We start from the raw sequence: 121,896 nt of genomic DNA, 5'->3' as shown, positions 1-121,896 counted from the left end.
ATAATGCATGGGCTGTTGTAATGTTACAGCATAGGAATACCACTGTACTATATAACAAGTGCTTTAAAGTATGATCATTCATCATATCAGTCAAGAGGTGACCACATGATAACTAATTCACACTGTGACTGTACTCTGAGGTTAAAAACCATTAACAAACACTGGGGCCCTGGCTGCACAGTTATGACCGTAGTTGACCTATCCGGGCTGCCGTAGTAATGCAAGACTGAGGCACTCCTCCTTAATGAACGTTGGAAAGATGGCGACGGCATACGCACAAGCTAGAGTCAACTGTGCCGGCGGATAGAAAGTGCTCTAAAGAGACAAAAATCCGATTCTCTTGCAAAGATTTAACGGTGCAAAGTCTATCTGATATCGCTTGGACATGGTTTAGTCCATGCACGGCTAGGAACTAGAAGCCACTGTTTTTCTATGGAGCCTCCGGATCGTAACAAGCCCAGCAGGTATGCGAATTTGTTGAACAGACACTACACCATCAGGACCTCGCAGTTGCCAAATAGGGAGCTGAACGTGACACTGCACTCGGCTCTATGGGAGCGCTTGCGCATCTCTTAGAAATTGACTTCCTGTCAAATAGTGGTACGCGTGCAGTTAATGCATTTGCAACACTGGAGTTGCAAACTTTTTGGAGCAACATTTTTAGGCGTACTTTGCTGCAGATATTATCTTGTCGTCTGATTCTCGGTTGCTAGATAGAAAGGCAAAATGCTCGCCAAATGATAAGGTAACATTACAAACAATGATCAACCGCTGTAACAGTGCAACATGTCAGGGAACAAGCTAGCTAACATCTAACGTTACTAACGTTAACGTTATTAGCTGCCGCTTGTCACTTTATTGTTTACCCGCAAGTTCACTAACAGAAACTAACCGAGCTGAAGCTATATAGTTTTTTTGCAATGTGGACTCGTAAGGTGGACTTAAAAGTGTGTTGTTAATTGTTTGAGAATGTCAGACCATGCAGTTCATTATAACACCAAAAGCACAAACTTCGCTGGCTTTAGCTAGCATGTTGCTCCACTGTTTTTGTTAATCATCTAGCTAGACTTGGCGCTCGTGTTGTTGTCTCGCACTCCAATGCTGAATCATGATGGGCTCGTTGACTACACTTAAGGCATTTTTATTTGGATAATTATTGTTCCTCGTAGAGGTTATAACTTTGTTGACAATCTGTTGCAAATGTAACGTCATGTGCAGCGGCAAAGGTTTAATCATACTGTATTCTTAGTGCTCAGATGACAAGGTTACCGAACGAGACATTTGTGCAATCTCGCAGGGGAATGCATACACACAGACAGTCATAAGATGCTTTTGTCATATTTGCGCATCTCCTAATCGAAATGCCGCAGTGTTTGCCCCTGACCGCTGGCGACAGACCCTCAGGAATCTGCTGTTATGTCTTCCCCTCTCCTCCCTTCTCTTCAACATGCAATCGTCTGTCTACAGAGCGACTGACTTTAACGGCATTTATCACGTTGGATCAGCTCTGTCATCTGCTATAATCCTGGTTTCGAGAAAACAGCTTGTTTTTTGGTCGATTTTTTCAGTAATGATTGAGTACCAGCCAGTTGTTATTCCCTTGCGCCCTTGTGGCCACTCAGTCCGATGTAGACACACAAACAGCTTGAATGATTGTGCAATACTGGACCTGTTAAAGTAGGCTAATTGCTGCCAGGCATTATTGCATAAAGAAAAAATACTGAGTCATGCTATTGTTGGAAACGTGTCACAGGTTGACATGATTACAAGAGATTCATTCTCGTTTTTTTTCTGGTTTTATACTTTAGTTTGTGCACAAAGTTTGAGCTCAAATGTATGCCTTCATTGCCTTGGCAGTGTTTACTAGTTAGCATGTATGTGTCAGTGAGCCTGAATGTGGATCCGCCTGAGAATTTGTTGGATTTACCATTTCTATAGTAATGGAATTAGAAGCATACAAAACTTGGACCATTGTAAACAATAGAGGTTACATGGCAGAAGCTGCATAGTTTGCAGGAAGTTCAACCTGTGTTGTGTTTAGACTACATATCTCTGTAATACGATTCAGATTCAGCAAAATTAGTTGTCTTTTAGTTTTTGTAACTAACTTCCATCCACCGTGCTGAGTGTACATACTTTAACACTGAATGTGAGGTTGGTTCAATCTGACTGACTATTTTTGAGAAAGATGAGTTATGTGCTTGCTTGGCAATTAAGGGCTATCACTTGCAAGTACAGAGGTCCTTTGTCAATAATATCTTCTTCACAAAGTCAGTCTGAAGACATTGTGGCTCACAAGCATTCCAGAGATTTCAGGATGTGGTGAACAGAGCGCAGTGGATAGCTGCCTGGAGCCCCAGAGACGCTCATGGGTAGAACTCATTAATGCCTGCATTTGCCAGGACAGGCTGTAGAATACAGATGGACCGTCCTCGAGCATTTCCTAACTGCATCCAGTCTCTGCCCACACCTGCTTGAGAGAATTGTGTGCTGCTCTCACATTCTGTCACTCTCATCTGTCATTTCCTTTTAAAGAATAGGATCTTTGTAACTACGAAAACTATCGCAAATTATGTTATTAATACTTTGCGGGAATAACATCGTCATGGTAGAGAAGGAAAGCAAGGATGGTTAAGTTCTGCAGAATGTTGTGTTCTTCTATTTGATTTGGAATTTATGATGTGCACAACAGCAAAAACAACTGAAATGCAAGTTGAAACTAACACAGATGTTGCTTATGACTCTCTACAGCTTCAGATTACATTTCATAAGTGGGGCAGACTGCTGCCTGCACTGCATTTATGATGCAAGTAGCATAAGGTGAAAAACATATCATTATACAATTTACCTCATGCTGCAACCCACAGTCTGCAATCATTGTCTACATTTAGATACATTTGCATTGCGTGACTTGTTGTGGTTAATAGCATGAGCTTCCGCTGATACAGCCAGGTCTATGTCTTTTCTTAGAATGAGGATGTATTCTGGTGTCAAGTGATTTATAAGGTCAGATAGTAAGCACATCATTGTTTTAGGAATGCACTGGCTTTCTGATTCTTTTGAATTAAGGTGGCTGTTTGCATATAGTATAATGCCTTGCAGAAGCAAGCTCCTCTGTTGTGCATGTACTGTATGCTTTGCACAGTTGCATGTGTGAGAGGTTGGGAGGTCCACTCCTGGCAATGTCACACTGTTACAGAGAAGGGTGGGGTCAAGTACGTTGTGTTCATTGTTTCTGAATTCTGTCAGCCTATTGGTGCTGCATCAGCTCTGTCTGTTTATCAGGGATAGGCAGCAGTTCAGAGATGCATACTGTTGTAAGTATGAGCTACATTTCCACTAAGACTTGGGTACATGTGCACACATAGGTTTTATATTCTGATTGCCTCACCAGTTAACCCTGGGCTGAGATTAGTTGCCAGCAGACATGTCCTTTTTACAGTGGGGGGTAATCAAAATCTGGATTTAGCCTACCAAGCATCAGTCATGCCAGCATGACCTAATTGGTGGAGAGTGTGCTCTTACAAAACCCCGGCCTCCATCTCCTCCTTTTCCTCTCTGAAAAAAAATCCCCTTTAGTTTGGCCATTGTGAGCAAGTGTGCTCACTAACCAGCTGTGTGCTATTCAGCTGTGGGCCTCAACAGCCACGTGTCACAGCTGTACAATAGAGAGCCCCTTCCTGGTACAATAGTGTGTGGATGGTTGGTGTCAAAGGTCAGGCCCCCCTGACTCTGGCAGCCCTTCGTATCACTGCTTCAGTCGCCATACAGAAAAGACTCGATTTTGTGCTGTTTATTATGCACTCAGTGTTTCTGCCTGGGGGCTCTAGCATTCCACTGGCCTTTATTGGAGCCCCAATGAGCCATCAGATGAGCCATTGAGACCAGCCAGACACCATCTGTAGTGATAATTCACTAGTGGCAGCCAGGCAGGGACAGTTTGAAGACCATAGTGCTGCAAGGGTTAACTGTTGTGCGGCCTGTGAGTAGGTTTTAGGAAAAAAGCAAAGAATTCAGAAGAGGAATTTGCGCAGTCTTTATTGCAGCAGCACAATCTGTGCTTGAAGTGTCTCATGGCAACCAAACAAACAACCGGCAGTGATGGCGTCATTGGTTCCGCTGTCATTCCTGAGTGATTTAGTCATGCTTTTCTATGTAGAGAAATGTCTTTTTAAAACTTGGTCTCATTTCCTCTCTCGAATGCATGTACTATTTTTGTCCTTGACATCACACACCTATGCACGCTTTGAGATGTTCACAAATGTGCACACAATCTGATCACACTGGTAACTGATGCAGTAGGAGGTTGATGGCATTTACTTTATGCAGTTTCCTGATACCTGTCTCAAATTTTGCATTGCAAAACCACAGCAATATGTCTGTTGCTGTTGTGTTAAATGCATTATTGCAACACATACGATTGCTTACTGTGCCTTCTTGTGCCTGCATACTGAAAAGATCACTGTCGTGTCCTGCTCCTGCAGAACAAGCCCCTTCACAGTTTCCAATACAATACACTCATAAAGGCACCAGTGTTCTTTCACGCCAGAGTTATTCTGTAATTTCAAGACTGTCATGGTTAAGATGGTTGTGCAAATGACATTATTCTTGCAGTAGGTTTTGTTCATAAAGTCTTGTTGCATTTGAGGTCGCAGGATTTGCAGCAGGTGTCTGTCTGCCTCGCGCCTAGTTCCACTGCTGCTCCCAGGGGACTCTGTGTGTGCTGTAGAGACAGATCTTGCAGTGGGGCAGATGGGCAATAGAAGTCAGCACTCTCTCTCTGTTTGGTTTCTTGAAAAGCTTAAGCAAGTGATTTCCATAGAGTAACCCCCCTCCCTTAACACTCACACACACTCCCCCAGCGAGAGTGTGCCCCTTTCAACTCTGTCTACACAAACAGGCGTGTGTTGGGGAATGCCTTTCAGTCAGATGATCGATGGAGGGACACATGGCGACCAGCATATAGAACGCCCGTTTTCATGCCCCTCCCGTTATTTCTCTTTTTGTTTTTGTTGGCGGGGTCAGACCTTCCAACCTTTCTCTCTAATCCTGTTAAAAACCCCTCAGAAAGGCATTAGGGAACAAAGCTCTGACATTGTAATCTGGAAAGGCACGCTGCTCGCACACTCCGTTTTCCTTTCTTCTTTTTTCTTCTTTTTTCCCAGTAGAAGGTGTTTCTATCGATTATTGTGTTTTCTTTCTGCAGAACTAGATGCATCATATTCTGCTATAGCCTTTCAAAGCCTGAAATTTGCAGGCAGAATGTTGTGACGCAACAATGATTTTCACATCTTCATTGTTGCTCAAGAGTTACTATAAACAACACATGAAAGTGACATGCTGTTTTGCATTAGCACTGTTTTTGCATATGATCTAACAACTTCTACACATTTTTGGTGAGTGAGTCTCAGTGCTCCATGGAATCTTGAATTGTGCAGTATGGTTGATGACTTCGCAGACAGTTAATGAGGGTTACTATTTCTCACTCTGGTTGCGCCATTATGTTTACGTAGACCAAGAGAGGGTGCCAGTAGAGAACCCACAGCTTATTATCCTGCGTCTGGACGGTTGTGGTCATGCACAGAGCATTGCTGCTGTACATCTGGGAGGCAGCCAGCCAGGCTCCAAAGGACGGACAACTCGTCAGTCTGCTGTAGGTAGCAGCAGACATACAGTCTAGTTGCAGTTTAGCAACCTGTTTGCCGTGGCATTAGAGGAGACTTGCTGCACACTCTGTTATGGGTACAAACAACCCAGCACTATTGGACCTTGCACACACATTTCTTTGGTTTCGTTATGTTATGACTGAAATAGTTTTATAATGCCAAAGCATTTGCTTGCTGTTAACATCACCTCCAGGTAACAGTGCTTATTGTAAAGATGAAAAGCAACCCATGTTGATAGTTTTTCCTGTCTGTTTTTGCCCTGATATCGTTAAATGTTGACAGGCAGGCCAGTCCAGTGGAAGATGCATCTCAACAGAACTCTGAGGTGGATGAATCCTGGGACTCTCCCAGTGAGGAAGAGGAAGCCCTGTATGGCACAACACCTCCTTATACCACCCGCCAGATGAAGCGCATGTCTGGCAAACATCAACGAAACAACCCGGCCAGGAGTGCTGGTCGGTCTCCGAACAAGGGTAAGTAAATAAATCTATTTGACAGAAGTATATAAAAATCTTAAAAAAATATATAAATATACTACCTTATTTACATGCAGTTTTATGTGCATTATATTGACTGGGAGTGGGTATTTACTGTGGTTATTTCAGTGGACCCTACACCATCTGTCATGAGAGAAAGCCCCAGGCCAGCAGAGGCCCCTGAGGAGCATAGCTACAAGCAGGGCAAGAAGCAGAGGGCAACACTGCGCTCCACGGAGAGAGACCACAAGAAGACTTTTGAAGGCTCCTTCATGCTGGATCCACTCTCAAAGTCGAGCCCTTTTGGTGCCATCAGCATGGATCCCAGGAAGCATTACTTGAGTTTGGGCTGCAGCAGTTGCAAACTTCCTGTGTCTATGCCCCATATTGCCCGGACCCACCGCCAGACCTCTAGGACAGACTGTCCTGCCGATCGCCTCAAGTTCTTTGAAACTCTGCGGCTGCTGCTCAAGCTCACATCTATGTCCTCCAAGAGGAAGGAGAAGGAGCAGAGAGGCCTGGAAAACATGGCCTTCATGGGTCACAACAACGAGGTAATTTGGTTGGAGCTGCAAGCTTGGCATGCACGACGCTCCACCGGCGACCAAGACCTTTTTCTTTTCACTGCCCGCCAGGCCATCCCTGACATCATCAATGAGGTGCTGCACTTTAAGGTCAACTATGCCAGCCTGAGAGGGGCCCAGTGTTCAGGGTCTCAAACAATCGGGGAGGACTATCAGAGTGTCCCCGATCTAGTCTGCGGAGAGGAGAGGGACACTGCTGTAGCAGAGACCAACCACTGTGGAGTAGATCCCTGGGGCTTTAGCGCTTTCCCCTCACCAGCGATGAATGCAGCAGAGCCTCTGGGCTCTGGTGCTGATTACAGGGAGCACCTCCAGCGCCAGCGGCTTGCATTTGAGCAGGTCAAGCGTGTTATTGAGTTGCTGGAGTCTGTGGAAGCACTGTACCCCTCTTTGCAGGCCCTGCAGAAGGACTATGACAAGTATGCAGCACGAGACTTCCAGGGCAGGGTGCAGGCGCTCTGTCTGTGGCTCAATATCACCCAGGACCTCAACCAGAAGCTGCGCGTTATGGCCACTGTTCTGGGCCTTCATGATCTATCCCGTATCGGGTGGCCTGTCTTTGAGATCCCTTCACCTCGCTGTTCCCGTGGCAACGAAGAAGAGGAGAATGAGGAAGATGAGGAGAATGACTCAACAGCCACTTTTACAGCTGAAAGCGATGGAGAGGACAGGGATGCTGAGGAGGAGGAGGGAATATTGGGATGTGTAGCAGAGGGAGAGTTGCCTCCCTCCCTGACTCCTAAATTTTCCCGATTGTTGTCAGAAGAGGAGTTTCTCCCAACTGCTACTGCAGGAAGTGCAGAAGCCATTACGGGAGGGGGAGTATTCTGCCCTACCGCCATCTACAGACCATTTGTGGATAAAGCTCTGAAACAGATGGGACTGCGTAAATTGATTCTCAGACTGCACAAACTGATGGACCGCTCTCTTCAGAGGTCCAGAGCAGCGCTGCTCCGCCACACTCCTGCACTGGAGGTGAGGCTATTGTTTCTTTACCTCCACACTTAATCATTACTATAATTTATCCTATATAAACTTGTATTAAGCAAATCTAAAATTAACTAAATAGCATTATTACAGCTAAGTCAGTAATTATTAACATTTACTGACTGGTGTGCTGTGGAAAAAAAGCCATGTAGTAGTACAAGTAGACTTCTCTTTCTCAGTAGTCTTGTGCTGAGTCTGACATGTGCACATAGAATAAATAATAAGTTTTTTTGCTACAGGGAGTCTTTAAACTTTCAAGTTTTCCATCCCTTTAAATGATGTCAGTGTTTACATAAATACATAAAAATATTAAACTATAAAAAAAAAAATAAGGTAACAAATGAGGTTTAAAATGTATATATCAGAATGTGGCCTATTGTTTAGGGCTGAAATAATTGATGAACTGATTGATAAATCAATTAGTTGATTGGGAAAAAAGTAATTGACAACAATTTTGATGAGCAATAAGGAATGTTTGGATTTTGGACTGTCAGAAAAAAGGAGCAATTTAAAGATGTCATCTTGGGCTCTGGAACATTGTGATGGCTTTTTTTCAAAATGTTCTGAAATTTCATTGACAATAGTTTTGTGTTTTGCATTGGCTGGGTTTTGTACAGAAATAATTTTCTCCTTTTGGATCATTTTCTTGTAGACAATACAAACGAGACCCAAGATCATTGACTGCATTCTTTTTCAGCAAACTGATTTCACTTTCAGGTTAATAAAATGGTGATACAGCCTGGAGCGTGGCGTAGTGCTTAACAATCAAACTTAATGCAGTATTCTTCACTCAATATGCAAAAAAAGGGCACACTGTAGAAGTAAGTAGTATTGTAAGTAGTAAGTGAATCAAACAACAATTCAGAGATGTATTTATCACATAGCTTAAACCAGTACTATGTGTGGTGAAATGCAATGTGATGTGCTTCTACGTTTGTGCACTTCACTGCTGAAAGTGGAGAGCAGTCAAACAGCTAATTGTAATGTTTTGAGTGCAAATGTTTGAAATGTAATTAAGCACTGGAGGAAAAAGCATTTGCAGCTTACAAGAAGCCTAGGCTATAAACAACAGAGGATATGTAAACACAAGCTACTAAATGAAAAAATAAAGCAGTAAAGATTGTTATTGAGTTTTTTGGATAATGGACAATGGATAATCAGCTCATCTAGGTGTTGGAAATGGTGAGCTCTGATCACTTCATGGAGCGTTTTAGGGAGGTTCAGACTCTGACCTCCACGCTGAAATGTACAATGAGGAATTGAACATGTCTTGGATTGCTGATTTGTGATGATCTTTCTTTGCACAAATCAAGAGCTAGTGAAAGGTTTTTGATAATTGCGTGCAATCTAAAAGGGATGGATCTTTACAGATGCCTGTCTGAGATTGGGCAACAATTAATATCATTTAGTAAATAGTGAAACAAAATAAAAAACTCAGTTTAATATAATATAATATATATTTAATAACTCAGTTAATATAACAGCCATGGTGCTATAAGACATTCTGAATTAACTTTAACGGATCTTCCACCCACAGTTTGCAGACTTTCCAGACCCCATGCTGTACAGTGATTACCTGCCAGAGCTGTCGCGCCATGTGTCCTGCAGTGGTCCGGCTCATCCAGAGCTCGGAGCCGACCAGGTTTCCTGGGAGGATTTGCTGGACATGGACCTCCCATCCTTTCGACCAGCGTTCCTTGTGCTGTGCAGAGTCCTTCTAAACGTCATTCACGAATGCCTTAAACTGCGACTTGAACAGAGGCCTGCTGGAGAGCCCTCACTGCTCAGTATCAAACAGGCAAGCAGCTGTTGAAACACTCACTTTAGAGTTAGAATTTTTTGTTGAGTTTTTCAGTGACTCTTCTATACAGATTGCTCTGCTCATGCTGAATGACTGAACGTGTCTAACTAACATATATCTTATTTCCATTGCATGCTTGCTTATTTCACTCAGATGGAAATGACCAATCATATGGCATGGCCTGCAAACACTGCTCAACTCTAACTGTTGTTAGAACCAGTAGCCTAAATGTGTACTTTCCATAGGTACACAAAATGATTGTCTGTCTGTATAGATTATCAAATAAACGATTAGGGTCACTACATATTCTACCTTTAATATTGTCTTAAAGAAACAAATATTGAGATAACTATTGTTATCATTTTACTGGCCAGAACTATCTTTGAAGACTTATACATGTAATGTAAGTCATATATATGTGCTAATTTACATGTGTTGTTTGTGCTCTGCAGTTGGTGCGTGAGTGTAAGGAGGTTCTTAAAGGTGGTCTTCTGATGAAGCAGTATTATCAGTTCATGCTGCGAGGCGTGGTGACTGATGCTCAGGGCTTGCAGACAAATGCCAATATTGATGAGTTTGAAGAGGACCTTCACAAGATGCTCGAGGTAAGACTCTACTTCCAGTTAGAGTAAGTTTGAATGTACTGTATATAGTCATTGTAGAGAAAGTCTCGTGAATGTATGCATTATTGAAATGTAAGTTGTGGTTATCCAACATCTGTCGCTGTTTTTGTAGGTCTACTTTGACTACATGCACAGTTGGATCCAGATGTTGCAGCAGCTGCCTCAGGCCTCTCACAGCTTAAAGAACCTGTTAGAGGAGGAGTGGCACTTCACCAAGGTCATCACTCCTTATATCCGTGGAGGGGAGGCCCAGTCTGGGAAGCTTTTCTGGTGAGTCACTTACCTGCAAACCACACTGAAATAAATGTTGTTTTGTTCATCTAAGGACAGGATCACAATTTCTGAAGTTAATGAGGAATGATTACAGCAAGAAAAACCTGTTTCGATGTGAACCTTTCCTTTAAGAGTGTTACTAATCATTTATGTGAAACTAAGGACTGTTCTGCTCTTTGCAGTGATATTGCTGGGATGCTGCTTAAATCCACTGGAGAGTTCCTTGATGCTGGCCTGCAAAAGAGTGGTAATGAATTCTGGGAATGTGCAGATGACAGCACCGCCTCAGATGAGATCAGGTTAGGGGGATAAAATATTTATTTGATTTCTGTTTCAGTCAGTGTTAATAATTGTTTTTTTGTTTTAAACATTGCACCTTTTTGATTCTTGAAGGCGGTCAGTTATCGAGACTAGTCGGTCACTTAAAGAGCTGTTCCACGAGGCCAGGGAACGAGCGTCCAAGGCTCTGGGCTTTGCCAAAATGCTTCGCAAGGTGAGAGACAGCAGTAAAGAGTTTTCACTCCCTTGAAATAGAAAGCTACAACAGTACTGACTTTGAAGTTTATCTGTGACCCTGTTTTCTCTGCTGACCGAAGAACTGGGACTGTGTGTTCTTCTGACACACACTTTGTTTGATTCCCTCTGTGCAGGACTTAGAAGTTGCTGCAGTTTTCAGTATCACTAACGGGGTGACTTGTTTCCTGGAGGCACTGAAGAAGGGAAACTATGTCAAGGTGCGTTTGCTTTTCTGTTAATTTCACACATTTCTGATCTTTCTTTTCTGTCCTCAGGTCATTTAAGTATCTGTTTAACCACCTTCTGTATCTAGGTTCAGATTCCAGGCTTGGAGGAGCTGCAAGTTTTTGTCCCCTGTGGCTTGATGGATCAGCGGCCTCTCATCCTGCAGCTTCTCAATGCCGCTGCTGGCAAAGACTGCTCCAAAGAGCCCGATGAAATTGCAGAGGATGATGCCTACCTGCTCATGAGTAAACACGGAGCTGGGGACTGCACTACTGATTCTGATTGGGCTCAGTGGGACGGAGAGCTGCTCAAACTGGTCCCCCAGATGGAAACTGTTGACACTTTAAGAGCCATGAAGGTATATGACAATTTTTAATTCAATCTGTGTGTATGAGTGTGTCCGGTGTTTACAAGCCTTCCACTGGTCCAATGTGCTTTCAGGTGGAAAACATGCTCTTGATTGTGATGCAGTCAGCTCATCTGGTGGCCCAGCGAAAGGCCTTTCAACAATCCATGGAGGATGTGCTCACTCTTAGTCGGGAACAAACATCTAGTCAGCCTCTCATCGCGAGTGCTCTGGAGGAGCTCAAGGTACTTACATAACCACACACTATGATTTATAACCTGTTAAAACACTTGTTTATTTTGTGTTGTTGCGAAAAGACAGGTGCATCTTGGTGTCCTACTTTCCTCTGCTTATGCTATCAGTTACCCTGAATTTTCGCTTTGTTACCTAAAAACAAAAAAACAGGCCACTATCAGGCCAGATTTTAGAATTAATTCTCAAAAGGTCACTAAGCTTGCATCTGTTACATTCAGAGCCACGCTACATGTCATTTCTCAAAATGATGCAGCTTTAAGTTTGAAATGCTCTCACTGATTGCTTTGACTTTTCGGTTTTCTGAAGAACCTTTTTATTAGAAAATAATATTAATCATAATACAACTCTTTCTTCTCCCCATCTTTCTCTCTCCTACAACAGGATGAGGCACTACAGCTCTGCATTAAGATCAGCACTGCCATCGACCGAGTGGAGTACATGTTCACCACAGAGTTTGAGGCAGAGGTGGAGGAGTCCGAGTCAGCCACTCTGCATCAGTACTACAGGGAGGCAATGATACAGGGCTACAATTTTGCCTTCGAGGTAACTGTTACACAGTGTATGTTTTCAAAGAAGCTCAAGCTTAAGATGCTGCACATCTAATCTATCCCTTCTTCTACTCAGACATTTCTTGTCCACAATTTAGCAACAATTAGGCTAATAGTGTTGGTGTAGTTATGGGTTATATTTTGCAAAGGGACAATAAAGCTACATGAGGACTGAATTAATTGCAAAGTCTTTAGGTGAGGGGACGTTAAGGCAGTAATTCTAAATATACTCCTGTTTGCTTTTTTTTGTTATTTACAGTACCACAAGGAAGTGGTGCGCCTGATGTCAGGGGAGTTCAGGCAAAGGATTGGGGAACGCTATATAACGTTTGCCCGCAAATGGATGACCTATGTCCTGACCAAATGTGAGAGTGGCAGGGGCACCAAGCCCAGGTAAGGCCTTGGCTTCTATCAATGGAGCATTCACTTATATTTTTAAGTCATTCCCTTCTGTCTTTTTGCCCTCTGGTTGGGCGCAGTGTGGTGTTCCTGAGGTAACATTTAAGGGTTTGAGTATGTTGCTCAGGGATGCTTTTTGTAGCATTGCTGCAAAGAGAGTCAAAGCCAGGCACCCTGGTTGGGCATTAACCTCACTAAATGCTCAATAAGCAGTCATACTAGTGCCATTCATCTTCGATAAAAAAGGTAACAAACAATGTTCTTAAACAAACTGCAGACTTAGACAGAGAAAAGCTTTTTTTGTTTCTTACAGTACAAGTTTGTCGTAATTAAAATAGTTTTTTTTTGTCTGCTGTATTTAGAACTATTAAATGTAAAACCAGATATACCTATCTTCTATGTTGTTTTAGCCCTCTTTGTCAAGAGCTTTTGGTAGCAAGGAAAGTTTTTTTGAAGAAGCCAAAGGCAAATTTCCATGAAGGTGGACAATAAATTCTAATTAAAAAAATAGTAATTATAAAATAAATTGTACTCTGATAACATAGGGACGCCTTTAGGTTATTTCATGAAATACAATCGCAAACCATACACACTCCACCTTTACCAGCACAGTACAGTGTGAGTGAAGTTTTGGGACACACTGATTAACTGCCATGTTGAACTTACAGGTGGGCGACTCAGGGTTTTGATTTTCTTCAGGCTATCGAACCTGCCTTTATATCAGCCTTGCCAGAGGATGACTTCCTGGTAAAATTGCCTATTTTCTTCTCTTTGTTGTTTTCTACAAATTGCACAACAAGCATGCGCTTTGAATATGATGTATTTGTTATCTGTTGACTGAATTTACAAATGAAATTTTGTCTTTCTGCAGAATTTACAAGCTTTGATGAATGAATGTATAGGACATGTGATTGGAAAACCTCATAGCCCAGTCACCGGCCTGTACATTGGTAAGATCTGTGATACTAACTGTTGGCGACTTCCATTTTTGGAGTTCAGGATTTCTTTCGGTGTTTACATTCTGTTGCTAGTTTTATAACCTGGGTGTCATGGGGACGGGCTTTTAACACAAAGCAGGCACAACGGCAGTGAAGTAAACAATTCAATTCCCATAGAATAGCAAAGAAGCATTGTGTATGCCCTGACGTTTGTTGGTGCGACTATCCTCACTGATTAATCAGGCTCCTTTTAAGCAACTTCATGCTGCTCCTCAGTGGCCAACAGCAGAAAACTGTGGTTGCTCTAGGCCAGTATGAAAATGCACGATTATAACTGCGAATCTGGGTGTTACTGAAAAAGAGCATGTTTGCTCAGGAAACCTTTCCTGACTAAAATAAATGAAATGTTGTTCTTTTCTTTTTTTATAAATGATTAAAACCAGACCAACTGCAGAATGCCACAGCCATGTTCCTGCCGTTTAATGCCATACAAAAGTAGTGTTTAGATTTCTCACAACCTACAAACAAGGTTTCCTTTTGTGGGTGGCGTGACTAAATGAAGAATTGGGTGTTTTTCTTTTCAGCTCCTAGGAATAGTCCTCGTCCTGTAAAGGTCCCTCGCTGCCATAGTGACCCACCAAACCCCAATCTGTTCATCCCAAATGCTGAAGGTTTCAGGTAGGTGGTTGCAGTTCAAGCTTTTCCAATAATCTGCGTGCCTTCCGTGTTTTATTGCTCTTTCCTGCATGGCTCATCGTTGCTGTGTATGCCTACTGATGTTTTTGCTCTGTAGTTGTTGAGTTTGTGTGTGATGCTGTGTGTTTTGTATGTGTATGCTCTAAGTATGTCAGTGGTCTTTTTTTCACTTTTTTATAAAGTGTCTGAATGAGAGAGTGTGTGCGTCTGTCCCTCAACCAGCCACCCAGTCACACACACAAACATATCTACACACATCCCTCTCAAGCCACCTTACCTCCCAAGTCAGAGCTCCTCAGTTTGTTTTTTCACCACACAGCTCTCGAAGTCTCCCCTGCGACCTCCGGAACCAGCTTTTCCCCAACGGCCCTCGCCCCGTCCCTCAGGGCCCTGGGGAACACAGCCACACCAAAGCACCCAGCAGCAGCCCCTGTGACGTCAGGTAGCCTTGCCCCCAAGTCACCTGGTAGAAGCTGCTATCAAAGCACAGCTTCGGATACAATAACAATAGCCATCACTCATTTTTTGTTATACGGCTTCTGGAAATTGAAAGAGAATATGCTTCATGTTCAAGATTAGAAATCTGTTATTTACAGGCCCTTTAACAGTGAATTTCAATGAAACACTGCTAATATGATCTCTCTCTTTCAGAGGGATACATTTTATATTATACTTGTTTTTATTTCATTATTAGCTTTTTCGCTTAGATTTATACCTTTTTATTGGAAGATTGCTCATTTCCTGCTTTTTTCTGATTGCATCCGAACAAACACTATACATTTAGATATTTAGACAGATATCGTATTAACTACCATGTCCAAAAAGTCAGTATCCCGTTCTTTGTATTTTGAGCATTTCCAGGCTTTTTACATCTAGCATCAATCTTTTTTTTTTTTTGTCTAAGAAGTTTTAGTTTAGGTTTGTATATATTGTTTGGATGCTTGGACAACAGAAAACATTTTATTCAATTAAATAATGAGACATTTCCCTTCACATTCTACCTGAAATGTAACTGTACTTGAAAAAATAGATTTTTAAATGCATTGATGCTGCATGTAAAGCATGGCTGAACAGATTATCATTTTAATCACTTATAGACTTGCTGCAGCTTAAATAAAGTGCTAGAAGATGCATCTAAATAATATGCATTGTGTTGATGTAAGCTAAAAGTAAATCATTTTAATTGAACAAAACTCTGGATGGACTTAATTAGCAGTATTTGCAGCCTTAGAAGTGTTAATGTGCCATTTACAAGCCCTGCTTCATTTCACCAAATCAGACAAAAGGCCTTACACAAGTCTTGTTACTGGTCAAAGGAAGAGACGGTGATTGTTGTGCATGGTGTGAGATAAAAACACACACACACACACACACACACACACACACACACACACACACATATTACCTCAATGAAAGAGTGGGCTATGCTATTCTGCTTTTAGTGCTATTAACATCATTCTTGCTTTGATGGTTTTGGCTTTTTTGTACACACAAATAAGCCAGAAAGCACATGCTTTTGAAATCTGAACATGCACTCTAGAGATCTAACCTTCAAATGCGTTTGAGCTGTATAATGACTCTGATGCATACTGAACTGTTAATGGGTTTTAAAAGGCAGACTGAGGATCAATGAGTGCTTCCCTTGAAAGGTTTTATCAGGTTTTTTTTTTATATATTATCTTGAAACCCTAATATTGGCTGTCGAGCATAGAATTGGATAGTATTTGATTGGTTGGATTCTTTATATAGTTCAGTTTTTTTTAATGTAATTTTCATTTTAAGTCTGGCGACATTTGCTCTTATAGCATCTCAAGTTGAAGATTATCTCTCTCCCTTTGCAAGTCAGTGTGTCTCATATCATTAAGATGCTTTAAGGAAGCAGTGGCCTGTACTTCTAAATTTCCCACAATTAATTAACGATAAAGGACTAAGTGTATGCAGTTTTATCAAGAGCATACTCACATAACACATTTTAAGAGCATAAAGATAAAGTGGTCTTGGCAGAAGAGGTTGTACTCTGCGTTGATCTTTAAATTGTCCATAAACAGAAACTTCCAGACTGAAACATACTATCTGAATCAGTAGGTTTTGATTGAACCACAATTGCATCCGTTTCTTCCATGCTCCTGCAGGGGATCCAGTTACCATGAGAATGACCGTCTGTCGTCGGTTGCAGCAGAGTTACATTTCAAATCTCTGAGCCGCCACTCCAGCCCCACAGAGGACAGAGAAGGTGGGTGCATTCAGTGCTATGCATTGTTTGATCCACATTGTGCATATTAATCGTTCCTACTGGCTGAATTTTCTCTTGTGATTTCTTCCTCCAGAACCCTCCTACCCTAAGGGAGACCCTAACAGCGCTGCTCGTCGAAGCTGGGAGCTCCGCACCTTTATCAGCCAGTCCAAGGGTGAGATTGTTGAGGGATGAGGCACATTGGATTGACTAAAACATACAATGGGGAATGCCTTCCGACATGAAAATAATAAATCCTGTTTCCTGACTCCCATCTCAGACACAGCAGCACGGCAAAGCCCCATGGAGTCCGTCCGTCGCTCCATTCGCAAGTTTGAGGACAAACGCTACGCTGTGATGAAGCAACGCAACATCATCGGCCAAGTGTGTCACACACCCAAGTCCTATGACAACGTCATGCACGTTGGGCTCAGGAAGGTGACATTCAAGTGGCAGAGGGGCAACAAGATAGGTACGGCTACCCACTGACTGCTTTTACTATGATGCGTGTTAACGCAACGAACATACCGGATGTAATGTTTGTGTGTATCAAAATAGGTGAAGGCCAGTATGGAAAGGTGTACACCTGCATCAACGTTGACACTGGTGAACTAATGGCCATGAAGGAGGTATGTGCTCCAGCAAGATCAATTTAATTGTTATCAAAGTAATCATAAGAGCTGCAGGTAGCGGTAACATTTTACTTGTATTTTTTTTCAACCAGATCCGATTCCAGCCGAACGATCACAAAACAATCAAGGAGACTGCAGATGAGCTCAAAATATTTGAAGGCATTAAACACCCAAACCTGGTGCGATACTTTGGAGTCGAGCTCCATCGGGTAAGAGGCACGCATTTCCGTCGGTCCAGGCATTTGTGGTGCGTACTGAAGCAGTTTGGTCTAAATGTTCATGCGCTCACCTCTAGGAGGAGATGTACATCTTCATGGAGTACTGTGACGAGGGCACTCTGGAGGAGGTGTCCAGACTGGGCCTGCAGGAACATGTCATCAGGCTCTATAGTAAACAAATCACTACAGCCATCAATGTCCTCCATGAACACGGCATTGTCCACCGAGATATCAAGGGTCAGTGTCACATTTTCTTTTTTTGTTATCGTTAAGTGCAGGAAATCCAGAATTAACTCAGCATTCATTTACCTACTGTGCATTCTGTCTCTGTTTCCTTCTTCTTTTTTTTATTTATTTATTTTTTTATATATCAGGAGCTAACATCTTTTTGACATCATCGGGTCTGATTAAGCTGGGTGACTTTGGCTGTTCAGTCAAGTTGAGGAACAACACTCACACCATGCCAGGGGAGGTGAACAGCACACTGGGAACAGCAGGTAAGCAATTATATTTTGTGTCTGGATGCCACCACCAGGGGTCACTGTGGCTTGATGTTTCCTTTGTTCCCCATTTCACCAATGGATGTCCATCCACATCACTGATTAATAAATTCTAGTGTTTAATTATTTTCTGTCTTAATCAGCATACATGGCACCTGAAGTCATCACCAGAGCAAAGGGTGAAGGCCATGGACGAGCAGCAGACATCTGGAGTTTGGGCTGCGTTCTCATTGAGATGGTGACTGGAAAGGTAAGGAGTGATAGGAAAGTGTTTTGCCTTACTCATAGATCCTTATAAGCTACATTGGCTTGTATTTTATTCAGGGATCTTTCTGTGCTGTAAGTAAACCATGCTGTAAATAAGACGGGCTGAAATACTTATTGTCTTAGGTTATTGTTGCTCTGTTATAATTATTATTACAAACAAGACATGTGTTGTGGATCAGCTGTGGCTTCCACATGCAATTATTATGTTTTAGTCCATTCAAGTGAAATTGAATGTACATTTATATCAAGTAAAGTTTCAATTTCAAGGTTATTTGTGTTAAAACAAGCAGGTTTTAAATAAAACTATTTGGCTGATATGCTGTTATGCTTTGGCAACAAGTTGCTGTTTCAATCTGACAAAATCTGTGGAGCTAGTAGCGCTTTAGCAAAACTGCTCTTCCAGAGTAGTGAAAAGGTAGTAGTTGTTTGTGTGTTTTTGCCCACATACTACTTCTTAATTTTTGTTCCCCGTCTCTTATCACTTCAGGAAATTCCCTTCACCAAAACGTAACGTGTAAAAAAAAAAAAAAAAAAAAGTGATGTTCTTAACTTTATCTCAACCTGCAGAGGCCCTGGCACGAGTATGAGCACAACTTCCAGATCATGTACAAAGTGGGCATGGGCCATAAACCCCCCATTCCGGAGAAGCTGAGCACAGAGGGGAAGGACTATCTCGGTCACTGTCTGGAGAGCGAACCCAAACGTCGCTGGACAGCTAGCATGCTGCTCGACCACCCATTTGTTAAGGTGAGATGCTGCTATGGCATATATTTAAAGAAAGAAAAAAAACATTTAATCACAAAACATCTCACCAGTGAACTGTCACGGCTTGACTAAATACTTCAGTTATTTAAAATGATTGTTTACAGATGGGTAAACTGGTCATCCAACAATTTCCCATTAAAGCTTCTTCATCTCTTGTCTGTTTCAGGTTTGTACGGATGAAGAGTAACTGGACCTTCCTCTGCAGCTTTTACGTTTACAAATGAAAGCACTACTGTACATGCTGTTGGCAAAAGAAAAAAGAACGGGAGAAGAGGAAGTTACGGCCCAAGGCACATGGAGTTAAACTGAGGAACTTATACAATATCATTTCAGAGGACACCTGGACCTGTGGGATATAGGGTTGTGTCTTTATGTACCCATGGACTGGGGGAAGGAGGGGCAGGGGTGGGACTGTACATACTGTAAGAATAGGATTGGCTTTAATTCTTGTATAAACAATATTGTAAAAGTAACTATTGCCACATTTGTTTTCACTGGTGAAGAGACCTTCTCAAAAGGCAATTAAGGAATTTTTTTTTTTTTAAACAAATGGGAGGGGATGGGTGGGGGGGACAAAATCTATGGCACTTTTAAACTGTTTACCCAAGGGGCAGTTGTAGAGGAGGGAGCAATCTTATTTCAGTTGCCCTTTGAGACTGAAAAAGGTGTGGTAAGCCTCACTGAATGGCGAAACATGGAGACGCTGGTTTACCTTTACGAAATGAACACCATCCAAATATAAAAATTAATTTATCACTTGTCATTTGGCACTAGGAAGGATTTTTTAAATGTATTTTTCTTTGCCTTTGCTGAGGAGTTAAGGTCAAGTTGGAGCAATGTTCAAGTCTACTGGTCGCTGCCAGTGAAGAGCTGTTTATGTGACTGGAGCGTAACGGGGCCTGCTCTCCCTCCCTGCTGCTGAACACAAAACATCCACACAACCAAACACAGACACTGACACACACACACCACAAATTCTGGTCCTCTGCTGCTCTTACAGTGTTTGCTATGTACAAACAATATTAATAAACCAATCGTTTTGTTTTTTTAATGAAATGTGTTTGTGTTCTTCCATCATGAAAATGCCATTTATTATTACATTACTATCAAATAGGTAGGTAGTTTCGTTTTGAGTTGACAGTAAAATCTTAACTGCATTGGAATAGTTGCATTCTTATTAGAGGCATAATATTATCTTTTCTCATGTTTTTACTTTACTACATTTTCCAAATCAAGTTAAGCACAAGCTTCCTGGCACTGTCCAGTTTCATGATCTGACCTCTTGAGCTTTCGAAGTATAACGTTAAGACAAAAGTTACAGGTGTCACAATTAGTGACTACTGTTGTGTCAGAAGCTTGCAGATAAGAAAACGCTCTGAGCTCAGGAGTCTTTGGTTGTTTCGAGAAACCTCCTTATTTACTTAGTTCTTTTCAGTTTGCGTTCATTGAATACAAATTATTTTCAGAACACTGAAAATCTATTCTCACAACAGTGTATGAACTTTGGTATAATAAGGCATCCTTTATAAAGCGTTTATAAGTTGTAACTAATGGCTTTAATGGTAAACATCATGTACTAATGCTTTATGGAGCAGTTAGAAGCCCTTTATAAGAACAACTGTTGGATAACTAGGTTGTGAAAGCGCTGTCCTTAAGGTAAAGTGGCTGCAGAGTGAATCTGGACCAAAATAAGCTTTTAACTTTAGCTACTTTATTTATACAGCACTTTTCAAAACAGTTAGAAAGTGCTTTACATGGTTGAACCAAAAAAAAAAACATTTCAGGACTTCCATGAAATAAAATCAGATAGTTACAGCAATCCAAAAATAAAATGGAAATAAAATACCCAAAAGTAATTAAAAAAAAAGGAAAAGAAAAGCAATAACATCAACCAGATAAGATGTTGAAAATTTAATTTTTGTTTTCAGTTGTCTACAAAAGCATATTTGACTTGGTAGTGCAATTGACACCATTCACTGTACATCTGACTGAAGTAATGATAAGGAAATGTAGTTTTTGTAGCAGTGAAGCACTGGCTGATGCATTTATTCACTGTTGGACACATAGCTAAATATTTTGAGGACAAATAAAATGGTGCACTGCTAAGTATATATTGATTTGGTGATTGCACCTAATGTTTTGAGAAATAAAAAAAACAAAATGTGTCAATAATTTTGGCTGGAAAATACAAATTGTCACAGATGGCCGACATAATCAAGGCCAAGAGATGCGTCTGTTAACAACAAATGTCTAGAGAATATCCAAAACTTTTTAGTGATAAAGACTGATAGAGCTGTTTCCAAGAATTTTAAATTGAGGAAAGGACGTTTATAACCATTTCAGGATGACTTCACCTTGGGGTATGAGCGCATGAAACCAACCTGCAGAGCAGAGAGCCAATTCAATTCAAGTACATTTTATTTATAGTATCAAATCATAACAAGAGTTATTTCAAGACACTTTACAGATAGAGTAGGTCTAGACCACACTCTATAATTTACAAAGACCCAACAATTCCATTAATTCCCCACAGAACAGCCATGCGCTCCTGAAAGCTATGCACCAGCATTGATGTCCACCAACCAATGTCTTAAAAAATGTAGGTATGTCCCATGGTCCATGGTAGTCTTGGTGATAAGTATGTGATGCAAATTTTAACAATTGAATGTATGCATGTATCACTGGGTGATAAATCCCACCAGTATGACTGTTTTTCTATCATTTGTTTCTAGCTTCATGGAAAGGTCACTCAGTGCTCTACATACCACTGTCAAGTGTTACACAGTATGCTGTAGTCATAGATGCGAGGGTATGCACAGATTCTTCTTTTCTTCTTTGATGCTGCAAGTATGATTTGAGTCTCCAATGATAGGAGACAGGCTTACTCTCTAAGTTATTTTCTCAGTTTTTCCTGTCATAAAGAGAGGCATTGTAGATCAGTTTTCACTCCTACGTGGAGTGTCAATGTTATGCAACAGAGAAGTGTGTCTATTCATTCAATGTAATGACTCTTTCCTCATGTTTATCTCAACTTGCAGAGGCACGTGTATAAGCATGTACAATTATGTAGAATCCGAGGTGAGATATTGTTTTAGTATCTATTATGAAGCCTTCCTGCTTTCCAAGTATTCTAATACTCACAGTACATACTTTATCACTTAAATAAGGATTTTGTATTTTTTAACACCACACCACCACTTCTTCTCTTATACAGTGTACAAACAATATTAATAAACCCATGTTTAAAAAAAGTGAAATGTGTATTTTCTTCCAACATGAAACATGCCATTTATGCTTTACATCACAATCAAAGAGGTAGTCCATTTTACACTTGGTTAAGTTGACTTTAGTTACCAGTATTTGTGTTGACTATTCAAATATTTACACTCTGATTTAAGGAGAACATTTTATCTTGCCTTACAATCTTATCATAAGTTTACCAAACGAAGCTGTCCACCATGGTCCAGTTTCATGATCTTATCTTGAACTTCTGCTGTATAGCGTTAAGTTGAGACTGCATTGTGCTTTGAAACAAGGTTGAACTTGCTGGACCAGTCCTGTCAGATGGATGTTTACACAGCTTGCATATAAGTAGCTGTGCAAAGAAGCAGCTCTGAGCAGCTCAGGAGTCTTTAGTTGTTGTTTAGATGAACTTCCTTATTCCCATAGCTTGAGCTTCTGTTGATCTCAGTCTGGCCAATCATCCAGCGAACTCCCAGTGAAACTGTAAAGGAAAGATTAAGAAAGGGTACATTTTTATTTGAGCGAGTCCCAAAGAAGTGGTGGGCGTGGTTATTTCCACAGTAAATTCTCTTTTTAATTTGGTTTCAGGATCTAAGTGACATGATTGAATTTGTCACTTTGAGATTGGACGCTAAGGAATAACAACCAATGTCTTGAGATCAATCTAAAATGTAGTTCCAAATTTAACAGACACTTTTTAAATAAATATAAAGTATAAGATTGGGCTGGTCTCTTTCAAGAAAACAAAATGAGTCATTTTACCTACAACCACAAACATGGGCACTTATTTATTGTGGAAACTGTAACCTGCTCCTCATAAACCCATGCTGTTTGAGAAATCATTTCTCCATTTTACATTTCAGTAAAACTATTCAGATGAATTCATTTTTAACTTTGCTGTGTGAGCACATGTCTGACTGCTGTTGGTGACATGCTCCCAGGACTGATAAATAAGATTTTCCAAAGAAAAGGGGGACTTACATTTGAGTTATCAAATCTGCTACTTTGTGGAAAGTTTGGACAAAAAGGAGCTGGTTAACTTGAGGGAAGGATCTTTATACCCATTTCAGGATGACTTTACTCCACTTTAGTTTGCATGAAACCAACCTGCAGAGCAGACAGCCACAGATGCTAAGATGGTCGTTATCGATGCAGTGCTGATCAGTTGAGCAAGTAGCAGGCCCAGTGGGTAGAGGAGCAAGCAGGCCCAGAACAGCCAGTTGATCAAGGCCCAGGGTCGCTGTGGAGGGCTCACTGTGGGGCCAGGGAAACGTCCTGTTTGTGTGTAGTGCTCCTGAAAGCTATCCTGTTGACACATTAATGCAAACACAACTCAGTACCAAAGTCCTTAAACAGGACTTTGTTTGTTCTTTGAAAGCTATGTTGCTGCCAATGTCTCTAGAAAGTAGTAGGAGCCAAACATGTAACACCCTTGTATAATGTTTCAGCGATGGGAAGTTCAAAATTCTCAAAATTAGCCAGATTAGAATTATGAGATAGAGGCTAAAAAGCCTAAGGCTAAACGTCCACCTTCAGCACACTTGTACCTTTTCCTGGTAGAGTTTGTGGAGCCAAGCAGCACACTCCGCCTCATCTTCTGGGATCAGCTCCAGAGGGATTCTCCTGCAAGGAAGAGGGGAAGTCAGATCTCTCCGATAAATAATGATTACACCAGTAGACAGGAAATGACATGTAGCAAAACATTTATTTATACCTCACATATAAATCTGCATGATATTTCCTCCCATTAAGAACTCCGAGCAAGTTTGGGGCTTCATTGTTTCTGAAGTTCAGCGTGGAATCATAAACAGCTGCCACTGCATGAGACAAAACACACAGCAACAGTTAACTGTATAACTCATTTCATCTGCAAATCCCTCTCAAAGAAATCCACACAGTATTTGATATTTATGGGTGGCCATATTTTTCACTTCATCAATGATGGACACTCACCTGTTCCTCTGAGGTTTTGGACAGTTATCCAGAATCCTTTGGTCCTGGGCAGAAGATGATACTTCAGTTTGGGTAAACCTTTGCTCTCAGCCACCTGCATGCTAATCTGGTGCTTCTTTGGTGTGAAGCGTGTTCCTTCACAGAAAAGCAAGAACTAGCCAAAGGAAATAAGATTGTTTATTAATGCCATTATTCAAAAATATCTCTGAAACATCAACATAAGAATTTCCATAGGCCAAAACATACCCAGTAGTTTTCTGGGTAATCCCGCAGGTTCTGAAGACTCTGAGCCACCGTCCTTCGGTCCTCCTCCCACTTCCTTTTGCAGAAAACTATCTCCAGGAAGTACCACATCCAGCCAATAACAGGTACATAACTTAACTCTTTTTTGGCTAACACTTTGGAGCTCTGGAAAAAGATGAAAATGTAAAGCTTGTTAAGGACTGAAGTAAAACAAAACAACCTCAAAGTCAAAAAAGGGCAAACGTGGAGATATTTGGGGATACTTTCTCTTACCCCAAGAACTCCGAATCTGTCACAGAAGGTCCAGCCACACAGGAAGTCAATCTCATGACTGTGATTGAGAACCACAATTGCATTCTCATTTCCATACAGTGGATAACTCTTTGGGTCTGTGTAGAGCGTGCATTCTGTCCCAGACCACCACTCCAGAGCAGCTACCATCTCTGAGGATCATTAGGACACAATGATGTAGCAAAGTCTATGTTATGTGAACAAAGACATTTTGTTTGTTTGTGAAGTGGTCTTACAGACTGATTAATAATCTCACTGCATGCATGCGACAGAATCATTTCGACAAAGTTACTACTTAAAAGACGGATTTCTTCCTTCCAGCAGCAAAACAAAAAAAGTACAACAGAGAGCCGACTTCAGCATAATCTATGTGGCAGAGAGTAAGAACAGTACTTACGGCTGCTGATGCAGTAGCCCAGTCTGATGTTGATCCTGCGGGCCAGCTGCTTACTGACCAGCCACAGAGGTAGAGTACAGATCTGCAACAGGTTGATAATGAGGCCGCTGACCAGGAACACATACCAGATGATCATCTGGCACACAAACTGGGATTTCAGCTGCTGCAAGAGGGCCATTCTGTAAAAGTTGCAAATCAATTAAAACACAACTACCACTTGACCTGAGAGGACACATTTCATCATTCAGCTCTGTCAGACAGAGAGATCAGCTAGTGTTGCCCGGGCTGTGACAGCAACTCTTCACACCCACTCTGACATAAAGGTTTACTTTAACTAGAATTTCTCGTTTCATGGGCTGAATGGAGCCTTTGAGCTGGATTTTGCATAAATAAACAGCCAATCGCAGGGCAGAAATGTGCTACTGACAGTGACCTTTTCAGGGATATGGGGCACTGTTTAATTAACTATTCATAGCCCATCCCATAACTGTTGTTTTGTCAGAGCATTTCCTCAAAGTCAAGGCAATATTTTTATTAATTATGCTCTGTTATAGGATCAATGTGCTCTGAAAGGTCAGGCCAATCCTACTGTAGATTAGCAACTGATGACAAAGTTACATATCCCAGGTAAGTGATAACAAACAAGTAAACTCTTTAGGCAGCATTGGCATGTAGTGTAGGTGAGATAAGATGGAAATACATCTGAACAACTGCTCAAAATGCAAACAAAACAGAAAGCAAAGATTATTAACAGATGTACAGAATAACAGATGTGTCTTTGATAAAGGTCAAGTTACTTACCTAAGGCAACCTATGACATTTACCTTGATCACAGAGCTGTCCTGCCTCAGAGACCTTCAACCTTTCAAAGATGACAAGTAAAGAAAAAAACACTAGTCTTTAAATTAATCTCACTCTAAATTCACGTCACATTCATTCAACACGTGAAGCCTACTAGCCAGTCGTCTAACTACAGTACAAATAAAACTTCCCCACACAAGGAACCACACCCATCTGAAAGCCACGCCTGGACCCCAGGATGCCATTGAGCCAGCTGCTTCCTTGAAGCGAGTGTTATTGCACTAACATCGGGACTTGTTGCGAGATTATGGCGTCCTGATAAAAACAATACTTTTAAAAGTTGAATTGGGCCAAATCACCCACAGACTAGATATATTGTTAGGCATACTATCTTCTGATTGAATCGACGCGTTTGTGGCCATAGTCTATTGTTAAAATGTTACTTAATTTCATACTCATATCGGTCACCATGGTAACAGTGTGCAGACTGCGACTAGGTCCCCCCCCACTATATCACTATATTTTGATTTATCACGCTATGTATAAACGATCTTTTCAGCCCGCCTGACTCCAGAGTTTCTGGTGCCACAAACTGGGACTGAGTGCGACCTCTTTAAGTTTTCCCTTTCTCTCTGCGCTGCCTTTATTTGGTAACAGGAAACGCACGAGGACGTCACACTAGGAGTGGGACACATGCGCAATGGTCTTTTTTCTTCATAAATGCAAAAAAGTATCACGAAGTTAATAAAAGTAACCGTTGTTACAACATTAAAGTCACTTCCTTGTTTCATTTTGAGTGAATATGAGTAACAACCACGGTTACAGAGCAGCCCCCGCCCCCAGTCTTTGCTCTGTAAAATGTCGCCTACTGTGGCTATTACAACAGGTAAACAGTGCTGGCTTGGTGGACAGCTCTCCCTGCTGGTAATGCATTGCATGTACGTAAGAATTCAAGTGATTTTACTTAGGAGGTGACCCCAAAATGATTGAGGTCAAAATGCGCATCAATGGAGTTGGTTCTTAGTAGCAGCAAGACTAAAGTGTAACTTAAATTAAACACTGCACCAAAGAAAATAGTTAGAGGATGGGACTTATTGACCCATATGCACTAAAATATGGGATATTCACTGACTTTGCAACATAAGTAACTTTAACAGGCTAAATAATCCACTTCCCTAAATTAAATGGTCTCCAAGAGGCATAACAAAAGTCACATTGAAGTGAGTGTAGCACACTCAGGAACCAATCATGTTTTCCACAGTTAATAATTACATTATATGAGTTGGTTCGTTGAAACACTAAGTTATATAGTCATTCTCCTCTCACAGAAAAAAATTAGGTACCATTGCTCTGCTAAAAGTAAGATAGGGCAGACAGTGAACCAGCTACACTTTACCTTTCCTGACTGATGTCAAACCCTAGACATTCAATTTTAATGCTTATTTCAATTTAATCAAAAATAATATCTCAAGCAATTTCCTCTTGCCAACTCCAGAGGGAAATAAAGATACATTGAACACAGCTCCCTTAAGGTGAGAAAAACCGAATACATTTCTCTGTGGCACACACTGTAAATAACAAATCTGACTTTTTATTGTGCACATATATTTTCTGTTTGTCCTGCAAAACACATGTTTTGATATGTTATCTATATGGAACCTCCATGCCAAACCAAACAGTGTTTGATTATTTTTCTTTGCAACCCAGAGACCACTGAAAGGAGGTTAATGGGGTCCCGTGACCGTTGCACCTTTGGGGGTTGCTGAGTAGTGTTTCCAAGCTCTCCTTTTACAGGTCCCATGATGCTTCAGCTCTCATGTCCTTTACGATCAAATTACCTTGAAGAGAGGACATGCCTGTCTGCAGAGGTCCAAACATAGAGTAAAGTAGCTCAGGAAGCCCTTTATCTTCAAATACCAAAGACAAAGAGTGTAAATGGGCTCAAGGGAATAATGTTCAGTAAGTATATGTGCAAGTCACTCTGTAGCTTCAGAAGTGATGAAGCACTGCACTGTGAACTAAGGAAGAATTACACAGTTTTAATACACGTGTTAGCTATTTTAAATCCCATAGCAAAGTTGCCAAAGTCAACATTGATGCATATCAAACTCACTTTCATGCAACCATTTGACAAGTACTTCCGTCAGACTGGTTTAGATTAGTCACAATAATCATTTCATTTAGTTAAGCTCAATGCTGATCACACATGAAGCATTTACTGGGTTGATTTGGTGGAGACAATATGTATAAGGATGGTTTTTTTTTCGTCATTATGTGCAATGAAGTCTACTGTGAGTACAGTTGTTGGTAAAACACAAAGGAATTAAGTTCATCAAGCCAGGTTACATTCTTTGTTTCATCCTAATGTTGTAGTCTCCTTTTAGGGGGGGGAGGTTAAAATGCCATCAGTACACAAGATTGGAGGGCAGAGAATAGGCCTACATACATGATTAATACATGCATTTTAAAGTAACGATGCGTTACAGGTATATCTACTACTTTATTGTTGTTATGTGGAGTAAAGCTCTTACTGTCTTTAGAGACAGAGGACAATTTGTGCAGTATCAAATAGCACAGGTGCTGATTTAATTATTACAAAATAAAAGTATCCCCTACAGACATGTTTGAAGATATATAAAAATATTCTGCTTTGAATACTAATTATTCTCATGTAGTTTTTATAGTAAAACAGTTTAATAAACTGTTTATTAATAATTAAAAGCACACCTGCTCTTTTTCCCTCAAATAAGATTACTTTCGAAAGTTTAACTGCTGATTGCAAGATGTTTTATCCTGCAATGAAAGGTCTGTCCGCAGCATATGTGCTGAAGGGTTAAAGTTGGCACTTCACACGTGTGTAAGTTGCATATTGGACCATGACTGGTTACCACACAATTTATGATGTCACAAAGTCATGCCTGTGCATAATGTGTTTAAAGGTGCAGTAGGGAAGACTTATAAAACTAACTTTCTGTTTCATATTTGCTGAAACTGACCCTATGTTCGAGTAGAACTACATGAAGCAGGTAATTTAAAAAAAAAAATCTGGCTCCTCTGGCACCACCTACAGCCTGTAGTGCGATTTGCAAAAATCCACCACTCCCTGTTCAGATGCACCAATCAGGGCCAGGGGGGGGTGTCTAACTGCGTGTCAATCACCGCTCATGCACACGCATTCATTCTCTCTTGTGGGGGGTGGGGCTTAGGAGACCGTTTTGGGCTTTAGCAGAAAGGGGGGAGGGACTGAGAAGTTGTCGATGTTCAAATTTTTTGGTTAAGTCCTGGATCTTCACAATCCTACCTACAGCACCTTTAACTCTGATTTAAGTTGAGTACAAAGAAACTTTCCTCCTTCAGCAGATTAATGTGAAAACAGCCTTCTAGACAGGCTTTGCACATACATCAGTGAAGGTTGAACATTAAGTGACATTAAAATAAACAATTTCTGAGTGTGGAGGGGGACTTTAACTGTGTCTCTAACCTTTGCTTTTAACGAGACATTTTATTGTACAATAATACACTGTTTGGAGGCCTAAATGTAAAAAAAAAAAAAAAAAAAAAAACTATTAGAGGCATGGAATCAAAATAACCTGAAATAACCTGAAATATCTGACTGTCTTAAGAACTGTTTAAGCTGAAACAATGCAGGACATAGCCAAAGCCAAACTATACAAAAAGCAAGTGCATGAGAATGACTACTGTTAAATGGAAAATGTAAATCACAGTGAAAACTCTGTCTTGTAATTGGTTGATGAACTGAAATGGCTAGCCATCAGTCGGCCTGCTGCTACTCAATGTGGGTAGCCAGGAAGGAGAGTGTTTCATTCACATATCACTGCTTCTTTAGTGGAAAAGTGCAGTTGATATGAGGTTACTGGATTTAAAGATGCGTGTGGGGGGCACCTCACCACAAGAAGTTACCCTTTTCCAAGAAATGTCAGCTTTCATTAAATGAGTTATGTCATACTGTTAAAGTTGCTTCTCTGCAGGCAATTTGATACCATTTAAGAGTAATGTCGTGAGTTTGAGTGCGGCTCTTGACATTTTTTGCATGACATTCCCCGACTCTTATTTATCGCCCACTGTTAAATCAAGTAGAGAGGCTATAAAAATAATTTAAAAAAGCTTCCTTGCTAGATCAAACTAAAGACCAGATGTAATGAAGATGGACTACATGCTTCTTTGACAGGCTGGAAAGCTAGCCAATTCAGCAACCAATCTTAAAAATCAATCATCCTATTAGGAGTGCGGAACAAATTCTTAATAGCTGATGCTTGTTCCTTTTTTTCCAATTAATCAGTTACTCTTATAAAAAAAATCAGTGGCTGCAGTTGACATTTTTCAGTCAAGACTGACTCAGGTTGATGCAGCGGGCCAAAGCCAACAGCTTTCAGCCAGGAAGAAGTATACTTTTGGCTCAGCAACACAGGGGCAATTTGGATGAACATGCTGTTAAAAGAATGCACCAAAGATTAAATGAAATCACTGCATAAGTGTGATTTATGAGCCAGTCTTTGTCATCATTTCACTCTTTTCCCTGAGCAAATTAACACTCATTTAACCACTGTACACAACTTTTTAAGGTAACAGGTCGGCAGACGTTTCCCAACATTTAACATTTTGGGTCTCACTGTGAGAAAGCCTGTGTGCATATTCCTCATAATAAAGTGAATTTATTAATTGTAACAATGCGTGGCTCAGAAACAGATATGCAGGTGATAGTAAAAACTGTTTTTGAAAGAGTAATGAAGAGAGTATGGCCATGTTTGGAACACATGATGCAGCTGCACAACAAGTCTGGGGCAAATGATTTGACCAGACAGCACAGTCATCGACATTTGTTGATGTTCTGACTGGAAAACTGTGACTGACTACATTTGTGCAAATGGTCTGAATAAATTAGGAAGAACTCTCTGACTTGGAAAATGCTGCATCCATTCAGGTTTTGTGCAGGCTTTGGTAAATAAGGCGCTAAATCTCATTAAGTAATTTGGGATGACTGCATGTTGGAATGTCATGAAAGGAGATAATATACTCAGAGTTTCTGAATGCATGCTTTAGGCTCTTGGAAAAAAGTGCAAATCAGAAAAAAATGACAACATAGCTTGGGGCCTAAACTTTATATGACACAGTGTATATGTGCAGAAAGCCAGTAATGAGATCCTGATGTATGCAGTGTCTGTTTCTCCCAGGACTCGGCTCCACAGCCTCGTCCATCAGGCAAAGTAACTATGGGCCCCACCGACACATCCGACTGTCAGTGAAACACTGGGAGGTTTCCTGGAGACACCTGCTCTGCTGCCCTCTGGGGCCCATGCATGGGGCCTGACTCAAGTGCCAAAATGTATTGGCCTGAGAAAAGTTATTTGATGTAATGGCATCACTGAGGTGGAGTAGATTAAAATACTGCATGGTTCTGCAATCACATGTCCTCTTTTTTAACCTTTACTCCTGCCTTCTCTGACAGATGTCAGAATAGGAATTTGAATGCTCAGAAATGAGAAAGTGATTCAACATGAGGACTGTGGATGGTAGTCATTGCACATGTGTGAGAGCTATAGTTTTTACTTTAGAGTGTGATGTTGGCGAACGGTCTATGAGAGCCGTGTGAAGGCAATCCCAGCCCACTTATTTCGAGTACAGCCACTTTAAACCTGCAATAATTGCAAGATTTTTTCTGGCCACCCAGGGGCAGCGGAAACAAGTTGTAAACACAACATTGACATATCACCTTAAATGTGATAAAGTTGCTATCTGGTTACTTGTATTTTGTATCTGTATTTATTCAGTGTACAATAAAATGTTAAAATGCCCCACCCATGAGATATGAAGAATCTCACACATTAATGGCAAACACATAAAGTTGAAGTCACGTTTATATTTAAAAATATTTATATATAAAAAAGCGAAACAGATTTTTGAAAAACTCAGTGCTTTTGTGTCACTATAGCCCTTCAGTTCTATGTGATGACTAGTTTAGGAGGTGAAGGTTCACCCAAAAATAAAATTCAGTAACTACCTCCTTGGAAGCCCTATTAAAGCATGCAGGACCCCCAGATACAATGAGTGTGCCCCCATAGTTCTGTGTCAGCATTTTGACAAATGACTGAAGTCATCGGGGCCACTTTTACTGCTCCAACAAGCATAAAAAGACCATTATGGTTGTTTTTTTCAAACCGCTTGTGAAGACTTTTCTAACTGTTTAGTAGTAAAGGGATTGCCTACAAAGATTTTCATCACACACATTCTGACATTGTTGCATTGACAATTCCAACAGCTGTGCTTCTGAACATGTGTGCAGCCAACAACCGTCTCACAGAAGTCGGAAGACTGTTAACATATAAAAACTTGACTGAACTTTACAACCAGCCAGACTATATATATATTTATACATATTTCCAGCCATATCATTAGTTTAGGAGGTGGCACATGCTGGCACAGCGGCAAGTGCAGTCAAAAACTTCTTCTCATATTCTTTAAGATGAATTATTTATCTTGAAAGCCGCAACAATTTCTCATTTTCTCACTTTTGAGATAAGTCAACCTCAATCAATCAACACACAGTAAGCTAAATGTTGGCATTGAAGTAAATCGTCTATAGAGGACACATGGAAAATGTTAACGTTATTTTAACTGCAGTCTGAGTTCTTATCACTTAAAGGCTAAACTGTTTAAGTTTCCAGAAGTTTATTTTTTGCATTTCTTTAAGAGCTATAAATTGTTTACAAAGAAAGCAGAAGTTACGCAGGAGCAGTTGCCCAGCCCTTATATATTAGGCTATTGTTATAGCAATACTGCCTAATTCATCAAAGGTATTACTGAAATTCAGTCATATGTCATATAACAAACTTTCCTTCAGAATAGTATTACAAGGCTGTCTTATATGGCAAATATAAATTTTCCTGTAAGTTGAAATTAAAGTACACCAACACTTTTCTTAAGGCACCCGTTTACATATTTAGTTGTAAGGTATAGAAAATCATGAAATGTGTAAGAAACATATTTTCATTTGCATATCTTCAAATATTAATAAAATAAACTACTTTGGCACAAAGAGTGGAAAACTCTGACATATTTTCCAGCAGTTCTGTGATTGGAAAATAACAAAAAAAAAAAGGAAAGACAGGAAGGAATGGCTGATATCTTCAAACAGCTTGCCATGTGTATTTTCATGAGTGGATATTCCATTACAGCAGAGCGCAAATGGCTGAAAAACCCATCAGCGATGTAAAAGGATACGGTGTGATCACATGTTTCCACTGGTGAAAAAGGGAAGGGAGCTTGTAGCATTGTAGTCAAGCTCATAAAGAGCAGACCGGCACTGCCTTCCTCTCCCGTTGTGTCGATCCGTCAGGCCTTCTTATAATGCCTCTGCTGCATTGACACTAACATATGCTTTCATACTGTATACACCTTGTAGTAGTAGCAGATATAAGGATAATTTGAATGGCATTAAAATATTTTTTGTAGCTTTTGAAATGTTTGATTTGTTGTCTGTATGGGTCATTGTGTTTACTGTTTATGTTGGATTTTTTTATTTTTGTAGTAAAGAGTAACTTTATAAAGTTATTAGTAACTTTACCATGTGAAGCATCCGTACTTGGTGAGTGAAGAGATAATGAACGATTGACAATAAAACATAGCTGAAGTCATACAAAACATGAATTTAAAATATGAAGTATTTATTTATGTATAAATAACCTTGATTACCTTATATTTTATTATAAATACTTTTAAAATCTTGTTTATAAATACTTCCTCTTTACTCTCCGTGACAACACAGCAAATGTGATCCACTGATGGAATGAGATGTAGCTGAAAGGTCTGGAAGAAATCTAGTAAGTGGATATTGAGTTCATTTATTTATTTATTTTGGTAAACTATTATTTCCAACATCAAGAATGAACCAATTGTGACAATTCAGCAACATGCAGATTTGAGTTAACTGTTGTGTCAAGTGCAGGTGGAGTGTAACGTGATGTCTTGATTGTGTAAAAGTGTGTGTGCCAACAGCTTTGACACTCCTCCACATGCCTCCTGCAGACAGCACACACTGCAGCACCCATCACTGAGCATGGCAGAGCACATGTCTGGTTTCCAGCTGGAACTTATGAGTCTGTCACAAAGTCTTGCATGTCAACTCACATTCAGGCGCTGTGTTTACAGTAGCTGTACATTCAGCAAACTGAGTGATCTTTGTATTTGCCGCATGCTGGTGGAGATGTCAGTTTATTTCTCATTTCAAAATGGTTCAGTTTGACCCGCATGTGACCTGGACAGACTTCTTCAGTAGGCAGGGGCTATATGTCTTGCACAAGCACACATCAGATTGACTCACCATTCAGATTTTCTGTGGATTTGAGCAGCTATCAGGTTATTTTAAGAAGCTAAAATAGTTACAAGTCATCTAGCCCAAGATTATAAACCTTCTTTGGTGACACATGACCTCTTGTTGTATTGATTTGGCTCTAGCATCACAATGCACAGTCAACACAGCTAAATATTAAACAATTTCATGGACGTTTGCTTTGAGATAAATCACCTGTCTTTTGTTTTAATGACATTATCCAAGAATGCAAAGGGAAGTAAGGGATATATTGATTGCCTTTGCTTCCCAGAAGATATGAGGGCTGTATTTGATCTGAGTTTATTTTTGTAAGTCCGATAAATCAGACTTTAGAGAGCATGCAGCTATCTGCAATGTCTGGCTTTATTTTATGCAAGGTTTCTGCCAGGCCAAGACTTCACAACCTGATTTAATGAGACCCAATACATCTGTTCCCAGTTTCACACCGGTGCCATCAAGACCTAAGTGGAAACAAGCCTCGCTCTGACACCCAGGATGTTTTTTTTTTAGGATCCTACTTGAATACTAGCTGTGAAAACTGTAGTTCCATTAGGTTTTCCTAAAGCATCTTTTTCAGCCTGGATTTGAGTAAATGTCCAAACGTATAATTACTGCTGCATGGGAAAACTTTCTCTTTTCCTTCTTTTCTACTTGAAAATTCCTACTTCTTGACTGTTATACACTCTCTGATGTTAGTCATTTAAAGCATCTGAAGTGAAGCATCTCAAACCCATGAGTAATATCAAAGATCTGGGTTGATGTAGACAGCTTGGAGCCCCTGTGCAGGACTTCAGCTTGCAGCCCAACACTTCTGGCACCTCTGTTTTCTAGGAGCAATGAGTGTGCGCCCCCAAGGTTGGCAGAGAGAAGGACCATAGATATTTTTCCAATGACTAGAGGAACTCATGCCCTGAAATAAATGACTTACTTTATTTCAAATGACAGACTTCTTTGCTAGCACACTTGCCCTTGGCAGCCCCTTAGTCACTTTGTTCAACAGCAACATAGGCTCACTCAGTAAAGGAGCCACAGGGAACACAGAATGCTGACTTTACTTGGATTCCAGGAAACAAAAAAAAACAAAAAAAAAAAAAACATGCTTCCCGGGAGTCATAGGTACTATTGCTCTTTGTTGAAAAATGTTTCCGTCGACATAACAGTTGTTTCAATTTTCTCATCTAACTCTTGGCAAGAACGCTAATAAGTGCATTTTCCCAAAGGTTAAACTTATCCTTTAAAAGACAATATATTTGTAGAACAATAATTTAATATTCTGATATGAGAAAATAAGGTTACTTACCCCAATGTCTCTAAAAAAGAAGTTGATATACACTGGAAACTGAAGAAATGATCTCAGCTGCTGGGTGAGTTTTTTCATGTTCTAAGAAAGATAAGATTTCTGGACCAGATGAAATTAACTTTTAGACAGACTTTTGGGCTGTCTATCTATAGTGACTTTTATTAATGAGCTCACATATTTTCTAATAGCCATTCACTTCATTCAGATTCAGGCTATGTTTGTCTGCAGGTTTCCTCTGGTTCGGAGTTATCTTGGGCTCATTTGTGTCTCCTCAACCTCACTAGAATATTACATTTTCACATAAGCAGATATGGCAAATGTGCAAAGAGGAAAGAGTGAGGAGGAAGAGGAGTTGGAGTGGAGAAAGTCCATGAATTGTCTACAGTAACTAGCCCAGCATTGGACAAGCTGGTATATCACATCACTGTGACTGAAGGAGAACATCACACCCAGAACAGTTCTCCTATTAAACTTGTATTTGAATAAGAAACTTCCCTATGCACCCTCAGCTTTCTGTGTGTCTCTCTGTGCTGTTAAAACTGACAATCTGGTGCCGAGCTCCACATCTGTACCTACAAGATAAATGCATATCATATCATATCAATATATCTGATCTTTAACTTGTTCATTGTGTCATTCCAACCTACTCACCTTGTGACACTTTATCTTAAAAACCACTAGTGAAAGTGAACTTTTCTTGATGCTTTTTCAGTTAATTGCAGCCAGTTTGCTTGAGGTTATTCATCCTTTTAAAATGTTTGCTGCTTGCTAAATACTCACCTCAGCAGAAAATGCTGGTTTAGTGTGTCACACATTGACATCCTCTGGCAAGCTATACGAACCACCCTGGAACGTGCTCTGGGCTTGAAACCAGCCGCCAGTGCCAGACCCATATAGCCAGTCTTTGGTGTGTGCCACGTGGACTATTCCAAGAGCCTCAACCCAAATATCTCTGCCACAGAGCTACGAGAGCAAGGTTTTGACTTCCCCATTTTCCTTAATAGTGCATTTTTTCCTGGCCTCACCATCATTTACTTAACCCCTTCACTCCCTAGTTTCCGCATTGTGAGACAGATGGTCTGCTGCAAAACCACAGACTGTATCTCTCTAAACCATAAGATTCTGCAAACTCAATAATACATTATCACAAAGACATCTGCTGAGGTAATGCACATTTTAATTAACTATGAAGGGTATTTCAGGATCTGGACTTGTAGTGGTGGGAAGTTGAGTTTTTTTTAGTTGAATGAGAGAGGCTTTTACAGGAAATTGACTGTTCATATTATCTCATCTATTGTTGTCTATTATATGTTTATGTTCCAGAGTCCATCCCAGACATGGATCAGACAAACTTTGTATGCATGATAAACCTTTCAAAGGACAATATGTGGGCAAATTTGAAATATAAGTGAGATAAATAGTCGAATTAACTATATGTTTGAGCACACCCATCCTTGAATTGAAGTTAGATTTTTTGCGGTTTTTTCGCATTCATAAAATATAATACATCTTACAATAAGGAAACATTTTCATTGTACATGTAGCCTATGCGTGCCTAACTGCAATTTGTGCTAACAGTAGATAAACTAACAGATTATGATTATGTTGTCCAAAAACGTTTAAAAGCACAATAGCCACAGTTGCGATGGGTGACATGCTCCTTCATTATCATGAACGTGGGCACTGTAGATTATATTAAGTCAATCCGACAAATACCGTCCTGCTGGTGTAAATTCTCACTAGCTCACCAAAAGTGTATTAATACACTGCTGAAAATAGTCCCAAACAAATGTACAATTTACTCCTGTTTGAGTAACATTTGCTAAACACTACAGAGCCCAGCTGTTTATGGAGATTATTAAGCCTTTAAAAAAGAAAAGAAAAATGAAACTGTAAGATTTACATCTTCAGTAGGAACAAATTAGTTAGAAAGTATTGCGAGGCTCTAACACAAATCTTTGATTTGGTCTATTCATGGGATTTGTTGATAATAACAAAGATAGTCTAAATGAACACTAGCCTTATCCTTATCCTAAAATGTATTGAGCTAGTAATTCATACTGTATGTGTAATGTTGGCTAAACAGCATTATTTCAATAGTATAACATTATAATGGGATACCTATTGATCCTCATGTATATAATCAACAAAATGGTGTACACACAATTTATTTATAGGACAGGACAATCTTACACTGTTTGTAGAAAATGTATATCTAACAACACAAGTATACAGAACAAATTTACATTTGGTGCATTGCAAACTCTCAAAAAAAATGAACAAGATGGAACCCAAACACAGAAGAACACGGCTGCTATACAGACTAACGACAACAAGGTTGTACACTTACACGTCCTCGATCCACACTATACAATCACACAGTCACACTTTGTTTTTAGAGACCTTTATCTGGATTCCATTTCAACCAATACTGTAAAGTTTCACAACATCCATAAGTGATACTTGTGACTAACATATGACTGAAAAAGTAATTTGTAAAAACTGTTTCACTGTATTTGATCCTCATGACTCCATCACACGCATTGGCTGACTGCTGAACCTCAGACTCTCAGCTGTTGATATGCTGTCACTTGGTGCTTGGTACACAACATTAGATCTACCAGGAATCAGGCACTTAAATTGCAATTCATTTCACTACCTTTAAAACTGATGTAAAAACACTGATCTACTTTTTTCTTTTGTTGTAAAAGTGTTACCCATAAAAAAGGGAGCTTGCTACAGTGCCAGTAGCCCAATTTGCAGCTAATTTTGGTGATGGACCAATTTTAAGCTCCTATAGACGTAAAGTATGTAAAACATGTTCTACGTGTATCATAGTGATATATCACTTTGAGGACAATAAAGCCCTGTCTGGACAGCCAAGAAAAGAAACAGTGGCTTTTTGTTACATACACATACAACACAAATGAACTTCCTCTGGCAGCTACCATCACATACATATACACATGCTGTGTTTATGTATATAATGATGACTTACAAACAGCTGTTGTTTATCCTCTCCAAAGCTTTATGCTACAGTTTATGTGAAAGATTTGAAAAACTAACAAGGAAATGCACGACAACACTAAAAATCTTGCAGTACTATAATGTGTTATCTTGATGTTTGTGATATTCAATTATGCGTTTTGTCAGTGTAAACAAATAAATAATTATTTACAAACTCTAGCAAAAATGCAAACAAACAAAACAAGCAGAGCATAAATAATTTACAAAAAGGAATTATAATACAGACTTAGTATAAACATCTTTGGCATTTACTAAAATCGTTCCCCATTAAAAACAAAAAACAAAAGACATTCAGGATGAAAAGAATGAGGAGAAAAAGAAATGGACCTTAAACAGCTAAATGGTTATGCTTTGGTTACAGTTTATGTTTGTCAGACACTATGATTAGCCATGAATGAGCCTCTTAATCCCAAACAGACAGAAACGTATTAAAGATAGAGAAATGAGCCACTTACAAGTTACAAGACATTGTGGAAAAGCATATACAGCTTGTAAGTGGTTGCACAATGAACCCTTTAAAATGTAGACATAGGTACACTAGTTATAATTAGATAATCTGCTTTTTGTTTTTTTAAAACTCGTCCATTCTCATCGGTTTCTCTTTCCAAGCTTTGGAAATGTATATAAGTCAACAGGAAAACTGGAATCGGCCATGGTTTCCTCCCCAGTGGATGGATCTTGTCAAAGCATGGAGAAGTATGGAAAGTCTCATTTACCTTAAAATGGATTAAGCGATGACATGATGTTTGCTTTGAGAGATTCTTGTCTTTTGCCTTGAGATGTTTTTTTTTTTCCTATCAGACTCGATTCAGTTATCTGTGGAAAGATTGAGAAAATAGCTTCCATTAACGCCACATTTATAATCAAAACTAGAACACTCTGTGAGATTCGCACAGTCAAAGTGCCAGAGTGCAGCAACAACATGTGCACTGTGTGCGTAAAAAAGAGCGTGTCTTCGGTAACTGTGGCTGTGATTGTGAAAAGTGGCTGCAGGCTCATTTTCCACTGTTGAGCATTCAACAGAAGATCTGAAGTCCTTGGACCAAAATGCAAGGTCTTTCACAATGCATCTGGGGCATTGTACGTGGACAAGCTGACAAGCAGAAACATAGCGTGACTCTTTTTTTGTTTGTTGCTTCAGCCAACACACAACACAAAACCCCTCTTAGCATTACCTTATGAACACTGTTGGCAACTCCGGCTTATCTGAGGTTTGAAAAAGACGTTGAAGGTTTAGGTTTAGGTTCTTTAGGTTTAAAGACTTTACCCACATTATTCAAAGATGGAGAAAGTTTTCTCCGCCACTTTCTGATATTTGTACTGTATACTGTGCGCATCGATATATGTGGATCATATAAGTGCCCACATTACATACACATACATATAATATACACACACGCACACACATCAATCCCAAATCCTCTATATGTACAGTTGCGTTTACGTAATGTAAATGATTGCTGCATCGCACTTATACCACACTGCGTTTATTCCGTTCACGCACTTGATAGGACAATATTTCGAAGTTACGTATATTTCAAAGTGTCTGCATGTATGTCTACGTTCGTTGGAAATTAGCTAATCCCTGCCTCAGCGACAGGAAGGTTTCACTTAGCTTCCCAACCCCATAAAATAGTTTATCATATCCTAATTTATAATTTAGCCTTATTCATAAAACTGCTCAAACTCTAAGGCATTAATTGACAGCTCCCCATATGGACAAATGTAGGTATTACAGTGGGAATCCTTCAGTGCTATTAATTACAAATAATTTTTCAAAGTTTCTGTTTTTGAAAGGTAACATCATACATGCACACACACATATACACACGCACATCATTATTTCTCTAACAAAACAGAAACATTCATGGTTAGAACTTTAAGCGTTTGTACTAACCTCTGCACTCATACTTGAGGTCGGAGAAGAACACCAGCTCTTGCGAGAAAACAAACAAGCCTAACCTTCCTCCGGCAAACGTCTTGTCATAAACTGGTCCTGAGTCGGCCATGATCTGTTTACCTTCGTAGACCACGACCCTGCAAAATACAGGACAGGCATAAACTTCTTAATGTGTTGAGATCATGATGCTTACTAATGTAGAGAATGTAACCTAACTAACTACAGAAAACTGCAGTAGAGGGATATAAGTGATTAAATACAATGACTTAAATATGTACGGTAGCTCTTTAGAGTTCTGGAATCAAAGTGGCTTTTAATGAGACAGAAAAACTAAAGGTGTTCCTGTTCTGGTCAACTTCATTTCTTACCTTATAAAACCAGTCTTCGGTCTGTGGATGAGATGCCACCTGTAAGCTGTGTAATCCTTCCACCCAATGTTTTTGGGGTCATGCCACAGAGTCCTCACCTATGTGAAATGGTTAAAAACACTTAATACTGCTTAGCCTTTAAAACAGACCAAATAACATTCAGACTGCAGCCCACCTGTCCAACAGTGTTGCCCGTGTGCCACAAAGCATTTCTGAGGTTTTCTCCGGTGCCAGTGGTCGAGTTGACTACTTTGAGTGAAACGCCAGAGATGCCGAAGGCCTTGGAGGGCTTGTCCTCCCAGTAGGTCTGTGTGATCTGCTTCCACATCACTACATAAAAGCGGCCACTCGACTGATAGCCGAACACAAAGCCTGCATAGTCATCATCTCTGTCCGTGTTCACGTACATCGTTCCACTGAAGTCCACAGCGTTGAACTCGTCAAAACCTGTGATGGTGTGAAAGAAACATAATGGTAAATCTTTGTGCTCTGCAGCCAAATGGAGTTTCAAATCTTTTACAAAGCAGCACATGAAATGGTTGTTGGAGAGTAAACATATTAGTGCTGCTCACCTACTGCGATGCCTGGATCAGAGTTGGCAGTCTGAACCAGCTCTTTGCCCTGGTGTCTGACCACCCAGTTGGGATCAATTTGAGTGGTTCCCTTTGGATCCAAGTGGACCATCTGGAACTTCCTGAAGTCTGTGACACTGATTGCATTATTCTCCGGACACACATCAAGAATATCTGGGATATTGTCGTTGTCAAAGTCATCTTTGCAGGCATCCCCTCTTCCATCACCTGTAAAAAAAAAAAAAAAAAAAGACATCAAATTGGTTTGACCTAATTTAAATTAGACATGCATGATTTAAACTACATTTTTCCTATTTTCCCACCGATTGGAAAAATCTCTATGGCAGCTAACGTATCATAATAAAAATCCCACTGCAGTGAGTACTGAGGAGCTCCTCCAAGTTAATATTAAAGATGAATGGGGAAAATAGAAATTCCTCCCAGGAAACTGGCTTTAATACCTTTGCCAAGTCTACTTAGGCAAATCAGCCATCTTTTCATGCTGTGACAACTTCCACTGATACTTGTAACCATCTGAAGCCTGAAGTCTATTAGAGCCAGACTGCAGGCCAGAAGCTCACAGTGGAAAGGACGCCAGTGGTGGATGAAGGCCACTGCGTGGAAGTAGCTAGCTGCTTTCTGTCATCATCTTTGTTATTGCACAAGGGGCTAAAACGATCCTATCAAATAAACACTATCTGACGAGCTGTGAAAGCGTCAGTGTCCAGGGCCCTCCTCCTTTGCAGTCTGTTTCCAGTTACAGACAGCTGTACAAACTCCAGGTAACCCTGCTTAAAATGGGCACTGTGGATTAATCACGAACAAAGCCTAAAGGAAATAAAAACTTTACAGCTTGGCGGGTGCCCTGTTGGACGGTTCACTGAAGTCATGCAGAATGACATCACCCGTGCCAACCCGGACTCTTTCCACAGCCACCATATTTCACACCTACTGCAGTGGAGCTAATTGCTGACTGTGAAAACATCTGGGAGGAGGCATACTAAAGCTTAATGTGAACATCACTGAGTAATGACTAGTACAAAGCAGTACAAGCATGGAGCCCATGGGAGAGAGACTGTTTAAGCAAACAAAAACACTGGGCCATTACACATGCTATTAATCTAGCTATAGATTATCATTGTGTGCTGGCAGGTAATTAACTAATGATAATTCAATGGTAATTTATTAATTATTGGTGAGATTATTTTGTCAACTGTTGTTTCCCAGGTCAAGAATAAACTCTCAATCTCACATTTTAAGGCAACACAAACACAAAGTTCTTTCAGTGCTCAGAAAAATGGCAAATCTGAGCATCTACAATTCCATAAATATTGCATTCAAAACTGGCATGTAAAAGTATAGCTGCATCAAACCTTTTCAATCATGCAGCATTAAGTATTATAATCTTACATAATGACAACAAACTGAAATGCTAAAATGGATCTCTAATATTAGTATATTTTACATAAGCCAAAAAGTACACTTCTAGTTACAGATTTATTGGTTTGTTGTTAGTTTTGTTTTAGTTTGCAAGTCTTATGATAGCATGCAGCAAAATTATACTATTGCAACTTAGTAACTGAAGTCTGAGATTTTTTTAAGTTTGCTACCTATTGACGCAGGCATGTGTTAACACAAGTCATTTGTAGATGAGTAGGAACATTTCTCCATTACTGTATTACACAGCACGTATACCACTGGGCAAATATGTAAATAATTAACAGCTGGATTCACACATGATGTTACATCCTCACCATCAGAGTCCAGCTGGTCTGCGTTCGGTGTCAGTCTGCAGTTGTCCCTGTCGTCAGGTATACCATCGTCATCATCATCATAGTCACATGCGTCTCCTTTGCCATCCTTGTCGTGGTCAGCCTGGTTGGAGTTGGCCACATATGGACAGTTGTCCAGGTTGTTCTGATGGCCGTCCTCATCAATGTCCTGGTTATTGTCACACTGATCTCCAACCAGGTCATTGTCTAAGTCCGTCTGTTGGATAAATACAGACAGAGGTGAACACTTCCTGTACCAACTGTTGTACTGGAATGTGCCATTATATGAAGTGTGATATGGTACCTGGTCAGGGTTGTGCAACAATGGACAGTTGTCACACTGGTCACCAACTCCATCCATGTCAGTGTCCTTCTGCTCAGTGTTGTACACATAGGGGCAGTTGTCGCTCTCATTCAGAATTTCTGAGGAAAAAGGGTGGTTGATGACATTTTCTTGAGAATTTAAATATAACAATTACAGTATTTTATCTGTTTAGACTTGGCTATTTTACCATCTCCATCAATGTCCACTGCGCAGGCGTCCCCTTCTCCATTGTTGTCAGTGTCTATTTGAGCAGGGTTGTGTTCATAGGGACAGTTGTCGCAGCGGTCTCCAACTTCATCCTTGTCAAAGTCAAACTGGCGAGGATTGTAAAGGAGGGGGCAGTTGTCCTGTGATGTAAAGTACATAGTTGTTAGGGAATTATTTGAGTATCATGAATCTGATCATAGTTAATGTTAAAAACTCTCGTACCCTCTCATCTAGAATTCCATCGTTGTCGTCATCCTTGTCACAAGCATCTCCTTGACCGTCTTTGTCAAAGTCTTCTTGTCCAGAATTGGGAAGACTAGGGCAGTTATCCTAAAATAGTGGTAGTAGGATTATTATTTTATTTTATTTATTTATTTTTATTTTTACAGATAAAATAGTTTATAATCACTGCAGGATAGGCTACATCAAAATGGGATGGAGTTTAATAAAATACCTTCTTGCAGTGATATGTGGCGTTGGCACCACAAACAAGGTTCTGATTGGGCCAGCCATCCAAGTCCGAGTCTTCTCCACAAATGAAGCCATCTCCAGCGTAACCGGTCCTGCATTCACACTTGTACATAGGGTCACTGAAGTGGCTGATGTAGATGCATTCAGCATATTTGTGACAGTTGTGGGTCTTGTCCTTGCATGGGTTCTCTGGTTCACACACCTAAAGAGAAAAACAAGGCAGGTGGAAATGTATTATGAGATATGCCTCAGACCACATCCAACATCATGGGCAGTGGATGTGATCTGCCTGGAACAAACGGGCCCTCCATGCCCCTGTCATTAGCGTTTGACTGAGATGTTTTTATGTTATCAGCTTCTGATGACATGTTTAAGTCAAGAGTACTTATCTTACCATGGCTCCTTGTAGCTTTCGTTTTGGAAAGCCAACCCAAAGTGCTACTACAAACCAAAGTGACAGGTTAAGGGAGAGATGTTGGCGGAGCCAAAGTCCAGGGCACTTCTGGGCACAGTTAATTTTATGAAATCCCACTTAATGCAACCTACATCCCGCTACGACCCATTATTACCCCTTTATTGCAGCACAAGGTATTCACAGCTGCCAATCATTACCAGAGGATGAACATAACTGCAGTTTGGATGCCACTCCATGAGCTCATAGAGCAGAGAGTGACAGCAAGAAACTGTGAAACAACTGTGAAATGGAGCCCCCTTAATGCCAGCGATGAGACAATTCCCCTTTTTCCCAAATCAATTAGTGAAATTGGGGCATCGTATCAAAGACAAGCAGCTGCAGAGGCCAAAGAGTGACAAAATGGCCCACGAGGGATGTTATGCAAGGGCCGGTCAGAGTGGCATGGCAAGTTTTTCAGTTTTCCAGGGAGTCTGTGAATTCAGTGATCACAAGGGAGCAGAAAAGTGTGTTCCAATCAAGTAATTCATGTGAAACATATGGCACGTTGTATAACCTATGATACAGCTACGGTGGAAATACTGAGCTGTTTGCAAGATTGAGTCGGTAGAGCCAAAGTTAAGAAACAAACTTCACACCATTTTACTTGAATAAAAGCACTGATCCGGTCAACATCTACAGTTAAAATACAGTTTCAATCTGCCTCTGATCTTACAATGAAAGTAACAGAGATGTCTAACATGTGTTTGTTGTTAAGGGTTGCCCAACTCTCCTCCCTCTCCTGCTTGCTGATACTGGGTCAAGGTGAGTCACATTCATATATGGTGGCCTCCCCTCCAATGCTGTGTAAACACTTTCACTGCAAGAATAAGGCTTATGTACCATCTGAGCTGCTGCTTCCAGCTTTAATACATTTAGATCTGAAATATGACAATCCACACAACTGCTTTTGAGAACTTAGCCTGGAGCTAAAAGCCCACATTGTATTCTTTCCTTTACTGCATTTTGTTCTCACTCTGTTTAAATGACATCCAATCAATAGTTTGTTACTGGCACTGAATGAGAGTAACTTCAACTCACCTGTTTGTTGTTTTTGGCAGCCTCCACACCCATACCGAAAGGCTGGGTGCCCTTGTAACGCTTCGGACAGGGCAGGCAGTGGAAACCTGGATCGGTGTTGACGCAGCGCTGCATTCCACTCACTTTGTAGCAAACATCAGAAACCATGTCACACTGGAAGAAGGAATGAAAGGTATCAGTAAAATGCAGACGAATAATGACATCAATTAAATCTTAAATACTTGTCTGGTTCATGCACATAAGAAAAACAGGAACTTTTACCTCATTGATGTCTTCACAGTGGGTACCATTTCCACGGAAACCAGTAGGGCATGGGCCACATTCCCAGGATCCATCTGGAGAGCTGTTGCAATCCACACCCCCAAAGCATGGGTTGGACAGACAGCCATCTGTAAGGGATTTAGATGACAAGAATGGGTAAAACCATAGACTGTATAAAATATGGATGTAGTCTCTGTGACGTCACCCACGGGTTTTTGGCCATTGCCATCTTGGCAGTGTTGACGGCTTATCCAAAAATGGGCAGAGCGTGTAGGAGCTAAAGCTGGCCGCATGAAGCCTACAGACTATGCTCACCTCCTGTGATGGCAGCCCACGTGTCACTCAAAGCAGAATGCCCTTAATTATACAAAACTTTAAGCCTGAATATAATTTAAATGGGAACATTATACAAAAAATTCATCACCGTTGTCACAGTTGTCATAAAGGGGGAACTTAGCTATAGAGATAAAAAAAACGTTTTTGTACTAAGCCGTAAACATGTTTAATTCTACTGTGAAGTTGGGCATTATAACATGAAGTCTATGGGGATTTACTCCCTTTTGGAGCCTGCCTCAAATGGCCACTTGATGAACTGCAGTTTTTGTCACTTCTGCACTGGAGGTTGCCGCTTGGTACAAACAAGGGAAATTGATTTAAACATGGCTGGACAAATATATATATATATATGGTGTGTCTCCAAATTTTTTTAACTTTAATATGTAATAGTTTTTATCTCAACTTGATACTTCAAGATAAAACAAAAACAACTCTTTCCAGAAACAGTGCTGCCATTACTTACTCTGTGAGGAGTGAGAAAAGCTTCTTTTTTTTTTTTTTTAAACCTGTATTCTGTCAAAAATATGTAATAATCTTAAAGTAACAAGACAGAGCAGCGGTGCTTTGAGCTTAAAGCTAACGTTAGCATGCTAACATGCTCACAATGACAATAAGCTAACATGGTGGTGTTTAGCAGGTATAATGATTACCATGTTCAGCATCAAAATAAATGTATTATTATTATTATTATTATTATTTACTGTGTTAGCATGGGAATGTCATTAGTTTTGCAGTTATTTGGTCAACGAGTTTAATTCAAAACCACAAATGTCACTAGAGGAAAAGTCATAGTATGACCAACGTCAGAAGGATTCACCCTCTGGGGAGCATGAATATCAGTACAAATTTCATATCAATCTATCCAGTAGTTGTTCAGATAATTCAGCCTGGACCAACGTTGTGGACTAACCAACTGACATTGAGCTCCCTAGAGCTTGTCGCTTGCATGGCTAGTGTAGACTAACTGGTGCTTACCAATAGGACAGCCATTTTTGTTACAGCTGTCACTGTCAACGGCCTCCCCGATACACTTCTTGCCACCATGCTCAGGTTCAGGGCTGTTGCACACACGTGCCCGACTTTTGACTCCCCCTCCGCATGTTGCTGAACAGGTTGCCCATGGAGACCAAGGACCCCAACCACCATCAACTAAAAGGATACAGAGAAATATGTTCAGCAGTTAATTTTTTTAAATAAAGCATTACATTCCACAAATATTTGAACTCTTTCCTACTAAATAAAAATTAGTCAACATTTAAAGTATCAACTCCAAAAAACAGCCAGAGAGTCAGAAGCCTGGAACTTAATACTACAAGAGAAAAGAGCTCATTTTAACGACAGACAAGAGGCCAGTCCAAAACACGGGGGGAATGTTGCCTCGGGGGAGCCATGAGGCACAATAAAGTCTGGTTGTTCGATACGGATGCTGCTGTAATGGAGATGCTGCTCTTGAGTATTCCCTGAATAGGCTGAAGTACTCACTGGGGCAGGGCTTGGCAGTGCAGCGCTGAGTCTCTCTCCCACTTCCCTCACAGTCTTTACCCCCCAGTTGTGGCACGGGAGCATTGCAGTGTCGTATCCTGGTGATCTGTCCTTCTCCACAGGTCCCTGAGCAGGACGACCACGGTGACCACAAACTCCACCCTCCATCCTGGCGAACTGGGTATCAAACATCAAACATATCAGGCAGAGATCACCAAAACACATGTCACGTATTATCCTCTAGATTTCCACTCAGTCAAATAGTTACAGACATGTATAATTTGCAAAAGCAAAAAAAATGGCCACCACATTTTCTACAAGTAAACATTATACAATGCTGGCGATGATGGCTCACTTTCAAAGATGTTCTAAGATGCTTGCGCCAGTATTTATGTCATTGTGGGTAAACTATTCTCCAGTGGTTAGACTGATTCAGTCAATCACACAGACGTAGAGTAATGTTAGCTGCAAGTAATAACACATGATAATCCCACAATTTATCAAACACGTAATTCATCAGTTTCTGCATCCCCCTCATATATATAGTACATCTAATGATCACATTCATTAATATTTTATATTTTTGCATGGCAGGCAGTGGTGAGTCATTGCACTGTGGAACACCCTCTCAGTCAGTGATTTATTTGGAATTAACTTTGACTGGGCAGACCCTGCTAGCCGACCATGCAATCCAGTTTTTTACTGGGATTCAGCCTCAGTCAGATGGATCCATTTTCAACAGATTTATGGAGGTGTGAACTCAGTCTTTTGTACTTTTGGGGCATTTTATCTCATATTTTACTCAGTTTTTCCAAAGTTCCATCATGTTCCTTCCTCCCATATGTCATAGTGGTATTTGTTTTAGATTATTGTATAGTTGTGGCAATGGCAGATGCATACTTTGATCAAGATAATATCACAGCACTTAGGGTGTTACTACTAGTTACTACTATTTATTTAAATGAAGTGACAGGAGATTTTAAAAACATCCTCACCACGGCTGTCACATTTGCCCAGGCTGCACTTGCGGGTCTGAATAGAAGGTCCAGTGCAGGGGTTGCTGGTTGCATCACAAGACCGACCCCTCTGTTGAGTTCCTGTCCCGCAGGTGACTGTGCACTCTGTCCACTCTGACCAGGGGGACCAGCCATCCTCACTGTCTTTAGCTGGAAAAAGTAAAAGCACAAAGTCAACATGTTATTCCTTTTTTTGCATAAGAAATACTTCCTTTCTGCTCAATGTTAAAACTGAATAATACAAATAGTAGCACATGATCATGACTGCACTGTTTTTATTCTTTATGTCAGCCTGTTTATCATGACCTCATTCGAAAAACCCACAGTAGCCACTCTGAGTGTCTTATATTTTGACCAATAAATATGTGGGTTGCTCACAAAGACAAACTGGCTGCAACAGTCCTGTAGTATTAAAATTTAATACGCGTGGAACATTAGTTGTTTTATGGCATATAGAACCATTAATTTAAAATACCATGCATGCACAAAACTGCATGTGTTTATAATTGTCTTTATATGCTGGGTGCATTGGCTAATAGAAGGTTTCGACTACTTACGCATACACACGGGGCAGCACTCGCCATCGATAAATGACGGGCTGGCACAGGCCACTGCGGGGCATGTAATTTGGTGACACACGATCTTGGACTCCTGCCATCAATTAATATTAGAGATATCAGGGTCATTGATATCCACAATAAATATGTATATATTTATGCATTTCCATATAACATAGCACTACCTGGCAGGTACATTTGGTGCAGCTGTCGACAACCCAGTCTTCCTTATCGTCGAACAGGCGGCCATCCTGCCAGCACATGTTTTTCTCTTTAGAGTTCTTCATCCTCCCAAGGGCCTCCTTCATGACTGTGTTCTCCTCAGTCTGAACATACAATAACAGACAGATTCGCAGTCAGCAAGGAGATCAGTCAGAAACGATTAGGACACACTCATGATAAAGGTACACTGCATTCCATGAAGCATTTGAAGGTATACACCTGCTGGCAAGCTGATTCTATTAAGCCAGCATGTTTTCACCAGGTGGAAAGAGGAATAGTACACCCTGCTCTAGTAGAAGCACTGTTTCTCACATAAGTATTACTCATACAGAAGTAAGATTACTTATGTTGAAAACCAGTCAAGTTTAAGTACAAACATCACTCTCTGCGAAACACAACCACCACTATACATACAGTATTATAATAATTAAGGGCCAGATGTAGCATCCTACCACCCTTTCAATTAACCTTTCTGTCCCTCTCCAGTTCAGTAAAGCTCTGACGTGGACACCTGCATTATGAGACATCTTTCTTTAAGGAGGGTAAAGAGGCCAAAGAAAACTTAAATGGACCGGTAAGAATAATTGATTTTTAAATAAAACAAAAAAAATACACCTACATGAAAAGCTACTCCATTGTATTAACGAGAAAATGTTAATTTCAAAATGTGCTTATCATTACTCCAAATTGCAAACTACATATCTTTATTTCTATAATGTAATTAAATATAATAAATATAATATAATTAAAAATAGACCTTTCAAAAGTGCTGTTTAGTTATGCACATTGTAACCTCTAACCCAATTGGAGACCAGGGGATCTCTGGCTGGACTCGTGAACACTTGGGAGCTGTCAGTCGATAAACTACTGCCAAAGGTTTGTGTGTGTGTGTGTGTGTGTGTGTGTGTGTGTGTGTGTGTGTGTGCGTGTGCGTGTGCGTGTGTGTGTGTGTGCGCATCCTCCCGTCGAATAGGGAGGCAGTAGTGTGCAGCACTGGAATCTAAGACACCACTCGGTCTGGAAGAGCCTCAGGGACCCTTCTTATCCCAGCCTTTTTTTCTTTCTCCCAAGGTTCATGCCCAGACTCTTATTGCTGGGAGGCTCCCAGAGGAAACACATGGGCTGTTTAAACACAGCCAGACATTAGACTGGACCCCATTGCTGCCAGGGGAACACTTCCTATATCCACATGTAACATGTCATAAAATCACTCTGACACGCTGCCACAGATAGCAGGAGTCAAAGGGTTTCAGCCATCACAGGCGACTTTATAAACAGTCCTGCAGCTACTTGCTGTTTGCTTTCAAACCAATGTAGGTTACCTAGTAACCTATATCAAACCTTTAACCTCCTGGCTGCCACAATGAGAATTGTTTCACGTATTTCCCTAAAATGTCAATTTTCTCTGAAATATTGATTTTCTTCCCGTGTACAAAAACTGATTTTACGGATTTCACATTCATTACTGAAATTGGCCTGTAAAGCACAGCGAAACAGGTAGTAGCTTGTCTAACACAAACACAGTGATTTACACTATGTCACTTCCACTAACTTACCACTTTTTGCAAGCCATCAATCAGGTTGCTGACGACAACACGTAGGCCTTTGAGCTCCTGGAACATGGTGCTAAGTTCCTCGCAGGAGCGTTCGCACATATCTGCGCCCATATCATCTGTCTTCTGACCGATGATGTTTGTAGTGATGGAGGGACTCACATCCACAATTTCTGCACTCTCGCTTACAATATTGGCATCATCTGGAAGGGTAAAAAAAAGAGACATCAGGGAAATTTAACAAGCAACACTGGTGATGGAAAACATACTTGGGAGATATGATGATTGGAACACAAGGACTCTGATCAGGGAACAGAGCAATTTCCTGCTTTCCTGTAGCAGGCAAAAAGATCACAACAATACAGTGATTACAATGTTTATTGTGTTCCAAAAAACAGATGTTCAGTCAGCATGTGTTTGATTTGAAAAAAAATGATCTGTTTGAAATGGTGGCAGTAAATCTAACCACTAGAGATGATAGCAGGGTTGGCTGTGGGAGTACGGGAGGGGATTGGAGAAATCTGGGTGTTCCTGGAGTGACGAGAAACCACACCGTTCTCATAAATCTCCACTACCTTTTAGAGAAGTGGACACTTACAGTATGAACTTAACAGACCGGAGTGACCACACAGATGGATTTACAAGGAGCCTGTGAAGCTCACGGTCTTGTCCTTACAGCTGATCGGTAGCACAGGCACTAGAGATACCCTTGTCTAGATGTCAGCACAGTCGAGACCAAAGTGTGTGAAAATCCCTTGAGTCACAGCATTTATCCTTCATTACTAACAAGAGAAAAACTTCTCCTTCACTGCATGATGGGAATGCAATCTTAAACCACAGGGTTGTCTGAAGGGCTAAATGTTGAGTCTTCTGTGCACAATCTGCAAGTCTGAAGTACAAAGTCCAGCCCAGAGTAGTGTGTCTGCCAGCTGTGATCATTGTACAACATAGACAGGATAGGGGATCTTTTGTGGGGCAGAGTTTGCTTTAAACCGTGTGATAATTATGAGCATCTAATCCTTTACACTCTGACAATTTGCCCAATTTGTATCACAAACCACTGAACTTCAGTGACATCATGATGAGTTTTATGACTGTGTGATGCCGAAAACAAACACACAACACACATATCAAAACTCCAAAGCATAGCACATATCTTCAACTGGTTTGGATCTTGCTATGTAAATTGGTGAAGATTAATAGCAAACTGGGGGACTCTAAATCAAGTAGTCATCCAAATTGCTCAATGATGTCCCACTGTAGCCAATGCTATGTTTTCTTTCCCTTTCAGTCTGCTAGATTCATTCAAATCTCAGGAGGGCTTAACGCCGTGTGTGCATGTGAACGTGCGCAAGCTCATCTGTGAAAGCATTTACACATTCTTCTCTCCCTGATAGACGTTCTCTTATTTTCTCAAAGCAGATAGAGGAAAGAATTAAAAAAGAGCAAAAAGCTTGGGTAGTTTTAATACTGCTCATTAATGTCCAACATGACAGTTTTTATGAGTGTGGGTCATGTGGGTTTATGATTTTACTTTTGGCATAGGAATTGCTACCAGGGCAGAACCTTGACTGGTACCAGCCAGCAGGCAGAAAACTTCCAGGCCTGGGTGACATTTGTTAAACAAATAAACTCATTCAGCTGGAATTCAGCACTGCTTGTGGCAAAAGAAATGCAACAACCGCACAAACACGCACACTGCATATGGATTTGCTTTGTATGTGTGTTTCCAGATCTGGTTAACCTTTAGCTTTGTTGTAAAGGATGGTTCTGTATCTTTTTAGTCGCAGTTGCTCTTCGTGTGAGCCCCGCTGAATATCACAAGTTCCTATTCCTCATGAGAGCAAAGCTTCAGCTGAGAAAAGCAACCCAATCAGCCAATTTATGACTTCATTGTGTGTGTGTGTGTGTGTGTGTGTGTGTGTGTGTGTGTGTGTGTGTGTGCGCAGCTGGAAGCTCCCCGCTCTGCAGTATAGCATTTACTTTCTCTTTTCTATTTTCTTTCCCAGGGCATTATCCCGAATCCACTGCCAATGGAAATAAATGTAAGCATCTGTATCTCCTTTTGTTCACCACGCACACTGCTCGACCTCAAGTCACTGCATCGACACTGCTGTTTCCGTAAACATGAAGTAATGGTGGAAGATCTTGCCACATATCAAATCTGCAAATTTCTTGACCCACTAACAAAAAAGACCAAAAAAAGCTTAAGTCATACAAAGGGAGTCTGGAAAGTTGCTATGACTGATACTTAAAACATCAAAGACACCATGCTTTTGAGGATTGCATGTGAAAGAGTTTCCCAATCACATCTGCAAGGCATTGGGCTTGAAACAGTTAGCAAATATAATTATTTTGACTCATCATTCGGCTTTTGAAAATCACACAAATAGAAATGGTTCCCACTGCTCGAGTATGGCAGGAACCTTTGGGTGAATGCTGGTTTAAACATTTTGAAGATAACCACAAAAAGAATATCCACTCTTACCTTGTTTAGGGACCTCACAGTCTCTGCTCAGCAGGACATCTTCCACTGGGGTGTCGAAGATTAAACGCACATTCTGCATAAGGCCCTGTGTGGTAAGAAAATATGTCTCTTTTACATATTTTGGCTACTTCGGCACATTTCAGAACGGACATACGTCCATTTTCTACACCCACTTATTCCTAGTCAAGCATGTAGTGGGAAACAGCCAGACAAACACTTTCACTCTTGACCTTGTTGAATTTTAAACACAAGGGGCAATTTTAGAGTCTAAATTTGGAGTCTTTTCCACACAGGAAGACCAGAGCAACACTAAGCCTGTCTGCCACACTTTAAAGAGGGAGTATGCTCGTCTCTACTTCTGTCAAACTGTTGTTTAAAATGAGCTTTTATTATAAGCTTAGTTAGGACCACAGTTTCATGTAAGTTATGAGAGTTGACAAAACATTGTAGGGCAATTAAACTCGGCAAGCATGGCTAGAAAAGACACACAAGGACTGAAGTAAAGATTCCAAATGGGAAATCTTTGTCTAGCTACCTACAGGCTGTAGTCTCTGTCTTACCCTGAAGTGGTTCTCCCGGATGGATCCCTTCGCCACATACATGCGGCTTCCCTCAGCCTGCAGGTGCTCGTAGAAAGGCTCATCCAGGATGAAGCTGTCTATCAGGCTGCAGCCCACAAACAGGTTTGCATTCTCCCCATGAACATGAAGCGTGATATTCTTCCACTGTGAGTCAGACAGGTCCACATCCTCAAATGAAACCACATTCTGGGAGCCGTCCACCCAGTATGCCAGGTCCAGAGTGTTGGCCCGTCCGTTGGACACAATCTCAAACTGCCGGCGACCATCAGGACCTTCTAAACCAATCAGGGTGCCCCGTGAGGCCCGGTCCTGGCGTATGCTGGCCACAAACACAAAGCCCTCATTGTTTTGGATCTGACGTAGTATTTGTTTGAGTATGGGGGGGCTCACTGGGGGCAGGTGGTCGAAGCGTATGAAGCGGTAAGCAGGGGCATCTGAGTCTTGGCCCCGGAACTGTTTGGCCCCCAGAGTCTTGCGAGTGATTTGGGTGATTTCAAACAAGTCGAATGATGTCTCGTCCTCCTGCTCACCATCTACAAATCAGACCATGCAAGTGGACAGTTATGTCAGATATACTCCATAATTTGAGTTCATAAGCCATAAGACAAAGAAACAAGGGCCAATGGCAAACAAATGGAAAAACTTCACTGGATGATTGCACCTCAAGTTAGTGGGGCTTCTAGAATTGAGTTACCTTGAATATAATAGCAATCATATCAATGACTTTCATCATTATTATTTGTATTATTATTAGTCAGCATTACAGTCATTAACAAGTGTCCCACTTACCTTGAGGTAATGCGTGGAGGAAATAAAAAGATAAGAGCAAGAAGAGACTTCTCCTGAGTATCATATCTCCTTAAAAAAACAGAAATGTTGGTTTATTATTAGTTTTTGTCCCGCTTGTCTTTTTTTCGACACACTGGGTCCATCTCAAATGTTGAGTTTGCACTTGAGTTTCAGCTCTTCTCAGTGAATAATTCGAAGGAAAAGAATAGAGAGATAACAACGCTAATAGAAAAAACTAATCTATTTAGCTACTATTCGGCTACAATATATCTACTGTTCACAGCATCGCATGCAGACTGTTTTGTAGCCTGTTGACCGTTGAGGAATAAAATCGCTTAATTCTTTTGAAGTGTTCTCAGTCAACAGGTAATGAATTACTCAACACGCAGCGCTGGTGAATTCTCTCATCTCTCCACACAGAAAACTGCAACGATAAATACTGCCGTCCATGTAACTTACCTGGCAAATACTGGCTTTATTTTTTAAATTCAGTCAGATATCCGACAACACGAAAATAAAAAAGTTGAAATCGGGGGGAAAAGCCGATGATTAAATAAATGAGAAGTGGTATCTCCTGTAAACCTCGTGCGTAAAAAGCGTAAAGTCCACTTTGGTTCACTACATCCACAGCCTGCAGGACTTTAGGCACAACAGTGACTGAATGAGGCACCAACCTCCCTCCTCTTATATAAAGGCTCGCAAAGAGTCTGTCAATCAAACTCTTTGGGGTATGAACCATTTGCGACCGGTTCTTAAGAGACAGAGTTACATAATCATCTTCCAATGGCGTAATTTTCTTATCCGCGCTGGCACAGAGCCCCTGGGGGGACCCCTCCCTTCCTCTCTCACAACAGTGATGCCCACTATTCCCTCCCCATCAAACCCACCTTCCCACTGTGTCTGGAGTACTTTCACTGGGGAAGAGAGGTGGAGGGGAGTGGGCTTTTTTTTTACTCTGGAGGGACAAAGTTATGGCGATAAAGAAACCAAAAATATGTTCAATAGCTGTAGCAGCAGTAGGCTAGGTGCTCTTCAAAAATACAATAAAAAAACCAGCAGTTTGTATATACATTCAGATATGTGTGAGGTATTAAACAGAACTTTGACCACAACTTTCCTGAATCTTATAGGTTATTTTCTAAATAAATAACGCAAGCAAAGAGTAAAGAGTTTGAATTTGTGGGTAACAGCATTTTGACTAAAGCAGTGCTATAATTCAAAACTTGCAAAACATCAATAACTCAAAGTGAGAATCCCAGGTATGTCTGCAATGTGAGAAAAAAAAGCATAAAAATTACCTCTAATACAATAGATACTTTGGATGCTTCCACTTTGCTGGCAAGCAGTATCTTGCGCCTGGAGATCGTCCTGATACAACGTCTCATTCTTGGAGCACTGTAGAGGGATCATAGCTCTGGATATGGGTAGGCATATGTGTACCAATAGGATACGTCTCAGAGATGGTTTGCGTCAATTGGAAACGTGCATTCCATTTAGAGGAAAAAAGGGGCTGAAGAGCAGACAGTTTCTTAACAAATGGGGATACTGCTTTTCAACAACATGGATTAACTAGTCTGACAGAAATTAGAAACAGTAGTGAACGGTTAGTCAGACATACAAGAATATGAAGATGCTCACTGATGATAAAAGCATTCTGCAGTGACCAGAGAGAACATTACATTCAAACTGTCAGGGGTGGAAAAAGTTGAAATGCTCCACAGACTTGCACTCATTAGACATGGTGCAGCTGTCATTTATAGTTTCTCAAGATGGGTTTTAATTTAATTGAATATGTTTCTTTTAAATCATTAATCATCAAAGTCTCCAATGGCTGTTTTAGTATAAAGCTAGTATAGGCTTTTAGTTTTTAAAGCTTTAGGTATGAACTAGACTTTTTTATACTATAGCCATTAACCGTAAATAATGTAATTACTATCATCACAATGCCTCCACTAATACCTTTCATTTCTAAAATCTGCATTCACCCACTTTTACCAATATGACAAACAGTAGTACTAAGTAATGAGGCTTTACCAGAGGAGTTGGCATCCTCAACATCACTTTCAAAAAGTGCAGAGCTACAGCAAAGCAAATGTAGGCAGTGGAAGTGAAATTGTAATGTATTTACAGTCATGTAATATTTATAAATGAGAAGAGAAGAATAAGAGTTAGCAACAAGTCCATGTCAGCCTTGTTTACAGCAAACTGTGCCATAAAGAGAGAGTGAAGAACACACTGCTCTAATATCTTGCTCAAAACACAGAATTTGCCCAGTCCAGGTTTCCATCACTTTCAAGATATTTCTGAAAACCTTCTGGGTGATTTGGACCACACCATGTCCAATGCTTACCTACGCAGCAGAGAATGGACATGGACTCCTCTTTTAAAACCACGGATCAGGAGTAGTCATGAAATGAAGGTGATGGATGTCAGTTAGGTTAGTTTCCAGCTCTCTTCTCCAAGCTGTGACTTCACTGTGGAGGTTTATGTGTTTTTAACAAAAAATGGGTTCAGTGTGACTCAGGAGCACAATCCAAAAAGCAAATCTGGCACCTGAAATGTTTAAAGTAACCAAGAACTGGAGAGAGTGACACATGTAACATGAAAATCGCACGTCTTCTGTTAAATACAATAGTTCTGGGCATGATGAAAATAAAGAGGTTCTGTAGAAATTTACTTTTTTTGTTAAGATTTACATCAAATAGTCCATTTAGGTTGATCATGCCAAACGCTGAGTCATACCAATGAAACAAATTTGGCCAGAATGGCTGGCATTGTAAAATATCATTGTATAATCTCCCACATGGAATGACAACTCTGCTTGCATGACAATTGCACCATAATGTACAGTATGTATTTAAATATCTGGAGGGAAGCAGCATTTTCTTTGGTAGTTCCTGACCTTATTACTGTGCTCTTCACTTACTGCAGTATAGTAGTACTTTAGTTTACTTGTGGTTATGGTAATGGCATCAAATGATCTTTGAATGAATCTTTGTTGCTCCAAAGCCAATGTGACTGCTTACCTCCCCATTTTCTCTACTCTAGAGATGGATTTATCATTGGTAGTCTCCAACTTGTCATTGTTTCTTCCAAAATGACTGAAGAGACTTTTGCATGTAACAGGCAGTCTTGTCACATTAAATACAAGACAAGACAATACAAATTAAATAAATTAAGCTTTCCTTATATCACCTTACTGTATGTGCAAAATGTTACTGGGTGGCACAAGCATGCATTCTTCTTGGAAAAGCAACGGCCTGGCTTTGGGGATTGCAGTGTTGTTCAGTTGGTCCATCACTTTGGTCCAGACTGAAGTAGTCTCACATTGCCAGACCTATCTCTCCAAAGCGCAGTGGAGTAAGACTGAAGTAACTGATTGTTCCTCTAGCGCCACCATGAGGTTGACAATGTGGTTTTAAGTATAAGTCTCAGGTCTCTCAATTTTGACCATCATCGGGTCAAAATTTCAATCTGTCCAATCATTTTGGTTTATGACCAAATATCTGCAAAACGAACGACATTCCCATCAGCATTAGCTGCACTTTGTGTTTTGTACTAATAAGCAAATGTTAGCATGTTAATACATTAAACTAAGAAAATGAACATGGTAAACATTATACATGCTAAACATCTGCGTGTTAGCATTGTCATTGTGCACATATTAGAGTGATGATATTTGTATTTAGCTGTGCTGTAAGTACAGCCACACAGCTGCTTGCACGGCTGTAGACAAGTGATGCTACCTAAAAAAAGAAAGACTGGACTCAGGCGTTTTCTTCAAATGTTCTCACAATAGCAATTTTCACTGTCAAAATATTATAGTGTTTCCCTCGCCAAACACAGGTCACTTAAATTTCACGGTCACTGACTTCATTTGTTTTTGTCTCTTCCCTCAATTTAAACACTTGTGTGCGCTCGCTTATTTTCTTTCTGCAAACTTTAGACAATATGTATCTTCCTACCATGCATGTTCATTTGACCTGATGACACAGTGTATTGTTTATAGTTGATGTATGGAGCCACATCAGTGCAACCATCAATCAAAGCCTCTGGGCTGCAGAAGGATTTGGAAAACTGAGACAGTGACTTGTGCAGAAATAGATCTTCACTCACAAAATAGTTTTTGTGTGAACCAATGACAGTTTGTACACATTTGATGACAAAAGCACTGAATGTGTGCATTAACTGGCTCATGTGATGTCATTTTCGAAAAACTTCTAACCTCTCAAACGTCCTCTCATTATGGCTAAAATGACACCATTACGATATCCCTCGGTTTCCTGACATATTACCAGAATCTCTTTCCTAAAAATACTGTCTAAAACTCCTGATCTTATTTCAAATAGAGGAAACACAGAGCATTTCCTCTCATACTGAGATGGATTGTTACACATAGTAATTTCCAGCAACATTTGAGTCACTCAACAGGCTTCATTTTACAGAACGGAGCTTCATGAATTGTTCTCATAGGTTTTGTGAGGCAATTGAGAAGTCGACAGGGGAGCAAGAAAGCTGTGGAAAACATTCAAGCTGATCTGTACACAGCATGAATCATGAATCAAAGCTGCAGGACTTCTAGTTTGACTTTCTGGATCCGAAGAAGGTTCTAACTGGGTATTGACATACTAATGCTGTCCACTAGTCACCCTACACTGTCAACAAACTGGGACTATTATAAGAAGTTAAACACATTGTATACAGAGTCTAGAAGAACTTGCAAAAAAGGGTCATCGTTTCCAAGGAACCACCTGTTTGCTTTCAAATCATCTAATTCCAGTTTTCATATGAAAATGGCTCACAAACCTTGGCTGAGATCAGCCATTACATCAAAGTGAGATAACCAGTGTTTATCTTGTTCTCCTCTCAAATGTTTATATGTGACCTATGTGGGTGGGAGTGATTGATACATGATTTGTAAATTCAACACAGCCAAAAGATTTCCTGGGTGATATTATGCAGCATCAGGGGAACACTTCAATGTTATTGTCACAAAGAGTACAAAATCAGATGCTGCTGCTCAAAACGTCAACCTGCCAAACCTTTGTTTGTGTGCTTAGCCAATATCCTAAGCGGAAGGATGAACAAGGGGAATCTTGTTTACTTCCATTGTTGCCTGCAGGACTGTTGGAGGATGGCAGGCTGTGAGAACCCTGTTAATTGCCTGCTGGTTGCTCATGTTTAGCGAGGGTCAAACACTGCCAGCTTTATGCAACGTTGCCTGTCATAGTGATGTAATCCGGCCTCCAGTCAATGGGATACGACTTATCCCCAGATGTGTATTTGAACTGTTGGACTTGAACACAAGCAACATGTCCCCAAAGTGCATGTCTGAAACACAAAGTTGGAGTTCTAAACTTCAAATAAATGTGAGTGCTGTATGAAATGAAAGAAAGTACTAGTAATAGCAGTGTTTCCCTAAATGTACGTTGACTCATACTTACCTGCATTTAGGTTAATGGGTGGGGGATTACATAACAACAATCACCATTCCGCTTTCCTCTTTTCTCACAATTTGCATTTTCATTTCAGAGATGCAATCATTTGGTAATGACTTACAGATTCCCATTTTGCTCCTTGTGCTGATGACATGTGTAGAGCTATGGCAGAGCAGTAAGATATATTGAGCAAATTTAAAAGAGCTTAAGAACTGTGAGAATTATCCTTTATTACGGAGAACATGCGCAAGTATGACTAAGAAATCTGGATGGCACAACAAAGCAGGACCTAGAGAAAGATTGATGTGTATGGACAGTGAAAGCAAGCACCATGAACTGTGTTGTGAGAGAGAGAACAAAGTGAGAGTGAGATCTCTTCAGTGTAGCGGAGAGAAGGAGGAGGAGCTCTGGCCTTGGGTCCCTGGGCACAGAAGGTGCTGCAGCATAGCTGAAGCTTCGCTGCCTGTTAAAACTCTAAACTAAACAAGTTTATATGTTCAAGTTAATAACTATGTTAAAGTATCACATCTATTTCCCACCAAAGCTCCCTGCACCAGTTATAGTTTCAAGTTACTTTGAAAATCAAGATTTCAAAACAATGCTTCTGTATACAGTAAATGAGTAAAGTACCCATATGACATTTAAAAATTGCAATTAAAAAAACTTCACCTCAACCAGCTACACCATTAAAATGCTGCTTACACATGAATGTATCAGTAACAATAATCCATTAATATAATACAGTATGTACTAATATAACACTGACAAGGGTCACTCTGCCTGAGTAGCCTACTTTTGATACTATAAGTACATTTTGCTGCTAAGAGTTTAGTTCTTTTAAAGCTGCAATAATCAATATTTTTACAATGGATCAAATAACTTTGTGTAATGTAATAGTTTCCTAGTAATGACAAAATCACAGAGAATTATCACTCTATTCTGCAGGTTCTATCAATGCTACAGAGCATTTTAGCATCTTTCAGCTCACTGTTTCAGTTTTTACAGCCGCAACTTTACTGTTACGTTTAACTTTTAGCCCTCTTATAAACCTGGGAGCGGGGAGAGAAATGCTGCCTAGGCAAAAGCCCACCATACACAGGATCCAAACCCACTGGTCGGCTCTTAGGCCCCCAAGGAATACATGCACAAATGCAGCTAGAGCGATACTACCTAGGGCTACTTACCAGCTCCTATATTTGGACCAACCCAAATTCTGCAAGGCATTAGATTATGATCCTTGCCTCCAAGCATTAATTCTGAATATCTTGTAGCATTAGGTAAAAAATGATATGTGTTCAGCTTTCAATACCCTCCTGTGGAAGGACTGTGTGGGAAGGACATCACTTCAGCTGACAGTGGAAAAAGAGATAATGCTTACACACAACTTATTAGCACCAACTAGACTTCTAAGAAACAGGGGGGCTGCCTGTCAGGCAATAATTCTGCAAGTAGCAGTCCTCTCTGGAACGCTCTTGGTACAAGGCTTGACAATAAATATTCTCCCTGGGAAATGGGAGGGTGAGTGATAGCCAGACCCCAGGGCCCTGAGATTGGCAATGTTACTGGCTGGCCTGCACTACCATCCAGGCAGAAAGCCTCATTCAACCCCTATGCTCAGTAGGACAAAGCCGTAGACAGCTGCAAAAGGGAGAACTAGCACCAAACCTCCCCAACAATCAAGTGTACAACTTGAAAACAGATTTGCACTTCTGCTGCAGGACCCTGGATCTCCGTCAGATGACCTGCTTAACTTGTCATCCACACACAGCAGCTTATGGACCGAGAGTAATGCTGAAAGCAAAGGGCTACAAGAAGAGCAAATGACTGGGCCTCAAACTGATTGTGGGTGATTTTGCTGCAAAATATGTTAAAAAAGCCAAGGAACACCAACATGCAGTATAGGCTTACTTCTTTCCCAAGGATATGGTTTCTGACATGACAGAAATATTTCCCACATATTCTGGCACACCCAACTCTGAAAAACATCCTGCACATACTGCACACAATGAAATTGTGAGACAACAAAATGAAATACTGTCACAAGACTTTACTCATATAATGAACACACCCAGCTCCTTGAATACAGCTGTGTTTACCAGTGGCCATCTCCCACCAGTCACAAGAGGAATTGAAAGCTTGAGCAGTTTGTTGGCTTTAAACTAGATTTGCCCTCCATTCAGTGCACCTTATTGACAATTTCAACCACAGACAATTTGTTTAAGGCCAATGGACTTTGTCTTAACAAGTCAGGACTAAAATTGTTTACCTCAAACCTATTTTACCTTCTGCATCACCCATCTGTTCCCACCGCAAAGGATAAGAAACAAAAGGAATCTAAACAATGACAAGACATAACACAACACGCTAGAAACCTTAAAAGAGAGCCACCTCCGCCTGAAGAGAGTTTAAAACATGAGGAACGTCAGAGCCAAGAGAGTTTCTCCGTCCCTGATGCCAAATACCACCTGTGAGGTTCACCTTCTTTATTCCCCTTTCCTCATTCAGGTCACCTCCAATCACCCTCCTTTTAAGAGGAGAAGGGTGACAAATCAGTGATTGGATTTGCCAACATGTTCTTCAGTTAAACAAAGATAAAACTGAAGTAATTGTTTTTGGGGCTAAAGAAGAACGATTAAAAGTCAGTGCTCAGCTCAATGGCCACATTAAGACAATTAAAAGTCTACTATCAGCTAGTCTATATCCTTGACGTTCCACTTCTGGGATTGCTCCATTGCCACCGGAAAATCCGCCGGATTTCACTCATTTAGGCCGGATGTCCGTTGCCTTGGGCTTCCTTTGTGTTGGCATTTTAAACTCCGGTCGATTTATGAGGACTATGGTTAACCTTTTCTCAGATATCTGCAGGGTAAATCCAGACAGCTAGCTAGACTATCTGTCCAATCAGAGTTTTCTGTTTCACGACTAAAACAACTTCCTTCCGAGCCTATTTTGCAGTGGCACCGAGGCTTTTCTCCGGTGCTTAGCATCGCCCAAGACAATTGTGATTGGTTTAAAGAAATGCCAATAAATAGAGCATGTTTTCCTCAAATCCCCAAATGCTATGTGGAGTAGCCAGATTCTCCTCCAGCGCGCTTTGGAGGAGGGTCTGGCAAAGCTAGACTAACTGTTAACCTACAATCACCTTAAGAAAATATATAGAATTAGAGGACTAATGTCTCAGCAGGATTTTGAAACAGTTGTCCATACATTTATATTCAGTACTGTACTGTAATCTTTCTTTAAAGGCTCTCAAAAAAGGTCAACCAGACAGCTGCAGCTGATTCAGAACACTGCTAGAGTCCTCACTAAAACTAGGAGAGTCCACTCTCACTGGTTTTAATATTGAGAGGGTCACAGAATACAAATATCTTGACTTCTGGTTCAATGGGCAAATCACATTTAAATATCACATAGAAATGTTTGTAGACTATGCCAGAAGCTTGGCTTTTTGTGCAGAAAAAAGAGCAGTTTCCCGCTGATGTGTAGGAAGATGATTGTTGAAGCAGATCTCTCAGTTTTGCATTACAGGGATGTCATATATCAACATGCTGCTGCCTCCACTCTGAGGCCTCTTGATTTCATTTACCATTCTTCCCTCAGGTTTATTACATTCACCAATGCATTCTATACGATAAAGTTAGTTGACCTTCCCTTTCCGAAAAGCATAATAACCATTGGTTATCTATCTACAAAGCCTTTAAGCCCTTATTGGAAAATTGCCATCCTACATCATATTTGCTCCTCCGGCACTACGGCCCATACCTAACACGCTACAGTGAGCTGATGCTCCAGGAAACCCTGTGCCAGAACAATTGCACCTCTTTATATCTATTAACATTCTCATTCACCTTTATCTACATGCTTGAGACTACATTCACTGAGCCTGCACGTCATATATTATCATATTTTTGTTTTAGATATGTGTCTGTCCATCTTTTTTACTTTGCTTCTGTTATTTCTGTATAAATAAAGGTTCAACAAAATTATTTAGTATTTTGGTATTCAAGTGAGTGCTATTTATGGCAGCAGGACAGTGTAAGTGGGAATGTTATAAACTACAGTGCCCATGTTCATCATAATGAAGAAAAATGTCAACCAATGCAATGACTTGGCTCATTGATATAGTTTTTTAAAAATAGTTTTTGGACAACAAGGAGGTCCATGGTACAGAGGAACAAGGTGCAGTATATCAGACAATTGTTGTTGGTTGGACCAATTGTTGTTTTTTGTCTTTTCATGGGATTTGTTGAGAATAAGAAAAATATGGAATATCACCAGCCCTATCCTTTAGAGGCAGAAATGAATGTGAGCAATAATGGCATGTTTATATTGTTTTAACAGCAAAATGGGATAAAACATTGCTGTTGGCACAGTTATACAATTTAAGCAAATGGGTTGTACATATCGTCAAGTTGAGAAGAGAATGTACTGCTCTTAGGACTATGATACAAGAAAACAATTATTAAAAACACACTAAGGATATGTGCAGGTAGCAACGTTACCAAATGTTCCAGAGAATTGCCTGCGCCTTATTAACTCCAGGTTTAGCAGCTGGTATACTGCTTCTGTCTGTTCACCGTGAATTTTAAGCACTCAGGGTAAATGAGTGTGATGCAGCCATGGTGTAGGAATAACATTTGTCTTCATCCCTGCCACAGCCAGCACATTCAGTGCTGGAGCAAACTAGATTTTGAGACATTTTCCTTGCTGCTGAATTTGTACGCTGAGTTCATTCAAGGGTATGAAAATCTGGCACAATATGAAATAGACTAGAGTAATGCCACAGCCTGAAGTTATTTCTCAAAGTTAAGTTAGTCAGACAGGTGATAGCCATGGTTGGTTTGCAACCACACTACCTGAAAACTAAGTTCAAGTACAGAATGACAGATGATATATTCTGTTTTTTATATTGCTCACTTTGATGCGTTTCAAACACTGCCAGCACTCTAAACCTGATGAGTTACTCTGATCACATCATTCTCCTTAAAGCTCTTTTGTTTGTTTGTACATTTCATTGCAGAATTAAAAGATTAGGAACCGAAGCTAGGTTTTTATATAACAGTGTTATGTAACAGTGATATCACAAATTGATAGCAGAAAGATTAACACGCTACACACAGAGACATGTGTACCAATCACATCCATACACTGAAGTTAAGCTCAACCACATGTGCTGTTAATTCTCCAGCTTGGTCAAACATGATTAAAGAGGAAAACATAAAATTGCCTCTTTGAGGAAATAAATTCAGTCATAAAAACAAAGGAATTTGCTAATGGTAGAGGTTGATGTTGAAATGCTATCTTTATGTCAGTGAGTGGTTGGAGTTTAGGTTGATGGGGCCTGAGAAATATGCAGACACTTGATGGTTTAGACTCAGATGCCAAACCATAATCTGATCTCACCCTTGCACCTTGGCTTAATGGAGCTGATGAATTGTCTTAACCATACGAAGACCTTGAAAAAAGATTGTGCACTTAACAAAAGTGGTTCTTCGACTCAAATGAAAACTTTGAATGTCCTTTTCTGCAGTAAATGCAGGATTCTTGGCTTTGGTGGATATTTGCTTAAAGAGAGTCAGGAATTAATGGAGCAAACTCATTTAATTTTTATAGATCAAGAATGTTATTCAAGAAGTTGAAAGGATTTCAAAAGCTTGACGGGGCTCCTGACCCCCAGTATCGTTCAGCGTTCTGGCACCTCGTGTTACGCGCCCCTGGTTTCCCCATTTTCCCCTGCTAACTCTATGAGGGTCTCGTGTTGATTTATCTAAGTAATAAGCATTTGAATGTTTATGCCTCCTACCCTGGATGACACCATCTGCTACTAATCTGTATTTCCGTTGTTGTGTGCACACAGCAGCCCAGCAGCTCGGGACAGAGTCAAGTACAAAGACATAGATTTCCCTCTTCCTGTGTGACACTGGCTCCATTTCACCAGTATCACTAGTCACTCTAACAGCGTACCATCCATGTTCATCCTTTACAGTTACCTTGTCTACTGTAGTCAGAAAGAGTTACTGAACACTCGGACATGTTCTGTAACATTCAAGCCAAAAATATGACTCAGTTTAATTTGTCAAGTCAGCCGTTTCTTCAAGACTTGAAAGCTTTAACATACACAAAGATATGTACAGTATGTGAATATAAGATGAACATGTGTATGGTAAGAGGGAAAATGTTCCACATGCAGACATGTAGTAATGTAATGCAAATTGATGTCATGATGACATTTGGTGCAACTATTTCTGTGCTAAAACTTAATTTTGGTGAAATCACTGGTGTTATGCACTGCTCACTGCTATGGTGTTTCTGCACAGCTTCTATTCAAATATTACTTTAACCTTTTCTTTGGTGTTTGACTTTCTGCAGGTGGCATAGCTTTCTTTGTTTAGCTTAATTGGCTATTGCTGTTCATGCTAACTGCCCAAATTAATGGTTTCCCAGAAAACTACTGGTGCTGCTGTTGGTGTAAAAATCAGTGGTGGAAAATATGTTAAGTATATGTATCAAGTAAAAGTTTGAATTGTATTGAAAGGATCCTATCATAGTATTATATATATGCATTAACTGAGCAGTATTCCTATTTTGAATTTGGTCAAGACAAACTTGATTTTAATTAACAATATTACCATCTGAAAGGCAGTGAAAGTAGCAGGAAATTAAAATATTCAAATAAAGTACCTGCAAATTGTACTGTATGTAAGTACAGTACATGTTACTACATTCTACCACTGCCTAAAATGTATTTTTGTGGGGGGTTGCTGTTGAAGACATATGTATATGTCAGATTGGTTGATCATATATTAGTCATTAATTATTGCTATGAGCTGGCTGAGTGACATGGCAGACTACAGTTGTGCGTGCATTAGTGCTTGTGCTGCTGTGGGTCAGCCTCTGATATCATGTAGTCTGAGCCCTGCATTAGTTTACACCATGGTGTTTAAGGCAGCATGTGAAAGCTCTCATCAAGTAGGCCGCCTATAATTTATTTGAAATAATTTCTAGAACGTTATATGATATAAAGAAAAGCTTTGCTTGACACTTGCATGAGTCACAACTACATGACAGACGTTTTTGACGTGCACAAATATCCCCATCCCTTGACTATGAGTTGCACTGAGTTCATGAAAACAAAAGAGCAGAGTAACTCAGAGGTCTTTGGGGGATCATTAAAATGCCCGTGCCTTGTGATGTATATTTTGGTTTTCTCCTACATAAAGTACTCATTTGGGAAAGGAAAGCATTCAAAGCTCAGGCCACAGGCCAGAGAGGCTACCAAAACACTTCACAGGTGATGTCGCTGGCATTTTACGTATTTACTGTGTAACTCTATGTTGTCTCGCATGTTTATGCTTTGTCTTGGCCATGTCGTCGTTGCAAATGATAATTTGTTCTCAATCGGCTTATCTGGTTAAATAAAGGTTAAATAAAAAAAATTCAATAAATGCACACTGAATTTCAGTTGTAGATGATGAAAAGCAAAATAAAGTACTAGATTGGGAGTTCTGCACTGTTTCCCCCCTCCAACATGACACTCTGCTCTGTTCAGTGCTGTCATATACAGTATATGGTGTCCTAGTACTCTGCAAAGTTCGATGCATATCTAGCTCTTCCCTCTGTCACATTAAATGACAAAGTATTGTAAGAGATCAAACTTTGGACCGGATTGTGTTATGATGTTCAGGTTGGCTATCCTTGGAATCCTTTTATATGCAAGTATAAACACGTCATTCTTTACAGGTGAGATCAATGTAGGGAGTGCAGCCACAGCAACCTCACATAGACAAGGAAAGTACGCATACATCAATATATCACTTTGGTTTGTGAACATGTGCTCACTAAATCAGGCTGTTGCAGGTTAATTCATATAAGAGAAGATACTAACTCCTAAACAGAAACACACACACACACACACACACATTCCAGCACATTAAATGGAGAAAGAACATGGCTACATAAATTTACTCCAAAGATAATTTGTTATGTTTTGTTCCAGTAGAAAGTCTCTTCTGCTTGCAGGAACACTAAAGCTTACCATGACAAGGCAGACTCGATCTTGCCAGTACATACCTATCTTTGTGGCGTAAAAAAACATGCACACAGACAGACAGACAGACAGCATACAGACCCAGACACCCACCCACACACCCACCCACCCACACACACACACACACACACACACACACACTGGTGTCTGACCAAAGAATAGGTACCACCCCATAAATTCTATGCAGCCTCAGCCCTGCTTTCTTTATAATGTATACCATCAGATTTTGTTAAATGGAAACCTGGCAGCTTATATTGTGCAACTTCAAAGGTATATTTTATCTGCTCAGCTAAGGCTGGTGGTGCACAGAGAACAATCTGGAGTCTGCCTCAGTTTCATATAAAGCACACAGTCCAAAAACACAGAGTAAATCAAATGCAGAATATAGGACAGAGGAAAAGGCAGAGAGGAGTGAAGTAGTCTTCACCTAGCTCTGAGGGAGTTAAGACAAGGCAGCCTATCAGTGGATTTATCATTCTATCATCAACGTCAGTGTCAGATAATGCGTCAAATGTAATATCTTTTCCGAATGAACTTGGGATGAGTAACGCTTGAAATTTCATTCCATTCCAGATAGGTAAAGTTTTCCTTCAGCCTCTCACATGCCGGCAGCGATAATGGCAGCATAGAAGGAAATAGTAGGAGTTTTTTTCAGGGAATGAAAAAGTGAAAATTGAGTGTCTATCTGTTAACGTTAAAGAAAATTAAGTGGTTGCCGATAAAATGTCTTCCGGATTTATTACTAAGTCATTGACTGTGGAATTATACTTATGAAACTGAGAAGGAAAAAGCTTTAGATTAAACCTGAAAGCATACATGATGTAGTCACCAGTAGTTACTAAGGTATTGCATAAACTATTTGATTGTTGACATGATGCCCAAACAAGGGGGTCTCAAAACATACACTTACAAGAACATACAAAGCATTACAAAACAACACAGGAACTAGATGACATTGAGAGGAAGAGGATTGGTTCAAAAGTATTTTGATCAACAACTTATATGATCAACAGCACAGTCCAGTATTGTTGATGTAAGTTCTGAAGCCAGTCTATTTCTGACACACCAATAGCAAATTTACTCTTTTATTTTCTTTGTTTACAATATGATCAATGTGTGGTTTAAATGTAAGCCCAGAATCAGTCCATAAATCTAGATATTTAATTTCATTAACTTTCTGGAGAGATACCTTCATAACAAACTAAAACCAGAGACTTGGATTTGGAGTTGAGGTTCTGTCTCATACCAAAGACCTTTGTGTAAGACTTTTCTTTTTATTGAGTTTGTTAGCTGGCAACCAAGTTTGTAAATTGTTAATCTCAGATTGCAAAGTATTTTGAATATGTGATAATAAGGCCCTGATGTATATATAATAGTTTCAATGTATACATTGCAGTATATAATAGTAACTAAAAACAATCAGAAAAAAATCAACGGGAGATCACAAAAAAAAACAGAAAACAGAAGTGGTCCTAAAGTAGAATCTTGATGCACACCTTACATATTCCCAATACAAACGGCATGCAATAACACAGCCACATACATACAGCCACATACAGCAACTACATTCCAAAAAACAGACAAATATTTTACAATAAATGATTTCCACAGGCATGTAACAATGATCTAACAATGTACTTGACATTTATATTATTAATGATTTAGCCCTTTTAAATCCTAAATTTCAGTTATTTTATTCTGTTACTATAACAGTTGTAGTCAGTTGTAGCTGACATTTTGTTGCGACTGTGGGTGAGAAGAGTAAATGTATAGCTCAAACAATGCTGATGGGTGTGTCAGTATAAACAGTAGTAGCATCTGTGTATCTGGCAGCCAAAGAGGTTGCACCCAGTTGATGTCATAGCTCTGTGTGCTGATCTGTTAAGTGGTCACAGCCAGTGATATAGAAGTACATCTGTTCCACATATTGAACAAAGAAAATCTGATGCTTGACCATGCAGAATGTGGACGGATGGATGGGAAGAACGGCTGATACAATTGTTTTTGGAAAACTTAGCTGTAATTATCTGTAATTGAGTATGTATCACCTCATTGCATCACAATAATGTGGTTAAATGAATATGATGAAAGATATTCAATCAAACCACTCATATCCCTTTGAATCCCAGTCAAAGAAAAGCGATCATAATGATGTACATACTGGAAGTTTAACGAAGATGATGCTTACATGGATGGCTCCTTTTTACAATTTGAAGCATAGAAGTAAAAGAACACCACAGGCACATATAACAAGAAAACAAAACCTCTTTAAACTTGTCTATTTTTGGTCTTGATTTAACCAAGAAATAAAAACAAAACCCTTACTCTCTTCTTTCCCAGTAAAATCCTAGCCAGGGGTTGGAACTGCTTTAATGAAACCTGCATGGTCTTTGCAGCAGCCTGCTGTAATTATGCAGTCATCTTGGGGATGCTATGCACAGCAGCACTGGTGTCATGAGACAGAAGGGCCCCACTGCTGGACTGAAACAATCGCAGCTTCCCATCCAGGGTCCCAGTTAGCAACTAGGAGAGACAGAAAAAAAATGACATCACTTTCAGCTTTTGTGGATATTTCCTAGGAACTGTGTCACACATCACTCTTTTTCAGGACTCTCTATTAAGACGACCAAGTTGCAGAACAGCACACCTGCTTCCTTAAAGAAGACTATCATCACTGAGGTCAAGATCATGACTGTGTTTCTCATAGAAATTCTTGATTTTCAATACCTGCCATATATCCCAAAAAACATGAAGACTCCTGGCCTGAACTTTGCTATAAAACTTTGTTTAATCTGGAGGATTCCTGTCAGTGCTAGTCATGATGAGTCAACTGTTAAGACATTAACAAGACATACATCAATAAACTAACATCCCCCCACACACCCATTTAAACAAACACATGCACACATGCACACATGCACACATGCACACACGCACACACGCACACAGTAACCAACATGTGGATGTGGTACACAGACAAGCACACATGTACACAATCACTATTTCACTATATTTCTTAGCAAGAAGGGAGGATTATCTCATCTGTTTCTATCAGCCAGTAGAGCAGATGAGGGTGAGGGAACATTACCTCAACACCCTGACAGCCAATCAGCAGCAATAGCAATAGGAAACCGATTTGGGCTTCAGAATGATACATATTCATATCTGCAGCTGCTCAAAGTAGAGTATATGATATGATGGAACAATCATAATTCAAGACAGTTGTTCACAAACGGCTCTATTTTCACTTTATATTCTAGCATACGTGACAGTTAAGACCAGGGAGTATGACAAACCATTTCAGATCTATTTCATACTACTTAAACCCTACTTAAAAAAAGCTATTTGTACTACACTTAATCCCACAGTCTTAAAGGACTTTACAAATCCTACATGATGAAAAAATAACTGAAAACCCAACAACTTGCAAAGTAAATGGAATGAATGATCAGATCTGCTGTGTAGCATTACTGTCATTTATGGTGATTTCAGTCTTTTTAAAGTATACTAACAGTGGGCATCTTGGAAAACAACTATTTGCCAAGCAGTGATAAAAACCACATTTGGCACAACAACAGTCCAACATTTTTTCAAGCTGTTTTATTCAGGAGAAATCATCTTTTGCCAGCATGCATATGCCTGTGCTGGGAGAGTGAGCCCCAATAGCTGAGGTCTGAAGATGACTAAACAATTTACAAACTGGGGTAGATTTAATCTTCTTTTGAGGGGTAATCATTGCAGCCCCTCTCCTATAGACACACAGGAGGATTTGCAGGTGTGTGTGTGGTCAAAGACAAGAAGACAAGAGGATTTCTCCAAAAAAGGCAGCCAAGTAAACACAAATACATTACACCTACATAAGCATGTGTTGTAGTGTTTTTTAGCTTATAAATATGTTATATCAACAATAGCCAAGCTATCTGGGTCCTGCCCGAGCTGCTAAAATAGCTACTTAAAACTCAAGAGGGTCAGAGAGCAGCTCCATTAGCAACCACAGCTCTCTTCATCAACTGCCATCCAAAACCATTAGACTGTAGACACATTTTCTAAAAAGGTGATAACCACCATTAATGGAATTTTAACTTCATACACTTGCAGTAAACATCTGTAATCCGATGCATTCCATCTCTGCAACCTTAAACATCAAACAGCTAAGCTGATGAGGACCAAGGGTCTGGGAGACCTTCACGGTCAGAAGTCAAACTTTCTTGCGAGCTAATTCACTGTAGACATGTAGGATGGGGTCATGCTCAAATATGAGATATTTGTCTTTCTTTAAGATCCCACTTCTAGGAAACACCGTTTTCATAGGTATCTCTGTTTGAAAATGTATTTGGAAAGTCAGATGCAATCCTGTCACCACGGTTTTCAAGTAATTTGCAAGCATCTGTTTTTCACCTTTTATTGACCTTTAATAATCTCAAAGACATAAATCATACATGAGAAACAATGTTGAAAATGTGGGCTGCTTCCTCTTTTTAATGATCTATTTGTTTTTAATAATAATTTGTTTTTCTGTTTAGAATATTAAAATTCTCATTCAAAACTTATTAGCAACTAGGGATCGTAAATCAGATCGAGAATTTGCATGGGGCGTCACGCATGTTACATAATCTAAGTTATTGTCAGGCATGCTGGCTTGATACCATGGAAAAAAAGACCACAAATCAAATAGTTCAAAGCAGGAATAGAAATCATGATTAAGAATCCAATGTGGGTTGGATTTCCAGTGGTGAACACTGTGTCAAATATTGACATTCTGGACAACAGTAAGTGTCCGTCTGCAGAAACTGCTATGAACAATAGCTGAGGCTTTGAAGATATGAGGAGCGATGTGTTTTCCCTCCCAAAGGATATCATTCATCAGTTGTAGAGCGCAGACTTCACAAATGCCAACATACCAGGATGTTCTGTACTGTACACTGAGAGGGTAAAGAAGATCCACATGAGAGATGGGAAAAGGGGCAGACGGTCAACAGGGTCACGTTTGATGAGCTTACAAGTACATGAATGTATAGCCTGATGCTAGAGGTGATGGTACTGGTGGGCACTTGTGTATGATCCCATGGAGATCTATTTAACCTTCTATTCATATTTATGCATGCATAGTATTAATACACAAAGTTCTATATAAACCTACATTCCAGCTAAGTTTTATTTTTGTTCTCCCTATTGTTTGTTATGAATGTTTCTTATTTCTTTGTAAAAATGAGAGAAGTGATAGTAGTTAAAATTGGTAACTGAAGGCAATGACTAGCTATATTGCCAAAAATAATCTTTCATACATTTTCAATTAAGTTTGCATTAATCTAACCTTACTCTCTTATCCTATTTATTATTACTGATGGAAATGAAAAACGATCCAAATAATGGAGTTACAGTAAATGTATATGTGTCCAGCTCAGACTCCCAGCCTGTTCATCCATCTGTCTCTGACAGTCAAGGTAGAACTCATCTATAAAAGCCCTGGACAGGCCCATCTGTGTGAATTTTACAGAACACAGAGAAATACAGATACGATCAGACTCACAGCATTCCATGTGCTTGCTCCAGAAGCTGCGTGTCGAATTTCTTTCTCGAAGAAAAATGCAGGAAACACCCAGAAATACAAAGAATAATGAATGTTTATTAAGGCTGACACAATCACAGAACACATTATCATTTCAATGTGACAGTGCTGGAGCACTAGCCCTGTCATTATCTCAGCCTTTTTAAAACAAGTTCAACGTCATCACCAAAATGGTTGCACAATGAAAAATCAACTTACATTTTTCCTCTGGTAGCCTAAAGTTGTAAAACACGCTTACCAAAATTAAATCTATTCTGTATTTGTATATCTGTTTGTTTCAACATAAATCTGTATCTGTAAGATGAAGAGTTAAATGAGAAGATGGATACCACTCTCATGTCTGTACAGCAAGTATGTAGCTGGAACCAGTAGCCGGTTAGCTTAGCTTAGCACAAAGACTGGTAACGGGGGAATGAGTCTGTCAAAGGTACCAAAAGCTTATCAATTAACACATTATATCCCATGTTTAACCATTTTTTCACTCCACCAATTAGGGAAATACAGTATGCCTGTTTGTTGGCTGTCTGTCTGTGCATTTAAAGTGATCATGTAGTTATCTAAATTTCTTTCTTTCTTTCTTATCTAATAAAGTTATATATTTATGTATATTATAGGTATATATGTTTATATGTTATTTAATACTTTTGTGTTCATGCCAACTTTAAATGTGCATATCTGAGCTACCTCAATGCATTAAAGCTGCACACTGTCATTCCAATTTACGTGTACTGCATATTTTGGGTATTCAGGCAAAGAAAGGACACTATTAAGGAACACTATTAACTATCTAACCAACTAACCATGGCCAACTGAGAAAATGCTGTCTACTACACGTGAACGGTTTTGATACTTAAAAACGCCTCTTGTGACTTTGTAACTGGACCCAAACTCTGTATTCCCTCACTTCCTGTGCATTGCCTTCCAGCTGTGTTAAACACAGGCCAGTTGATTTCAGAGAGGGTGTCTCAGCTCAGTCTGTGTCTCACTCTAATGTGACATTCTGGAGCAGACAGCGGAGTGCACCTCTGTATTTGCTGTCTGGCCACTACAGTAAGAAGAGATCATTTTGCTCTCTGGGGTCAGGCAAAGAGGAAATAAAGAGATCAAATATAAAAAAATAAGGAATGTGGATAGCTTCTTAAATGCAAAATCGGTGGTTCGAATGAGACATGAGACATTACGACAGCGGTAATGGACAATTCCGCTTCGAACCTGTAGGGGGACCGAAGCGGGAAAAGTGCTGTGTTGCTTTAAGTATTTGAGGGAAAGAGATCAGACAAGGGCAAGTGTCTTGCTCAAGGATACTTTCACAGAAATAAACACACTTGGTAAAGAAGAAACACAGCTCTCCATAATTTTAGTTTGCATTTTTTCAATCACAAACACATTTTAATTGGATATTTTTGATGTCTTCAAGCCTATCTTGAGTCTTTTTTTTTCGTTGTTTATTTTTTTAAAATCTTTTTTTTATCATTTTTAGCCAGCATACAGTCAGCGGAAATTCCCTATAAAGATGATGACATATCGTGACCATTATACATTAGCTGATTTGGTTAACTCAGGTATGTTTAAAACTCCCGAAACAAGCACACCTGGTTTAAGATTACTCAAAGCAAAAGCCCTATTTTCATTTGATGACTTTGGCTTGTAAATGTCTCTTACTGCACCATCCTGTTTAAATCTAGCCAGTCCCCTACTGCTAAAAGTTACGACACTTCCAAATGTTCCAATGTGTATGAGTCTTGTCTAATAAAGGCTGACACAACATACGGAGACTTTAACATCAATGTAAAGATCTTTTCTCTCTTCTTCTGCTCTTTTCTCTTGAATCCGTCGTAACTTTTCATTACAAAAAGTGTATCTTTATTGTCTCCTCTTTTGTCGTTTTTCACTGACATTTACTTGTTTTAAAGTTCTGATAGTAAATAACCATTCCTTATGGTATCTGTCTGTTATGATTAAAAATCTCTTCTTACACAAACAAGGTGGCAGGAACTCAAGAGCATACAGAGAACAGTTATAGATGAGGGCTTTGCTATTTGTGACCAATTTCAGTGCTCAATGAGATTCAATATCCAAACCACAAGGGCATCAAAGGTAGCAGAGGTTTCTAAGATTAAAAGCCTATGTCAGCTTCAGATGTTTACAAATTGCTTATTGTGATGCTAAAATGTAAAAGGTCATCAATTAAAACTCCAAGGTGTCAGAATAAAGAAACACAATAATTTAGCATTGGAAGCAACAATAGACAGGGGGTTCAACATTTTTTCGTATAACTTATGAAAATAAGAGAGGACACTCCACTGTCCCACTTGCTAATTAGCTGACCTTTTCCGATGTACTTATCACATTTTAACTGTACTATACTTAGTGCACACAAAATGTGTTTTTTTTTAGAACAACTTTAAGTACGATAAGCGTTCTTTTAGATAAGCTCACGTTCAATGTTAAGCTTTTTGCAATATATTTGAATGTACTTAAATTCATGATTTTTTCTCAATAACTACCATATAATGTGTTGTTAAAAATATGCTTCAGAAAATCACAAATTATTAGACAATATACTTTAACAAAGTAAAACTAAAGGCTAGTATAAGTAAGAGTAAAAGTAATGTTTATGTATAATCATATTCCTTAAAAGCATAATTAAACATTCAGTAATTACACAATTATTTAAAGTATACTTTGAGTAGTATGTTAAAGCACATTAGAAATACAGATGACCTGGGTACAGAGACGTTTTAATGTGGAACAATGTAATTGAAACTATCAACAACTTGGTATGAGACGGAAATCTGAGTAACCCAAATAGAGCACAGCCCCATAGTCTATTTCTCTAGTCTGACCTAGTAACCTGATTCTGGCTACAGCATTTTTCTTTGCCTTTACTTATGATCCTGAAGCTTCTAAATTCCTAAAACCACTGGAAGAAGTAGCCTTAGATACAGCATCACCACTGCCTTATTTCCAGGTGCTACTCAAACTGGACACAGCTTAGTTTGCTTCCCACAACTCTAATCTGAAAATAAATGAAAAAGAGAACATCCTTATGTATTGAACCAGCAGAGACAAAATCACTCAGCTTGCAAGTGTGAAAATACTTTGCAAGTATAGTTACAATAATTTGCAAGTCTACTTTTATGGTAGCACATGTAGGTCCGACACAGGAGAGCTTGCAAAACTTTACAGAGGTATGCTGTGTGAAATCCCACAAGATTTTACAAGACAACAAAGTGAAGTGACAGTAAAAGTTTACTTTCATTACAGACTAAAGTACAGGAATAAACCTGAGGGAATGAACCCCGGAGGTAGGATCTTGCTTGATGGTCTTTTAAGTATTAGGGTGGAAAACATAAGTGAAAAATGAGTGGAAAATATGCATTGCTTTATCTGTCTGTGCCATGCATCGGAGGGTTCTCACAGCAGTAAATATGGAGAACATCTCGCCCTCAAATGTGGCTGAAAAGCAAGGTGAACACAGGATGGGGACACTTTTTGCAAGTATTTACATGTCTTGGTAAGAAGGCAGCACTGGTCCAGGAAATTCAGCAATGTTACCATAATGAAGTCCCATGGCCCAGGACTTCTCGAACTTCTAATCATTTTTTATTTACACATCTTGTTTTTAGTCACAAACAGAAGAAAATAGATGTATACATCCATTCCAGTCAAGTTTAACTAGAAGCAACCTCACAAAACTGAGCTAAGCACTAAATACATCGGTAGAAAATCAACATATGCCTGAGGAATAGAAAATACTTTTCAGTTAATGTGAAGGAGAGTTTTTTTGTAATGATGTATGTCTATGAGCCATCAGTGTATAGTACCATGATTAACAGCAAGATAAATCTGCAGCAATGTAGAATGCATCAGCAACATTTCACTAGTTCTTTACTGTATAATTCCAATTTATCTAAACCAAGTGGCAAATCCTTAAACCTACACAATGTATCCTACCCTGCTGATCCATTGTTTCTATTTATATGTCAACTTTGCAGGATGTTAAATGTTTGAAAAATTGGAATTATTAGCACAATAATGCATCTTTTTTTTTTTTAAGATTATTTTTTGGGGCTTTTTCCCTTTATAACAAGTGACAGTGGATAGACATGAAAGGGGGAGAGAGATGGGGGATGACACGCAGCAAAGGGCAGCAGGTCGGATTCAAACCCGGGCCGCTGCAGGACTCAGCCAACATGGGGTGAACGCTCTTACTGGGTGAGCTAGAGGACACCCCATCATAATAATGCATCTTGACCAATTACATTGAGTAATTGAAGCTACCCATTGTAACACAAATAATATCTCTTTAAATGTACTGAGAATAATATGGTTATTATTCAAAATGAAACAAAATACCAATGGTAGGAGTTTATACATAATTTTATTATATATGTAATGGGTCAGATAGGGAGATTTCTGACAAGTGAGCAAACTAAAAGAAACTATTCTGGAAAATGCTAATAAGTGGACGTGGAAGTGAGTTGGGATTGATAGACTACTATTTAAAGAATGAAGGATGAACTTCCACTCTTAACTTTAAGCTACCACAGATTTGAAGTCGTAAAAATGCTATGGCTATAATAACCTAGCAAAACATTTACTGAGCTCAGATGTCAACAGATCCATCTCCATGACAACTGAGCAAACTCCCTCAACTAATGAAGATTGTGTGATACGGTTGAAAGTTAGTAAACCTCAGGTTGGGATCGTTTTGTCAAACCACCCTGAAATGAATTTGACAGTTTTGACAGTCACAGGCAGTGATGGGAATAACGGCGTTATAAATAATGGCGTTACTAACAGCGTTACTTTTTTTCAGTAACGAGTAATCTAACTGATTAGTCTCCCCATTTTAATAACGCCGTTACCGTTACTGCCAAAAAATGTGGCGCGTTACTATATTTGAAGCTGTTTTTTTTTCATCAGACCAACTAGATCTCTGAGTCTGAGCCGAGAGGCAAAGACTTTTTTTTTTACTGTTCTTCCTTGGTTAGTGGGCAGTGCATGACGCAAGCGCATAAATGCTGACGATTGGCTGAGGTTGAGTAAAATGTCATGTTAAGCCAATCAGAGGCAGAGTTGGGCAGGTGTTCGAAAGCACGCATAGTCAGACACACAAGAACAACACAAGCGAGTCAGTCAACGAGAGAGAGACAGGTATGGCGTTATGAAATCAAGGAGAGGGTTAACTTTTCCTGCTACAGATTTTCCACCGTGGTCAGAAAACACAGGGGAGACACTTTGTTTCTCTTACTATGTGACTCTAGAGTCGGTACTCACTCGAAAGCTAATCGCTGTGCCACACGCACACGCACACGCACACGCACACACACACACACACACACACACACACACACACACACACACACACACACAAACACACATGCCAGCTCGACGCACACACCAGCGCACAAGTATAAACATCAGGCCACTTACGTTATTTGCACTACAAAGAGTGTATATATTTGTTATTCGTTTTTGGTATAATAATAATAAATTGAATTTATATAGCGCTTTTCACGAACTCAAAGTCACTTAACAAGCATCATTTAATTCTGCCCAGTTGTAGCCTGTTGAGGTCTTGTGTTATTTTTATCGATCCACTATATAAACATACAGGGCATTTGATTGGAGGCTAGTCTCCCTTTGTCCCACAGCAACATTAAAATAGTTTAGATTTGTGTACATTGTTTCTGTTAATAATGTATTGTATTAAGGTTCCATTTCATTATAATATTCAGATTTATCATAAATAATTGAACATGCACATGTATTTTAAGTTCCATTAAAGAGGGGTAGAGGTGGGGTCACATTTGAGCATTTAAAAATGTACTTGAAAGTAACGCAATAGTTACTTTCTGAAGTAACTAGTTACTTTCATAATTTGTAACTGAATAACTAATTTAGTTACTTTTTGGAAGAAGTAACTAGTAACTATAACTAATTACTTTTTAAAAGTAACTTGCCCAACACTGGTCACAGGATGTGAATCTTTCAATTTCATACAGTTTTATCTCAATTTGCTAATACTTTCAGAGGTGTTCCATCCTCTAAAACGAAGGATTAAATAGGCCTCAGTGAATGTTGATTTCAGTCACTGATCAAGAACAGCCCTTTCGCTTTGGGTGGACAGATAAAAAGGTAGTGGTAAATGCATATGACTGTGTAGCATGACTGTGTAGCATGTAACATGACTGTGTAGCTTTCTGCTAATTGCATTCAGAAAATTGCTTGACAAACACTGGTGCAGACAGGTAATTCAATAAACTACAGTATTACTGGTTATTGGTTAGTATGACCAGAGCAGCATGGTGGCCCAATGGTTAGCACTGTGGCCTCACAGCAAGAAGGTTCTGGGTTTGAATCCAGGTCTTTCTGGGCCTTTCTGTGTGGAGTTTGTATGTTCTCCCCATGTTTGCGTGGATTTCCTCCGGGTGCTCCGGTTTCCCCCACCATCAAAAAACATGTACTAGGTTCTGGAGTTGGTCCCCGGGCGCTGTAAATGGCTGCCCACTGCTCCCTTGAGGGATGGGTTAAATGCAGAGAATGAATTTCGCTATGTGTATGTGACAATAAAAGTACCTTTACCTTATTTCATGAGCAACTATTCCTTTTCTTAAAATGAATGTGAATGAGACAGAAAACTACAGTACCAAAGTAAATATAAAGCCTGAATAAATAGTAAAAGTCAGAGGGGGCCCTTAGGGAATTCTAGGACTTCAGAGAAGGCTCAGCATATCAGCATTTTAAATGTCATAATTAATGATAATTGATTCTCTTTTTAATTCTAATTTTAACTTGATTTTCTATCACATTTGCTTCAGAAATGACAGTGTTAGTGTCCTAAAACCTTAACAGCAGAGTTATCCAGTTAGATTAAGTTGTTATTGACAGAAGTCTGGGGCTTGTGTGTTAGTTTAGTAAGTGACGGGTGAATCAGCCAATCACATTGTGGTGGGCGGGACAAAAAGACATGCCCTACGCCTTCCAGAAGGCCACTGACATTAAGCTAGGGTCAAGACGGGTCAGTGTGCGCGAAGTGAGAACGGTACTGCGGAGGACAACGACATAATGGGTAGCTTGATAGTATCGCCTTTTTAAGGACGTGCTTTCAAAGATAAGCGATCGATAATCCGAAATGGAAGACCAACTCCAGCATTGGCCTTAAGAGAAAAGGGGAAAGTGTTGAAAGGCATTTTAAGACTATGGATTTTATATTCAAGTATCATTAAGGGTAGCCAAATAAGTTAAGCTCCCTGATTTTATTTTACTCTAAATCAAAGCTGTCGTGTTAAATTTGCATTGTCATGGCTCTTCATCATGTTTTGACATTTTGCATCTCATTTTGTTGCTACCTATATAGCTCATGCCATATTTTGCATTGATATTATTGTTATTTCTATTCTAAGTATGGAGAAAGACATCCAATGGATTTGGGATTTTTGGATTTAAGGGACCGTTCGGTATTTATGGAATGGACCACCGGAGGAAAATAGGGAAGGGTCATGTCTTTTTATTCTTTGTTGAGGGAAGGGTCATCCAGTTTTTTTTAGTCTAGGGGGGAGGTTCACCCAACTCTTGTATTCATGAGAACAGCAACATTTCAAAGTGGCTTGTTTGGTGCATATTTATCCATGTAGCTCCATGTAGCTCTCTCAGTCTCGGCCCCTATCGCTAGCAGATGGGTCCCTCCTTGTTTAGTCAGAGACCGTGGGATTTCCCAAACTGAATAAATCCCGCTCGCACATATAAACACAAAACTGCTTTGCTAGCTCCATCGTGTTGTAACTAAGACATCTGATGAAAAAATAATTTTATTCATTAGCATGATTGCCGTACTGTTTAGTTTAAAAACATCCAAAACACTGTACGAAAACATAGCAGACCAGACACAAGCTTTTATTTTGAAAAGTCGAAGCTCGCGGATTGCACCAAGCTGGGATGACATGAGACGGGAGGTCTGCAGGCTGCAGCCATACCCGACTCAAATATCCTTTCAGTCCTGGTGATATTTTATATATATATATATATATATAATGCAACGACAGCCTTTTCAAGGCATTTGAGAAGGAAGGAGTAGTAGCATGCATGCTCCCAAATTGACCCCATCCCAATGACTGAGGAAGCCCAGTGACGAGTCCATAGCAACCAGTGTTGAATTTGTTATTACCCAGTGTGCTTTGCTGAATGGTCTCAATGTTTTATTGTTTTAATTCATGTGAATACTAGTTTACTAGATGAATAACTTAGTATTTGAAGTAATGCAGTAATGCAGGAAGTGTGCATTTAGTTTCGATGCTTATTGTGTTTCCACAACAATGTTAGTGAGTAAATCTACTGAAAAGGCCACCACACCATAACAGAGGAGTGTGATGTGTAAGATGAGAAAGCAGAGGTTTAATCACATAAGTCATGGCTGTAAAAAAACAATGACTACCTGTTTGTCTTTGCCAAGCGCAAACCAGTACAGAAAACATCAATAAATTGTTAGGGAGGGTTCTCCCTTTTTTCCATATCATTTTGGAGAGTCATCCAAAATGTATTGCTGGTGAAGGGAGGTTCAGGTCTATTTTGACTAAAGCTCCCAAAACTCCTCCGGTGGCCCCTGAAATAAATAACGAACAGTCCTTAAGTGGAATTTGAGGCATCGCGTAGCTGGCGGTGGTGTGTGCGCTCACGATGTGTCGGTTCCATTGTTAGCTGTGTGTTCCATGGTGCTGATGATAAAAGTGTGTTTGTTCATCGGAGCTGTGTGTCGGAGCTTTTTACCTTTTGTGGTGCTGAAAATGGTGTGTGTGTGTCTGTGTGTGTATGTGTGTGTACGTGCACAAAGTATATTGAAAGCAAACAAATCCCACTCACACACAAGGCTCAGCTATTGTAAGTAACTAAGATTGTTTTTATGATTCAACAGCTCTTACTCAGTCATGTGTCAACACAATATACATCCTATGTTAGGAACATATAACTTGAAGCATGCTTTGATTTTCAAAGTGGGAAGACATGGCTCTTTATTTAGCTGCAGACCCTCTGGAGCCCTCCAATTTTTTCACACATTTGTGATTTTTACGACTTCTAACTGGTCAAATCTTGGCAGGTTCTTGTAGTGTGAATGGTTAGTGACACAAATCTGAGAATAGAAACAAGTGGTGGCTAACAGGAGATGACCTCATGAAACAGATCTGATTGATACAATTTGATACATGATATTACCCTGAAGAATAAATATATTACACTGAGAAGAGAAGGTTTTGATTATTTGTGCAAATTTGAACATTTCAAAGTATTAATGTGCCAGAGCCACGCGCTGGATGTCAGGCTTTCCCCTCCCCTTATGCTGTCTGTGTATTACCGTTCTCAAAATCCCTTCGCTACGGGAAACAACAACAACAACAACCTCCGAGCTACCAAGCTACACACTGAAAATGGCAAGTTTTGACGGAAATTTGGATCATCCAATAAGGCAGGCCTGCATGGTTCTTTCAGAGAATGATTGTAAAGATTTATTTTGTAGTTATGTTGATTGTAATGATTAACCATGTATTCAGCTAATTAATTGGTTAACTTCATTTAATATTTTATGTAGCGTTTTCTTTTTTTGCGGGGGAATTAGCCATTCCAGAGCTTGCCTCCCTACATGCAAATGTTCCACTTACGATAAAAGTTCAGTTAATAGTGCCAACCTTTTTTGATTTTTTTTTTAGAGGTTCTGCTTTGACTGCATGTCCTATCAAACAAAACACAATGTGCAGAAGTACTGATGGGGAGTGAGCGTGCTCTGACTGATGAAGTGTGTCTTCAAACTCTGCAGATTACTGTAATTCAGCCAGTCCATGGCCATGGATCAAACTTTCCACTTTCAAACTTGGAAATCTGAATGTATCATTGTGCTGCAAAGTTTAACTGAATGGAGTTACACAGATGGACATGAAGATTTAAAACATGTGCCTCAAGTCCAAACGGCAGACAACAAGAGCAGTAGAGGTTGTGCAGCAGAGGTTGTGATATTATATTTAAAAAAGGCTTATTTTGTAAATACACTTGCTTTGAACAGTTCCAAAGGAAAATCATTGAGTGGACAATAAAACATTTCCAAAGGGAATGCGGCTCTGTTAAAAAAGCTCTAGAGATTTTGAAAGAATACTGGTATGAAGTACAGCTGTAAACTTTGATTTCTTATTTTCCTGTTATGGCAAATCAAGATAGACAAATGAATGTGTTCTGTATTCAACTTTTAACTAACTTACTGGTTCAATACAATAATGTTGTTTAATTTTTGGCGAGACCCTACAGTCCCTGAATTTCGATGGATATTTACCAGTTTAGATTGATAGTAGGTAGGGCTGAAACGATTCCTCGAATAACTCAAATAATTCGATCCTCGAAGCAAAATTCTTTGCCTTGAAGCTTCGTTAAATCAATGTAATTAAGGTTGTACGGCTCATTATATTATTATTATTACTAGCGCACAACAGGTTGACGCTTCTGTGGACACAAGACTGACGGCCCAGATTACAAATGAAGGAAGACGAAAATAGCGAGGGTCTAAGAGAAGAGACAGGTGAGAGAAAACGACAGAAAGTTGGGGATCATTTTAAGCTGCAAACTTGCTGCTACATCATCTCTGTAGAAACATCCAGTGTACTCATCCATTCCACGTAATGAACCTGACACAAGGTAGCTAACTAACGTCTGCTGCTTTCGTCCACCGCGCTGATTTACACAACTAGCCTACAGCATGCTACTCTGCAAATAACGATGTTTTACCAACAAGCCAAAACGAAAGCTGTTGTTTATTATCGTTCTCTTATAAAGCAGCGAGCCTTTGGAACACTCTTCCAAATGAAATTATTTCATGCATACACTATAGTACATTTACACGCTTGACCAAACAGTGGTTACTATCAAAGCAAACATGTACGCACTGAATGACTGTGATATGAATGATGTAAACTATGAGTGAGTGAGTGATAGATTCCTGAAGTGGAGAGTGTGTGAGTGAAGTAATGCTTTCATGTATTATTTTGTATATATTTTATGAACTTTTGTAAGTATAACATCAACCTGTCCAGGGACTGCGGGTGGAAATTAGCATTTTTTGCTATAACCTGGCACATGACATCTCTTCTTTTTTAGACTAATGTTTTTTGTGCATTGTCCCTGATCAAATAAAGAAACAAACAAAGAAATTAGTTTGCTACTAATCTTTGGAAACTTAGCTGCTGCCGGAGACAAACCGGCTCCTCCCCCCCGCATGGCTACTTAAAGGGGTGAAAGAATGATTATATAGGGTATTTCACACTGGGTATGTAACATTGGTCGGGCTGAAAATGGCCCGAATGCAATTTTATTAGGCCCTTAACTGCCCTGTGAATATGGCCCTATTTGGAACAAGAGCTTTTCTTCCAAATATGGTACGCTCATGAATATTCAGATGAGCTGCACGCTGATTGGTTTGAGCGAACCACATACACATACATTGGAGACTAGACAGCAGGTCTCATATTTCAGACACTGCAAAGTTATACATTGTTTGTCTGCTATTTCATTATTAAATTCACTTCTGAGACTTTTTTATGCAAGAAATCAACTATATAAAGCTCAAATATAGGCCGTTTTACAAAAATTGATGGCTAATTGCAAATTTGGTAAGACGTGTCAGACTTTAGGAGCTCCACACAGTCTGACGAGAAAGCGGCAACCTCCATACCCAGTGAAAGTCACCGTTTCCTCGGTTACTGGACTACCGGGGCTCGGGGCTCGCGGAGCTGGCCGGCTGCCAGCTGCCGGCATAACTATTGTATATTTACAGTTTGAATTTCGTCATGCCACTTATATTAAAGCTACCCCAAGGTCTTATAAAGCTATCAATTGGGTCCGATTTCAATTTAATGCATTTTTGTGAAAATTAGGGGTTTCGTTAGCTGCTACTGTCCCTTCAATCCTATGTGTACAGATCACAGCTAGTTAGCTTCACTTTCGGCATAACTAGAGTATATTTACAGTTTGAATTTCATCACGCCACTTATATTACAGCTATTTCAAGGTCTTATAAAGCTAACAGTGGTGTCCGATTTCAATTTAATGCATTTTTGTGAAAATTGGGGGTTTCATTAGCTGCTAGTGTCCCTTCAATCCTATGTGTACAGATCGCGGCTAGTTAGCTTCACTTTCGGCATAACTAGAGTATATTTACAGTTTGAATTTCGTCACGCCACTTATATTACAGCTACCCCAAGGTCTTATAAAGCTAACAATGGTGTCCGATTTCAATTTAATGCATTTTTGTGAAAATTAGGGGTTTCGTTAGCTGCTACTGTCCCTTCAATCCTAGGTGTACAGATCGCGGCTAGTTAGCTTCACTTTCAGCATAACTAGAGTATATTTACAGTTTGAATGTCGTCACGCCACTTATATTACAGCTACTTCAAGGTCTTATAAAGCTAACAATGGTGTTAGATTTCAATTTAATGCATTTTTGTGAATTTCAGAGGTCTAAGCTAAGGCTAGCTAGCTCTCATTGATAGAGCTCCATCCAGCCGCGGGCTCTATCAATGAGACTCGCGGACAGAAGGCGTTTATTTCCCTGATCGTTTGTTTAAATAACTCAACACACATATCCATTATAAGATTAACTGGAACCTGTGGTAAGAGATTGTTGGTGTAACAAGCTTGCTGACCGCGCTCTCACTCACACACACCGGCCATTTAGCAGAAGGAGGGGAGCTGCAGGTCCTGGAGCTCTGTCAGGGCAGCGGCGTTTGGTAGTCCAGTAACCCAGAAATGGTGACTTTGCGCGGGTATGGCGCGCCGTGGGCTGCCAGCCGTGACGGAGCTCCAGCTACCTCACAGCAGGCTGGGGTCTGTGAAGGAGGGCAGGCCGGGCAGCGAGGCGGCAACACAGGCAGCACTGGCCGCTGAACTAAAAAAAGTCTCAGAAGTGAATTTAGTGGTAAAATAGCAGATGAACAATGTATACAATTTCTGAGATTTGCGCGACCTATTCAGAAGACTACCTGATCTCAGATCAGTGGTGTAGCCTATGTAAATGTTGGGGCATGACAAAGATAGAGACTAGAGCCAAATAAGGAGGAGCCACCGAGTTGACGTCAACTTGGTGGTTAGTTGAGAGTCACCCGTTTTCAGAGGCAGTTTCAAATTATGAGATTTGCAGAGGAAAGGGGTGTCAATGGGATTTTGAGGTTCTATGTATGTCCTATTTACCCACTAAACTGTCGTTATTCAACTATGACAAGGTAAAATCGGTTTTGCATTCTATCACCCCTTTAATATGCACGTGAATAACGTCATCATGCCGGTGATGTCTGCATTCTTTATTCTTTCTCCTCACTCAGTATTAGGCTTCTGAAAATGTGTCCCCCAGAACAGTGTAGTTGAATGGACCTGCTGTAAGCTTTGTACAGTCACATTTACCCTCTGGTTAGTGAACAGCTCTTTTGCATATCCAGTGCAAAGAGCCAGAGGCAAGAAGGGGAAGGGGGTGAAAAATATTAACATTTGGGCCACCAAAAATGTACTTGTTTTTAAGGGTCTTGATATTTGGCAATAAAAAATGTTGCTTTTTCTAAAAAAGGAAACGACAGGTTTCATTTTTTTTAGTAAACAGTAATAATAAATATTTACTATTGCTGTTTACTAAGTATTTCTTACTAAGTATTTCTTATCCGATTAATCGATGGAATAATCGGTAGAATACTCGATTACTAAAATAATCGATAGCCGCAGCCCTAATAGTAGGCCAAGCAAAGTTTTAAATTTAAATTCATTCTGAAATAAAGAGATCACAAACTGACGCATTTAAAGCATTTCTACATTTGGCACTCACACAGTGCCATCAATATTGAATTTCTTCAGTGTGCAACAAAAAATGGCATAATATTAAACTACAATGGATCCAGTTAGAAATTGTATAAACAGTCAACAGAAAAGTTGGAAAGCAGCTCCTGGACTCAACAAACACAACATCTTTTGTTGACTGTGAAACTGTGCAGCCAATCACAGGCTGGAACAACCCTGCAGGCAGCCAGTCATAGACGTGGATCAGCACAGTGCACAAAGCGAGTCACAAGATGCCATAGGGTTATGGCACGATAGAGTGGTAGTCAATATCTGATTGGACTATAAACTGGCCACCACTGGTAAATCCCACAGATTTGGAGGATATTTATTTTAAATGAAAATGGTTTTGGTCCAGGAGGCTAAAATTTAGAAAAAAAAGGTTGCTGTCTCAGTAGTGTTTGTAGATGCAAGCAGCATTTTTGTTTGGGTTTATACATATTGAAATTCCAGTGTGTTTTGTTAACACCTCCAGTATATTGTGCAGTACTTATAGACACACTTAAGAAACAAGGGTATGCACCTACACACTGAATTACACACATACACAATTAATACAAGTACACCCATCCCACACCTATGACCTGCTAAAAAGATTAGAGCTTCTTATTATTTCTAGCACCATCGTTATATTGAATTATTTCCTGGCTATTCGTAGAAATCCTGTGAGGTCACTGACATACAAGTCCACCCACCATGAACTTTGGAATGGTCTTAACAAAGCCCTGCTATGTGACCTCAGCCTGAGGACATCATTCCTATATTACAATCGTCTACACTTGTACACTTATACACACTCATGGAGTTCAGAGCAAGTAGAGATAGTGCAGGCATGTGCAACCAACTGACTATTAACAAAATATTAGTGAACATTGCAAACATGCAATCACATCATGAAGATGACTCAATACCAATAAACCAGTATTTCTATTTGGAAATGTGTATTTTACATCTCCAAAGTGAAATTCAAGTCAAATACACATCTTTATTGAAACTCTTAAAATAAAACTTAAGAGGTGAAGCAATTTTATGAACTGAAACCACTGACTGACACCGCTTCTCACCGCGATCTCTTGTCTTTGCTTTTAAACATTTTACTCTTAATACTGTTCGAGATACTTGAGATAAAGATTAAACTATTGACGTGCATACATTATCAGGAGAGGAGCGGAGGGTAAACAAACATTAACATTGTTGCCTGTATGCGTGTCCCCTGGGGTGTTTATGCAGAGTTAACATAGATCAACATCTGGAAAGTAAAAACAATCTCTTGTTTTACTTCAGCTGTCTGATATATCTGATGTCAGTAAGTGAAAGAGAAAGTAAGACATTTCCTGAAACTGTACAAAATATTTACTTACTGGGATGTAGAGAAATATGACTTTATTTAAGACAATGAGATCTTTCAGTTCTGGGAGAAGGGGCATTGAATGCATGGTAAAGAAATAACAGAAACTCAAAGACAAAAGGTAAAGACAGGTTCTTACCTCTGGTGTGGCAGGGTTGAACGTCACACTGAGCACTGTGTCTGAGTGTTTTTGAAGTCTGTGCAGGTACCTGCTGCTACGGATGTCATACACGTAGGCCTGAAATGAATGAGATGGACTATATGAACAACAGCAGGAATGAACTGTAACTATGCAGTGATGTACCGATGTAGAATCTTTATAAAATAAGTTGACCCACGTAGTGAAGCTCACTTGATGATCACCAGAGGTTTGTGACTATGTTCAGAGATTGGCCAGACAGTGAGGCGCTTGTTGATATCATAAATCAGACATATCAAATCATGCGATACTGTGTAAACTAAAATGACTGGGGCCGGGTGTCAAATTTAAACCATTTTTGAGTGATAAATAAAATCTGTCTGTTGCATTAATGATAACTGTTAAGTATCAAAAGTTGGCATCGAACACTTTGCAAGATTCTTAGTTTAATTCTTTGCTGGCTGACAATGTTCTAAACTCAACAAAGTTCCTTATTCCCTGATCAAAGGGAAGAACTGCTAGTGTTACGGCAACATTAAACACTCATGCACAAAGCAGTTCCAGATATTTTGTTATCTGTTGCACCTGTAACCACGCCCACCAGTGATGCCACAGTGTGCTGACACACCCTGGAGTACACTTTTTTAAATCAATGCAGCAAGGCGAGAAGTTAAACAACTGGAGAGAAAAAAACAGATCTTCAGCTTGTATCAAGTTGTTCATTAAATGGAGAAACAATAATACAAACTCTTGAACAAATTGTACACGTGTAAAATCTAAAACATCAAAACACACTCATAGCACTCAACATTTAAGTGGCCATTGGGACTATTTAACAATCCTATTGAACCCTTGTGGATAACCCCTCTGCTTTAAAGTAGTAAAAGCCTCGCTTATCATCCCTTTACTTGTGGGTGTTAAGTACAGTAGGTGTTGATTTTAAACGTGATCTTGGGTACACACAAAGACAACTGCATACTGCTTGTGTAGACATCTCAGAATCAACACTTAATTGAAATCTTCGAATATATATTTAATGTGTTATCAGCTTGTTAGCACCGTCTTTCTTTCTCTGAATACAATCAGTGAGTTTCAAGACCCATTCGTTTGCTTCAGTGCCAGGAGCGCAGATAAAAACAGATGTGGGGATGTTTGTTACCAGACGACGACTCATCAGATTCCTGCAGCTGTTTTGTATTATGTTTCCCTGAAAAACACTTCAACGGTCCATGGGTAGAGTGTCTCCTGTCTAAGGCATATGACTTATGTGGTGCCTAACAGCGCATTGGCTACTTAGAATACTTAGTATTAGAAATACGTTCTTTTCAGGAATGCTTAAATATCACATGCATCTGCAGATGTATCAGTATATCAACTGTAACTAAAGCGGAGAGCAGGGCAATTGAGCCTGGGGTTTGGAAATGACCTTGCATACATCTTGATTGACAATTCAAAAAAAGAAAACATATCCTCTGAATAATTAATTTCATGAATGTCCTTCAGATGACAAGAGGGAAAGTCAGAACGGGTGAAAATAATACTTTCATTTAATTTATTTATTTGACAGGGACAATGCAAACAGACAGTGACAAAAACAAAGCTTGTCAGTGTTTGTCAAGTGCTGCATAAAAAGTTTATAGCAAATGCTAATTTTCAACTCCAGTCCCTGGCTGGGCTTTTATACAAAATAAAATTTACCTACTTAACTATTTCAATTCAAAAAATCAAAACATGATATATAAACAACTCCAGTCCCTGGCTGCGCTTTTATACAAAATAAAATTTACATACTTAACTATTTCAATTCAAAAAATCAAAACATGATATATAAACAACTCCAGTCCTAATAAATAGAATAATAAACATAGTATAAAAACATGCATATCAAATACAAATCTGACCTACTTACAATAATTAAAAATGAGTACACTTTTGGTTTGTTTTTAACAAGTTTTTAAGCCTGAAGGTAAACACTCTAAAGTCAGTTATAGTCTTGATGTCAGATGGTAATGAGTTCCAAAGTTTAGCGCTCTTCACAGAGAAGGTCGTCTGACTGTACATATTTCAACTGAACATACAACAGGTTAATTTCGACCACACTGAAATCATATTCCACTTAGATTGTTTTTGGCATAACAGTATGTTTTTTTGGAAAATGTGTAATATGATCTAGGGAGTCTTTTTAAAGTATTCAGGTTTTTTTCCATGATTGCTTTTTGATATATTAAGACAAGTACAAATGTGTCTGGCTTATGGAAGTCTCAGGGCAGCTACAAATAAATACGGTGTAGCTCACTACCATATACTCTCCCGATTTCCCAGAAACGTTGGAAATGTCTGATCTCGACAGAGATGCTCTCAAATGTCCATGCTGAGTCCCCATAATTAATAATAACCAGCCGCATGCATATATTATTCCACTGCTTTCAAGAAGCACATAGAAGAAAAGAAAGATGGATAAGGAACTGGGAGGCAGTCTTCTGTAAATGTCTTGCAAGTATAAGGTGGAGTCTGGAAAAGCAATTAAAAACAGTTCTGCTTCAACATGAATGTTGACTTCTATGGAAAAAGGCTCAAGTCCAAATAAAAATCTCTGAGTCAAGCACAAACAGTCCTCACCTTAAATGGAGGTGAAACTGATAAATAAATGCTACTGTTTTTTTTACAAGGTCAAATAAGATATACACAATATAAAGTATATCTAAAATAATTTATTGTCACAATACTTTGCCGCTTATGCCTCTGGTGAACTGCAACTACAATTTAACACACATGATAACAGATTAAAAAAAAAATCATATAGGACTTATCTGTCCCTTTGCATTATGGTATTGTGGGCCTGATTTAACTGTCAAAAACTAAGTATCTCACGCTGCTATATTTTGTTGCTTTCTTAACAGCAGATTCACCACTCTGTAAACTGGCCAGAAACTGATATACAGTGACACATGATAAAGTACACATTCAATCTTGTTGAAGCTTTTAAAATGCCACATTAGCCATCAACATTTTGTAACTTTGTGACTGTCACTGCTCTGAACTCATAAAACCAAACATAATTTATAGGTAGCTTTGATGTGCAGACCCCTTAATTACTTTATCACCATATTACATTTTACAGAAATGAAAAAAATGACTGATTATATTGTAATCTTGTCAAATTCAGAAAACCTGACTGTCTGAGATACAGTATATATAGAGAATTGTACACACGCATGCACGCACGCACGCGCGCACACACACACACACACACACACACACACACACACACACACACACACACACACACACACACACACACACACATACTGTATAAGGAAAGACAGACTAACAACTTACGCAGTTATCCTCAGAGCCTGATGCAATGAAGCGGCCGCATGGTGAGATGGCTGAAGAGCATGGATGGCAGCGATTTAGATGGTTCTCATAACGGCGTACACACCTGAGGAGGAGTTATGGTCTTATTAAAAGCACATAATATGTATACTTTATACAATAATATGATTTAATCCAAAATAAATTATTTTACCCTGAACTCAAGAAAGACTGTGACATAGAAGGGGACATCTTTGAAAAACACAGTATTATAATCTAAAAAACAATGCTTGAGAAGTGAGATATCTTAGATGACGAATGGCCCCCTCGTGCAACTCGGTGCTGTTTCTTTTGGTTTGCAACAGCATGTAATGTCTTTACAATGCCACTAACAGCTAGCTGAGCTAGGGTCTCTGTATGGGCTGGCATGTTGGCAGGGCTTCAACAGGATATGGTGAGAGCATGTCTTTGACATTCACATGCTAGTGTCATTAAGCTGGACCAAAGTAGGTCATATTCATTGTACTGGTAATCATAAAGACATTTGATATACCCAGTATAGTGAGCAAGTTAAATAAAACCAAGCAACAATACTGTTGATTGTTGTTAAGACGTGTGTAAGAAAGCTGAACTCAATGGCAATTTTTTTGTGATGTATTCACTGGCATTACTGTATTTTGTAAGGCATTCCTTTCATTTTTTCCAGTATATTGCCACTGTCAGCTGACTACGCTATTTGCCCATAGAGCCCTCAAAAGAGTAAGTTACAAAGTATCGCTGGCTGCAACTTAACACCTCATGAGACAGAGCTGGTTCAGCCAAAAACCTAGTGTCTTGACAATGCTGGAAAAAGGGCAACCTGACTGAAAAGAAGAAGAAAAAAAAAACAATTCTCCATGTTGTGTGAGTGATGACTATCCGGCATTTGCCTGATGACTAACACAGACTGCACTGGAGGGTCTGATACTCTTGGGTGGGAGACTATACGGTTACTGAATCCACCTGGGTATTCAGTGTCAGTCATCAAGGTAATCAGCAGCCTAATCATTGCTATTTATTTGCAGCCAATATATTTCACCCACTAAGGCAAAAGCTGCTTTGACTTATACTATTTGATATTATTTAATATGAATGCGTTATTGATCTATTAAGTCACAGCATTAATTTATCAGATGATGGAAATTCCACCAGATTCAAGAGAATACATCACTGGACTAAAGAGAAACATCTGTTCTCTCTATCTTTAGAATCAGTATCTGAATGGGGCTGATTTGAAACTATGCTAAATACTGCAGTGTAGATCCCTAAACTGGAACCTTGCACACTAAAACACATCATTTGTAAATACAAGGGGTGAGGGAACTTACATTGCCTATAATTCTTTAAGTGTTGCAGATGTTCATAAACCATTACCCTTATTTAATCAATGTTTGTGTTGTCTGAAAAGGAAGGAGCAAGAAGTGATGGGGATTCTCATGTGACAGAGTAAAATAAAATTAAGATTGAGTTTCTGAAGTTTCCACTGAGTGAAATGTACATTCCCCATTGTGTTTTTTCTGACGGAACACAGTATTAACCCCAAATTTGTCCCAACTTAGAGTTTCCATCAATAGAGTTGTGTCTAATAAAAACACTGTTCCATTAACTGTGCTGTACAGTGGCCATAGCCATATACAGTATCACCATGGGTAAAAAAACTTAAGCTTTTACCCAGACAGTTATTCATCAGCAGTGTTTATGGACAAGTAACTCAATTACAAAACAACTTAAATTTTTCTTGATAAAATGGCAATGACCCGACAAATGTCAAACTAAACATGACTGCTTATTTAATCAACATATTTTTCTATTCTCTATTAAGGCTATGTAGCCATTCAAATAGCTTTGATTTTACATACTGTAGAGATATTTTCTTCTGAAACATCTGCCACCAGTCCAATACAATGAGAACAATTTGATTTTCTTTCTGATGCACAAAGCATCAAACAAATCCAGGGGCAACTTCTGCTAATTCAGAGATTTCATTGAACTGATCCCAAATTTGACTTCAAGTATTCTCATGAGCTTCAGCATTCTGTACTAAAAGTATGCTGTTATTACACTGTAGCAACTTAAATCTTTTACTAATTTTAGTCAGTATAATGCCACTAAGATTTGTTTTCCACAACTGATGAACATTTCTTCATGCTCTTGTTGTCAAATCCTGAACAAACAATATTTGAAATGGTCGCTTAAAGCATTGTTCCATTTAGAAGAAAAAGCTACACTGAATACAATCATTCTATTATCACGAGGAGCAGTCAAATGAGCACCTTATGCAAGCTTTATTAATGCAACTCAATGTTCCAAGAATTTATATATTGCCTTATTATATCATGAGGAGATTCTGATGAACATAAAACCTGGAACTGACTTAACTACTTCCATTAGCGGCAAGCCTCACAAAGGAAAAAGACATTTATTTATTTAGGGGAGCTGTAACTCCTTTTGTGGTTAATACTAGCTACAGAACCAGACACATAAGGCTTATCAAAAAGGGATATCAAATAAACAGGGCCGACAGATAAAAAAAAAAAGCTTCTACATATTGCTTTCATACATCCATATGTTTCACTTCAGAGAAACTGCATCTGCTAAGGGATGCTTGATGACAGCTCTAAGAACCAGAAGTTGACCTGAAAACCAGGCACAAATATTTATCAGATAGAAATAAGGTTTTGATTGAGTCTGGGATGAGGAGTTAAACATGGAAGTAGTCTCAGACATGAAAGAATGAACTTATTAAAAAATGCCTTTCCCGGGCCAAAAAGAACATTTTGAAATCCAATAGAGCCTACTTGAATTATCTGCCTTATATGGAAGTGATACTAAGGGCCAAAGAAATATATTCTCAGCTACGTACTTTGGAAATTGAACAATTGCAATTCAATCATTAACTGAGGTATGTTTGTATAAGAAACAATGTTGATGTAATTGGAATATAATGTCATTTTGCACTCCCAGGAAGAGCAGAGGGGAAAAAAGCAATGTTGTTGTTTTTTCATTAATGTGCTTAAACATTTATTGCTCTTGGGTAATTTTGGCAGATCTGATGAAACAACCTTTCAGCCCGAGGTTAAGACAGTAAAGCCAGCACAAAACAAATGGGGTACAAATGACAGAACAGTTTCATTAATGTTACTTATCACTGTAAATGTACAATGAAATGTAATATGTTCGTTTTTCTGTCAGAAAACAGAAAAAAAATACATACAGTACATGATTACCACGGTGATAACCTGAATAGAGGTTGCATACAGGTGATCCAATTATTTAATCTGAATTCATGGGAAAACACTATTATTTCATAATGAGGGAGTAATTTCAGAATTGTATGCCGGTTGTTCCGGATAGCACTATTTGCCACGTGTCCAAAATGTCATAAAAAGCAATTGTTTTGGTTAAGTAGCCATACACTTCTGTAATGCCACCAATTTTGTACTCATAGATTTTAAATCCAACAGAGCAGACTATATTAAAACCAACCTCAGTGAACGGAGGTCCCAAATCTTCACACCATCCGTGACTGCACTGGTAAGGAAGAGGTTGTATGAATCCGGCGCTTGTGTGCTAAACATGGAGCCCTGTGAAAAATACACAAAAAACAAAAATGACTAGTCAGCACATGCTTGACTGAAATAAGTTGCAAATCAGCTTCTCTTATTGTCCAATGCTGGAAATGTTTGTTGCTGTATATCCTGTAATGGCAAATAGTTTTCATAGTATTATTCCAGGTAGCATTATTACTACCTAAAAGTAGAATGTGACATTAAAGCTACACTAAAGCACTTTTCCCGCTTTGGTCCCCCTACAGGTTGGAAGCAGAAATGTCCATTACCGCTGTCGTAATGTCTCATCATGTCTCATTCGAACTACAGATCCGCTACCCGTTCTGGCAAACTTGCATAATGTAATATAATGGACAATTCCGCTTCCAACCTGTAGGGGGACCGAAGCGAGAAAAGTGCTTTAGTGTTGCTTTAAAGACAATCTAAGCACATTGGGGCTAGAAGGAAAAACTGGAATAGAAGCAAAATTGTTGTTGATTTGTCTTTGTGTCATTTTCCATCTGTTTTGCACCACACTGAGATATACTTCAGCTATAAATATATAGACTTTCCACTGCACATCTATACATTAATTCCATATATGACAATTCACACCAAGTTTTCAGATGATACAGTGGAGTGTGTGTGTATGTGAGAGAGAGAGAGAGAGAGAGAGAGAGAGAGAGAGAGAGACACAGAGAGAGCAAGAGCGAGAGCGAGAGAGAGAGAAAGAGAGAGACAGAGAGAGCAAGAGCGAGAGAGAGAGAAAGAGAGAGAGAGAGAGAGAGAGGGAGAGAGGGAGAGAGAGAGCAGCGGTGAGTGCGCTTTTTTGTTTAGATTTCCATTAGGAGTGTGAGAACGGGACTCTGAGAGGGCATTTCCAGTTCCATTTTCCGAGAAGTCCTCTGCTCTGATGAGTTCCAGGTGAATTTTTGCAAAAAAGGCGATGGAAATTTGAAGTGGGAAAAGCTGCTTCACTTGCTGAGGTTCCTGATGTTTGGTCCGCCTCGGGACGAGAAAGCAAGAGGGGTGGGAAGAGTGATGTTATGTGTACAGTCCCCAGGCAGGGGCAATCCCTCTGATCCGCAGGTGTTAACCCTACAGCACCCTTGGGCACCCAGGCGGAGGACCCCACATTGACGCAATAGCCAAGCTTTAACAACACTGTCCACAGTGTATGGCACACAATAGCTGGCGTGACAAAGAGCAGGCACCTCTGGGTCGAAGGAGTATAGACAGCTGTGTGTTGAATGGGTTGATGCATTTTATCCATGCCACTAGCTGCAGTGTGTCCAGCTAATCCAGGCTGGCCTTGAGTGTCAAGTATGCACAGGTCAACATGCAGAACGTCAATACCCCTAGGTCACTGGGTATAAGCCTCTCTCTCACACACAAATACACACTTTTCTGTATTTCAATAAGTTATATAAGCATCTGTAGGATTTCCATATTCTTATGATCAAAATTAATGTCTTTGTTGCTATTACAAAGCTGGCAAACATAATATGACTACATATGGAGAGAAACCAGAACTTCATTTTATTGTAAAATGTAAAGTGATAGCTTCACAGAAATGTAAATAATATGCAGAAAACACAGACTTGAATGCATTAATTTGTTATTGTTATCTATAGTTTTGCGTGATGCAGTATTACATTCTTTATAGCACTATAATGGATGTGAATACAGGGCCAGGCTGTCTACTTGTTAGACACCAGCAAATTGGGCCCACATTGGTCCAAGACAGTGATGTGGGAGTAAGGCCACATAAACCCAAACTGCATCATGGAACAGCATTACTCCAAGGCTACCATCCAGCATGGAATCTCCTTCTGCCATCTCCTATGGCAGGCTTAATCCTGATGCACCAGGGATTTACATTCAAACACTCAGCAAGATGAATGATACTGATGATGGCACGTCCTGTCTGTCGTCATGGAAACTTTTGGGTAACCATGACATTTTTTTTTTTTTAACCATGACCTTCTTTACTCACACCACAAACTAACACTTTTATTCCCTCAAAGACAATCTGTGTCTTATGTGACTCGTGCAACACTCATAGATGTCTTATGTAAGACTATAACATCTGCCAAATAGTAGACCCTTCAAGAGTAAGATGGAAGATGGGGATCACAATTGATGCAAAGCCAAGCAAATTATTTGCTGTGTGGATCAGGTCTAAACGTCACTCAGTCTGCCTGTGGAGTGATGAGATGTCTTTGCATCTTTCCATTTACAAAGGTTACGTTTTTTAGTCAAAGTACAATAACTTATATTTGTGACTTTTTGAAAACAATAAAAGTTTGTCTTTCAGTAATGAACATTATTTAAAGAAAAGCAATATTCATGTTTTGCATTTTAACTGGTTATTTTTGGCACCAGTCACAACAATAGGGGTTGCTTGCTCAATGGTCTCCAGTTTTACTCTATACTGTACTAAACAATTTCTTATCTCTGAAGAATCTACGCATAGAGACCACATAGTGAACACATTTCTTGTACTGTATGTCACTTACACATACAGTATGCTGTCATTAACTTTACATCTTCTTACAAATATAATAAAGATAATAATACCTATTTGACCAGTCAGTTTCTTTTACAGGGACATTTAAATGGCCTCACCTTGTTCTGTGTAATGCAGTGGACAGCTCTGCTGTGGGCATCAGGGAGCGCTGAAGCAACTGTACCCTTGTTCATGTCAAATACTTGAATGGATCGATCTGAACCACACACCAAAACGATGTCTGAGACAGCTTTTAAGGAAAGTCATGTGATTTATTATTTGAAAACTATAGCCTGCAGTAGATGAGATGTGTGATCTCTAAGTTTTTATAATGTAAAGTGTTGAAAGTAATTTTTCTAGGACAAAACAAAACAACATATCTGATCAATAACTAAAGAATGTCAACTTCCCCTTATACTTCATGGGCCAGCCCTAGAGCAGCACTAGTGCTGGCCCATGTACATAATAATAATAATAATAATAATAGTAATAATAATAATAATAATAATAATAAAATTAACTTTTATTTATATAGCGTCTTTCATGAAACCCAAGGACACTTAAGCTAAAGGAGGTTGTAGGCTGTGGTAAACAGGTGGTGTTTCAGGAGTTTATTTTTTAAATAACATAGCTGAATACATCAGTTTGCTTTCCTGCAGACAGCTTCTATCATTTTTTAATGATACACAAATAAATCCTTAATATAGAAAAAACAGACTAAATATCAAAGCTTTTTTTTTTTTTTTTTTTACTATAATCACTCTATATCCATTTCCACTTCCAAGCATGGTGGTGTAAAAATAACTCCTGACAGGATCTCACTCATTCCAACACAGCTTACAGTGGATTTACTGGAAAGTAAATGCATTGTAAACTCTAACGAGAGGCTGGAATGCAGACATTCCTGAAAAATTAAAGAGACCTAAATGATTTACAGGTGAAGTCGGCAGTGGAACCCCTGAGGCAACATGTGTTCACTTTGCCTTCCACAACATCAATAGAGTTTAAACTATAAGACTTCCAGCTGCAAGAACAATAATAACAGGAAAAAAGGATACAAGAGAAAAAATCATTGATTGCAGACAAGGCAGTGATGTCTGTTGCTGATGTCGTTGTAATGCATCTTGCCAATTTGATGACACTCCGTTGCTGATATCTGAGAAGAAAAAGAAGAAGCTGCATCATTTTCCAAACAAACATAGGTGACTATATGAACAAAATTTTAACATAATCACTGCACACCTATCGTTCTTCATCTACTGTATGCCTGAGCTGTACAGCTTTAGGAGAGAATTCCCTACCCTTTACGACTGCTTTCTGATTTTTTTTTTCAGTTTAAGTGTCTCCATTCACAAGATGCATCACACAAGTAACTACCTAAAGAGGAAAAAGATAAATAAGCAACATGCACTTTTAAAAGAGGGTATGGAGGACTTTTATTGTCATTTCCCTGGCCTCCAGAATAAACTCTGACAGTTTAGAGTACACAGTACTGTACACAGTAAAGCAGTTTGGATGGTAGTGAGTGGCAGCAGTGTGCAGTATGTGGTAGCAGCTAAATAAAGCCAGACCCTCATCAAATCAGTAACAACGCTAGCTTAAGCAACAAAGCCTGCTACCTACATAAATGTTATAAGTCTAAAAAAGATCAATCCTTGGATCTATATTACCCCTTTCAGCTGCATGGCAATGTTGTTGCAATAGATGTAGTTGAATTGGTAGTCATTATTACAATAGCTAAAGGTGACAATGGGTTTAAATTTATGAAAAATGCCCTACCCTTCAAGAATTGTTCATGTTCTCTTTAGAAAGGTCCTTAACCCCCAATGTGCCAGCGTTACTATTTAGAGGCCAACAAGAGAGTGGTTCTAATGTACAGCTTTGACGTTTGAATGTATGCCATTGTGATGGTTTAACACAATTTTATATTTTTTATGTCATTGTGCTTCTCTAACAAAATTACAGAAGCCCTGAGAGGCAAGGTGAAAGGTTTATCTTATTTCTCGTACGTATGATATAAACTTGCCCGATCCAACAATGCCTGAAAAACCCTTTGCCTTTTTGGGCTTCCATACGAACACCTCAGCATAAATAGAGAAACTGTAGTTGGCTGGACACAAACACAATCTGTGAGGCAAAAACCATCCTAAGCAGTCTTTTCAGTAGTGCATATATTAGTACATATAGGTAAAGGATAATGTAGAGCATAATGATTAGAACCCCAAAAGCCTTCAAGCTGATCTTGAATGAGCTTGAATGGGTTCAATTTGCAATAATGACAGGGTCGCTCTACATTATCCTGCTTATTACACGGCTTATTACACGGCTACTCATACAGAGGTGACCCGCTGATCGGGACGGTTAACTTTTGCACGGCTCTCCGGTGGAAGCCAGGTCACCCCGGTAAGCGAGCTAACTAATGCTCTGCTGCACTGTTGCCATTAGCGCTGTTAGTGATTCTTGTTTCTTCCACCCTCTCTGTCCCTTTGAGATCCGCTGATCAGCAGTATGAGCTCCATATGAGCACAAAAAACGATTTTATTTTAAAAATAGTCCACCAAAGTCTATGATAAGAACTCAGTCTATGGCAACGGTCTGTTATACTTAGCAACGGTCTGTTATACATACCAACGATCTGTTATACATTAGCAACGGTCTGTTATACAGAAAAATCAGGCCGTAGAATGCCATGATTGACCAATCAGAAACAAGTATTCAACAAGGCCGTGTAATAATGTAATGTAAAACTAGGATGTTAATATTGTAGGTAAATGGATGAGGCATTGCCAGTGCTGATTATTGTTGAGTCCTCATTGCTACCCTGTCTTAAATAGAAAAGAACATCCATTTCTGCTGTTAAATGCATTAGATCAATAGCTAAAATTGACTATGCAGCTGGCCAGGGTGTCCAATTGTGTGAAAAACTGAAATTTAGCTTGAGACCACAACAGAGAAAGAGACATTTTGGCCCAAACTGTAGTGGCATCAGTGCTTTCTACATTTTTATATTGGATTCATAAATTACATTACAAACCAATTCAAAACCAATAGCTAGTTTCTGTATACATGCTGAACTGTTCTTTATAATAATTCCTTATAATTACCTTTTTATGTCATCACGTGTTATGTCCACATTATACAGGTACAAGTAGAGAGAGGGTCCAGATGCCAAAAGCAGAAATTTGTCGAGGTAATAAAACTGAGCACTTTTAATGGGTTTGGAGAACAAACTGTCACCCTAAAGAAGGAAAGAAACAAGAAAAAAGAGATAAATCTCTAGGAATTATTGAGACATTCATGATGCAAGAAAATAAATTACTAAAATAAAAATATAACCTTATTTAAATTAAGGACAATGACTTAAAAGAATACATTTTAGCAATGTCTATTCTAACTGACTTGTCTTGTTTTAATCATTGGGAACATCAGTGATGATAAAAAAAAAAAGAGACAAAGAAAACTCAAAATTTCTAAGTAGTTTTGTCTAAATACGTACAGTACTCCATATTGCCTGAAGGTGATTTAAAGCAAAGTCACGGCTGAATTCTTTAAGCAATAAAAAGCTGTAATAGTGCTGTACACTGCTATAAACTTTTAATTGCTCAAAATGGTACATGTGACACCCTCAAATGTGGAGAGATAATCTGCACATAATGTCTGTGTTATCCCATTAAATCCAGGAGAAAAAAACTTGTGGGCACTAATGGTAGACCATGTAAATCTTGAATGTTTGCTCTAACGCTCAACCAACAACCAACATCTCCCCATTTTGTCTCTTTAAAGTTCATAGAGAAGTTCCTCACACAATGTTGAAAAAGGGACTCAAAGAAAATCTGTTCCAAAAAAGGAGGTAGTGGACTCAAGAAAAAGCTTCCTATATGCATTAAAATTGTTTTCCTTAACCCCCCAAACCGACCTTAAAGCTTACTACACACCGAGCCGATAATCGGCCGTCGACAGTCTGGCGAGGTCAGTGACTCGAGTCTGTTCGGTGTGTTCCATGCCGTCATCCGTCCGAGGGGCCGTCGGCCTTCATTTTGGCTGATTTGACATGTATCATCGGCAGGGCGGGCACTGCCGGCAGTCGGACTCAAATGACCCATCTGATTGGTAGAGTGCTAACCCCGGAAACGGGGAGCGGAATGAGCGTGACGGCGTGACTAGAGTCTCTCAAAATCTGACGAAAATCTTTTAAACTGACCTTTGTCGATCTGAAAGGAAGACAGATTGAGCAACTGCATGGCCTATTTCTCGCTTAAAATGTTTTCAGAAACACATTTCGGTGAACTATTTTAGTACAATATGAGATTGTATTCTAGCCAGACAGACCGTCTTTGAATTTCCAGAGAAACCAGACCCATGTGACGCGTTTGTCCAATCAGCTGCCGGTTTTCATTTTTGGGCGACAATACAGATTAGCGCCGCCTGCTGTTATGGAGATGTATTACGTCTCATCGCTTTGGTGTGTTCCGAGGTACTTTTTTGACCAACTCGGGTAGACTGATCAGTCCAACTGCCTTTTCTGCCGAGGGTCGGCCTTTAGTCTATCAAGGTAAAGGTCGCTAAAAGATGGGCTTCCTGTCAGATTGTTTTCTCTGTCGAGGTTTATAGATGTACTTATCTAACAACTTATCTGACCTCTTAAGGCTTCCAATGACAATATATTTTAAGAGCACTATGTGGTCATTTGCAGTTATTGTATTCTAGAGTTTCACGTATAATTCTGTAAAGCTATTTGTAATTCTGGCTCACCCTGACAGAACTCTTGTTCCTGAAAAGACTTGCATTTGTTGCCAAGTTCTTTCACAAGAACACCAAGCAGTCAAAGGCCAAGCTCAAGACAATATCACTGAGTGGAGCAAAGCAGGGATGGTTAGCATCAGCTATGGGGAGACCCCAGATTTTGTTTGCACTTGGCATGGGGAGGTAGACACACTTTTGACTGTCACATTAAAGCCCATGTTGCAGGGTTTATTTTCTAATGAATTTGTGCAATTTGCTTGTTGGTAATAAACATTTAAACTGTTACCCAACAACATCAAATACAATGGATATCACAAAACGGAATAAAGGATAACGAAAAAGTAGTACTATTTTACAGCGGTTTGCAACGATTCTCTTTTCCCCCACAATGCATTGCACTACGTCACGTTGGGGAGACGACAGACGAAAGCCCCGTCTGTGTTCACTGTCTATGGGCTCGGTCTGTGCCACTGGTGTTGCAAAATATGGCTTTTGGTCTCGACCGAGTCCATGTGTCTTTATTATGTGTATAATAATATTGGAGGGAAAGTGAAACACAGCTTGAACGGGGATACTGTTCGGCTTTTCACAAGTTTAGACAGCTAGCTACGCCGACGTTTGCTAACGTTAGCGCAACAGCGTTAGCCTAGACTGCTAGCTAGGTAAATATTACGACTGCCTTCGGAGTTTCCTATATCTGCGTCCACGTTGTCAACATAAGACCTGTGGCGTTAGTGCTCCTTTTGTACCATAATTGTATTGAATGAAATGTTAAGTTTTGCTCCTACGAGATGGGTGGGTTTTTGTTAGCTACATACAAAGCTAACTGGCTATAGTTAGCCTGTATGCTAGCGGAATTAGCTAACGTTGCGTAACCAGCCAGCAACTTCGGCAATCGGTAGTAGTTTCAGTAAGCTAACCACGACAGTATTGTCGCCCACAATCAACCTCTGCTGCTAAAAGCAGTCAATCTGCAGTGATGATTGAAATAGAGACGCTTGTGGATGGGTTAGCTCGCCGGAACTACTACCGAAGCTGCTGGCTGGCTACGCAACGTTAGCTAATTCATGCTAGCACAGGCTAACTATAGCCAGTTAACTTTGTGTGTAACGTAGCTAACAAAAACCCACCCATCTCGTAGGAGCGAAGCTTAACATTTCTTTCAATACAATTATGGTACAAAAGGAGCACTAACGCCACATGTCTTATGTTGACAACGTGGACGCAGATATAGGAAACAACGAAGGCAGTTGTAATATTTACCTAGCCGTCTAGGCTAACGCTGTTGCGCTAACGTTAGCAAAACGTTGGCGTAGCTTTAGCTAGCTGTCTAAACTTGTGAAAAGCCGAACAGCATCCCCATCCAAGTAATAAATGAACACTAGCTAGTCAAATATGTTGTTACTGGAGCTAGTAGGGTCCATCAAAACGTGAGATATCTAATCGAAAATGTGTTTACAACGTCGGGGGATTTCACAGGTAGGACTGACTGGCAAGTTAGCCCATAGCTAGCATGATGCCTTCTATTTCTAGATCTAGCTAGATTACCAGTACTTACCTGAACTAGCTAACGACATGATCACTGTCACTAAATATAAAGAAAACATTGACTTTCACTCGGTGCTATTCACTGACAGTAAAAACACCTCTTCCTCATCCCAGTCAGTCACCATAGTTCTAGTACTAGGCTGATGCACAGTCACCATAGTTCTAGTACTAGACTGAGGCACGTCTCCCCAACGTGACGTCATCACCGAATTGCGTTAAAAAACCGACTAAACGACTAAAACGGCGAAAACTGGCCTTTAACACTATTTGGTGACATTTTTAACAATGATATACATATGTTGAGTACTTTATGTACCCATTAATCAACAGTGGTGGTTAACCTGCAACATGGGCTTTAAATGTGATACCCAATGAAGTAAAGAGGGTCTGCATATGATCAGAGTTTTGGATGCTCTGAGTCCAGCAGATGCTTTGAATGACAAAGTCATTATCTTTGAGCCAAGAAACACACAATTTAATCATCCCAATTAATTTTGCTTTCTCTTTTTTAATTCCATGAGGATTATACTTATTAGAAAAGGTGAATTAAGCAGGTTTTATATCAATATGTCAAAGATACAGTTTGACAGTACATAGAAATCCCCCTGCAGAAGCTCTGTTACAAAAGTGTGCCAGTTTCTAATGCATTACAGACAGAAAAAACAAGACTTTTCATCAGCATCTCTTACCTGCAACACCACTATATAATATAGTGCAACCATTCCATTACCCTTAATACACACACATCTCTTAATACTGTATGTAACTTAATCACAGAATCCAAACCTGAGGCATTCTACATTGAAAGCATGTTCTTGAGAACAACCAATGAAAACATTGTGGATACAGTAGCTAGAAACCACTTTTTTACTGTCATTCAAGTGTGGCATCGTTGCCGCATATACTGTACAACACTGCAATTAGGGGCAAAATCCTTCCAGCAATCATAGCCATCGTTGAAGACAGGAGTGAGAGGAAAAAATGTGTCTGTAGTTATTGGGTTATACTTCTAAACCAATTTGAGTTTTAGACCTTCAGAGTGAGGACATTTTTGCAATATGAGGTCACTCTGGCTCGTCCTCATTTTACTTTTTTTTTATGGTTGGACTTAGAATAATAAGTTAGGGAAGGTTTGATAAGGACTTGAGGTAGGACATGTAGTGGTAAAGATTGGGGTGATAGGGACTGAATGAAATCTATAAAAATGGAGACAAAAAATACATACAGTAGGTACAAGTGTGTGTTAGTGAATGCATGGGACATTTACCATGATAATGGCAGGCTCTGGGCTGCCATGGGTCCAAATTCGTAGAGACTGGTCTTCTGACGCACTCAACCACCACTGTCTGTTGAGGCTCCAGCTCACACTGCTCACTGGCTTGTCATGCCCTGCTTATAAAGAGAGAGAGGTTTGAAATGAACCTGGAAACAGTGTGTGGCTGCAACATTTACGTTTATGGTTGTATTCAGAGAGTCAGGCAGAGTGAAGAGAAGAGGCACACGGTGTCCGTGGTCACCTCCACTTCTGTCCTCTTACTCTGCTGCCCCCTTGTGGAGACTCTGTTCCTGCTGCACTTGAGCCATCAACAGATGCTTGACATGGATGGATATCCTTTCTTTGCCTGACAGTTTATTTTACTGCCTAGAATCGCTGTCGATGCTCTTACAAATACTTTAATTTTCAATACTTTGTAAAATAGTGAGAAACTTTATAAGTTCCGACCTATTTGGTCTCAAAAGACAATGTTCCCTTTTCAGCTTTCTTTTTTCTATCATCACCTAGGTTTTACTGTCTGACAAAAACAAAGACGGTATGTACCAAATTCTTGCATTGGAATATAACCAAACCACACGTTTTCTGGTAAAAGAGAACTCTTTATCTACAATTTTGACAGCGAAAGCTAAGTAAGTAAATATTTGGATTTTCCTGGAGTCGTTTCCTGGATCTTAAGCCATGGATCCATTTCAAAGTATGTTAATCAGAATAACCCAAATCTGAGCAGAGGATGCACTTCTTAGTATTATCATCCTCTTCAGGGGTAAGACATTAACCTTTGAATACTCTAAAATGTGAGCATAATTTGTGAGAAGTCAATTAATAAAACCTTATAATAAAAGAATTCATGAATAATGCATGAATGATTCATTCTTTTCAAATGTACTACTGAAAAAAACACTGAGGTGACTGCAGGCAAATACTGTATAACCCAGACTTTTTAAGGGATGGATACTAATGACTACTTCATGCACCTGTGTAGACAGTTGGATTGCCAGTAAGAGAGGACTTGTACAAAAACACTGAGCTGTCGCCAAGACCACACAGGATTTGTTTTCCGTCACCTGGGAGAGACAAGGAAACAGAACCGTTTTATAAGGACTTCACAGTCAGCAGACAATTTATTATTACCAAAATAAGGGTACTAGAGGTGAGGTGTTTTGTCTGAAATAGGAACATTTACATTCTAAAATGTATATTATTCTCTAACAACAACAATAAACTGATCTTAATTTATTACCAATCATAATTCATAAATGATTGTTTAACCTCAAAACTTTTTTCTGTTTGCTATGCAATTCTTCAACCTCTGTTACTGTTGATAAAATACTACAAATTCAAGCTCCAACGTATTCAATGCCCTCATGTTGTAGTATCATAGAGGACATCCTATGGCCCTGACACATGATTATGGGACAGCTCTGGATGTACAACTGAGGTCTCAAACAAATTTCAAGTAGTTCCACTTTAACACAGACATAATTAGGAATCTAGGACTCATTTCAATATATTAATATTAGGGATGCCCAGTTTGATCGGCCGCCGATTGTTAACGGCCGATATTCAGTAAAAAATATGCTATCGGGAGATCAGCAACAATGCTTTCCAGTCGCTGATTAAGCAAACCACTTCAGAGAGCACCCGCCCATATGACCGTGATAGTCAGATGGTATAATTGTATATTTTAGTTGTCCTTTTAGACTTTGCATTGCTCCTTGGGAGTTCTTGGTACTGCCCTGTTGATTGAACGGAAAAGCATGTAGAATAATTGTTATTATTTATTTATTATATTCTCTATACAGCACATATAGAGAATGTGAAGTTGTTGTTGTTGCATTCTGTTTACCTGTGCCTGCGTTTTTTCTTCCCTTCTCCATTAGAATGTTTTAAACAACTTAAGGGCCAAACAAAGCAAGTTAAGCAGGTAACTACCGTAGCAGGCACAGTTCAACAGAGCATGTCCTCACAAGATGGCGCCCCTGTACCAAACTTCAACACAGCCTGACGTCAACTTCACATTCTCTTACGCTGCCACCTGGTGGAGATGCCAAAACAGTCAAACTGACCTATACTGTAATACAGCTATACCAGCTGCTATAACAAAACAAAAACATGATATCGGCCGATATCGCTCATCGACGATCGGCAATCGGTATCGGTGGCAAAAAAACATGATTGGGGCATCTCTAATTATTATATTATGTTTTACATATTTTTGGTCAGTATTGCAGCAACTACGTTATCTCACCTGAATATTGAAGGCAGTGGACTGGCTTGTTGACAATGCTAAGATGAATGTGTGGAATAGTAGGTGCTGCGCTGTCTGCTGGATAATCTCTGAGGAGTAAACCGCTAAATGACAAAAAAAAACAACACGTTTTTACATCAAAAATAACCAGGGATGCACCGAATCCAGGATTCGCCTTCGGATTTAGCCGAATATTGGGATTTTTGACGGGGTTCGGTTTCTGCCGAACCGTAGAATTTTTTTCCACCGAACCCTACGCTTGCACTACGCACGCAACGCTGGTCGACGTAATGACGCCACTGTTGATTACGGGAAGGTGTTTACGTAGGTGGACCGTTCAATGCAGTAGGCTGTGAGAAATTGAAAATGGAACTCGTGAGCAGAGAAAGTGTTGTTTGGCAGAACTTTCAGTCAAAAGAAGGCGATTCAAGTCGAGCTACATGTTCAATTTGCAATGCCGATTTGTCTCGTGGTGGCAAGGACTAGGGATGTCCAGATCCGATCACATGATCGGAAATCGGGCCCGATCACGTGGTTTCAGACTCGATCGGAATCGGACGTTACCTCCCGATCAGGACTCGGATATATATGTATATATATTCCCATTATTTTTTAACACATCTATAGTTATGCGGTGGCACAGAGTTAGACCCTTTTGACTCCACACAGAAACAGCAACGCGTGCGACATGACATCACTTTGTTGCAGAGACGCTATTGGTTAAATGCCGGCAAAGTAGAACACGGAAGCAGCTTGAAGCAGAAAGTGCGAGTATGTCTGCGGTCTGGAGGTATTATAAAGATGAATTATTATAGAAGTATCGGATCGGGACTTGGTATCGGTAGATACTCAAAATCAAATGACTCGGACTCGAGGGCAAAAAAACCTGATTGGGACATTCCTAGCAAGGACCCTAAACAATACATAACATTGCCGCTGTTAAAACATTTGCGTATGAAACATCCAAAAGAATATGAGTTGTGCATGAAGGAATCTACAGACAGCAGCCAAAATGCAGCAACTTCAGGTACGGCAAAGGAAGGACAGTCACAGCTAAAAACTTGTGTTAACCAGACGACCATTACCAGCTTTGCTGGCCCTACACTGAACAAACAGTGGGCCTACTGTGTTAAGGGACTGAGGATGGGAGTAGGATTTGGTATTCGGTAGAGCCCGACCCGGGCCGATATTATCGGCTGATATTAGGCATTTTCCAAACTATTGGTATCGGCATTTATAATGGCCGATAAAAAAAAATGACAAATGATTCTGATAATTGAATATTAAAAAAAATAAAATAAAAACGGACGAAACACCCTTCAACCATGTTATGAGTGTTGGCATTGCAGTTTGTCCAGCAGAGGGTACTATACAACGTCCCTGTTGGCAACACTCTTTGACTTTTTGTTCAAAGGACTTTAAGTTTCATATCTTAAGTTTGTATTTTTATACATTTTATTTATCAGAACTTTAATATATTTTGATGCTCCTCTGTTGTGTTGAGACAATAAAGCAAACTATTATTTTTAAACGGCATTATCATATTATTTTAGTGAGGAAATCTGTTTTTTTCTGCATTTCTGGATTTTAAAAAAATATATATATATCGGCCGATATATCGGAATATCGGATTTTTAAATCATCAAATATTTGTATCGGTATCGGCCTTAGAAATCCTTTATCGGTCGGGCTCTAGTATTCGGTTTCGGATTCAGCAGAATCTTAACCAGTGGATTGGGTATTCGGCCGAACCCCAAAAATCTGGATTCGGTGCATCCCTAAAAATAACATATGAAAACTTTCTCAACGTTGTATTATATGTGATGGGACGGCTTACGTATTTTTGTTAGCCATTTTAGAGGAAGGATTCTTCTGGATGTTTGTTTTAGGTGAAAACATAATACTTCTGAAAAGCAAGAACAAAAACAAAAGATTTCTGTGATGTAATGTATCAATTTATTGGATTCATCAAATCTCATTTCATACTGTATTTTTTGGATTTGGTTAATTGGACATTTTCCTTTTTACAATCCTCTCACTTGAATCTAAAAATTCATCTTTACCATCATTTTTGGACAATGCAACAAACTGTAATTTTCTATTAGGCAAAAGGTTACTCTGTGAACCTACCTTGGGGCACTAGTATATCCAGATGACTTCACTTTCGAGTGGAAAACCAGAGGCTGCTCCTTTATTCCTCCTTTGTATAAAAAGATAAGACGGTCCATTAGACACAGACTGACAAACACAAGTACGTTTATGAGTATAAATGATCTACAGTATGTATGCCCAAAACAAAGATAAAAGATACTAAAAATAAAGATTTCCATTCACAAATGAGCAGATGTTACACTATGAGTCAAAGGCCGAAAGGAAAAATGACTTCTGCTCATTATTTTCCATAATTAGGATAGAACTAGTCATTATACTGTAGTGGATTTTCATGGATTATACTAGGAAAGGAAGATACAATATTATTGGGTGACCACTCCGTGCTGTGGGCATTAAGTGCATCAGCCACAAACTGTAGGATGGTTAATTCTGTTCCCTGTTCGCTGTCAGTGCCTTTACTATATTACAATGAGATCACTTTTTCCACAACCATTAAAATGTGTGAGGTTTTCCAACAACTGTTCTCCTTTCAAATACAGGCAAAGCAGGAAAAAGTCACATCATTTCTGAGCAGCAATTTAGGACTGCAGTTGCATCAGGAAAACTATAATGATTTAGTTTACAGCATTGACTCAACACTAGTTAATCACCTAAGCAGACATTTCCACAGGACTTATCTAACATTAATTTATCAATGAATTTATTAGACCAACAAAACTACAAACTACAAGTAAACCTGGGCAGGCAACTGTGTTTGAGCTCTTAAGATAGCTCTTGATTTTGTTTTGTCTATGCAATTATATATTTTACACAGCTATTGTTGTGTTCATTGACAGTATTTCATTTTGTATGATTCTGCAGTTAAGTGACAGATTGTTATTAAACATGAACTTAAAAAAATGATTGGTACTGTAATCTGATCCGGTCAGACAGATGTGTTTACAGCAGTAGCTTATTTTCTATATGTCAAAATGACAAATGGCATTTGAACTATTCTTCAAAGCTTTTAGAAAAGGTAACCTGATAACAGTCGATAACCACAATTTAAACCTAACTTCATATCAAGAAAAAACAGCAACACCTTACAGTAAAGTTAGCAATAGACATACCAAATGTTTGCAGTTTTAATTTGCTAATGCATCATTCAAATTACAAACACTGAACAGCTAAACACAACTATCATTTAGTGTTTGAGTGCTAGGTACTATCAGTTGTCCTTCTAAGGCTCTTGGACAACTCAATGTAGGCACATTTCCCAACACAATAATAAATTTAATAAAATAAAAAAGAAGCCCATCTGGATCTCTTTTCAATCCTCTCTTATCTGGGAATACTTTTTATCTTTGATCAGCAGTGCCAATGTTCACTCCAGTTCTGGTTTGAAGGGTATTTTCCGGTAAAGTACACTTGACAACCTCTGAACAATTATTTGGATCCCTTTTCCTTGGATTTTGAAGTGAATTGTGAGTTTGTCTTAGTACATGTTGTTTTTTATCTGTCCAGCCCTGAAGGATAATTCTGTTGATACGATTCATGCTGTGTTGGTTCTGTGAAAGCTATAGTCTTATTTCCTTCCTTAGTTCAACCTAAGTTTTTTTTCCATGGAGAGGCCTTCGTTGTACCAGATGTTTACAAACCAAATGTAAAAGCTTTCGTGAACCTGGTATTTAACTTAGTTCAAATTGGTATTGGTGGTATAGTATCAATCAGCAAAGAGAGTATAAAAAAGTACATAACAAATGTGCTTTTTCAGCTTGAGGATGAAAGGTCTTGTGATGTAGCACCTTCCTCCATTCCTCCACTGTGTTTTGTGTGAGGACATACTGGAAGTAGCACAGTATAACAGATTATATGCAGGAAACTACGCATTTTACCCCAGAAATCTAATAACCTGGCAACACAATCCCTCGGCATTGCTCAACAGCCCTATTAACCTCCTGTTGATATATAATGGTCATTTAGTTTTATGGGGCAGTAAAAATCTCATGATCTACGCTGACTTTACACTAGATGCTATTTGAAGCAAAGTGAGAGTTTCAGACAAATTTCCAAGTCGAGTCATATCTGCACAAAATCAAAAAAAGCGGTTTGCTCTGTGCTCCTTTAACAACACTTATTATTAAGACTTAGCCTAAACCGTGTTAACCATTACAGTAAAGAAAAAGTGTCATAATATTGAAATTCATCAGTCTAGCTCAAAACATTAGGATGTTTAGCTGCTGATGCAACAACCAAAGGAGCAACAAATTATTAATGTTACAATAAGTTAAGTATTGACATTCTGTTGAAAATATCACAGATTCATGCCCCCCAGGTATTGATCCTAATGGCACTTTACAAGTGAATGAATCTGAAAATGTTTTCTGTAGGGTAACATGTAATACTAGTACTATTCCAGTTATAATCAACAATAGACCATACAAAGTGTTGAATCCCCTAAGTAATAAGAAGTTGACTGCAAACATAGTCAATTTAGCATCCAGTTCACGTCAGCCACAGCTAACCAAAAAAGGGGCAATACTTAACAACCTAATTGGAATTACAACTACCACTGCAATGATAGAACAGGATAGGAAAATTAGATGCGGTCTACTAAATATCAGATCTCTGTCTTCTAAAGCAATACTAGTAAACGAATTGATATCAGATAATCAAATTGATCTATTCTGTCTAACTGAAACCTGGCTGGGCCATGAAGATTATGTCAGTCTAAATGAAGCCACTCCTCCCACTCATATTAATACTCAAATTCCTAGAGGCTCAGGCCGAGGAGGGGGAGTTGCAGCCATATTTGACTCAAACCTGTTAATTAATCCTAAACCTAAACTAAATTATAACTCTTTTGAAAATCTCGTTCTTAACCTTCAGCATTCAACATGGAAAACAGTACAGCCAATTATATTTGTTGTTGTCTACCGAGCACCAGGTCCATATTGTGAATTTTTATCGGAATTCTCAGAGTTTTTATCATGTTTAGTCCTAAAATCAGACAAAGTACTTATTGTAGGTGATTTTAATATCCATGTGGACGTTGACAGCAATAGCCTTAGTACTGCTTTCAACTCACTACTAGATTCAATTGGTTTCAGTCAGAGTGAGCACGAGGCCACGCACTGTTTTAACCACACCCTTGACCTTGTGCTGGCATATGGCATCAAAATTGAAGACGTAATAGTATTCCCGCAAAATCCTTTATTATCAGACCACTTCTTAATAACTTTCGAATTCTTACTACCCGATTATACGAAATTAGATAAAAGCTTCTACGCTAGAAGCCTATCTGACAGTGCTATAGCTAAATTTAAGGAAGATATTCCAACAGCACTAAACTCATTAACGTGCCGTAATATAACAGAGGATCTTTATGTAAACTTTAGTCCCTCTCAAATTGATCATTTCGTAGACGATGCTACGGCCTGCCTACGGACGACTTTAGACTCTGTTGCTCCCCTTAAAAAGAAGACGATGAAGCAAAGGAAACTAGCACCTTGGTATAACTCCCAAACTCGTAAATTAAAGCAAATCTCGCGCAAACTTGAAAGTAAATGGCGTTCCACCAAACTGGAAGAATCTCGTTTAGACTGGCAAGACAGTCTGAAAACCTATAGGAAGACCCTAAGAAAGGCCAGATCAGACTACTATTCATCACTAATAGAAGAAAATAAGAACAACCCAAGGTTTCTTTTCAGCACTGTAGCCAGGCTGACAGATAGCCACAGCTCTATTGAGCCATCTATTCCTATAGCTCTGAGTAGTGACGACTTCATGAGTTTCTTTAACGATAAAATTATAACAATTAGAGATACTATTCATCACCTCTTTCCCCCAACCTCTAATGGGTCACCTTTAACTGACAGACTGCTAGAAAGAACGACTAGACCTGACATATACTTAGATTGCTTTTATCCTATAAACCCTCAACAATTAATGCTAAAGGTCTCTTCAGCTAAGCCATCTACCTGTCTCTTGGACCCCATCCCAACGAGGCTACTTAAAGAAGCGTTACCCGTGGTTAACACTTCATTGCTAGATATGATAAATATGTCTTTATTGACAGGTTATGTACCGCAGTCATTTAAAGTAGCTGTGATAAAACCTCTACTGAAAAAACCCACCCTCGATCCTGAGGTCCTAGCCAACTATAGACCTATATCTAACCTTCCCTTTCTCTCCAAGATCCTTGAGAAAGTAGTCGCTAATCAGTTATGTGATTTTCTACATAGCAATAGCTTATTTCAGGACTTTCAGTCAGGATTTAGAAAGCATCATAGCACAGAGACGGCACTGGTGAAAATCACTAACGATCTTCTAACTGCATCAGACAAAGGACTTGTCTCCGTACTTGTCTTATTAGATCTTAGTGCTGCATTCGATACTATTGACCATACCATCCTCTTACAGAGACTGGAACATTTAGTTGGCATTAAAGGAATCGCACTAAACTGGTTTAAGTCCTACTTCTCTGATCGATCGCAATTTGTTAATGTTAACAATAAACCCTCCAATTACGCTAAAATTAACCATGGCATTCCTCAAGGCTCAGTGCTTGGACCAATTCTATTCTCCTTATATATGCTTCCTCTAGGCAATATTATTAGGAAACACTCAATTAACTTTCACTGTTATGCGGATGACACCCAATTATATCTGTCAATCAAGCCAGACGAAACCAGCCAGCTAGCTAAACTTCAAGCTTGCATTAAAGATATAAAATCATGGATGGCCTACAATTTCCTGATGTTAAACTCAAACAAAACCGAAGTTATTGTCCTGGGCTCCAAACCCCTACGAACCTCATTAGCCGAAGATATAATTACTCTGGATGGCATTGCCCTGGCCTCCAGTACTACTGTCAGAAATCTAGGAGTTATTTTTGATCAGGATCTATCCTTTAACGCCCATCTAAAACACACCTCTAGAACAGCCTTTTTTCACCTTCGTAACATTGCTAAAATTAGGAACATCCTATCTCAAAACGATGCAGAAAAACTAGTCCATGCATTCGTTACTTCCAGGCTGGACTACTGTAATTCCTTATTATCAGGATGCTCAAATAAGTCCGTTAGGACTCTCCAGCTGATCCAGAATGCTGCAGCGCGTGTTCTGACAAGAACTAAGAAAAGAGATCATATTTCTCCTGTATTAGCTTCTCTCCATTGGCTTCCTGTAAAATCCAGGATTGAATTTAAAATCCTTCTTCTGACCTATAAAGCTCTAAATGGTCAAGCTCCTTCATATCTTGAGGACCTCTTAGTACCTTATTGTCCCACTAGAGCACTACGCTCCCAGAATGCAGAGTTACTTGTGGTTCCTAGAGTCTCTAAAAGTAGAATGGGAGGCAGAGCCTTCAGCTATCAGGCTCCTCTCCTGTGGAACCAGCTCCCAATCTGGGTTCGGGGGGAAGACACCGTCGCTACATTTAAGACTAAACTGAAAACTCTCCTCTTTGATAAAGCTTATAGTTAGGGAGTGAGGAGTTGCAGTGAACGCCTAGACCGGCGGGGCAGGGTGTATAGCTGCAGACACAGCACCCCTGCTTTTCTCTGCTTCTCTTTACAGTCATCAGATTTACCTATCGTATAATCAATAATATAGTGCCTCTCTTAGTTATGCTGTTATAATTCTAGACTGCCGAGGAAGTTCCTTCTTATGACACGCTCTTTTCTTTTGTTTCCTTTTATGCACATCCTGTCTCAGAAGTGCTTGTTACTCACCTAGCTCTGGGGAGTTTACTCCCCAGAGTCCTTATGTTTCTTCTTCGCCCAGAACATCGCCTCGGATTAGGGCGACACCAAAACCTGGGTCTTGGGTGCAGCTGTGGCTATGGACCTGCTACACACTGCTACGCTCTGCGATTCCCTGCAATGCCCGGCTACGTCCTGCTGCGTCCACCGCGTCCACCCATGCTCTGCTGTGCCACGCTACATCCTGTACCGTCATAACCCCAACCGTCAGACACCGCCCACCAAGAGTCTGGGTCTGCCGAGGTTTCTTCCTAAAAGGGAGTTTTTCCTCGCCACTGTCGCAATAGCCACTGCTAATGCTTGCTCTTGGGGGAACTATTGGAATTGTTGGGGCTTTATAGAGTGTGGTCTAGACCTACTCTATCTGTAAAGTGTCTCGAGATAACTCTTGTTATGATTTGATACTATAAATAAAATTGAATTGAATTGAATTGAATAAGGATCTATCTGCTGTATTTAGGTCTGTACATGTAGGATTAAAAATCACAAGTGACAATGATTTGTTTTACAGTTTGGGTTGTTTGCATTAGAAGATACAAGACTCAGGCCAGCCCCGGAATTTATTCTAAAATAAAGCACTAACTCCTGTTCTCAGTCAGAGGAGATCCTTTTCCCAACAGGAGATGGGAAAAGTCAGACCTCCCTTTGAGTTAGCTGTTGAATGTGGCCCAAGAAAAAGAAATAATTCAAGCTTCTAAAAATGAATAAACCATAGCAGGTATATGTCTCTAAGATATTATTTTGACTGTAAGTTATTGCCTTACTGACCTGTAAAAATTGGGTCACACAGTAGGAAAAAGGAGCATGAGCAGAAGTAAAAAGGTATCCAAGGCACGGTAACTGAAGACTAAGGGTCTGACAGCAATAGAAATCCTTTAGCACCTAAAGATTATGCTGGCAATGTGGAACATGTGTGTAGCATACTGGGGGGATGTACAAAGAGAGCAAAGAATGTGCTACATGTAGCTAATATTAACCACAATATCAAACTTGAATAATAGAGAGTTAGAGAGCTAGTGAACTAGATTCACTAAACAATAAGGTACTCTGTACTGTAGTTGCTGTAAAGCAGTGACTAATGGAACAATAGCATGAAACACTTTCCTCTTTCATTCAAACTGGACTAGTCAAGATCTCACAGTTTCCTGTGTCCCACAAATTGTTTTCCCCATCTCACTCTACCCAAAACTAGCGAAGGAGCTCTACAAAATAAGGCTGATGTCTTGCAGCAGTCGTTCAGATGATATCGTAGATGAACACCCAGTATTTTTACATAAATCCAAGCTCTCTCTCCTTTTGACATTTTAGACATTGGTGACATCTAAGGACAAATGAAGGAAGAAAACTAAGATACAATCAAAGTAATATGCAATCGATTGCCACTCAATGCCAATTGCTGCTTTAGTAGTCCCCTGATATTCTAAATATAAAACAACTTCATCCAGGCAACAAGACTTATGCATTACACTTAGACAAGTGACATGCAAAAATTGATGGTTGCTGATTATCATCATCTCAAAAAGCCATGAGTCCTGGTTCACTTCATGATTCCCGGTGTGATGTGACAACGAATATCTAATCTGCACTCACGGTTAAAAAAAAAAGAAGCTGCATCAGACTTGTGCCAGACTTACAATGGAAGAACATTTTCCTTTCCTGGAATTGCAACGGTTTAAGGAGTAATTTGTATACAATTCTGCAAATATCCTTAAGAATAGAGAGATGCATGGAGGCAGCACGGTGGGTTGCACTAGTCAGTATGCATTCGTAGTTTTTGGTCTGACACTGCAGTCACGCAGCACCTCTGGACTCCACTGAAGATCCCCTACATAGTCTGGCACTGGCAGCTCCCTTCACTCCAGCTGTGGGGAGCCTGGGTAATACTGGCTTTCTCAGCAGTAACTCTCTGTAAGAGCAACATGTAAACCACAGTATACTGTACTGTAGGTCTCCAGCAGAATAGTTCCAAGCTGCCAGATCCTAATGATACACCAAAGAACCACAAATAGGCTCACTTTACCTAGGAATTCCACTACTGCAAAAAGGCAACCGTACAACACTCGGCTAATTAATGAGAATGTATCAATTGAAATGTGTTGTACTCTTACTGCTGCATAATTTGAAGTACCTACATATGTGGCAAATAAAAAGTGAAGGGAACTTAATTATTAAGTGCCACATCAACACCCCCACAATGCAAAGCATGGAATATTTTCCATCCTCTATATTTACAGATAATGAGGAGGTTCTCAGTAACTCTTGCGATAGTCAAACAGACTTTCTATAAACCTATAATAAGTACAATTTAGTGAAATCGTCTGTGTCCAAACAAAACAGACAACGAGCCAGATATGGAATGAACTCTAAAATGGGTCATAGTTTTAAAACCCAGAGTCATCAAACAGCAGTAGTTCCCTTTTTACTTTATGTGCATGAGCATAAGTGAGAGTAGATTGAGTCTTCAGATGCTGACCTTTCTTTTTAGGATGCTCTGGCTTCTTCTTCTTAAACTCGGCATTCAGAGGAGATTCAAGCAGTAGAGGAGAACTGATAACAAGGGAGGGGTGAAATGGGGGGGGAAAGAGTTACTGGAAATGAAGGAGCAAAGCATTTTCCAGGGTTGTGGATTATTAGTACTTCTAATTGTCAGTACCATGATATTGCTGACTCATGACAAACCAGATGGCAAGAATGGTTATAATATGCCAAGTTAATATGGAAATGTCAGAGTCAGAAGGAGTTACAGGCAGGAGGCTAACTAAAAAACAGACCACACTTATTTGTCCTATTGCTGGTGAGGTCAGCTGACCAGTGGCTTAGCGAAAGCAACAAAACATAACTGCACTGTTTTTGCAAGTTTTAACAAGCCATGATTGTGCTTCAGCTCATTAATGTCAAATTTGTTACAGCAGAAAAACACATAACGTTGATGAAATTATCAGCATTTATTGGTGCTGCTGGATTTTGTTTAATAATCATTTATGGAGGTACAGGTAATACCTGAATGAAATTAATTCCTTCCCTGGAGGACCATTTTAAATGGTTGGCATTCCTAAAGCGTTGTTATTATGAGAGTAATAAGTATGATTTTCTGGATTAAGGAGTACATCCAGTAGGGAGAGCTTTATTAAAACTCATGCAGATTTAAAAGCTTAGACATATAAAAAATGTTCACAGAGGTTAGTCATTCACTGAGCAGAGCAGCTCCAGACTGGAACCAAATGATTACGTGAGCTACAGAAAAGCAGTTGTTTTCTTTTACTGTCTTTTGTAGAAAGATGAAATGTACTAATGCCACTGAATAAACAAACAACAAAATCACAGAATATTATTTAAAATACAAGCAGCTGCCATACATTCTACGGTATTCACAGTAGCAGGTACTGAATGAAAACCTGGGTTTGAGCCCCTGCTCATACAAGACTATGCCAGGCCGAAGTGTCCCCGAGCGAGATACTGACTTTTTACTAACAGAGCTGATTTTTTACTTTGATCTCTATATTGAATGGAGCAAGCAAAAAGGACAATTTGTCCCCTAGGGAGTCAACATACCAATATATACCAATGTAGCGTCACCAAATATTTGCCTTTAACTCCAGGTTTACCTCGGGAACACCGAAAAGCCTTCACCACAAGCCCAGGTCCTCACTAGGCCACACAGACGTAAGTCCAACAGGACCACACATGGAGTGAACAAAGAGCTCACTAAAAACACCATCTGTGTGACAAGGAATTCGAGAAGTAATTAATATTAAAACAATTGTATCACTCCATAATTGTTTCAAAAAGAGAAATTAAAAATATATCTTTATGGATAATGTTGACAAAAAATAGAAACAATGGTAAGTCAGGGTGTTTTAGGCTGCACTGTAACACATAATTGCTACCATAAATTCCAAATAGATCCAGATACTTCAAATCAAATCAAAAGAACTTTATTTTTCCCGTGAGGGAACTTCATTTGTGGTCAGGCACATTCAGACACAACATACAACAATACATAGTCAATAATCATACCCGAGAATAAATATACTTAAAAATACTAACAACTAAAAACCCGGAGGGAAGGAGTAGAGGGGTGGGTAGGGATGAAACCATTGTGATAACTTTGTCTAACCAATACACAACATTTAGCAGCTTCTTTAAACATATATGGATTGATTTCAGTGGTTCATATTATAGTGTACTTTTTAATGAATTCAGTAGTAAAACTTGTCATTTTTATGTGACTTTTATCATCATAAACTAACTAAGATTCACCAGAAATGACTAAAGTAGCCCGACCTGCACGATCTTCAGCAAGTGGCGTGACTAGCAACATGAGAAAAATCTCATTCAGGATTTGATTACAAGCACCCTTTAGTCCATACTATATCATGGGCCAATGGAATGATAAAGGTCCAGTTTAAATGATAATTCAGTGCAACGTCTTAATGTGGTTTATCAAGATATTATTGGAATTACTCACAGAGTTATCCCACCCTGGAGAGATTGACCACGACCCAGCCATTGTGATGCTCAAGTTGGGGTAATCTAGAAGAATGGACATCAGTCATGAGTTTGGTGTCAGTAAATTCCCTTTAGAGTTTGAAATCAATCAGTGTTTCTTGAAACGAAAGATAATCTTATAGAATGTCTGCTAAAGTAGAGTAATGGCGCACTGGTTGTGCATAAATGCTTAAACATATTACAGCAGTACAGTAGCAATTGGAGAAGTCACATCACCACCAGTAGCCTACCCTTGAAATATAGTGCTTTTAGGAGATCTGAGGTAGCCAGATCCACCACGTACAGGCCATCAGAGCTTCCAATAAATAACCAGCTGTTGTCCCTGCAGGGGCCCACACAGAAAAGTATGGAAAAACAGTGTTACAGGATTTCCCTTTTTTCAGATCATTTGGGGAAAGACAAAGTAACCACATACTAAAGAAAAACATACTGATGTGATGAATTGGCAAGGCATGCACACCATAGGACTATAGGTTTTTATTCAAGTTTCCTTTGACTTCATGTAGTCTAAACTATGCACACCCAGCAAGATGGAAACTACTGCCACACAGTGTAGAAGAAAGAGGAAGCTGAGCCTAAAGGATCCTTTTCATCCACTTCCTGCAATGAGCTCCATGCTGAGACTATAATATTGTTAGACAGATTTTACATTTTATTGCATCATTATTTTCATGCTGAGCATGTGCTTACTTAGAATGGAGACAATTAAAGCCTTTGCGTGTGGAGGTTTATGTGATTATTGCACCGTTCAAATTGTTGTTTTTAGAGCAGCGTTTACTGCTGTAAGCCACAATGTTTTGTTTTTTTTATTCGACCACTGGGGCGCCAAAGTCTGAATTTTAAATTCTACACATAGTGGCTTTGACATACTAACATTAGCAATGGACCCGATGACTATTTTGACGCATGAGAACCATTTTTTGTCCTTGGGCCCACTCAAACTATCATACACTGATATTATG

General features: G+C 39.5%; 4 protein-coding genes across 12 annotated transcripts in view; 1 reads left to right on the top strand and 3 right to left on the bottom strand.

Moving 5' to 3' along the window:
- The first annotated feature begins 227 nt into the window (after positions 1–227).
- map3k4 (mitogen-activated protein kinase kinase kinase 4) lies at positions 228–19,999 on the top strand. Of its 3 annotated transcripts, none has more exons than XM_031303000.2 (27): positions 228–464; positions 5,949–6,139; positions 6,272–7,701; positions 9,251–9,511; positions 9,967–10,119; positions 10,250–10,407; positions 10,593–10,709; positions 10,804–10,903; positions 11,061–11,144; positions 11,240–11,509; positions 11,593–11,742; positions 12,134–12,295; positions 12,560–12,693; positions 13,368–13,446; positions 13,571–13,649; positions 14,222–14,315; positions 14,653–14,775; positions 16,466–16,566; positions 16,661–16,741; positions 16,847–17,038; positions 17,125–17,195; positions 17,291–17,407; positions 17,494–17,653; positions 17,791–17,913; positions 18,060–18,166; positions 18,751–18,930; positions 19,115–19,999. In XM_031303000.2, exons 1-27 carry the CDS (start codon positions 433–435, stop codon positions 19,133–19,135), a joined length of 4,770 nt encoding a protein of 1,589 aa, XP_031158860.1. In that variant the 5' UTR covers positions 228–432; the 3' UTR covers positions 19,136–19,999. The 3 variants fall into 3 exon arrangements, with proteins under 3 accessions (XP_031158860.1, XP_031158879.1, XP_031158870.1); XM_031303010.2 differs by lacking the exon at positions 228–464 and adding an exon at positions 583–745; XM_031303019.2 differs by lacking the exon at positions 14,653–14,775.
- Positions 20,000–21,514: 1,515 nt separating this feature from the next.
- On the bottom strand, positions 21,515–26,145 carry agpat4 (1-acylglycerol-3-phosphate O-acyltransferase 4 (lysophosphatidic acid acyltransferase, delta)). Of its 2 annotated transcripts, none has more exons than XM_031302987.2 (9): positions 25,877–26,145; positions 25,076–25,254; positions 24,661–24,830; positions 24,391–24,552; positions 24,145–24,298; positions 23,906–24,008; positions 23,739–23,814; positions 23,299–23,497; positions 21,515–22,672 (listed from the first exon to the last, which is right to left on the bottom strand). In XM_031302987.2, the coding sequence occupies exons 2-9, from the start codon at positions 25,251–25,253 to the stop codon at positions 22,581–22,583; spliced, it is 1,134 nt and encodes a 377-aa protein (XP_031158847.1). In that variant the 5' UTR covers position 25,254; positions 25,877–26,145; the 3' UTR covers positions 21,515–22,580. The 2 variants fall into 2 exon arrangements, with proteins under 2 accessions (XP_031158847.1, XP_031158838.1); XM_031302978.2 differs by having other exon boundaries at positions 25,900–26,143.
- An 11,530-nt stretch (positions 26,146–37,675) lies between these two features.
- thbs2a (thrombospondin 2a) lies at positions 37,676–56,261 on the bottom strand. 5 transcript variants are annotated; one of them, XM_035992265.1, is made up of 24 exons: positions 55,402–55,735; positions 54,943–55,011; positions 54,133–54,686; positions 53,573–53,657; positions 51,088–51,287; positions 49,495–49,635; positions 49,310–49,403; positions 48,732–48,902; positions 47,737–47,913; positions 47,230–47,403; positions 45,919–46,046; positions 45,658–45,810; positions 44,149–44,367; positions 43,917–44,024; positions 43,675–43,834; positions 43,467–43,585; positions 43,145–43,379; positions 41,391–41,618; positions 40,994–41,265; positions 40,819–40,916; positions 40,448–40,587; positions 39,726–39,756; positions 39,326–39,366; positions 37,676–39,294 (listed from the first exon to the last, which is right to left on the bottom strand). In XM_035992265.1, exons 2-23 carry the CDS (start codon positions 55,004–55,006, stop codon positions 39,363–39,365), a joined length of 3,555 nt encoding a protein of 1,184 aa, XP_035848158.1. In that variant the 5' UTR covers positions 55,007–55,011; positions 55,402–55,735; the 3' UTR covers positions 37,676–39,294; positions 39,326–39,362. The 5 variants fall into 5 exon arrangements, with proteins under 5 accessions (XP_035848158.1, XP_035848157.1, XP_031158817.1 ...); XM_035992264.1 differs by lacking the exon at positions 55,402–55,735 and adding an exon at positions 56,241–56,261 and having other exon boundaries at positions 37,676–39,366; XM_031302957.2 differs by having other exon boundaries at positions 37,676–39,366; positions 55,402–55,734.
- Positions 56,262–69,142: 12,881 nt separating this feature from the next.
- wdr27 (WD repeat domain 27) overlaps positions 69,143–121,896 on the bottom strand; it is a 57,154-nt gene continuing 4,400 nt past the window's right edge. For both annotated transcript variants that reach the window (XM_035992583.1, XM_035992582.1), the window contains exons 9-24: positions 121,165–121,256; positions 120,894–120,958; positions 120,031–120,143; positions 118,899–118,972; positions 110,700–110,769; positions 110,407–110,475; positions 108,570–108,673; positions 107,296–107,385; positions 106,313–106,434; positions 101,859–101,992; positions 99,813–99,910; positions 98,874–98,995; positions 96,184–96,281; positions 92,683–92,785; positions 89,344–89,442; positions 69,143–70,950 (exon numbers count right to left, since the gene is read on the bottom strand). In XM_035992583.1, coding sequence (XP_035848476.1) covers positions 70,837–70,950; positions 89,344–89,442; positions 92,683–92,785; positions 96,184–96,281; positions 98,874–98,995; positions 99,813–99,910; positions 101,859–101,992; positions 106,313–106,434; positions 107,296–107,385; positions 108,570–108,673; positions 110,407–110,475; positions 110,700–110,769; positions 118,899–118,972; positions 120,031–120,143; positions 120,894–120,958; positions 121,165–121,256 — 1,567 coding nt within the window. In that variant the 3' untranslated portion in view covers positions 69,143–70,836. The remainder of the gene's footprint in view (positions 70,951–89,343; positions 89,443–92,682; positions 92,786–96,183; positions 96,282–98,873; positions 98,996–99,812; positions 99,911–101,858; positions 101,993–106,312; positions 106,435–107,295; positions 107,386–108,569; positions 108,674–110,406; positions 110,476–110,699; positions 110,770–118,898; positions 118,973–120,030; positions 120,144–120,893; positions 120,959–121,164; positions 121,257–121,896) is intronic.

This window comes from Sander lucioperca, chromosome 15 (genome assembly GCF_008315115.2).
Source record: "Sander lucioperca isolate FBNREF2018 chromosome 15, SLUC_FBN_1.2, whole genome shotgun sequence".
NCBI lineage: Eukaryota > Metazoa > Chordata > Actinopteri > Perciformes > Percidae > Sander > Sander lucioperca.
This window is presented reverse-complemented; position numbering and strand designations above follow the sequence as displayed.

What these genes read in the sequence shown, in the direction of transcription:
- map3k4 (XM_031303000.2), top strand. Translation starts at nt 433, where the DNA reads ATGGAGCCTCCGGATCGTAACAAGCCCAGCAG. An exon ending in ACCTTCACAAGATGCTCGAG is followed by an intron (nt 10,120 to 10,249) that starts GTAAGACTCTAC and finishes CTGTTTTTGTAG; the next exon opens with GTCTACTTTGACTACATGCA. An exon ending in TTGAGATGGTGACTGGAAAG is followed by an intron (nt 18,167 to 18,750) that starts GTAAGGAGTGAT and finishes CTCAACCTGCAG; the next exon opens with AGGCCCTGGCACGAGTATGA.
- agpat4 (XM_031302987.2), bottom strand. Translation starts at nt 25,253, where the DNA reads ATGGCCCTCTTGCAGCAGCTGAAATCCCAGTTTGTGTGCCAGATGATC. An exon ending in GGGCTACTGCATCAGCAGCC is followed by an intron (nt 24,831 to 25,075) that starts GTAAGTACTGTT and finishes AATGATCCTCAG; the next exon opens with AGATGGTAGCTGCTCTGGAG. An exon ending in ATTACCCAGAAAACTACTGG is followed by an intron (nt 24,299 to 24,390) that starts GTATGTTTTGGC and finishes TCCTTTGGCTAG; the next exon opens with TTCTTGCTTTTCTGTGAAGG.
- thbs2a (XM_035992264.1), bottom strand. Translation starts at nt 55,006, where the DNA reads ATGATACTCAGGAGAAGTCTCTTCTTGCTCTTATCTTTTTATTTCCTC. An exon ending in CTGCCAAAAACAACAAACAG is followed by an intron (nt 44,368 to 45,657) that starts GTGAGTTGAAGT and finishes TTTTCTCTTTAG; the next exon opens with GTGTGTGAACCAGAGAACCC. An exon ending in CGGGCAACACTGTTGGACAG is followed by an intron (nt 40,917 to 40,993) that starts GTGGGCTGCAGT and finishes CATTTCACATAG; the next exon opens with GTGAGGACTCTGTGGCATGA.